Source organism: Plectropomus leopardus, chromosome 14, assembly GCF_008729295.1.
Source record: "Plectropomus leopardus isolate mb chromosome 14, YSFRI_Pleo_2.0, whole genome shotgun sequence".
Taxonomy (NCBI): domain Eukaryota; kingdom Metazoa; phylum Chordata; class Actinopteri; order Perciformes; family Serranidae; genus Plectropomus; species Plectropomus leopardus.
The window spans coordinates 11,598,357-11,742,535 of NC_056476.1; the positions used below are offsets into that span (position 1 = coordinate 11,598,357).

General features: G+C 39.4%; 1 protein-coding gene across 5 annotated transcripts; it reads left to right on the top strand.

Moving 5' to 3' along the window:
- The first annotated feature begins 17,663 nt into the window (after positions 1 to 17,663).
- On the top strand, positions 17,664 to 99,236 carry stxbp6 (syntaxin binding protein 6 (amisyn)). Of its 5 annotated transcripts, none has more exons than XM_042500463.1 (7): positions 17,664 to 17,944; positions 31,001 to 31,221; positions 81,097 to 81,227; positions 81,689 to 81,854; positions 85,607 to 85,705; positions 95,428 to 95,585; positions 98,197 to 99,236. In XM_042500463.1, the coding sequence occupies exons 2-7, from the start codon at positions 31,068 to 31,070 to the stop codon at positions 98,218 to 98,220; spliced, it is 732 nt and encodes a 243-aa protein (XP_042356397.1). In that variant the 5' UTR covers positions 17,664 to 17,944; positions 31,001 to 31,067; the 3' UTR covers positions 98,221 to 99,236. The 5 variants fall into 5 exon arrangements, with proteins under 5 accessions (XP_042356397.1, XP_042356396.1, XP_042356399.1 ...); XM_042500462.1 differs by lacking the exon at positions 98,197 to 99,236 and adding an exon at positions 20,282 to 20,413 and having other exon boundaries at positions 95,428 to 97,545; XM_042500465.1 differs by lacking the exon at positions 85,607 to 85,705.
- Positions 99,237 to 144,179: the final 44,943 nt, after the last annotated feature.

Sequence of the window (144,179 nt, forward strand, 5' to 3'; positions counted from 1 at the left end):
TAGTGCCGCAGATACCTGCCGTCGTATCGAAATACTTATCCTGAAGGACGGACTTCATCAGAGTCCACCAAAAGGCTATCTGATGGCAGCACTACATGTCCATCATATCCAACCTATGAAGGGTTTAATCTCTTTGAAGTCACATGTAAGCACTTCTACAGTATACAGTCCTCGTAATGAATAAGCTGATTTTAAATTTGCATTCGATGTCGTCTTTGTTTCGGAGCTCTTCCGGAGCCATTGTCTCCTCTGTGTCGAGTCTCTTCAATGAATTGTATTAGCCGGCAGGTGTGACTTTGAGAGTTTTGTTTTGTATTTAATGGACTGCTGATAGTGAGCATGTCTGGAAACACTACAGTTCAGTGCACTGGGATGAGTGTCCTGTGGGTTTGAAAATCTTTCCCCAACTGATTTAAATGCCCTTTCTGCAAAATTGTTCATCTTAAACAGTCATTAATTCTAGTGTTAAGTATAGCTTATATTTGAAGTATTAAAGGTCCAGTATGTAGGATTTAGGTGGGTATATTTACAGAAATGGAACATAATATAAGTATGTTTTTCTTAAGTGAATGATCACCTGAAAATAAGAATTATTATGTTTCTGTTACCTTGTGAGCCGTTTAGATCTACAGAGGGATCAGGTCCTTGTCCCAGGAGTTTGCGATGTTGCGATGTGTTTCTACAGTAGCCCAGAATGGACAAACCAAACACTGTCTCTAAAAAGGGACATTTACTTTTTCGCGTTGGCCACATAGTAGCCCCTCTGTGACGAGCAGCATCAAAAGAACACTGATTCTCAACATAAAGCTGCTTCATTGGGCATTTTTACTGGTTTAAATTGTCAGGGCTGATGTTTTGGAGGGAAAGAGACCTCTGCAGATGATTCCACTCCCACTAAAAACCTCCTAAACGCCGTGAGCTTATCAGAGAAAAGAGGTAAGCACTCATTAGCAGGTGCTGGGCTTGCATCCTGTCTCTGACATGCCAAACAGCATCCGAGGAACACTTATGTGTAACGCGAAACTGCTTTTTCCGTGTTTTTACCAGTTACAATCGTCAGGTCTGTTTGTTTAGGAGAGGAAGAGACCTAAGGATAATCCACTTCTGGGTAAAAACCTCCTAAACACTGAACACAGAGAATTTAAACCAGTAGAAGTTTCAGCTGGTTGCAGTCCTCACCACTAGATGGCACTGATTCCCCCTAAATCTCACACACTGTTCCTTTAAAAGACTTTCATCGCTTGTTGTTCAGCTAGGGTAGATCATGTGTTCATGTGTATTTAAAATATCTTATCCCCTTGTTTTTTTAAAACAATAATGAAGCCTCAACACAAAGCAACTTTTTAAGATGTCCGTCTTCTTTTCCCGACTTTAGATAGGAAAGGTGTTTTCTTCTTCTGACCTGGCAATCAAAAACAAAGTGCCAAAGGGCATTAATATTGTAGCAAACATGCCTGTTAAAGGCTGCTGTCCTGACGGCAGTTGCACGTTGCTAGATCTCAACAGCATGTTTGAAATTTCATCCAAAGATTTGAAACCCCTGACACCTCATTGCTAAGTGCATGTGCACTACGTAACAGGAGGGATTGTTACTCCCTTATACCACCTTTTTTCTTTATTCCCATTCTGTCTCTCACACCATATAGTATTATTATTATCATTTTTATCATTACACACCAGCAAAAGGTCACCGAGTTTGAAGAATGAATATGCAACTTTTTTTTCTCTTCTGTCCTCAGTATGAAGGATTAGTAAATGAAGTATTATTTTTTGTAACTAATGTAAAAACACAAACGTTTTATAGAATTGTACAGTTTTTTTTCTGCTTTTGGGGGGTTTGGAAGTTTTTCCTTTCAGAGACGAGGGGGGAAGCCATGTGTCAACATGTGTAGTATTCAAAATTGTGCCTGCTTATGTTGTGTCCTTACTGAGTTTTCAGATGAAGATAAATATGAATATATATATGAAGATAACACTAGTCTCAAACTCCAGGTTTGATTAAGGTATTTGTCGAGTACATATTATGTTTTTTTAAAAAAAAAAATACAATTACGTATGCCTTTTCAATGTGCTCTTTTTTTTTCTTGCATTTCCGCTTCGTTTTATTAATTTTCTGCTCCTCTTCTGTCCATTTGTGGCCCTGAGTTGTTTTTAGCTCATTCTTTAGACTGACCACGTTACCTATTTTTTGCTGCAAATTTGATTTGCTCAGCGCCTTTTTAAAATACTTCACGTTTTTGTCTGGTTTTGTCACAACTGAAGTGTGCCATTTAATAATGTCCATGTGAAGGAGACCCACATTGTTTAGACCCTGGAGTTTGAGACAAATCGGCAAAAGTGGACAGAGCTCAGAGAAAACTAAGCCTAGTGTGTTTTATTTTCTCTGATGTTGTTTTTGTTTGCCTCCAGTGTCAGGAGCAGCAGTGCATGTCCTGCTGCTCTGATTTCTGACTGTAAAAAATGCATTTATTTTAAAAAATAAAGTAATTTTTATTTAATGACGGCGTCTTCTGTTTAGTTATTGCCAACAAATTTTAAAAAAACAAAACTGAAAACAGCAGTTCATCAGAGTTTTCTGTCTGTTCTGTTCTGTCTGTTGCAAAAAAGGGAAATCTTAAAAAAAAAAAAAAAAAAGGGTCACAAATGCAGTTTCATTTTTATGCCTCTGCACTGGCAATATCTGTGGCTGGAGGCATTATGTTTTTGGGTTGTCCGTCTGTCTGTCCTTCCCATTCTCGTGAACGCGATATCAAAGGCATCGAGGGAATTTCCTCAAATTTGGCACAAACGTCCACTTGGATGCATTGATGAACTGATTAGATTGTGTGGTCAAAGGTCACTGTGACCTCTGTGTTTCTTGCGATAATGCAGGCACTCGTAGATTAATTTTGACCAAATTTTACAGAAATGTCTAATAGGATAAAAAGAAGAAGTGATGACATGTTATATCTAAAAGGGCTAACAGCTCAGCTTCACTGTCACATCATAATGTTCTGCAAAAAACACTTTTCTTGCTATTACTCAATGCCATTGTATAGCTCTGTGCTGTTTCTGATATTATTGGGTTTGAGGTGTGTGTGTGTGTGTGTGCGTGTGTGTGCGTGTGTGTGAGAAAACGCAGTTTTTTGAGAATTTGAGCTTCTTTGCGGCAACATCCATCTTTGAAGCATTATTAACAGTCATGGCTATATATGAGTCTGGACAAACATGGATGCAAACTAACTGTTTAATTTAATTTTAAAAATGCTCAGTGATTTTTCTTTAACACCTGGGCTCTGTTCCTATTCTTTTTTTTTATCACTATTTTTTCACACTTTTTTGTGGTCTTGTGTTCTATTTTATTTTATTTAAGGTTTTATTTATATTTTTGTTGTTTTTATCTCTGTGTGCTATTTTGATCTGTAATGCAGTTTGTAACTGTGCTCTGAAAAGTGCTATGTAAAATAAATAATTATTAAAAGTGCAAAATATATATGTAAAAAAAAAACTTCCTACATGCATGCTATATTTGTGCTGGCTATGTTTTTCCACTAGAGGCCATTGCACAACCACTTGTTCTCTCCCATCTCCCCCCTGTATTCTCTCACTTGCTTTTATCACTTCTCCAAAGGTTTCTCTGCCCAATTCTGACATGTTTACCTGGCATCCCAGCGGAGAACCAAGTGCCAGATTGAGGAGGAGATTAGATCAGAGAACGCCTGCAGACAGACTGTCTATTTGCATGCTTTGGACGCCGTGCACGACCGTCTGTCACCTGCTGCGCAGCTTGGATATGGATGTTTTGGTGGTGGTGGTAACTGGGGAGATGCTCACACCACCTGATGTCCATAGTGGTATCTTATAGAATGGCAGCCCAGGCAACATGGGTTAAATAAGGGATGTTTTTGAAAGATAATGATGACTGTGAGCAGTGAGCAGATTGTGAGCACAGGTGATGATTTAATGGTTGGACAATTGCTAGATGAGGTTAGATAAACAGCATTGGAAAGGTGGACAGTCAACAAAAGAACTCATAAATGACATGAGTGCTGCTCATTCTCCCTTTCATAAAGTGTCAGTAATAATACTATGGCAGCGACTCCAAATGTATAAGGAGTTTCATTACAATCAAAAACTACAATAGGCTCATGTCTGATCTTCTCTTCTCCGGTTGGGGTGATTAAAACCTCCAGAGTCTTCGGCTTTGATGCCACATTCTTTGAATCTGAAATGTACATCTACCATGCTATTGTGCACATTTCATCCACTAATTTAATCATACAGTAGACCCTTACAATCAACCCTAAAGTGTTGAATCATTAATAGCTGACACTGCGTTTCAGCAGCCCGTGAGCTTGTATCCACCCTCTTGTGAATTGTGAGATCAGATGAGTGTGCAGTGGGAACAATGAATATCTGCAAGAACATCCTGTTCTTGTGGGTCCCAATCCGACATTTAAACTGTCACTTTTGACAGTAGTACCCTCCAAGAAAACGTTTAACGCACAAAGTGAAAAATGACTCATTTGCACATAGGATTAAGACATGGAAGCATACCTTTATGTAACTATTCTCCTGCGGCCTCTGATGTTCCCCATATAGCCCAATCCCAAGTGGAATCTGGCCCATTGTGTTAACGATGTGAATGGGAAGTAATGACGTCCCAACGATTGGCTCCACCTCGTGACGTGGAATTCCTCAGAACTCTTGGGAGGAAGAGTTGGATGATGGTGAGACTTCAGGATGACATTTATAGATTGCACTGCTTTCAACAATTAACATGCGGGAAGTCAAAACATAAAAGGAGTAACACAATACAGGGCGCAAAGTAGCACCCATTCAAACCAGCAACTTCCTGGTTGAACCAAGCGTATAGTACAGTTTAAAGGAAGTACTGCTCTGCTTTCCTCATTCCTGAAGTTCACAGCTGGTTAAAATCATTGTTAATGTCTCTCTAGAAAAGCATTTCTGACTTTCACCCCTATCGCCTGCAGTGAATGGACTATGGATAATGTCAGCCATGACAGCAGATGTGCTGATAGGCTGGTTTTAGATAAGCCTTAAAATATCCTTTAAGGAAACTATTCTCTTCAGACCGGTGTGTTGACCTTGTCTGGATCAATTCTTTTTTTATTCTCTTTCGCTAACTGCTGACAACAACAGTCAGGAGGTATTTGTATTTATACTTCATAACTGAAGGTTAATATACTTGCTGCTAAGATGATAGAAACTGAGGAGATCTTGCGGTTTTGAAACCATGCATGCTCATTCATGGTCCCCATGAGGATAAATCCTTCTGATTTTGGTGTTCCTGGACCTTTCATCCAGCACCACAAGCAGGTTGACAATTTTTGTTTTTATTGCCACGTCTTGAGAACTATGCTATGGATTTGTTTAAGATTTTGAACGGACATCTCAAGTTCCCAAAGAATGATTTCTACTGACTTTGGCCATCAGCTGACTTTTCAGGTCGTGTTATTTGCAAGCTGAAATTTTCCCTTGTCCGGGTAAATTTCAATAAATTGGCACCAACATTTTATACGCAGTCATGGCAGAGGATAGATCCTAATGACCAATTATTCCGTGATTTTTCCTGCCATCAGCAGACTGAAGTTTTCACTTATCCAATAAAATATCTAATTTTTCTCAATGAATTTAGTTTTTACATATGATGATGGTCCCTAAGAGGATAAATCCTGCTGACTTTGGTGATATTAGAGATATTAGATATTTCATCCATTGCCACCAACAGGTTGACATTTTTTTTTTTTATTGGCATGTATTGGTAACTTTGTTCAACATTGTCCAAAGAAGATGTATCCTACTTTTGTGATCCCCTGACTTTCCATCTCGCCATTGACAGTGCTAAGTTTGACTTACCTAGTGAAATATTTTGTGTACTCAGTAGATTGGCACCAAAGTTTTTACATACGTTCATGGTCCCCAAGAGGATAAATCCTGCAGACTTGGTGATTCACTGACTTTTCATCCAGCATAACAAGCAAGTTGAAATTGATTAGGGTGTACAGACTTTCATGGTCCCTGGATGATAAATGCTTTGGTGAACCTTTGGCTTTTCCTCCAGCACCACCATTAGGTTTTGTGTTAAATGTGTCTACAGTGTCGGATGATGAAGGATGATTAACATGACATTTGGTTGCAGACATTCTTGTTCCCCCTCCAAATGAAATCCAATGACTTTGTTGAGCTATTAGTGCTCTGAATGTTTTATAAACACCTCCTTTTTTGGTTGTTTTTCTAGGCCATTTCTCTTCCATTTTCTTTCAATATAAAATAACATACTTTATCTTCATTTTTTTTAATCAATGCCATTATTTAACTTGGCAAAGTGAATGTTTTTTTCAGCATAATTGGGGGCCATGGATATTTTGCTTTGTAAATCAACAACAAATGGCATAAACTTTAATCATTAAGTAGTCTGATGTGTTTCCAGTGTGTGTGCTGCATTAATTCCCTTATGTGATTCCTGCAAGCCAAACCATTTTGGACGCCTGTACAGCAACACTATTTTTTCCTCCTTGCTGGAAAAATTAATGTAATACTCAGGATAATGAAAAATCTTTCTCCTTAAAAGGCAAAAGGCGAGTAAACAATGTACTTAGTAGGCGTCATTACTTTTTCCAGTCCCTTTCCATTTGTTTTCAGAACTTTCAATTGGCCATGCAACACCACTACATGCAGTTTATGGGCTTTATGGGTTCATATGCTTGACCTCTTGGATTCCCATATTAAAGCATGAAAAAATCCACCCTAAAAAGAAACTCACATATGTTATTCTCATTATCTTGGACAGTTCAGTCTAGATGTGTTTCCATGGAGAAGGCCCGGTCTGGGCCAAACATTGAAGGGTGCCAAGACTCTTATCTTGATGTCATCAGTTACACTCTGGAGCTGCTAAACAGACTTTAAAGGCTGCAGGAAACATATGTTAAGGTCAAAGCTCTTTGGAGTTCAAAGTTTAAAACATCAAATCTATAAACTCTGAAAATTCTGTTCATCATTGCCGTACATTAGGCAGTTTGTCAGACTGGTATTGGTGTGTTCTAGCTCTTAACAGATGTAACAGGCCTTTCAGATACTCTGGGGGGATTCTATTTTAGGGAGATATTATGGAAAGATGTTGGGTCTTTGTCCTAAAGTCTTTGTCACTGACTCACACATGAAAGTTTTCTCATTTATTGCTACAAAATAGGTTATTCATCCTCTGTTCCTGTCTTAATAGAGACATAAAAACATTGTTATCCATAAACAACATCTGACAGCACTACATCTCAGCTGTTGGATGATTACCGAAAGCCTTAGGTCATCCACCTTGTTAGTCTTGCCTTGAAGACCGGGACATCACGCATGCAGTTGCAGAAATTATAACCATGTCATTAAAGTCTCAGAGCTGATCCGGAGGGTGTCCTCTCAGCTGATGAGGTCATGTCACATGGTGTTTATAGAGATGAGATGAGCCTGTTGTGAGCCAAGGCGCTTGCATCATCACTTTCTGTAGCACGCAAGAATTTTATGGTCATGCATACATTCAGTACACAAGTATACACGAATTGTGTGTGCAAGAAATTAGAGCTAAAGCTACAGATGTTGTGTCTTCTGGCTCACGTAGCATTTTAAGTTGAATCTTCTCTCAGGGTATTTGCTGTTGGAGTCTTTTCTAAAGTAATCCACTTCTCCCCCGGGGACCCTTTGGCTTTAAGCACTGTTGCACAAAATTGGTTAATTTGCATCGCCTCGCTCAGTGAGACCTGTTTTGTTTGGGCTAAATCTTGTTTTTCAGATGAGTTAATGCAATTTAAAGGGCTGTTGTTGTTAGGGAATACGTTTGGGACAAACAGACAAGTGTCAGATTCCTTTTTTTCCCTCCCCTTTTCATTTAAGTGGAAGAACCTGTCTTTGCCTGAGGCATGATGGGAGCGTATTTGCTGACTTGTCTGACACGGAAGAAACAGAGGTATCCTGGGAAATATTTTGTCAGAATTATGACACTGAAAGAATCAATAGGAATCTTGCTTTTGAAAAATAAGGAGCAAACTTTAAGGAAATAAGTAGGTTCAAACAGGACACGAGGGACAGATTTCTCTTCAATAAAGGCATTTATTTGGTATCAAGTACACCTCATTGTAACATATTGAGATCTTGGATCGATATTAAAAAAGCTTTTATGCCGTCACCCTCCTGGACCTGGACCTTGTTGGTGCCTCCACCCTCTATTTCAGCCTCCTCTTTATTACCTGTTTGCCCTTCTCCTCAGATATGGAAACATAATAAGAAATAAGTCAGTCAGCACCCCCTGTGTCCATGTATCTCCACATTATCTCCCTGTGGCTTTACGGCTGTGACAGCGTCTGCAAGTGACACCACTTGTCCTGCCGACAATAAAGACCAAATTGAACTTGCAAAATGAAATTGGATCCTTGGTTCTTCGTGTTACCCAGAGGGCTCTGCTCATTGATCGGCTAATTTAGCAGCTTTTAACCAAGTGGATTAGTGGCAGGGAGGGACAGAGGACAGAGGAGAGACAACTCACACAGACAGAGACTTGCAGTTGTGAATGAAACTTTCAACTGAATGAAAATGCAGAGGCACATGCTTTAAATTGAAGGGGTCGTGTCTCCTGTGTTGTCCCAACCCCTGAAAGCTGTGGGCTTTGTTTCAATAGTCCTCCACCAAATTTGTTTTGTTTGTTTTTACACATTTTTGAAAGGGTTTTCTGCAAACCTGACAAAGTCAGTACAGTAAATACAGAACATGGCAAAGTGTCTGTGACAGAAAAAAATACTGAAAAAAACAAGAACCTAACACCATCCCACTGACGAAACATTATTACTCAGAAAATAAAATTAAACTTAAAGTGGAATAAGATGATTATTAAATACAAAAAATGAACAAAAACAAACAAACAAAAAAGATAATATTTTAAAAAATTTCCTTCATAATACTGATGGAAACATGTCCTCTGCGTCCCCTAAAAATCTACACCTATGTTTATGTATAGGAAAGCTGATATACATAAGGCGTCAGACTGAAGGACGTCTTCACTATAATGAGGACTGAGAGACTCCAGTGAGACTTTCAGGCGCCTGAATCATTTATAATATCAGAGGTGACTTGGTGTATTAAAGAATACCTCACACAATACCCGCATTCCACACGCCCATCATTCAACTGTCTGACTGCCATGATGGAGATGGATGTAGTTTGTGTTGTTTAATGGCGCATATCTCCATTACAGAGTCTTTGGCTCTGCAATCTGACTTCAGCACACCCCAGAGTATTAACTTTGATTCAGGATGCGTTCTCCTTCTGAAAATCCTGTTTTCACTCCTGACTTAAGCTGCTGCCCGTAGGCAAAGCAAGATTAAATGTTTCTCCGGCACGACGCGGGATAGTAGGCGAGGGTAAAACAGAGAGGACTGACAGAAACACATCTCACTGTTACAGCGAGGCATGGTGTTTTGCATTCCACATTGTGTTTCCTTTGTACTCCCCAGATGTGGAAAATTAACAATTACATTCATCATTTTTGATGTAATTTGAACTGCATAGACACTGCTTTTATGTTATAATGCCAATCTGGCAAATGCAAAATGAAGATAATTGCACCTCTGATTAGTTTCAAAAAGTGGAGTTTTGTCCGTTTAAGGTAAATTACTGCAAGATTAGCGAGACCTCCCTCTTTCTCTCACAAAACAATGATCTGAATTTAATTAAATATTGATTCTTTTAATATTAAAACTAAATGTGCCATTGATCAAGCAACCAGCTTTACATTAGTAATGCAGAATTCAGAACAGGGATTCAAAGCAAATTTCTATTCTATGTTTTATAAAGCAACAAAGCAGCTATGATTGATCTGAGCATGAAAGTCATTACTTGTGGTTGGCTGTGCAGTCAGATGATGAAATCTAATTAAAGTGACTGTCTTTGGCAAAGTAATATTCCAATGACTGGTCCCAAAATTCACGCTTAGAAAAGCAAAGCGTTGTCAAAAGTGATGTCAGTGTGAGCCAATGTATGAGTAGTTGTTAAAATAATTTTAAAGAAATGACAGGTCTCTCTGTTTCATAAGTGCCTGAAAGGTCACACGGGTAATTCTTATAATCTGACAGATCAGATGAAGCCTTTTGAAAACCATCGTCCCCGAATGACTCATTGTAAAAAGGAAATATGCCTTAGAAAGTGCAAAAAAGCCTTAAAAGTATTTCTGCTAACCACAGAGCTCTCTGTGAAAATGGAAAGACAAAACAGTAATACAAAAAAAGTATTAGAAATGTGACATCATGACATAAATTGGATTCTTGTGTATCTAATGTGATTGGTTAGAGACAACATGAGAGAGATGCTCTATCAGGCAACAGCAGGTATAATCAATACCAGATCCGAGATCAAAATCTTTTCTTATTTCACACTATTTAAAGACGGTCAAAGTGGATTATTACACTTGACCTGTTTCGATAATGTTAAATGTGAACACACACAAGCACACATTTATTCCTCTCTAAACAAGCATGAAGCTGAACTGGCTTACAGCGCACAGGCCCATTAGGTCCAAACTGTCAGGGCCCCCTCCTGGCCTTCACTTGCAAAAAGTCACTCAAATTAATCATAAAACAAGGAGAGTGGGGAGAGACTCAAAACAACCACAAAGAGACACAAAAAGACCATAAAGAGGTGCAAAGGAACTGAAAAGAGACAGAAACAGCTACAAAAATTGGAAAAACAACCACAGAGATACAAAACGATCACAAGGTGACACAAAACGACTACAGCGCAACACAAAATGACGCACTGCCTCAGAGAAACATTATTGCCTAAGTAAGAACAAAATTACATTGAAAACAACCAAACAACTACAAAGAGACACAAAACAATTAAAACAGACACAAAATAACTTCAAAAGAAACAAAACAACTGCGATTGGAAGCAAAATTATTACAATGCCACACCAATTTACCAAAAAAGTTGAAAATTACCCCAAGAAGACACAAAATTACCTCAAATACACTAAAACCACTACAAAAAGGCATTAAAAAAAACCACCAAATCAGACACAAAATGATGACAACGAAACACAAAATAACCACAAGGAAATGGTCAAAAAAGATATAAAGTTACTTGAGAGGTACAACATGACCTCAGAGACCTTAACAACTACCACGCAGAGACACAAAATGACTTCAAAACAACACAAAACAATCTAAAACATATCAGATGACCTCCAAGACCCAAATAACTACAAAAAGACTCGATACTACCACAAGGAGAGACAAAATAACTAGAAATAACCTTAAAAAGATACAAAATAATAATAACACATTGACCACAAAAAGATGCATAACGACTACAAAGAGATGCAAAAACCTCCTTAAAGTCCATGTGTCTTGCTCCTATGTGGGATAGGTGGTGGGGCCTTTTGCAAATCTTTGCACAGAGGCCCATTTTCTCATAATTCACCCGTGCTGACAAGTGAAACTTAAGCAAAAAGTTTCAAACACCCCCTCCTCACATAAACACACAGTCAAACTCCCTGAATGTGAAGAGTTCAACAAAGTCACCAAAACCACCAAACAACTCCGATGACAGAAAATTAAACATGCGCTCTTTGATATTCTCTGCTTGGAACATACTGAAAATCTCAAATGCAAGCGTGCAACAGCTCACACACTATGGACACACATTTTTTGAAGTAACTTATGGATGTCGGCTCGACCACAATGAGGCATGTTTTTCTCTCCAGTGAGCTCTCATGCAGCTCTGTAACCAGCGTCTGATGTGTGTGTTTCATGCCGCACGCTGAGAAGAGTAAACAACAAACCACATGAATTCAGTGTTTGATTAGTGCTGCAGCAAGACAGAGAAAGGGAAAAATATATAGAGACTAGTAGAAAGAGTACTGGGGTGTGTGTGTAGCCGCCATCTGGCTGTGTGGGGAGATGAGAGGCAGCCGGTGGTCGGAGCAAAGGGTCCCTCGCACTGTTCCATTCCTCTTTCGTCAGATCTCCATGTTTACCCTGCGCACCATGGGGACTGAGGCTCCTCGTTCTCCCAATCCAGCCAGCCTGCAGAGCGCCTTGTCTGACATCACAGGCTGGAAGGATGTTTATGTTTTCCAGGATTTTTTGGGAGGGTGTGCAAAGAGAGAGAAAGGGGGGAAAGGGATGGAGCCAAGGGAGAGGGAGTGCCAGGTAGAGCTCTGACAGTAGCTTCTGCCCGCTGTGGGGGTTCTACTGATGGAAACTGATTGTATTCACTGAGTCACAGTTTACTTCTCAAAACCCTGCAGATTCTTTAGTGTGTTCATCAAGTTATGCAGACGATCTTTCCTCAAGTTTACACAAGCTCTTCTTGAATTCCAGACAAGATTCCAAGGTTTTGAACGATGCCATGCTTCATACAGATTTGCAAAGACGTGTTAAGTAATGCACAATTTTCCATTTCATGTAGCTAAAGGGGCAGCGCTAAAACAGGAATCTTGGCTATAAATATTTCTCAGACTGTGAGTGTGTGAAATATGCCATCCAGTTTTAAAATGCGGATGTTGCACAAGTCTTTAAATGCTTCCTCTTAAAGTGATGGTGTAGAAAAATGAAGTTAAGATTTGACAATAAGTGATGAAACAACAGTGAGGAAATTCTTTAATGCTAGTTGATGGAAAAACAGAGGGGAATATTAGAAACAGCAGTTTTGAGTGAATAAACTGCGTTCAGGTCTGAAGCAGAGTTGCTCCTGAAAATAACTCTACTGCTATTTTTCTATGATGTTGACTAACACATCTGTGTCACAGTCTGCTCTGCCTCTCTCCTGCTGCTGTGGGATTGTTTCCACTTACTTCAGCCCCACCTCTCTCTCCACCCGGCCACTCCCCCTCATCAGCCTCATCACCTCCACCTGGTGTTCTGTTTTATCGTTCAACATGTTTGTGCCTTTTTTATTTCTTTAGGAGGTACTGGAGGATGACTGATGTAACTTTAAATCTGCATAAAAATGCACAAATGGGGGGCGCTATGGGACTGGACACACAGAAACTGAGATCTGTGTGGGTACATGGAGAGAGGAGAAATCACACGGAGCACCATCAGCGGGTCCAGGAACCTCGCCTAGCTGATAGTCGGTGTAAAGTTTACTGTAGGATGTTAGTGGGTTTGTGTTGTACAGGTAGTGGGTGCAGTTTATTGGGAACATGTTGGGTAGGCTTCTAATAGAACATGGCTGCAGGTATACATGTCTCCTCTCTGATGGGAGTCTTATGGGTTTTTTAGGGAAGTGGCAGTGCAGGTTTAAGAAAGATTTAGTTTTACAAGTAGTTTATAGCTGTCATTGCAAAATGTGTTAATATCAGAGGCCATCATGGGCCCCTATTCCCTTTTTTTATTTTTATTTTTTAAAAGAGGCCCAAACTTTTGCCTGGTTTGCCTCTCTAAATGGTACACCACTGCAAATGTTCAGTAAACGGTATGAGCACTATATAAGATGTTCAAGCAAATTCACTAGAATAGCTGCAAGTGGTTACTTTTCCACCTCTCAAAGATTCCAGTCCTATAAACACATCGCGGAAACTTCATGCCACATGTGCAAAACCTGAGTGATGTTTCAGCCTCTGTGGTGTGTCACGCATCCAAAAGCTAACCTCAGCGCTGAATTGAGCAATGGATGTCAAAGCTTTCAACATCTTTATTGGGCAATCGTTTTTCAGATTGTTATTGAGACTGGTAGTGCCATATACTTTTACTTGGTTCTGTGTTTTGCTTCTTTCAACAGACCAGTCTTTCCCTAGAGATACCCAGCTGCCTGAATTCCCAAACTCTTCAGCAGGAAGCAGTAAATGCCCTTTTAACCCTCTCTGCTTGTGTGCGCCTGTGTGGTTGCATGTGCGTGTGTATTATTTTTTCCCTTTTGGCCACTGTCTCTTTTTCCCTCCACCTGGAAAAAGTGACTCATTACAGCAGTGAAAGTTTTTGCTCATGTGGGGGAGCGCAGAGGTACAGTTCAGTATTTCTGCAGTCAAAGTATCCAATACTTTCTTGTTACTGTCCCTATGGTGTCGCAGCCATAGCAGCAAAACACCCAATGTCCAAATTTACACTCAAAAGAAGTGTGTAAATCAAAGTTGATTGTCTGAAGGTAAGCTTAAAAAAAGAGTCTCAGAAGACTCAGCAAACATTTTCCAATTCTAAATTCTTGAAATGAACTATTTCCACATGCTCTACCAGATGGTTGGGCAGCTTGCTTTTGCGTGGAATCACAAAGCCAGACAAACTGTAATATGATCCAGAACAGTGATACTTAACTTACTGCCCATGGGCCAAATCTGGCCCCCAATAGGGTGCTGGGTGGCCCCCAAACCATTTTCTAATTCACAATAAAAGTAAAGTGATTCACACTGGGAATTGTTTTTGTACTTTTAGTATATGTAAGGTGCCAGACTGCATAAAATAGCATCAAAATAGAGCTTGTTTATCAAAAAAAGTGCCAGTACAGGACCAAATCCTAGACATGTCCTACAATCCTAGAAATGTCCTAAAATCCAAATGTCCTAAAATCCCAGATATGTCCTGAAATCCTAGAAAAGTCCTCAATTCTTAGATGTTCCCTAGAATCCTAGAATCGTCCTAAAATCTAAGAAACATTCTAAAATGTAAGACACATATTCACACAAGTACAAGACACATCCTACAATCCTAGAAGTATCCTAAAATCACAGAAATGTCAAAAAAATGAGTAATGTCAGAAAATCAGAGAAATGTCCTAAAATCCTAAAAATGCACTAAAATCCTACAAATGTCATAACATCCTAGAAACATGTACGGGCAAATATAAGAAAATTGAGTATCCCTGATCAACAGGAAGCTTGAAGGAATAAGGAACGTTCATATTTGGTCATTGGTGTGCCATATGCAAAGTGTAATTCTTTTGGTAAATAACTTGTTCAGGAGCTTAAGCTAGTAAATTAATTTATTCATAAGTGGAAAACTGCTGTTATTGAATACATCTACATCTTCAAATAACACCTTAAGACTACTTTGGTGTTGCAGCAGATTACCATAGTACAGAAATACAAACCCAGACAAACTCCTGGAAAGTGTTTTCAGTGATGAAAATCAAAAACATTCATATCTGATTACAGGATTGCTGTTTGTAAGCCACAAGTGGATTTGTTTATCCTTTATCATGCATTTAATATCACCAACATCTGCTACAGTCCAACCGGCCCTTTGCTGATCATGACAAACAAAAATGGCTTAAATGCTCATAATTTCCCCCCAACAACATGTTAATCATCAGCTGCAGGGACCCAGAGGCAAAGAAACAGAAGCACATAAAACTTGAACTATCTCAGATGTGGCAGCGATGTTATCCAAGTCTGTTCAAAATGAAGACAGAGCTTATAAAAGAAGCCAAATCTACCAAGAAAGGCATTAGACTGGGGAATTTAGATGAATCGCAACCAGCCAAGCAAAACATTAGACGGACACATGCAGTTTCACCGCCTCTGTGTGTGAATTCCCAGGGAACAAATTTCTGTTGGCATGGCTGTGGAAACAAAAGATGGTAGTAAACTGCTGCTGGCACTTTAAGACAGTCTTGAACATCGACACACTTCCAGCAGTGAGCTATTGGAAAATGCTCAGCTCATGTAGGCCTGTCTAAACAAGTAATTCAAAGACGTTAAGCTACTTTTTATAGTGACCTTGGGGAATGCCAGAGTACTCTTCCCACTCATAATGTTGGAAGCGTCCCACTATAACCAGAGATATTTAAGGTTTGAGTCACAGAGATAGGGTGATAAAAGCGATTAAACATTACCTTTATAGTCCTAGTACAGTATTTCCTTCTAAGGTCTGAAAGTCAGTGCTCTGTGGCCACTAATTTTATCAGGGCAATGTTTTTATATGGTGACCCTGGGGATATCCTAATTATTGTTCATTCAGTGGGAAGCTATTTAAGGTTTGATTCACACAAACAAGGTAATAAAAAACTGTTATTGTTACTTTTCACCAATGTAATTCTATAGTAACCCCTTAAGAACACAATTTCTCTTTATTATAAGGGTTTGGTAGTGCAGAATTGTCAAAACAAGTAACCGAAACAAGTTGAACAATAATGGTGACCTTTAGGAATACCGTCTACTAAACATGTTCATTGGGTTATCTTATTAGATGGCCTTATCACGAATATAATAGAACTAAGTGGCAGTTGCTTGTGGTGCTCAAAGCACCAAAATAATGCATTTCAAAACCTCAAACAGCATTGTCTCTTTCTTGAAATAATGAGCTGATAACTCAAGATAATCCACAGACCTAGTGTAAGGAACACCAGGTAGAAATAATTTTTTCCCCACAACATACTCACCAACCATATCAGTGCACAGAAGGTAGCGTGCACCTATTCATAAACAAGAGGCTCGTGCTCATGACTATGTGAGATGAGAACATTAATTGTGTCCTCGGCTGAGCTGTAACATTAGCTGGCTCAGTGGTGCTAGGTGAGCTAGAAGAGAAGTGTGCTTCCTTTTGCATGATTAGATTAGATTAGATTAGATTCAAGTTTATTGTCATTGCACAATACAAGTACAGTATAACGAAAAGAAGTTGGCGCCTAACCAGAGTGATACGGTTGGCAGCTGTAGTTCAGTAAAGTAAAAAGATCCTACAGGAAAGTACCGACAACAAGGTCTGTGGATTATCTTGAGTAAACAGGTCGTAATTTCTGGAAAGAGACATTGCTGTTGATTTTTTTTGAAAGTATTTTTATTATTTTCTTTTTTTTTTTTTTGCTGCTGTTAGCATCCCAAGCTGAATGCCATCTAGATCCCTCATATTAGAAAGAAGACAGATATCCTTATGGCTGATGTCTCAAATGCTCAGTAACTAACACAAAAACAATGTAGACTGATAAATAGCACTACAAGTTAGATGAAAAATATGTATTTTGGATTTTTGGTTGATTTGTCCCTTTGAAGTGTCACTGTTACACTACAAATTTTTCAACTCAAATTCTTGTCTCGTGCCTATTGTGGCTAACAATTGTATGCAGCCTATGTAATAATAATAATAATAGTAATTATAATAATATATCAGCAAAAGCAAAAATGGGATACATAGAAGGCAGTTCAACAACAGAAAGCCAAACTGTCTCGAAGAACACAAGCAAGATGAAACTAGGATAGAGTTAAGATAAAATTAAAACAAGTGGACAAATAATGCAAGATGCAGGTCAGTATAAAATAATACAAACAAACAAACAAACCAAAAGCAACAAAACCAATTAAAGGAATAAAAACGAATAAAGGAAATTAAAAGAAATAACACATAAATGAAATAGGTCAAATTAATTAAATGTGATATGATGTATGGTGTTCTTATTAATGTTTTCTGCTATTTTTCCACAAAGAAAACAGGGTGTTTTGAGTCTCAAAAACCCTGATTAGGCTGCTATTATAACATGTCATAAATGGGATATATTCTGCAAAAACAAAAACGTTTATCCAGCCAATGCCTGCATTTATAATACTTAACAAGCGTTGGTATTGGGTATACTTCTCAAAGACGCTCCAAAACGTGCAGATGTGACTGGTTGCTACGTTGCTAGTGTGACACTGTACGTGATTGGCGGGGGAGTTTGTGTGTCTGGGAACCTGCTACTGGTTTCCCATCCACACACACACATGCGCGCGCGCACACACACAGCCGCAGTCAGACAGACTGGCTCTACGTAGCAACGACAGGCAGGGAAAACAAACTCCTCCAGCCCTTCACAAACCAACAACTGTCGCAGAAGTGAAGTTGACGCGATGTTAAACACGAAATGCTACCGTTTAGTCTGAGGAGACAGCCAACAACAAGGAAGAGGCTGCTGAAAGTGGCTCAACTGTGACAGCAGCTGGAGACATTAGCCGAGGGATTTGTGGACCGCACGTGGAAAGCACCGCTGAAACACATCGGTAAGTAACGCTAACTTCACACTGCGCTTCTGTTTTGGTAAATTTAATGTGCAAATAAAATGGTTGTCCGCTTGGAAAAAGTTTAATTGATTTAGGAGATGTTGTTTTCGCGTTATTGATTAGCGATTGACATTTATACCGCGTCAACATTTCAAACACTTTGGCTCATCAACGGTTTGTGCACGTGCATTATACTATGAAACTTACCGCAGTTTAGTTTCTTTCTTTTTTTTTTTTTTTAATTTTAGGAACTATTAAGCGTTGTTTTGTAAATATTTCCAGTTTGGAAGTAAACTTAATGATGACGTGTTCTTGCTTTGCTTTGACAAAATTGGGATAATTGAGGTTAATTTGGTGTACGAGTGTCATTTTTGTGTGTTTGTGGTGCTCACGGAGGTGAGCCGTGCCTCCCTTTTTAGCAGCTGTCTTTGTAAACTGAGGCTATGATGGCGGTGTGTTGAAAGGAGAACTAAAATGCTTTTTTTGGTGTGTGTCAAGGCTTAAATCGACCAATATTTGATAACAACAGGTTTGCCTTCCTCCTACATATAATTTACTTGGAAGTGCAGATATTCCAGTGAAATTCCTCTCAGCTCTGAGTAGTGTATATGGGTGTAGTCCACCTTGAATAGCTGAGCGTTATGATTGCAGGCTGTGCTTCTGTGTCATTACTTTGTTTGCTCATAAAGCAACATGAGACACCTGTTTCATAAGCTTACAATAATCACGTTATCAGACAATCTTCACTTATGGTCAATTTGATGATGGTGGTTTATGGTGATGCCAATGAGTCATATGCACTGAAGTGTTTCAAGGGGAATTAAGTCCATTTTCAAATTCATTCCTGTTATTGTCTAAGACAGATAATACAATATTCTAAAAACTAGTGTGTGTAAAGGCACCTAGGGCATGTTCTGAGTCACCTATATTGGTACATTTTCTCATGTAGGACTGAGAACACTGCAATAGAATATTGGTCATTTACTGTAGGTTTATAACAAACAAACAAACAAACAAACAAAAGACTGTGGGTCTACAAATTCAGGCTCCCATTCATTGTCCACAGAGCAGCTCCAGACTTCATACTTGATGACATCACAAGTTTGAGACTGTGTTTTCTGGCTTTGAGAGAGAGTAGCCTGTGTTCACAAATATTGATTGAACTCTTCTAGGACATGGAAACAACACATTGAAATCCTTTATTGAATAAAATCTAATTTAAAAACATAATAATCCCTGATGCTAGAGAAATTACTGGGTTAATCAAATTTGGTTAAATATTATCATTGGATCATCATTACCGGGTGCTTTCCTCTAGTGGAACATCACTGATAATGTGATTTTGGTGCTGTGATTTGAAGTAAATGTGTGCTGTTCTTGTGTGTGCTAAAGCAGAAGCTGTCCAAGGCGTATACAAACTGAGCAACAGCTTAGGGCCCCCAAAGGACCCCAAACTAGCAAATTGATGTTAGCAGGTGACACCCTTGCATTTCCAAAATGTCAACTCCTCCAAAACATCCTTTTTTTGGATGACATAGTGGATTTTTGACATTACACTTAAATGCATCCTTTGAACATATTTGAATATCACCCAAATTGGAGAAAAATGGCTTAAATCTTCACAGTGACCAAATATGAAGTCATGTTACTTGTGTGAAAACATGTTTGACTTGTTTTTGTTAGATAAGCAAACCACATTGACATTTTCTTTCACTGATTTTCTTGATTTTTAAATTTTTTTTTAAATACTTGGGCTTGCTCTTTGTCAAATCCAAGACGGAGTAAATAGTTTTGTTTGTGTGTTTGTATATCTGAAGACAAATGACTAAATGGTCTTGCATTGACCGCGTGCCGGTGCTGGAAGGTCTGGTGGAATTCATTATAATTCTGCACTAAGGTGAAGAAAAAGCTCTGGGTTGTTTTTATTTCTGTAAACTAGTCACATTCGTCTTGTGTTGGTAGGGAAATTGTTTGGTGGAGTCATAAACATGTTATGTTTTGAACTTTTTTTTAAATTTATGTACATTGCTTGCTCAGAAGTTATTGTTACTGCTTCACTCACAGTGCTATAATGAAGTATGGAGATGGTTTAGCTGTAAGGTCCAGTTCAGACCAATAATTTGCAACGAGATGAAACTGTTTTAGAAAGTTGCAGAGAAAAGTTGCAACAGTGTGAACTGATCAGTCGGAGCTCGACTCAGGCCAGCTGATGATGTCACCTGCAACTCAGATGGTCAAATCGCCAGTGGCTGGTATTAGAATTTAAACACGTCAGCTATTTAACAGCCAGCCAGCTTTTAGTCAAGTCTGCTGGTCAAGTCGGTTATCTGTCTGCAGATGGTGTCTTGCTGCTACAATTTCTGACAATGGCCCTCTGTCCCTGCTGAGTCCAAGTCCGCCTCATTTACATCCCCATGATTGTGGACACGGCTGTCAGTCTCCGTCCTCACGTTGTGCTGGTGCCAGACGGTGGGTCGCTGCTGCCGCTTGCTGTATGTGCTGCATGTAACACACACATACTCCTTGACTGATTAATCAGCACTGGTTATCAAGATGATTATGGTGTATTTACTGTGAATGTGGTACATCTGAAGCTCAGTTTGTTTTGCTTATGTTTTCTCCGTTTCACCACCGGCCAGAAGGGATGCAACTGTACCAGGTATCTCACTATCACTGTCCCCATTCTTATTTTAAGAAGCTACAAATTATATCCAGCTACATCATCAGCCTGAAAAGCTGGAAATCACAACTGAAGCGTAAAGAGTCGACACAGGCAGTGAAAGGGGACGAGAATTCTGTTTAAAATAGGCGGGCAGTGTTAGGCTCATGAAACGGTCTCCATCCTGTTGGCCAGACTAATTACCATGTCTCCACCTCTGTATCTCCATGACAGGTTAGGACCTAGAGGGACATTTGGTTAAGATTAGCTGCAAGGCTCCTCATCCTCCCCATGTGCCTCCCAATAGCATTAACTACCCCACTTACATTAAAATATGGCTTCTTCCTATGCAAGAGTTCAGGGCTTAATTTGCTCTGGCACGCCACAAAGATAAGATTATACCTTTCCTCATACTTCAGTGTCCAATTACAGTCAGCATAATGTAAACTGTCGAGTTGGCTCCCTCTCCGTGTGTCCACCAGCTCAGCCTGCTCTGCTGCCAACAAGGAGAGATATCCTTGAAGGCAGACTCTAAGACATAAAGGGCCTTGTTTCTTTAGTGGCTCATATAATGAAAAGGGGAAGGGAAAAAAACGCTTTCACTGTTTCTGACAAAATGACACTAAGATTTGGACTCCCTGAGGAATGTGAATCACTGCGACTGTGGTTTTCCTCCCTGCACGCTCACTTTGCTTCAGTCATAAGCAGCACATCAGTTGTGCAAAACATTTAATGGAGAAGTGGTAAATTTAGTCACAATAATATGTGTTTGTTTACCTCTGAAGTTTTGCATAATTTCCTTAAATATATCATCCAAATCTGTTATTCTGGCTAACACAGTGCTGTTGCTTTAAGCTTATCCTTGTGCAAACTCATTCATTCACTCGTGTATTGTGAATGCATCAAGCCATTGCCATTGTCATTGTGGTAATGATCCCTGCAGTTGTGTTCGAGACATCTATCATTAAGTACTCTGTATTTGCTTTTCCATTCACACTCCGCTGTTCAATCCTTTGCAAATGTTTTATTGCCATAAGGTGCTGGGCTATAAAGAATGAGCTCATTTGGGGGCCTGGCATGTCAGTCATTGATTCATGGTTAGTCCGTGCCTCCCTGGCACTGTATAACCTTTGATAGCAACTGAGGAAAATGGATGGGTCCTCACATATCTTTCCTTTTTGAGGGAAAAGAGTGGTTGCATTCAACCTGCTGCGTTGATGGAGAGCTATTCTTTTTTGTGATCAATGGTTTCCATTCTTCGCTAACAGGAAATGCACATCAGCAGGATGTGCAGTATCTATTCTTCTGTACATTTACCTTTTGTTCCACAGTGTACAGTGTGCACTGTTTGCCTCAAATATTGTACAAAGAAAAACAAATACAACTCACATTACAGTGAGATGTATTTGTTTATATATTGTATATATTGGATTTTTACCATATGCTGATATTTTCTCGCTCATATTGGCAGATAGCTATTGCTGATTTGCACATTTTTCCCACCTAATTACAGACAACATCAAGTCTGTTCTGTAGTGGAATTAACATATTATTATGTGATGTATTATTGTGATGGTTCACTGGTGGCCAGTGCAGACAGAAAATACAGTGCTTTTCAAAATGTACATATTCACTGGGCAAAACACAAAAATGCCTTCAACTTTGTTTATGTAGAAAACATGCCATGTTTATTGTGTGTAAACAAAACTTCAAAATTCCTCCCTTTTTAACAGGCTTGGACGATGCTCCCTCTAAGACAGTCTCAGCAATAGCCAAAACCAGGGCAAATTTGACCTATTTCGAATAATTAAAGTCAAATAATGAAAGCAACATCATATTGGCCTGACATATCAGCAGAAATGTTCATTCCAGGCCGAAGACAATATTTTATTTTAAAGCTTTTTTCTGCCAATACCAATGACCCGCAGATATTATCATGCATCCCATCTCTGAATTCAGAGGATTTTGCTTTGTCTTTGCCCAGAGTGCGCTCTGTTCTCAGAGAGTGTGGTTCTCTGAATAACCGGACATTATATATATGTATTTCAACAGTGCTCATTGTGAATGGTCCAGCTCCAAAAACTAATAATCATAATGTGGCAGAAAATGCTGATATCATGGCAGGCCATCACACATAAATGAATGTGTGAGAAACCTTGCATAAAAGACACAAATGACCAAGGCAGGATAAAAAATAGACATACAGATAAGATCCTTCCCATGATGAAATTACGCGAAGGATCCTCAGCCAAAAATGGTTTGATCCTCTCCTCCCTCAAGCTCCGTGCTCCCCTCAGCGAGAGCATTTTAGACAAACTGCTATAATGCTCCTTTGAGAGTAAAGTGGACTACAAATTACAGTAGCAGCATCTTAGAATAGCCGATTATGAGTGCAAACATGGGTTTCCCGTTCATTATCTTGAAAATGAGTTTGAAATCTGTGCTGAGCTCAAACTTTTCAGCTGACTGAAACCTAGAAACCTAAAAAATATGTTAACTGGACAAGCTTCTTTCCAGTAATTTCTCATCTCACCAACGTTTTCACACATTGTAAACTGTGATTCAAGCCAGGAGTTACACATGACAAGTCTTTTCATTCGGAGTTTGGTTGTGAGACATCCTGTCTCATTTATGTCTCCAAAACAAGACAAAAAGACTTTTTCACCTGTGTGTGCTAAAATAAGGAGGAGAGAGAAAAGCTCAGAACCTGAGTGTCAAAAAAGAAGACATTGCTGGATGCTGGATTTGGAGAACATGGTTGAGTTGCAGCACTGCTTGTCATTCTGTTGGGAGAGTTTGAGCCTGGTGATGTTTTTGAGTATTGTAGCCTCCACTCCTTCAGCCCTGTGTACTTTAGGTGTTTTCAGATACCGCCTTTACATACTAAAAGTTCTAGTAGATTTCATGAAATTGAGCATATTTAAAGATTTCAGCACTTCTGAGATGCAGGAGAACTGTGTTAATGAGCTTTGTTGACTGGCAGGCACATTGAGTGGGTTCTTATGGAGGGATTTGGTTTTAGATCTCAAAACCTGGACAGCAAAATCAGGCTTGAAGTCTTACCCAGCTCGAATAATCTGTCTTCCCCTTGAGCTTGTTTTTGAGTACGTATTCACAAAAATACAACTGCTGTTCTATTGTGCTCTCAGTACAAGGTTATTTCAGGGAAAAATATAATTTGATGTAATGTTTCACAACCCAATCTCACGGTAGTGCTACCAGAGAAAAAGAGTGCAGGTTGATACCCAAAGTGCAGATTTAGAGTAGTATATGGCAGAACTACTGCAAAAATTATGAGCTCTCTTTCACTGACTCATTCACTGACTTTCATCTCTTATGAAACACCAGAGAGAGCTTTTCCCTCAGCACGAGCTGGAATGTGAAGTTGTACAACATAATAATTCTTGGTGTTATTGGCTCTTATGATCCAATATGATACTTATAAGTGACCTGTGACTGAAATGTTTTTACTGCGCATATCAAGGCTGAGTTTCATCTGTTATTTGTGGCCAGATTCTGCGCTAACTTGGATTAGATTTCAATACATCACATGGTACTGTTGACACCAGAAAAACAGCGGGACTGACAGTGTGATCTCTGTCATTTTATGAGAGGTAACATTCGCCATCTGTTCTTGTGGCGACGATGGATACTGCTCATTCAAAGTGACACTGTCGTGTGAGATCACTCTCTAAAGATGTAATCTGTGAAGATGTGCACACGATGGGAGGTTTTTCTGTGAAATCAAGGCCTTGTACAGCGAGCCATGAATCGACATGAAAGATGTGCATGAGAGGCTGCAGATGAGGCAAAGTGTTTTATTTCTTTCAAGCGTCTTTGAGAGTGCACTGTGTGGAATGAAAGAAAGTACTTTGTCTTTGAAAGTTGCCAAAGTCAGTTAAATGTGAGTGGGAGGAGTAGATACAGGGGATGAATTGCTTCTAGAGGAGGATTATATTATCTGTTTGAGTTGGTTATCTTGCCAGATATTATGTTCCAAAAACCTCTTTTGTACATCATACTCATTCAGGTTCAGTCTGCAGTCAACTGTTTTTCTGCTGTTGGTAGACGGACTGTAATTCCTCGTCTTGTTGCTATTGTACCAGGAAGCAAAAAAAGGTTGTTGACACACCAGTGCACCTGTGTTTGCTGAGTGTGCAAAATTTAAGCATACCATTGCCGCTGTCTGTTAAACATGGCACATGGGACTCCAGAATATGTTAAGCATGTTTTTTTAAGAAGATTATTGATTATTTTTTTACAATTTTCCTTAAATCGTTTGAAAAATAGTCAATTCTCAAAAGCAAACTAACCTTTTTTTATTGACTAATTTCTTAACATCAGTCCAAGATGCAGCTGTTCATGTTTGAGCTGGGCTTTGCAATGCAGGCCATGTACAGAAAAGGGATTTTGGAGCTTTGCTGTAGTTGAAGCTGTCAGAATCTTAAATGGCAAATCTTAGATATACAAAGTTAAGGAGATTTTCTAATTCCCGTTCAGTGGTGGTTTGTGGGTAAAGATATGGCTCAAAAATGTGTTTTCCCATGTTTATCATTCTTTTTGATGCATGCGCACACATATATCTTGGAATGCCGAACTCCTGGCCTTATCCTATGACAAAAACCAAAACTTGGCTGTTGTCATAGGACTCAAATGTTTGGCTTTGTTCATGTTTTTTCTTTTGATTTTGATTGGATTGCAGCACATTTACATTCTGCTATAAAGGCCAGCAACATGAGGAGGTGCTGAGCATGTATTCTGCACACTGAGCACTCCTCATTTGCTGTTTGTTTCTCGTCACACAGAGTTGAAAAATATTCAACTTTAGGTGCTGCAGCCAGTTTTTGGTGTCACTTTTTATACTGCTGTTCCAGTTTTTCTCTCAGAATTAGTATCTATATGTGACAATATATGTATATACGTATATATGTGTGTGTGTGTGCGTGTGTATATATGATTGATTCTAAATACTTCTCATGCCAGCTGCCAGAATTTTAATTACAAGAGCAATAGAGTAAATATACTTCTTCCCTAGATGGATTTTTTAGCCTGTGCCAAGTGAAAGTTTGACTTAGAGTGTTTGTGCCTCCTCAAAGGAAATTAAAAACACACCTTCAGTTCAGTGTAATGAGGCCTGAGCCATCCACCTGCCTTTTTGGCCCCTTCCCTTTGCTGCTGCAGCTTCTGCTACAGTGGCAGGCTCCAAGGGGCCTGTGAGCACAAGCTGGAGAGCAGGACTGTGTTGATGCTTAAAGAAATGCCTGTGCCACTAACTCAAAGACCCCACTCCAGTGAGTTCCTTGGAGAGCCGGGAGCACTGACTGAACAGATTTCACATTAACACACCGTGCAAGAGGGGGCAAGGGAACAGTGCTCCTTTTGACTGCTTGGCAATACACAGCCACAGTTAATAAAGTGTTTTCACCTCGAAATGGAACGATGAACAGCCGCAAAATATATGTACGTCGTTTACACTGCCACAGCAGCTCCTCAAGTCCTGCACTTAGAGCATTGCATAAGACTGCTCAAAGTCAAACCATAAGCTATGTATTGTAGCTGGCTACATTTCACTGCCTGGAGGCTCCTGTCTGCCTCCTCCTTGTCCTCCTTCTTGTTTTCTTCCTTGCATCCCCCATCCCCTTATCCCCTCCTTGCCGTCATGCTTCAGCAGGCCACCTGAGGGGGGGATACGCGCTCCCCTTTGCCTGGTTACAGCTTGCAGGGAGATGTGGGCAGCCTTCCTTCTTCACTAGAAGAGCTAGGAAAAGAGGGAGAAATGTTACGGATTAGGGCTTCCAGCGAGAGGAACTCCGCTGGGCTGATTTGTTCTAGGGAGCAACAAGATGAGGGGCTTTTCAACAATTAACCTTGGTTTACGGTTTTTGTTTTTGTCTTTGTGTCATTCAGTAACTGAAAAGGAAAGGAGGTATTAAAGGATCGAAACTAAGGGGAATGGTTGAGCTCATATAGGGCATTACTGTTCATATGTAAATGAGTATGAATACAGATGTGTAAAGTATATGCAAATGTAGGATGTTTTATGCATGATATCAAAACTGTGCAGCAGTTTTGCCTCTCAACAAGATAATCTAATATCTTAATCAGAAAAAAAGTCTCAATTGTCTTCAAATTGAAGACAATTGCGAAGTCTGACGCATGCAAGTTTAAACTGTCATCTTTTTTGGATGCTGGAAAGATTCAGAGCTGACCTCAGAAAATGTTGTTTTCCGAGAACATGATGTCCAAGCCTTTTTATTGCTGTACTGTTTGTGCACTTCGAGGTCGGACTAGCACAGCACAGGTCTTGCCATCTTTATCAGAGTTCAGTATGACATACGCCCACAGCTCAAAGCACAGTTTTGCAGTTTTTATATGATGCCCGGTTCACTTAAAGGGGTCTTATTGAAAGAATTTTCCTGGATTTGAAAGAAGTTTGTGTTACAAAACAACTCTGTGCTTGTTTTCAAGGGTGTCACATTTTTAAAGGCAAACTTTAGGTCAAATTCCCAGCTCAATAGTTTTTATGTTGGACATCCTTTCAATTCCGAAGGCTAATTTATTAACCTCTCTAATTACTCTCCCCAAAATCTTGGCCCAAGTTTTTGTTTACTGTGAAGTCTTGCAGCACCGAAAGAGCAGAGAGGAAGGGAGATGGATAGGAAGAGAGGATATTTAATTATACCGTAAACTGCCTAAAACAGAAGCAAGTGCACAAAATGAAGTTTGTAAATGTAGAACTAATGCAGTTAGCTTTTCATGTTTATCTGATGTTTTGTAGGAGATGTTCCTTCAATATTTTGTTCAACATAATGCAGTATTATACAGTGTCCTTGTGAAACCGATTATGTACATTTTTTATGGTGTCAGAGAAGTGATAATTGAAGTCTTTTTGTTAACACATTACCTTTGCCTGCAATGCAATTCAGTATGAAACCATCGTGACATGCTTTCTGATTAGAGATTTAAACTGAACTATTTACATGGATGTTAAAGTGATCTGATAAGATGTGTGCTAACATGCCGAATCAGAATATAACTTTTTAGACTCGTGTTAAGTGGTTTTGCCAACTGTGAGGCGTCTAATCTTAAATGTAACAGAAGAAGGTTTTTACAACTTCACTGAGAAAATTCAATTCTTTCAAGAAGTGGTTCTGCCTTACAATATAATTCAGTAGTAAGTAACATAAGTGTATCACAGGTTATTTTCTATGGCTACAAATGACAGTTTCCCTTAACACCTCACATGACTATCGGTAGATGTTAAAATTTACCGTTGTTCCCCAAACGTCTCATATGCAGATTACTGTTACTGTTAACGACCATCAGCTGTATAAAATAATGGACGTAGTTACTGTGATGTCTCCCATTGGTTTGTTGACTTCTGTTTTCAGGGCCTCGAGTTTGACTTTTCAGGCATCGCCATGTTGGTTTTTAGGAGCCAGAAATGACCATATTTGGGCGAGAAGCTGGCACTGTGGAGGAGCGAGTGATGGATCTGACTAATAAGCTGAGAACGCTATCGGCAGACAGTCCGTCACTCAAAGCAGCCTGCCTTTAATTGTGCACAACTTAAAGCCTTAATAAAATGTAAACTAGTGAGTATATACATGTAACCCTGTACAGAAATAACATGTAGCTATAGAGACCAACATTTTTTTGTTACAGGCTGTAGACATGTTTATTTCTGCTATAAAGTTGGGCATTTGAACATGGGGGTCTATGGAGATTTGCTATCTTCTGAAGCCAGCTGACTTCAAGTGACCATTTGATGAACGCAGTTTTAGGCACTTTGTTTTAATTTTTTAGTCCCAGAGGTTGCCGCTTAAACAATTGTTTTTTATGCGCTAATTTTCTCCTATTGAACAGATTTCATAAATGTTTACACCAGCCCTCTTAACCCGATTGAGAATTCCTTCTGAATGGGCTCATCGGACCAGTCTCTTCTGATTGTGGAGGTGACATGAGGCATTTTTTATTAGTGGAATATTAGGGTCCATGTAGGTAAACGCACCTACACACAACAAAAAAATAACAGCAATAGCTTCATGGAAGTAATACTTACTACTGGGCTAGATTGCATTATATTCTAGACTTTGTTGTGTCCAAAGTTTTAATGTTCCAGCGCTGTTGAAGTGTTCCTTCTGGCCTTGGACCTTGTACCCCTGCTGGTTTTGCTTTCATTAGAATCAGTGAGTGAAACTTTGACTGCACTTGCTTCTCCTCGGCTGCTGAGCTTTCGTTTTAGAGCTTGCTGCTCCGTTAAACAACGTAGTGTTTGTTTTCTGTTATTTATTAGCAAGCCAGTTTGATGAGGGCATTTTTTTGCACTTTGGCTTGCTTTGCCGTGCAGTAGAGTAATTCATCGACTGGTTTGGACTGACAGATAGATCGGTTCCTCCGGGTGGCCTGTGCGGTACCAGGATGTGAGTCCTTGTGTGTCTCAGGTGAATATGTGTGGCTGAGAAAATGATTAAGCTCTATAGGCCTCATGAGACCTTTTGGACCTAATTAACCTACTTCTTCATGACTATATCCTGCATTTAAGCACAGTTAGGCCAACAAAACAGTTTTCCCTGACACCATCAGGCACACTGCTGTGTCTCTGGCACTGTATTCACATTCACCAAGAAATACATTCCCTGGTAGACATTTGCTCGTAATAATAGAAACATGATTGCTGTTCTGTATCTGTGAGACTTACCAGGACTTATAACAGCTTCAGCTCGAGTTATTTCTTCTCTGTGAGTGGTGGTGCTTCCAAGAAGAACATTGGCAAAGCATTTAAAGAGATGGAGCGTGGAGACTACAACACGAAGAGACGCAACCGCTCTCTGTTTTGGAACCCTTTAACTCCCTCTGTCATTACTCTAACGTGCTTTACACAGTGAGCAGTGGAGAGTGTATAAATTTAGATTGGTTGTGTGTGTACTTTTGGAGGCCGAGGGGAGTGATTCGCCCGAGGCTGAGGATGTGAGCACACGCAGAAGACATAAGCTTTAAAAGTTTTAACTGTTTTTCAGCAGAATGACTTCTCCTGTTCACTCATGTCACTTGAGCCTCACTGTGATTATCTTTATTCAAGGGTTGATGAAGAAACAAGAAAAAAAAAACATTTTATTTTTCAGACTTTCTGCAATGTTTCAAAATGCTGTATAGTTTTATCATCAGGCCTTTAACTGCTCACTATTCAGAGGCACAAACTGTGACAACTGGTCGCAAGTACACATGCTTTGGGCCTTATTTTAAATATGCAAGTGCAAAGTGTTAGGCCTTGGCCGCACAGACTGTGTGGGCGTCTCCGAGCACCCCTGCTGTTTTGCTTCATGTTTGTGCAGCAGCACAAAGTACAAAAGGGCTCGCCGTATTGGAAAATAGATCAGAGGGTGTGGTGATGGCCAGTCGCATGACTGATCTCACTGCTCAGTAACAGCTCTGCCAATCACAGTGACAATGATAGAAATTATATATAAAAAAAAAGTTTGGTGAAACAGTTTATATGATGTTTTCCGCAATTAGTGCCATTCCAGGTATTAGTCTACTGCATTACAAGTTGTAGCTTAAAAAGTAGTTCTCAGACTGGAGCTGGCTCTCCTGGGGGGCAAAGAGCCACTGCAGGTGGGGCGTGGATAAACGAGGGGACAGTTTGGAGTGAATCAAAGCTGAATGAATGTGATTTATGCAGGGAAAATAAACAAAAATGAGTTTGTTGATGCTATCATGCTTACCTTTATTTCACTGAAATTCAACATAGATCTTTTTTATTAGTTGATTACCTATTTATTGTCGATAATTGACACTTTGAACTGTGAAGCATTTCAAGACTGAAAATGAAATAAAATTTTTTAATGTTGGATGAACGGCTGTGACTCACAGAATTAATAAACTTCAGTTATCTGATGTCTCCCTCATAAACATCACGGTCTGATGTGCACATTTTAAATCGGAGGCTGTAGATTTCGCCACTGCTGTAGTTCTCTCTGTTCATGCAGATTATTTTGCTTTTTATTTGCTCTTGTTTTCGGTTTCTTTAGACTTTTGTCTCCACACCAATCCAACATTAGTGAACAAAACTTTTTTGGGCAGCTCACACCATTGAAATATTATGTATACACAGCCAGTGTTAAAATACATCAAGAGTTGGTGTCCCTTCTATTTTTGCTAATCCACAGAACAAGCTGTCAACAGTTTTTATAGGGACTATTTCATGGGATGAAAGAGTTGTATATCCCAAAACATGAACAAATGGAACCCACACTATCTGGATGTTCAGATACCAGTAGAGGCATTTCATAATGTCAGAGATTTTTGGAAAGTGAGAAACTGAGACTTTTGTGTACTATGTGTACTTCTGTGTCATCATTTCTGGAAATATAATTTGCTCTTCTCTTCTTTTTCAGCAAGAGAGGATCTCGTCCTCTCCCCTTTAACTGTTTGCCAGCTGTTTCACTCCTGCCCACTTCAGAGATGAGTGCCAAGTCAGCCATCAACAAGGAGGTCTTCATACCCCACGATGAGAAGATGCTTGCTGCCGTGCAGGTGAAGCGGAGGACCAAGAAGAAGATCCCCTTCCTGGCCACTGGTGGTCAGGGAGACTACATGACCTTCATCTGCGTCTCAGGTCAGAGGAAAAAGAAAATCTCTTCTCTTCTCTTCTCTTCTCTTCTCTTCTCTTCTCTTCTCTTCAAAAGGCCTTTTTTAAAATCTATTTGTGAGTGTTGATTGTGCTGTTGCAACCCAAAGTCACATTGTAGCATGTCTCCCTCAATTCTCCTGCTAATGTTCACACTGATGAGCATGTTTGCGTTTCCTCTGCCAGTAGAATGACATGCTAAATCAATTTACTGCTGGGCTTTAGGTCAATCCTATTTAAATAGATTAGATTCACCCCAAAAGGGAATAATTGTTTCAGCAGAAATTGAGGTTTTAATTATTTTGCTTTTTTCTCATTTGAATGTTAGCTGAGATATTGCTTGTTAATTGAATTAGCTATGGATATTATTCACAAGGAGAATGGCTGGAGCATATTAATTTCAGTGCCAGCAGAACTGCTTAAGAAGATCAATGATATTTCTTAATCCCACCATTTAAATGTGTATTTAACTCTGCTTTGGCAGCAGCAGATCTCATCACTAAGAGTTCAAAGTTGCTTAACGTTTACTTGGATGAATTCAGAGTACATCAGTACAGCACAAAGGCCAGTACAGACTCTCTGTTGAGATTCAAATTCAAGGTTGTCTTCCAGTAGTCTAGTTTCTGTGTTTACACTCGTAGGCATAAACGCATAAAAGCTATTTGACACAATTACACACAGGTTTCTGAAAGTGGACATTGTTTTCTGAGGGGTTTATGATGAGTCATTTCTCCTTTGATGTAGAAATGAGTGTTGCTTGATATTCACTTGTTGTTCTGCTCGTCTCATCACGTCCCGGGCGGCAGCCTTCACCTCTGTGTCCCGGTTGAGCTTTGCTGCTGCAAAATCTATTAAAGTCACTGGATATCCTAACTACTCAGGCTGCATGGCTTAATTGAATTGAATTGGATTTTTTTGAATAATAATTAAAACAGAATTCATGACATATGGAGCTATACAATCCGGGGGTGTAGTTACGTTTGTGGTCATATTTTTGACAAGTTATAAATATTCACAAAAAGCGGTAGCTGTCATCAACCCGGTATATTAGCTTTATTCAGAATTGCACAAAAGAATTCAGATTGTGTCAGTGGGACTGCTCATTCTCTAACACTGCAAAGCTGTGGAAATGCTGGGCAGTTTATTGTCTCTATGTATGTGTGTGTGTCAGTGTAACCTGAAGAGAGAGAAAGAAAGATTGAGCCAGGGTCAGTCTTAAATCCTCTGTGAAGCGTCAAAGGGTAGCCAATTTAAACTGTTTTAAAATTGCTATCAGTGGAGGATTTATACCTCAGATCTCTGTGTTGTCTGATCTGAGCAAGATAAGTTTGCTACAATTCAACTGTGCTGAAAGGATGAAGAGGCCCTAACGATGGATTGTGTGACTAAAGGGACTGTGGGCTGCTGCATTCTCACTTTCTTTTTATATAACCCAGCTGAATAGGTATGTTTTCTGCTTTGGTCTGTGGGTAATGTAAGTGGGAGTCAAGGTCCTTCTTACATAGGACTGAGAAAACTAACTTCCATTCATTCACTGTTATCTTTGCTTAGAATGAGCAGAGACATTGGGCTGTTTTATCCTTTTGTTCATTCAGTGCAACATTTTGTATCTGTTATCCTTTGAATTATAATACGTTGAATATGTGAATGGAATGCAGTTTATGGCCACTGATGGCATCACCACAATCGCGCCTGTTTGTCTTGCGTTAGACTGTTGAAAGTTTTGCAGTCTGCTCTACACTAACAGTCTCCTGACTAAGCTGCTGTTTTGTATCACATGTGGGAGCACAGTAGTCAAGGCAGGCACTGTTATGTGGTTCACATAGTCATGTGGCATTTCTTCAAGCCAGCCAGGCATTGTTCTGAGTAGTGTGTGTGTGTGTGTGTGTCTCTGTGCGTGTACTGTATAGTCAAACCACGAGTGTGAAACCAGGCTGCACCTCCCAGCGCATCAGAGAAACAAGGCTGGTGTGTGTGTGTAACTATGTGAAAGCACTGTGTGTTTGTATATAAGGGTGGGGGAAGGGGGTCGCTGACAGTCTCATGGCTACAGTAGCAGATAGTTGAGGGATGAGGGCCATACAGTGGCAGTTATGTAATCTGTGGTATGTCACGATTAAAGGAATGCTATAGCATTAGGAGCTGTACTGTAGAGACACCCGCGGGCGCTCAACTCTCAAGCAGGGTGCCAGGATGAAACACCAGGCCATCACTGCTGCTTCAACTTCATATGCTGTAATATTACCCTAAGATCTGACAGAGTACAAGAAAAACAGCATGTTTTTTTTTTTTTTTTTTAACTCATATGACTTCTACAGGAAATAAAGAAAATTATTTGCAGTTTTTATCTTTTGCTAATAAATCACAACTTTCAGAGGCATGTAATATGGATGTTATGCAATTGACCTTGTAACCGCAGCAGTCGGTTAGAGACGTCTTTTTTAGTATGGGTGAGTCTGAATCTTTGAATTGGCTTAACACATGGCTTTTTGTCTTAGGTAGAGCACTACATCTATCAGTGGAACAACAAGGCTTGGATAGCTGCCACTTGAAGAGAAGAGCTTCTTGTTTCACTATAACTAAAGCAACAGGAAAACAAGACTGGTTTGGCTCACGTTGCTAGCTGTTGTTTGGCTTCAGGGTTAAATCTTGGAAATCAGTTGTATGTCAGCACAGTGGAGCAATAATATTCTGAAATTCCCTGTAGCAATGAACTGATTTCTATTAGAGGAAGCTTTTGTCCACAACGCCTAAAAAGGTAGCATCCAATATTGCATAAACATGCAGTGTGCATGATTAAGATGATACTCATGTCCTAACTTGTTAAGCGTGGTTTGGACTAACAGGTGCATTTTGTCTACTTTGGTTTGCAGTTTGCCAACACAGTCTGGAGGGTTTTAGACAGGATCTGGGTCTTGAGCTGTGTCTCAAATCAGATAGGTCTATATCTGTATTCATACTTGCTATTGTGATTTTGAGTGCATAAGTGCATACAGACAAGTATGGCTGTGCACTATGCGTAGCCAACCTGGATGGCGCACTCATAACTAAAGTTAAGTGTAGAACATTGGACACTTCTCACTCTCAATGTTTGACATGGCCTACGTAGTGCAAAGGGGTGGTGTCACAAACATATTTCAGTCTGGTAAAATGTCTGCCAACTACCGCGGTGAACACCAAAGCACTTTACAAATATACATCTGTATAAATGAACTATGAGTATACTGTTGTCTGATGGGAATCATCAGTTTGTGTATTGGGATGATCCTGTAGTATTTTGGTACAGCAAACCTGAACACAAACGCAAATGTTGGCTTGCTAGCTAGCTAACAGCGGGTCATTTTATCATCAGGCACTGATGTTACGTGATTTGTGGTGTAAGTTATCTGTTACAATCTGGGGGTGTAGTCGCATCTGGTCTTAGTGCATGTGAAATTATCATCTTCATTGTAGAATATGTTAGTATTAGATTTGTGCACAGATGCCTGATGCCTAGTTGTAAGTTTCATTAACTCAGTAGATCAACTGGTAATAGAGCCAGCCAGCGCCAGACATAGACATAGACATTCATAATATTTTCTAAAAGCTCACTCATTTTTAATAACATAAATAAGTAAATGCAGAACAAGACAAGTGAGAAAACAATAAAGCAAGCATACATTTTGGTGAGTGACAGTCATGGTTAAATGTTAGTGATGAAGCTCTGCCGATTGCAATTTGCAGAGGTGAAGAAAAAAGGTCAAATCTTGTGACGGTCATTACTAGTAAGTATGCAATGGCCATATTTGATTTGAGACAACACAACCTTGTCAAAATGTGTGCACTACACAAGTAAGAACATAGTGCACACAGTTTAAGTATGGGAGTATCCAATTTGGGACACAGCTTTAGTCTGTTTGAAATTGAAATTTGGTGTAGTTAACGGTGAAAACACAATCTAGACCATTTATGTGATATTTACAATATGAATTCAAAGCGGAACATAACTGATTTTCATGATCACTTTGCAGATCATGGCAACCTTTTTTTTAACATCATTTTGCAGTATGCAGTCAGGATGTGTAATTTTCTTTCTATTTTTATAGCTGTCATCATCAAACATTGTAAGATTTATAAGCTCAGCATGACCACCGGAGGAGAAAAAGCCCTCAAGCACAGTTACTGAAAGGTCATGACTTGTTTGTCATACGCCAGTGTGAACACAAAGCAGACGAGAGCTACAAAGCAGCGTGCACTTTAATTATTATTGAATCATTTATTTTATTTTTTGTGGTATCAAATTGACTTAGTCATATATACCTTATTGTACTAAAAGTGATACAAAACTAAACTCTGCTGTCCTTCTCGGCTTCTCTTCACCTCTGTGACCGGTAGGTGCTCCTAGCCTGTGCTGTGATGAGATTTCTATGATGTCTTTGATCTTATACACAAACACGTTCACATAGTGTTGCTCAACTGCACACAGAAACGTATGTTCGGGCTTTCACAACAACATCAGGGGTCTTGATGACATAGGAGTGTGCTGGAGCGAAGCCAGAAGCTCAACACGGACCAAGTTGGTTAGTGAGCTTTCTCTTTGATCACTGGGCTTCACGCGGTGCCTTTATGGCTGGACCTCAGGGCTGAAACACTGGACCGCCCACAGAATGTTTGGCAGGAGAGATGTGAGGCCAGTTGAGCTAGATAAGACACTGTGAAAGTTCACTGGAGTAGCCGATTAGTCTACATGGTTTTCATTTCATTTTTTCTGATCTGAGAGGAAAACATATTTTCTGTCGTTCCCATCCTGTTTGTCCTTCAAGCAATCCTCATGATTTTCACAACCCTTTTTGCCCTTGTTTACATCTCTGTGTTTATATGTATTACTGTTACATGTTGCCAGCTTTGGGGCCTTTAGTTATGAACACAAGGAGCCATCTGTTGGGTTTCTAAATCATTTTAGGAATTTCCATCCTTTTGATTTTGACTATTGAACTTTGCTTGATTGATGTAAGCCATGGCCTTACTCCCAGTTATGTTTCAGTAACACTTTCTTTGTAAGTTTGGCTTCATTGAATGAGCTTACGTGTGCACTGGTATCCCAGCTTTGAGCCATATCCTGAGGCGTGCACTACAAAGTAAATTCAGCATACTCAAGATATATTTTGGTTTTCTGGCCTCACTAACCCTAACACTGGTCATCTTTATGCGGTATCATAAATCTGGTTATCAAATAGCTTAGTCAACTCTGGCTTTTCTTATTCAGCCATGACTGTGCTCATGCGAGAGAGTTTTTAATTTCAAGTAACATCGTCAGAACAATAAATGAAGTACTTCATATGATGTGAGATGATAAATGATAGCCTGTAACCTTTCAACAGAATAGAAGGATTGTAAGAGCCACTTCATATATATTTAGAAAAAGTGTTTGTGTTGGTATATGGCACAATATACGTGTTCTGATGTTATTTAAGTTTACAAAACAGCCTCTGTGTATTTCAAATAGTATATAGTAGTAGACTACGCTAAGGTTATATTTATATTTATGTTAATTATTATTTAATTTTCTGTAAGATACAGTTAAAAGTTATTTGCTACAGGTATAGTGTCATAAGGCTGTTTAGGGTGCATTACAAACAAGAATGTTATTACACTTTGCTTGAAGACAATGTGAAGTCTGCATAGATTTGGTACGTTTTTGACCACATTATGCATGTTAGAGTGTATAAATAACAGATGATGTTTGAGATTACATAGGAATAGAAAATCAAGTCAGTAGCGGACTTTGTCTGCTATATTTTTGTGTTTTGGCATTCTGAAATAAACCTCGTTGAAGGTTTTCCTTGCCTCAGTTAAGTACTTTGGATTTTCACAAAAAGGATCTGAAACCGGAGTCAAAACTGAGACACCTTGCAGACTAAGTGGCCAAGGAACTTTAGTATGTTAAAACAGCCACTAAAAAGCTGTTGAAACAACAGAAATTATATCAGAATAAGTAGTATGTTTAGGTGTTTTTATATATGACTTTTATGTATAGAATGAGTATTTTTGCACTTTGGTTGGATGATGAAAGGACTATTCTGAATATAAAAAAACTTAAAAAAACTTCAAAGTAATGCCAAACTGTTTCTGCTACTGGAATTGGGAAAAGTACTTTGAAAATAAACTTTACATAATTATTGTAGCTGCATGAAATCATCATGTGTTTAATGTCTCAAATAATCTCTGTTTGTTCAAATCTGTATTTTAAAACTTGAGTGAAAAATGAAGCCTTGAACCATAAAAGGACCCTTTTGAACTATACAAATATAGAATTTTTTACCTGTCACTTTTTTGTCTGGATATTTTTTTCCACTGATCTGATTCGTCAGTGGTCGAAGTACTGACAGGCTGTGATCCGATACTCTAAATTAAACCTCCTCTGGAGCAGGTTAGCTGTTCAGCATAAGTTGCCACGGTGATTTATCCCATTAAGAATCAAACTAGCTTCATAGCACTAAAAACTCAGTGTTAGCCCTGAATTTACCTTGCTAACCCCAAATCCTGCTCCATACTAAAGGTATGTTTTATCTAATTGGGATATGTGATGTTTACATAAAACAGAGAAACAGTTTTCAGGTGTCTGATCAATTGTGTGCAGTTGTGACTTGGAGAAGAGAACTCCTGACAGCATATCCAGGTTTCTCAAAATAGGTCATTCAGGTTTCTATATCTGGGATATGATGTTTACATGTGCAACAAATAACTGTGACTCTAGAGCGTTACCAGTATACTTATGCGCATGTAAACACACTTGCTGATGCTTTATGTTAATGTGGGAATTTTCTGTGGGAAGCATGTAGGCATCTCTGTTATATTGGTGTATTCATGCACAGTGTATTTATGCAGGCATGTTATTTTGTGTGTTGGTTTCCATGTTTATAGTTGTGTGTAGGCTGTGTCTAACGTATGATATGCTGAAAATCACATGCTAGTGTCTTGGTAAGTGTGCATCTCTTTTTGCACGGTGTTATGTAGCGTTAGTTTTATCTTTATCACTTCCTCTCCGCCACACCTTATCAGTTGAAGGTGAAACAGCATTAAGTAGATAGGATCTACTAAATCACATGATACACAGGGATTATTTAATTTGAATATCTTTAGTCGGGGCCAGTGATTTATAACAACTGTATTTATTACAATTGCTCCCATCCATCTTGCACCAGTGTGTCTTTGTTGGTGGGACACAGATCTCTTACTATGTGTCACAGAAACACATTCAGTAACAGAGCCCAGTATCAGTGTTTTCTTCAAGGCCATGTAGAATATAGATTCCACAGCTACCACACCAGTTTGTGTATTGCACTTTCCACTTCACTCCATTTGTCATCCGGGGCCTTGTGGCTATTGATTACATGGTGAGATGGATGGGCAAGCAGATCGTGTAGCTCACTGGTATATTAAGCTGCTTAGAAAGTCAGATCAGTTATGACCTTCGTTACTCAGTCCAAGAAGAGATCGGTCTGACTTCCTGATTTCATATACATACTTATTAGGGTGGGGGTGTGTTTATCAAGGTTAGTCAATCCTTATAAGTCCAGATGGAAACAGAAATGAGTGACCATGAATGCATATTTATGAGGATCAGAGAGGTGCTAAGGCTGCATCCAAAAAAAAAAGAGTTCATGTTTATTTTAGAGATGCACAGAAGGTATGCAGTTCAGGGTGAGGAAATACATAAACTAAAATCTTCTCAGAAACAAATGAAGAGCCAAATTCAAGGGTTACTGTTAATAGTAGAACTTTAGATCCAGAAAGTTTAACTAATTTTTTTTATAAAATTACTACCTCTTTTCACCCATCAATTCAGAAAATGGTTAACATTGGAAAAAAAAAGGTTAAAAAAAGAAACAAGTAAATGACCATTTTCAATATCATGCAGCCCGTTAAGGTGTAGGTGAACTGACTATGACTTAAATGAATAGGTCATCATTTTTGGAAGCAAAACTGGGAAACAGTTAGCCTGGCACATAACCACCCTTTAAAATTGCAAATTGTCAATTTCATACTTTGGTTTTTGTATGTGTTAAACAAACAAGATAAAATCCTCCCACCAGAAGTGCTGGTAATGTTGGTCCACGTTCTTTTCAGCATTTTCTGATTTGTTTTTTTTTCTCCCACATTGCATTTAACTGAACTTTTTCAAACATCTAAGGGAGTCTGGACAAATGTTTGTTAACGAGGTTTAGCCAGGCGTGGGTGCGCGGGTGGTCTGTGCTCTGTTGTGAAGAATGTTGCCTTCTGTGGGTTTTTCACAGGGCCAGTGTAGCAGCAGTGACTGATGCTGGCCTCCCAGTTTTTACTGAGAGCAGAGACATACATCCCACTCACACAGGACCAGATACATCAGCATGACACTAATACCACATTCCCTGTTAAGGTATTTGTGTGCGTATGCACATGCATCTGTGTGTGCTCGCCATCCATACCAAAACCTCTTTGTATCAGTGTGCTATGGCAGTCTTTATCTAGACTAATTAGGCTCTTGCAACAGCTCAGTTTATTTTTGTGCCAGACCACTCTTGAACTGTCTCTGCCTCTCACCCTCGCCCCCTCTTATCACGTCAGCCTCCCTCTCAACCCCCTCGCCTCCAATCTCCTCTCGGCCAAGACAGGGGTGTTCAATGCTTGAGTGACCTGAGTTTAGCCTAGTAGAGGAGAGCTAAGACGGAAAGTAAAAGGCAAGAGAGGTTAAGGGCTGGTGGCAAAATGAGAGGATTTAAGAGATGAAAGTGCAATCTTGTGGGAGCTTTCAAACATTATGCAGGAAAAGACGACAACTTAAGCAATGGCTCGTGCTGGTTATTCCACATAACAACATTGTTTTAAATGTATATGAAAATTTATTAAACTAGAGAAAAACTGCACTGATTGGACAATAGGACAAGCAGTGTGTGGGATTATTTTAGGTTTTACACAGAAGATGGTAGCATGGGAACCAGACGAATCTGAGAGCTCACGTTTAATTAGCTCTGGCAGATGTGTCTGGTTCTTCTTCCATTCAGACAGGTTTCCAACTGGCTTGGCCAAGGCCCAGTCACAACTGTTTATTTAACATGGGGATTTTTTGATACAAGGATACCCCTTTTCCACCAAAATTAGCATGTGCATGCAGATTTTTTAAATACAGGTAAACCTGATGAAATAAGCCATAGACTGTTTTTACACTGTCAGTAAAGTAGAGCTGTGTACACTGCTCTGCAGCAGATGAGTATGTGTGTGTGAGGAGGTTGTTTTGATGTGTCTTTTTGACATCACAGACAGGCTGGGGAACAGGTAGCAGTAGACAGCAGCACGGGCAGAGCTCTGTGAAAACTTAACACTTTATCTCTCACTTACTTAGTCTGTCTTTCAAACTTGGTGCAGACTCATTTGGATCAATGTATTAGCACTACTTAACAAGAGATGGAGGGTAGTTAGTGGTGGCCTGTTATTGCATCTTGCTAAAATGAATGTGTTCCCCCAGGTTTTGTGTTGTCATCAATGCTGTTTGGAGCTGGAATATTTTTGTGGGTAAAAGCTAAACTGGAGTGTGGATGGGTATAAATAAGGCATAAAGAAACAATTTCTGACCATTGAAAAAAATATCTCACAGTAATCTCTTAGATTGCTACAACATAACTGGCCTCGATGCTTGAATGCCCACAGACGCTGCTTCCATTTCTATCACTCTCCAGTGGCACCGCATCCTTCAATAATGGATCCAATGCGCTCATCCATTTCAGCTATTTGGGAAATTTGTGTCCTCTCCTATGGCCCTAACACATGACCTGACACCTATAGGAATAAGAATATGAAGAATTACAATTTTTCTTTTATTCAATTTAACAGATCTTTAAGTTGAAAAGCAGGAAAACATTTGTGAAAGAAGCCCATTGACTTCATAGATGTGTGGTCAAGCTGTTGCACAATCCAGTATGTAGGGTCTCTCTGATATCTTTTTCACTTGCTAACTTCACACACACACAAGCGTACAGCAGGTGGAGCGGGATAGATGAAAGGCTCAGGTGCTCTGCTGGTGGACTGAGCTGCGTGTGCTGTTATGCATACAAAAACCTCCCTCTGTATAGACGGCCAGCGTGTTTAATCCAGTCTACAGAGAATATGAGTGTGTGTGTGTGTTCAAATCAGTACATGCTCCAGTGCTTCTGACAGCTCTCTTCACAGTGCTTTTTCTAAACCAAAGCCAAACTGTCTATCATCCTCCTGCACCAGCCCCTCCTCTGTCCGTTACTGTCCAACTCCGTCTGCTTGTCTTCTATCCAAACAGCGCTTTGGTTCCCGGAACAAACCTACAATCTTGCTCCACGATCTCCTCAAAAATCAACCACAGTCCTGTGAGAGTTTCGGCTGCCACTGCTTTGTCATGTGTGTTTCTGTGTGTGTGTGTATGTGTGTGTGTGTTTGTGTGTGTGTGTGTGTGTGTGTGTGTGTGTGTGTGTGTGTGTGTGTCTTTCTCTTCAGCAGAAACAGTAGGGTGCTTTCTTTCTAGCACAAATCTGATGATTGGTGTAGTGGATGCAGCACATAGTTGTTAGCTTGGAAGACTCCCCTCAGCTTCCTCTAACTCCTCATCCAATCTTTGGCTGCTTTGGTGCAGCTCCATTCCTTCTTTGTGAGTCTCTTTTTAAAACAGGAGTGCTCCTGCTGACACTGTAGGCACACAGGAGATGGGAGATGGAAATGGGAGCAAAATGAATAAAGCAAGGGACTGGGGATATTCTTTCATTTCAGCTTGCACGCTTGGAGGATATATTTGACTTCAGGGACTTAATTGTGGTTAACCGTGCTTTGCAACTGATTTGTTTTACAATTGTTTCTAGTTGTTGTGGTGCAGCGATGAATTTCCTGTGCTTGTTTATTCCTAAATTGAGGCAGTCATGAGGGAAATTGATAGTGTGCTCAGAATGTACTTCAGTCATTTGGGTGAGACTTATTTTAGCACACAGTTTAATTTGCCTAATTTTCAACTTTTGAGAGCATTTTGACCAAAAAATTAAAAAAAAATTGGCTCAGAACCAGAAAAGTTGATTTTCAGCTGGAACCAAAACAGGTATTTCTTGATCTGAAGTGTGATCCGTGAAGACATCTTTGGGCATGTCTTACTTTCTAGGTTGGAAAGAGAGGATGGAGAAGGCAACAAAGAAGAGGTCAATTGAGATTGTCAAAAAAGTGTGATGGCCTTATTAATAGTTGGTCTATGCTTGTTTTTTGGGTAAGTATCTGTACTAAAAACAAAAGTTCACAGGTAAACAGGGTAGGTTGCAATTTTACAACTACTGTTCTCTTAGCAGCAGTTGGAGAAGTTTTAAGTCATGGGGTTGATAATTGATCTGTTGATCTGATCAGAGCTGATCAGATCAATGCTTAGAGGTGCAACAAATGATGAAGTTTTGCTTTCACTGCGCCTGACGTTCTGCTGCCCTGTCTGTTCCTAGAGTACCTTCTGCTCTCTGATAGTGTGGTGGTGCGATCGACCGAGTGATTAATGATTGCACCAGACTTTGTATATTCCAGTAGCTCTTAATACAGGCCAACTCCAAGAATATAAAATCAATGCGTGGCGGTAGATGGTTTGATCTTGGCAGGCAAACCATTGGTGTTAGTCCCAACTGGTCATTGCATTAACAAAACTGGGCATGGTTCTTGTTAACCTGAAGAGTTCATGACTTTTCTCTCTTGTTTTTTCCAGAAATGTTTAGAGTTAAGTGGTTTAGTTTCTGGCCTCCTTCCTGGGGTGTACGGTTATTGTTGTTCTGAATGTTGTGAAAGTGTTGATGGCACACGGCAGCAGGGAATAGCCCAGGGAGATGAGGTGATGTGGCCACTCAGGGACCATTGGGGAGGTAATTATTCGAGAAGAGGACCACACCACACATGTTTTTAATACTGTGTACTCTGACCATATGTATTGGCTCACTATCAGAGCAAAAACCGTGTCAACACAATTCCCTGCATACCTGGAAGAAGTCCTCTCAGCTTTTGTTTGGTGCAAACAAAGCTTGTACCCCAGACCCTTCCTCTCATCTGTGCATTGTGAAATGAAGGGAATAAGGGGAGGAGATGAGGAAATAAGAGAGAGCTGTAATAAAAGAGCGAAGAGCTCCAGCTTTATAAAAGTCAGTCATCCATATAATTAGCTGATGCTCTGCTCTTGTCAAACTTGGAGGCTTCACCACGAAACATTTAATAACCAACTTTAGTTACTCAACTGACTTTCCAACACATTTCTTTTGGCTTTATTAAAACTGTCTCTGAAGATATTGAAAGTAACAATGGCTCATATGAAGTCAAATATTTTTATGATCCGTGTCTGGGTTGAAAATAAGGCTTGTTTCAATAGAGGTCATTGGTATTTCTCAATGTATTGACATTCCTTGATTATTACAAAATGTCTTGGCAGCGCATTATAATTCTAGACATTTTACAAAGCTATTTTCTTAGCCTGTCACAGCAATTTGGTGGCAATAACAGTTCTTCTTTAGGTCAGAGAGTTACAGGATAAATAGGAGAAGTAGCCACCTGCTTGAGGACGTAAGATGAATTGGTCCTTTGAAGGTCTTCCACCAAGAATAATGTGAGTGGAATTCATTATTTATGCAGCAATCTTGGTCAAATGAAAGAAATGGAGGACACTGGTTGTTCTCATTTGTTTTTTAAGCTTGGAAAACAGCACTCACAGATTGTGTCCTTAGCACGCCTGGGACCATGTCTTGAATCCATTAATTAAACTCTGCAATCTTGTCTGGATCTTCTTTACTACACTTGGCCCTCTTTCAACAACTGCATTTGATGAAGACTTGGCGAGACAAACTTAAGCCATCATAACAATAAAGTAAAAGTCAAAGTTCTGGAGTGTTTTCTCCCTAACAACTCTCCTGTCAACTTCTAAGATGTTTGCAAGATGGATTCCCCTTGCAGAATAATGTCTCTGATTTAGCTGTCATACATTTTCTCCACTGTTTCTTTTCTCTAAATGGTCTATTTATTTTGTGGGTTAAGTTGGGTTGCAAGCTGATACCGATAATTAATAATTAGCTGCTTCTCAAGATACTGATAAGATTATTAAAATAAGACCAATTATTTAACGTTTGTATTTTAAAAAGAAGTTTAAAACCTTGAGTTATTGCACACCTTAGGGTAAGAAAGACTAAGATGTAGTGAGAAAAAATGGACAATATATTATTCCATAGACAGTTGTGAGATGCTGCTGTGTCAAACTTGTTTAACGGCTGCAGGATGTTTACTGATCTCATGGGGAGTCGGGCGGGAGCCTGGACGGGAGTCCTGAAACTATGAAAGCTGTCCACACTGGCAACAGCATGTTTGGCTCTTTTCTGTCTTTATAGGCGACTTACAAACCAACTTTAAAGGTGTACCGCCACCGACGGAATTGGGGTGTGTAGACGCTGCCCTTGTTAAGTCGATGGAAGCAGTCTGGCTTTGTCTTATTGGCACCGTTTATCAGTAACACATAATAATACATATTTACCATGACCTACTGATAATTTATAGGCTCAATATATATCGTGCCTTCCTATGGTAAAGTATTTCTTTAACTAATCGAACAAACAGGACTTTTGTTTGTCTCATATGGCTCCTGTGGACTAGGGGAATCACACTATGAATGAAATAGAGTATGAATGAAACAAATGTTTGGTCTAAATTAGCCATATCCTTTTCCACATTCATTTTCAAAACTGACTTGTATTGGACTTCTCAGGTTTCAGACTGTCGTAGTTTGTGGTTTTGCTGAAATATTTAGGCCAACTGCTCAAAAACGCCAAAACATTCATTGGCAGGAGTTCACTTGCGAACATTGAGTTTTTGAGTTGTGTTAGGTGTTTGCCAGCTGCAGTTGCAAAACATTTCTTGAATACATGAGCAGAAGGAATACATTTTGTCTCTAAAGCTGCAGCACTTCCCCCGGCGAAAACTCTTCAAAACATGGAACTTGGTAATGTTTTTCCCAGCGACCAATGCCATCCGTCTTTCAAGCCTTTACAAAGGCCCACTCAGAATACTTTGTGCACTCAAGTAATTTATATACCTGTCTCCGTTTGACTGCAGTGACTTTTGTGTACTTTATTGGGTCATTTGTTTGTTTGCAAGCAGGGGAATGTAGATAGGGAGAGAATAGGTCAGGAATGGAAGGAAGGGAGTACAGGAAGAAGCAGTGCAGGGGGATACGGGGGAGGTGGTCATGTGAACAGTAGCAGCTTTCATCTGACAGTAGCTCCAGATTTGAAAATGTTTTGTTGTTAAAAGAAAATTCATATTGTGTTGACCTTCGCTCAGCAGCTCAACCTGCTCTTTGTTGGATGGAAATCAGCATACAGGGACTTACCAAAGTAAGTTTTGGCTCGAAAATTGACACTACACAATCATCCTGGCTTCATGCCTGCAGTGCAATTTATCATCAGTTTGGCCAACAAAACTTTGGTACATCTGCAAAAAACATCCAGCTGTGTGAAAAGCGTATGGCTAAAATGCTGCCAGATGGCATATTTGAGATACAGAAAGCTGTTTTTAAAAAACAACTAGTGATATGTGCTTGAATAATTAGCCATTACAAGGTTTTATTCAAATTTTAATTTTTCTGTTTCATTTAAACTTTGATGGTAATAGGTAGATGATTTGGGACATGTAGAATGAAAGACAAATTTGGAATTTGGGACCTTGACATCTACCATATTACCATGAATAAAAGTGATTAATTTTAGTGGATAGAAATGACAAATTTGAGTTTGGCTGCATCTCTGTTGTGTTAATCTACAGGTGCAGCCAGTAAATCTGTTCAGTTTAGGGTCCCTCAGTGACTCTGCTGTCATGGAAGACTTATCTGATTATTAGAGACTATCCGTGATGTAGGAAGCCATCAGCCAGAGTAAAAGGAGGACTCTTCAGCACTATATAGCAGTATGTACCTACTCAGGCTTGGGCAGGGGAGACAGGGAGGAGCTGTGGATAGTAGAGCAGACAGAGATGTCAGGGGAGAAAGGGAGGGAAAGATCTCAAGGGTCCCAACCTCTGATAGTCTTTACTGGAAAGGAGGAGGGTTTGAAATGGCAAGTAAAGTTGGAAAGCTATTGCTGTTATTTATCAACCACGCTTGAGTTTTTCCAAGTCAGAAAAGCTTTTTTCTTGTGATGTTGAATGGAAAGACTGAAGACAAGACAATGAAAGTGTGTTATCTTTTAGGGGTGGAATCTTTAGGCACCTTATGATTCACTTTAATTATGATTTAGAATGCTGTGATGCCATTATAAAACAACTATCAATGCATCTTTTGCACGCATCAAATTTTGTTTTCTGTACATGACTTTTATTTGCAGGGTGAATACTTGCATTTTTTTACATTTTCTTGCATACAGTGTGCCACTGTCCAGGTCCCATTAGCCTTCAACTTCATAGGTGGCAAGATGCCTGCTAACACATGATGAGATATACTGTATATATGATATTTATGTTATGTGTACTGTCCAGTGTTTGTACACTATAATATTTCACTGGAAATAGTGCTATTCACATACAGATGGTTTCATGCTCAGGTTTTGGGCACATTGTGAGACAACAGGCTCCTGAAAAGAGGTATCCAAAAGGCACCACCAACACATAGGAGAGCTGTTCTATGTCTCTTTTTTTAAGTAATTTTGTGTATTTTTTGGTGGTAAAGTGTGATTTTGTAGTAGTTTTGTGTCTCTTTACAGTTCATTTGCACCTCTTTGTGGTCTTTTGAGTCTCCTCCTGGTCATTTCATGTTAATTTAAGATACATTTTGCAGGTTAATGCCAGGACGGCCCCCTGACACTTGAGCCTTGTGCCTGGTAAGCCCAGTCTGTTATCTATTAATGCTCAGATAGGCTACTCTTTTAGCACATAGGTTTTGTGTTCCAAACCTTGACTGGTGTTTTTATTTCACAAAAATATAATATGAAACACAACTGTCAATTAAGGTAACTTGTCCGCAGCTGCATTAATTGATTTTAAAGGTACCTTACCTCCCTGCATTAGAATATTAAAATGAGGGGGAGTGCTCTACTGTGTTGTCATTAAGGTTATATTGTGTCTCCAGTTGTGGAGAGCAGCCTCTGTGCTCCACTAATAGCTTCGGGGAAAGCCAAGATGCTGAACGTTCAGTCGAGGTGAAATGTACTGAGTTATTTTCTTCAACACAAAGTTGATTTAAGTTGTTTAATGCTGCAGCGAGTGGCCTTGATTGTTTACATTACTGCTGATAGCTGCTCCGCTCTGTTAACATTTGTCTCTGGGGGATGGTTCAAAAGGTATTCACAATATATTTCACGTTCGCCTTGCAAATGTAATAATTTAGACATTAAATGAAAACATGCTTACCACTGCTGCCTTTTGTGAAGATGAATTAAAAGAGGCTAACTCTCGGCATGTGTGCACTGTAGACTGTCAGGGTGCTGCACTGCCTTTATGTTAGAAACTAACATTTAGGTAACTGATTTTTGACATTTGTGAACTGATGCCAAGTTGTCCACGTCTGCACCATGATGCAAGAAATTATTTTTTTAGGCCACACCCTTATTATCTATAATATATAATAAGTGTATTTCTCCTTGTACTTTTACTGTGTCTCCAGAGTCATGTATTATTGAGGTTAGGAGACACATTTATTCACCCTTTTGGTGTTGATGCGTGTCTTGCCTTGATTTACAATTCCTTTGATGGCCAGAAAGGTGTCTAATACCTCAAGTGCTGCATAAATAAAATATCTGCCTGGACCAAAGGAGCTGATCAATTTATGCATGTCCTTTAGAAACTATCAGCTTCTCCTCTGTCCATGTCCGCACACAGAAACACACATCGATGTTTCTCAGAGCTCTGTGTCAATGCCATTTTCCTTCCTTTCTTAAAGTTTCTGAAGAAAGAGGTTGTGTAGAAGTAATAGGAGAGTTGTGTTATAGTTTTAGTAGACTTTTCTCTCAGTTCTTGTTTTTACATTATTATTCATCCTCTCTTTACTCAACCAGCTCCGAGATGTCTCTGTGTCTCTTGTCAGCTCCACATAAACCTGTATTATGGGGCTAATAAAGCTGAGAGTACACTGTTTCGGAGCAAACACCACAAATACTTGAATACAAAAGCTGAAGGACTGGAAACTCTATGCATTAACCTTGGAGACTGATCTGCTTGGCTGTAAAACTTTAAAGAGAGACATATTATTATTTTCTACTTCAGCAGGCTCAGTCTTTCTAGCTGTCCAATTATCTCCTATTTGAATATCCTTACTGTGTGGTAGTGCAAGAGTCTGTGTGTGTTTCATAATATAAGCATGATATTGTTTCTATCCCTCTGGCAGAAATATTGGCTGAGTTCAGGATTTTTGGAACATAAATCAACATGGCTTATCCATGGCACATTAGAATTAAAGTGTTGGCAAGTGATGACTTAAGTCATTTTGGATCATTGAAAGCCTAATAGCCTAATTTTCATAATTTCATTCATGTTTACAGTACAGGGCACAATGCACAGCAAATGCAGTCTGTAGTTAATTATTATGGTCATTGTTTAGGCTGACATTTACTGATTAAAGTGATTATAATATGAGTTGTATAAGAAACTGATCGGCTTACATACTCTGCTAAATAATTTCTTGTTGGAAGCCCCGTGATTGGATCTGCTACGTGCCAGCCAGGAGCTAAAGAGACAGTTCACCCCACAATATAAATTACATAGTTTTCCTCTTGCATGTAGTGCCATTTATCAATCTAGATTGTATTGGTGTGAGTTGACGTGTAGTGTTGGAAATATGGCTGTTGATATTTGTAGAGATGTTTGTCTTCTCTTGAATATAAAGCAACTAGATGGCTTGTGGCACTCAAAGTGACCAAAAAAATAAAAAATAAATAAAAATCATTTGAAAAATTTAACAGCAACATCTCTTTTCAGAAACAGTGATCTGCTGATGATTCACTCAAGATAATTCAAAAACCTTGTTGTGAGCAGTTTCATTTAGGAACTTTTTTTTCTACTAAACTACACTACCTCTGTAAATGCACCAACACAGAGAAGGTTATGCATCTACTGCAAGCTCACTTAGCACCACTGAGCTAACTAACATTACAGCACAGCCAAGGAGGACACCATTAATGTTCAAATTTCGCACTGTTAAAGGCACAAACCTTTCGTCCATGAGTGCATGTATACTTCCCTCTGCAGTTTAATTTGGCTGGTGTGTGGAGTTGGCTACAAAGAAAATAGTTCCTACTTGAATCTGCTCTTAACAAGGTCTGTGGATTATCTCGAATAACGAGGTCATAAATTCTGGAAAGAGACATTGCTGTTGAGTTTTTCAAATGTATTTTTTTTTAAGTTTGAGCACCACAAGATGAGTGCAATCTAGTTTCATTATGTTGGAGAGAAGGACGATATCTTTACAGCTAATATCTCAAACATTTAATGCTGCCCCCAGTTTCCCTCCTTTATCATTCCCCATGAATGTGTAAAAGAGAGAAACAAAATGACATTACCATCTTTTTTAAACCCCAAGTCTGTGCTGTAAAATTGAGTTTCCATTGCTCAAGGAAAGGAACTGGCTTGTTAACTGCCTGTAAGTGATTGAGGCAAGGGCTGAGAAATATTGATTAGGCTCTTTTGCAGAAAATCCCTCCCAGCTCTCACAGTAAATATTTGTTTGGCTCTTTCCCTCTAGGCCCAAGGTAAGAGAATAACGCAAAGCGCATATGCTGAATTATACTAAGCAGACTTTTAACACTGGATATTCTCTACCTCACCACAACATCTACTCATAAATACAAAGTAGATCTGCTGATCCATTTATTCCATCTATGCGATTCATGATCATTGTCTGCCAGGCCAGGGCTGAGGCATTGCTTATACATTTGACTTTTTTTTTCTTAATTCATGAGTCATGTTACAAACTAAATAGTCTGCAATTCCTATTGCTGGTATGTCTCATTTCTCACAAATTCCAAGATTCATCTTAGTCATTTCATTTTTCATTTCATTGTTTTACTGGACACTTAATCTGTTTTCAAGCTGGGCATTCATTATAGGAAGTCCAAGTTGCTGCTACGCACCATATTATAGAGGTGAATCTCCTCAAGCATGCAGGCTCTCAGTACTCTTACCTGATGCTGCAGTTGCCTCTAATAAATCTTCTCAGTGCATGATAAATGAAAGATGCATCCTCCGTTTGTCCTGCAGGCTTCGAGCAAAGCTAATGTCTAATGGAATAGTTTGACCAAATGCATGGAGAAGGTTAGGGGTGTTTATTATAGCTCATAAATGGAAAATACCAAAATAATCCACATACAGCAATACAGTAAGGCCAATTCTTTTCATAAAAGTAGCATGCTTTACATACTAACATATGCTGTGTAAAAAAAACTCTTTTATTAAATGTCCATATTGCTCCTGCTGGTAGTGAACTAATTGTAGTCGCTAATGTAAACATACTTTAATTGACTTGATTTTTACAAAGCTGGCTGCAGATGACTATTTTTTAAGGCACCATTTATTGTTCACTCAGTCTTGTGATGTATCCTAGTTGATTTTCAGTTTTTACCTCTTAGACTTTGCAGCAATATTCTCTGCCTCTGTTCTACAGTATATGCTGTCAGACTACAGCTGTCGGAGAGAGAACAAGGAAGATTTAAAAGGAGTATAGTAGGAAAAGCTTCTCTGTGAAGGGCTCTAATAAGGCGTAGCAGGATTGATACCATCAGAAGTAATGAATTCGGAGCTGTATCTGATCCCACGGTTACATGCTGGCTGAGCCTGATGATTCTTATATCATTTTAAAGCAGCTAGTATTGATTTTGAAGTGAGGCGCATGGATTTGCTAAGCCAGTGTATCTGGAATTAACTCTATCAGTCTCTTTTAAAGGGAGAGTGGATTTATCTACTGCCCCAAAACGGAGAAGAATTCTGCCATCCAAGCAGATCTCCTGAGTCCAGCTGTAGTCTAAAAGACAAGGTGCAGAGTTGGATTTGATTCACACTACACCATGTTATGTTCATCTTTTTATGCCTCTGCACCAGTGGTAGATGTTTTCTGTCCCTCCGTCCCATTCTTATGAATGCGGAATTTCTTCAAATTTGACACAAACGTCCACTTTGACCACCAAAACGTAATCATTTCATCAACAAGTCCAAGGTTAAAAGGTGAGGTCACCATGACCTCATCCATCTCATTCTCATGAACACAGTGTCTCAAGATAACCTTATGGTAGTTTCCTCATATTTGGCACAAATGTCCACTTGGACTCAAGAATAAACTGATGAAAATTTTGGGGTTGAAGGTCAAGGTCACTGTGACCTCACAAGACGTGTTTGACATTATTAATAAAATTATGAAGTGATGACATTTTATTTATTTTCTGGACATTACTCCACGTCATATCTCAGAAACAGACATTTGGTCAGATACTGAATTTGTGACTCTGATCTTGGGTGCCCACCTTGAAACTGTGCTGATGTACAGATCTTTTGTGCTGCTGGGAGGAAGTGTGTGTTGGGCATCCATATTTTCACAGACTATAAGTGTAGCATGAAAGGTGCATGAGGGCAGACAACCGCAAGGTCGTTATTCAAGTTTTGCATGATATGTATATTATCTTTTCTCACTGTTGAAAACGAGGTGTAAGGAACAACTATTTCAAACAACAGATCTGTAAAAACTTTATTTTTACATCTACTTTAGTAGGGAGGTCTACACAGTGAATGATTTGTGAACATGCATGCTAAACTAAATCTGCCAGAGCTAACTTTAGCGCTTAGAAGTGCATGGTGCTTATGCTAGCGATTGGGAAAAGGTCCAAGACAGTCTCCTAGATCCCTGACTTAGTCATTTTCTAATCCTTTAGCCCTCGGAGGCCACAAAGCAAGTGAGTGACTGAGTGAAAGACCATGAGGGTGAACTAAAGTAAGACAGGAGAGAGTGAGTGACAGAGGAGAGCTGTTGGAGAAGTCACCCAGTGCAGCATTAAGACAGCGCCAAGAGACAGTCAGTGTCATATCAGGCAGGTGGGCCAGAGTCGAGGCATACAGGACACATATGTGCACCACGACCCGACTGTGGTTCTTTACTGATTGCTGTTTTGTTTGGGTTGTGGGAGTGCATCTGTTTGTTTGTTTGTGTATGAATGCATCCTTGTGTGTTTAGTTAGATCATGCCATTAGATGTAGATCAGCTTTGATGCAAACAGACAGCGTAGCATCTACTGAGCCTAAGTAATTGGACCTTGTAGGGAACATTAGACCCACTTTTAAAACACACACACACACACACACACAGACACACACACACACACACAGCTTCCCGTAATATTGCTTTTTGTCATAGTGATCAGATAAAACCCAGCCTGTTGTGAGATTAGAATAAATTGCGTTTTTGGACAAAGATTTTCCACGTTGCCTGTAACAAATCTTGAACATCATCAGGTTTAAGTCAGGCTGCAGTCAGGTACTCAAAGAGAGAAATCACACAGATAAACCTCAGTCTGTAGTGCTTTATTGTCACAGAGCGGGAAGCACACTCTGGCTAACAGTTTCCACTGCTAACTTTCACCTCAGTGAAACATTTGACAGAAACATGTGAGATGTTCTGAAATCTCTGGACTGACTTTATTTTAAAAAAATAGGTCATCTGAAAATTTTGGAGAGTGTCCAAATATACTCTATCTAACTTCTTTCATATGACTGACTAAAATTTTCTTTCGCAAACTGAAGTAGATGTTGTAGTTATTATAAAAGTCTGCTTGCAGTTTAATTAGAAGTGTTTAAGACATAAAAGAGCACTGGGTCAACATGTATATGTACAAGTGTTTTTATGTATGTCTTTATTCATTGTATGTATGTTGGGTGTGTCTTCATAATACAGAGTTTAAGTCAAACGTTGAGGAGCTATAATACCTTGTGTAATGGCCAAGTTTTACCAATCCTCTGGTGCAGTAAATCTGTTGTACACTAGCCTGCTCTCTACAGGTTTTAAGCTAGAAATATCTATACAGGGTTTTTCATGCTTGGAGGAATTTTTCCGTGACCCCCTGCCAAAGAGGCGTTAACCAGTGCCAGTGGAAATTGCATAATAATATACCCTAATGCTTGGCATTGCTTTCGCACTGTGTGGCCCATAGTGCAGGCGCACTTTAGGTTAAGCGCTCTGCTTGCTGAATGGAGACAGTTCTGCAGCTCTTGTAGACTCCCTAAATGCATATATAGACCAAATGGATCAATGCCCAATAGTGATAGTCATTTTTCAGTGGTTGTGACACCCAATTTTTTCCACTTATGCACAAATGTCTCTCTCACCATGTAAGTCAATGTGGACAAGTCTTTTAGGCCACAGGGCATCATGCGATTTATATAATTAAATTGTGTTTAGCCACTATGAAAATTGGCTTCAAAACCCAGCACACTCTCACACTGCATATTTTTTGCATCATGACCTGTCTCTTGCACCTCTGGCATAGATCAGACTGAGGACAAGTCTGAAACGACAATATTCTGTTGTGTGCTACATGTATGAAAAGGTAACACTGGAAAATGTTGAAACATCCCAACCCCACATCCCTTCCTCGCAAACTCCAGTTTTGTTAATCAGGGTTTCGTTTACCTAAGCATTGTAGACATTTTTGTATATTGAATAGTCAGACATTTCAAGAAAATGTATAGATGTCTGTCGAATAATGCATTGCAGACTCAATGCGTTGAATGTGCGCAGACTGATCATGCTGTCATGTATCGTCACTCCCCAGATGCCCAGTCTGAGCCAGGAAAAACCCCGCTATTGACTCTGAATTCCAGTCTTGGCTACTTATGTTTCTTTTAACCAAATAGTTTAAGTTGCTATGGGGCAGGATAAGTCTGGAATACTTTATGTGCATTTTAATAAAAAGTGAAACCTTGAGAATGGAACTTTCTTTAATCGCATTTGTATTTTGTGTCATCAATTCACAACATTTTTTAAATAAAAAAAGGGAAAACATTTCTATCTGCTCTCCTCCTTATAATTGGCAGGCGTTACCGTGTGTGTTAAACCGAGAGTTATGCTGTGCTTTTTCAACAAGAATTTCTTTAATCAAGGGATCTCACAACAATCATTAAATAAACTGACAGGCTGCAGGTCTTGCCAACAGAAAGAACAACAAATTGAATTTGGCCTTTTCTGATAAACTTATCAAAATTGTAAAAATGAAATAATCAAAACGAAGCTGTTCCTTAATTCCAGAAAAACAAAAAGGACTTTTATCAAAGGTACATGTTCTCTCCAAAATAATACTGCTTTGCAAATGGCTTTTGACAAATAAGTTAGTGACATCATGCTGATTTTTATGTTTTTATATGTACTCATTCAGAGTTGACGTATGAATTTGAGGAATTGTGATAACAGACCAGAGCTGATCATGAGACGGAGTCCACCCAGCTATCGTGAGGCTTTTTTCTGACTTGTTTTTCCTGCTCTGTGACCTTTGAATGGTAAAAGTTAAGATGGAGTTGACTTTCCATTACTCCTCTCTCCCATGCAACCCATAATTCTAATGGAACAACTGGGGGCTAAAGAGATATGACTATTCCTGCTCATAACTTTAATCTCTTCATCTTTCCCTGTCCTTTCCTGTGATGGCTCTTATATCTCTTCCTCCATCTCACCCCCCACCATTTTCATATCTTCGACCTTCTCCTTGTTATCTTCAATCTGCTGGTCTTCATCTCCCACATCTCCTTCATACAGCACTTCCTCAGTTCTTTTCTTATCTATAGTAATGATGAGCTGGAGTTTGGATTTCAAACTAGGACGACAGATTCTGTCCTCCCTTTGAGGCCCAATAAAAACACTGTTAGCTTGTTGACTATATTGTGTAACTGCTGCTGTCACACTGAACATCCTGCTGAGCCCATTCAAGCTTTAAAACTTCGTATGAAAAACAAAAGAAATCGTGTGATATTCAAATTTAACAGCCAAATCTGTTTTGACTGGCATAATTCTGAGTCGGGTACAGCCCTAGCAATAATGAACCTTTTCCCTGAGGCAGTGTTGTATATTGCAGTGGTCTGAGGACATTATATACAACATGACATGTGGATGGAGATTTTTTTTTTCAGTTTGTTACTGAGCAGTTCCATTACACCATTTTTCAAACACCTTTGTTGTTTGCGTCTTCCTTGAACTTCGCTACACTGCCCCAGTGATTTCCGGTGGTGTTGCTTTGTTTCGTGAGTATCTGTGAACTTTGAGAAAATATGCACAGATACAACATGAATGCAGTGTATAGACAGAGGGATCCCTCCTTGTCTGTATATGTATCAAATGTTAAGCATAAATAAGCACTAGATCTGAGTCAAGAACTAAGTGCACTTTAATATCTGTTTATTTATCACAAGTAATATCATTATTGCAATGTTCAAAAACGTTTTTGCATATTTTCCTCATATAGTGCAGCCCTAGCTGTTGTCTTGGGTTACGTGTGTGCCTGTTTGGAATGTATTTGCCAATTGAATGTCCTTTCTGAGGAAAAAAAAAGGTATTTTTAGAACATGGAAGTCTTAAAACAGTTATATAAAGAACAGGTCGTGTTTCTCCCCAATATGTCATCTCATGAGATTTTTGTTTTGTTTTATGGGCCTACTCTTTTGATCATCATTCAGAAAAAATTGGAAGGGTTATGTTTGATGCTTCAGTAACAGTGTGACCTGAGATGCCAGTTCATTAATCACTTACTATACAGCTTTTTGTAGAAACCATGGTGGCATTAAGCCCTTTGGACTCTTAAGTGGTCTCGTTGACAGGAAGCCAAGTGTCACGTCAGAGAATAACACCGCTGCAGTTTCACTTTGGCTCGGCTGCCAGGTGCATGTCAATAAAAGTCTATGGGTTTGGGGCAGCGCCTTGTAGAATATTAACTACCAGTATATTTAAAGAGTGTATCATCAAACCTTCTGTAACTGTTTAATTGATGTGCTCCATCAAATGTAAATTAACTATTTTTCACTGTTTTAGTCCAGTTTCCATACTTGCTCTGCATATGCTTCCAATACATGAAAATTGATTTTGATACAGTTCCCAATAGTGCCCCCAAGTCTCAAACATTTGCATCGGGTTAATGATGTTTTGAAGATCAACACCATACAGAACACATTTTTTTCATAACCAAACTCTTATACTTTGCTTCATTAGCTTCCTCTACAGTCTCTAACCATCAGAGGGGCAGATCAATAACAAATGTGGGAGCTTTTCAGTCTTAACAACACAACATCTAATATGGCTCTCTTCTCCTGTCATTACAAATCCGAACTCCTCTCTGACCAATTAAGCACAGTTTTTGCCTCTGTACCGAGGAACCTGATCAGGCATGTAAATGAATGGCACTGCGTTGGGAAGCTGTGGAAAGTAGGAGGTAATGGTCTCTGAGTTCACCTTGCTTGGCCTCTGTTTTGTTTCATCGATCCGCTTTAGAATAACAAACAAAGGTTCCTGAATAAAGTGGCCATTAGCTATTGTGCAATACGCTGAATGTTTGTTGATTTTGTATAGTCAGGGTTTTTGACAGAAAGCAGTGTTTTGATACCTAAGATAGTACATGTAAGCCTTTCAGATGATTTAACTCAGTGGTTCCCAACTAGTCCAGCCATGGGTTCCAGATTTCTCCTTAGTCATTAGTTCTGGGTCCACTCATTAGAAAAAATACCACATTTACAATTTTTTTTTCACAAAATGTGAACAACATGTTGGCTTAGAACACAAAGAAATAAAACATATTGCAAGAATAAACAGAAACGACAGAAAATTCACTGAAAAATAATAGGTGTTTTTTTACAGACAGATTCAGAATGGACCTGCATCCCACTTTCGGACCATGACCCACCAGTTGGGAACCACTGATCCAACCTGAATAGAGAGGACATATTTTTGAGCAGACATCATGTTTCATTGCAGTAAAGTAAATGCATATGTGTAATGGCTCAGTGGCTCCATAAAATGGCTCATCTCATTTGTTTGAAGGACATAGAGTGTACATTCTTTCCATTGTCTGATAAATCCTCAATCTGAAGGGTTGTTGACCATCCATGCTGTGCATGATGTTGAGAAAATGTGTTTAGTGTTTTCATACTCATACCATATCATACTTTAAAATTTATAATACAATCAAGAAAAGTGCACTCAGTAGAGTGCAGATGTCTACTGAGGCAGCCAAGCAGCCAATCGGACTGATCACTGCTACTTGAAACAATACTTGTAATACCCACAGAGGCGATTTCAGGCGGTTTAGCACATTTCAGAAGTGTACCAGAAAGCAATAACAGTACGCACCTCATCTATTTTTTGCAAAGCCACTGCTCTGTTGCACAGAGCAGATGGAGTTTTCCTGCTACCAGGCAATGTATGTGAAATATAGATAAATTTAAGTATTAACTTAAGTTAATACTTAAACAGATAAAACAGACAAAGAAAATAGTTGCTTAGAGTAGACGCATAAAAATCTGTGATGATGACAAGGACAAAATCAACTTCAAGCAGGAAAAAGTCTTTGGTTCTGAATTGCCCCTGCTGTGGTAACAGAACAAGCTGCAGCCTGAACTTGGCACAGCTGCGTCTGGTGGTAGTGTCCCTCCTGGCTCCCTGAGGGTCAAGATGGCTGTGAAGATAACAAAAAAATGTTGATTCATTCATCTTGTTTAAATAACTAACATAATCAGATCAAAAGGTATCGGGTATGGAATGAGTCTGCTTGCTATTGTTCAAATTGAGACCAGGATTTTTAAGCATTCAATGACATCTTATAACCAACTGTTGAGAAAATGCTAAAAAGACACTTTCTGGCAACATTCACAACCCAATACACAATCACTGTTTTTACACATGTAAGAAAAACAGACTTTACGTCTCTAAAGTGCAAGTGACGCTTAAAATGTGGATGGAATACATGGCTGACATGTGCTTCTACATACACAGCCTGTTACTGTCTCATTCCACGATAAAAGAAATTACGTGTACGTGACATGCCTGCAATTGCCTCATTGCAAAATCTTTTCAGCTGTAGCTCTGTGGTTCATGTCTGGCTTTTTCAAGAAATACAGGATTTAATGTCACTTGATAACAGTTGGTCAGCATCTGTATTATTGCATCTCACAGTTTCTTTTGTTGGCAGTTAGGTTTGGGATTGAGGGTTGGACTTTATTACAGCTCTGGTACAGCAGGCAGAGAGGGACCAGGAGCTGCAAGCTTTATAAGTCTCTGCATTGATGTGGCTGCCCTATGCAATATTTTTATTGTGGAAATTCATATTGCAAGAACAATATAATGTCAATGCAGTTGTGCAATTTATCTGTCTTTGGGTTTCATGGGTCTTATGCAACAAAACATGGGTGGGGGAGGTGCCTTCTTGATAACCCCATTGACTCACTCGCCGCAAAAGCTCAAGTGGGTAAGTGAAAAATATATCTGGCTGTCTTGTAGTCACATTAATGACAGTGGAGCCTGATGTTCTCTATGGTTTACCTTTTGGTGGTAACTAGTTATTTTATTAACCTCTGATCACACAGTGGGTAGCAGCAATGCAATAAATCCTGTGTATTGATTGATTAATTTGGCATTCTCAAATTATTTTAGGCTGTATGATTTTAATATCACATCTTTTTATTGGCCTCAGTCACTCTTTATAGTTTTGAGGAACCCCTCTTAAACATTCTTTTTCAAGTTTTAATTGTCACTGTCCAGCTGTGTCATGCCCCCCTCTGCCCATGCTGTAGTGCAGCCTTCACCCCAGCCTCACATGCCTGTGATTGGCATGCATGTTAATTGTGGTAATGAAGGTCACCCAGAGGAGCAGCTGGAGTTCTTCTCTGTATCTACAACACTCCCTGTAGGAAAGTTGCTGCCTGGCGTGAACCCCACCAGGACACCGAAAAACACCATATGCTCCCCACCCACCACCTCACACCTTTCCAGGGCCTGCCACTAAGAAATTCAATCACAGGGCCCAGAGCCATGCAAGATATGTGAGATACTGTGATCTGCTGTCAAAACTGGGATCAAGTGAAACAGAAGAAAAAGAGGCTGCCCTAAGGTTACATGAAGTGACTTTTGGCCAGTGGGTATTGAAATTAACTCAGAAAAAAAGAAAAAAAAAAAAGAAAACCCACAACCTTGAGACACCAAAGTTTTTGTCATGTACGTATAGCTAAAGCAATAATTAACCCTTTGAAAACCTAAAAAATGGCTTGATTTCTTACAAAAACATGGAAAGAGGGCAATGAGCAACTTAGCAAAAGATGGCCCAAAAAAAAAGTACAAAAAAAGAAATACCTAAAAAAGATTAAAAATTTAAAAATAAAAACAAACAAACAAAAAAAGGAAATGACCTAAACAAAAACCTCAAAAAATAACAATTTTGTAAAATATTTTTAAACATTTTTACCTAGCTTTTAAAAAATAATTTTCTAAATCTACAAATTTCTTGCATTTCTTGCCAAGTTGCTCATTGCCTTTTCTTCCAATGTTTTTGAAATAAAGCAAAACAATTTGCTCTGATTTTGAAGGTTTAAATAGGTTTAAATACTACTAAAAGTGATGTTTATCCAGGTTTCAAAGCGTTAATATTCAGCAAACACAACAATTTAAACATCCTAGCAGAGTTCTGTTACTAATATTGTCGTGTCCTGTGATTATTCTCTGTGCAAGGGGAAAGTTAAATACTTTATTTTACCAACAAAAAGTCTTGTGCTTGCTCATTTCAATGCAAGATGCATTCCTATCTCCTTCAGCCTGTCCTCTCAGACCACAAAGCCCAGGGTGCAGCTGTGTGTGTTGCACATCCATTATATGTTGCTCATCTGTCTCTTGATACTGCCTGGCTGAAAACCATTTATCTTCAATATGCCAATTTTTCACAAAGTGAGAAAAACAACTTAGTTGTGGGCAAGGTGACATTATTTTGGGGAAAATCTGGAGGATTTTGAGGCTGTTTTATGAGTCTTAGAGTTTGAAGATTTTTTCCCGACCTGTAATCCCGCTACCTAATCTGAAAATGCAAGAATCATGAAACTCTGAGATGCCTGGATTTAAAGGGCAGCAGTGCCTCTGCAACAATGTGTGGGAATCCTGCCAATGGATAACTTTTTTATTAAAACTTCTCACAGCAGTTGCGGAAAGATCAGTGAGACTGACAGCCTCATATAGAATATATGTCATAAAATGCTAAGGAAAACAATCATTTGGTACATTAGTTTGTTAATGATTCGGCTTGTTGAACACTCTTCAAGTTTGCACTCTCGCCCGAGCCCTTTAATTGGAATTGGCCTTAAGACTTTATAATTCGGATTTTGTACATTCTAATTATTGAATACCAACAGCGGAGGTTTTATGGTAATTTCTATTTGGATTATGTATGATTGTGATTATGATTTTATGGGCAGAACTTCCTCACTACTAATTGGTCCATGATGCTTGTAGAGCACAAAAAGTTTTGTTTTGAGGTCACACAGTTTTTAAAAATCACTAAGAATTTTAAAGGAAGAAAAATAGCCCAAAACGATTAAAGAAAAAAATAAGTTACCAAGTGTTTTTTTTTTTTAAATCACCAAACATTTTAGAGAGAAACAATCAAAAATTTTTAGAGAGAAAAAAAAATCGGCAAAAATTTTCACCTAGTATAAGGTAGTACAAATGCATGTAATGCATTGCTAATGCTAACAAATAAAAAGCCAAACACGTTGAAACTGTGTGCTTGAAGACATTCATGAACTATAATTCAGTGTTTGTGAATAATATTAACAAACAGTTGCTCATGGGACTTTGTTGGGCTGCATCTGTTAATTATTTTAGCAATTGAGTACTGAACCAAATATTGGTTTATCAAGTAACTGGTTAAGAATTATTTTTGCTTTATTAAAGATAATTAAAAAAAGAGAAAATAAAACACGTTACTTACATGAACTAATTTGTTTCCTTTTAGGAAAGTCAGCATTTGTATTGCTTAAATTGCATGCCGTTATTAGGCTCCTGTATTTTTGATTATTGAGGTACTTTATGCATCACTGTGAGGGAACTGTTGTAGGCTTCTGAGTTTCATGTCATCTGGCAGGCCCTTGTCAGTGGATAAGCGAAAAACTTTAGGGGCTTGAAGCCTGCAGGGAGGCAAACAGTAATGTCACCCTCTGTCTGGTCCGCTCTGCGGACTGGATGCTCTCTGCTGAGATGCTGAAGCATAGACGCCATGCTATTGTGGTAAACTAATTTGATTTTACAACAGATGTACTGTGCAGACTTCATGTTTTCTTTCAGCTTTAAATTATCCCAAACTTTGGACACTTTCTGTCATTTTCTTTGGCTCGTCTCTTCTCTTTGCCTTTTGCTTTTTTCCTCCCTCCTCCGTCATTTTACAATCCACAAAATCAAATAACGCCCTCTAGTTTGAGCAGGGATGTAAGATTTTGAATTGTCTTTTTCACACCACATGTTCACAGCATAAGGACATTGCACCATGGTTGTCATTTGTGCAAAACACATTGTGCTGTAGTATATGGATTAAAAGAAGCTTTGATGTAGATAATTTGCATAAATGACTTTCAGTAATAAAGTTTCTCATATTTGTAGGGAATACTTTGTAAATTTGCACATAGCAGAAGTGTAGTAATAAAATAAGACCACCGGGCAGTCAGACAACTCAAAGTTTAGTGCTTATCGAGATTTAAAGGTTAGATAGGATGTGGACTCTCACGTTGGCATCTCACTCTCTGCAGGCAGCTGTGTGGCTCAGCAGCCTAGTGACAGCTGACTGCAGGGACTCTAGTGGTGTACTGTTGAGACTTCCTCTGTCAGGCACCGGGTGGGCTCTGCTCTGGTATTTCACATTAAGGGCATGGCTTTGCACCCCTGTGGGCTCCCTGACTGTGCTGTATCGGTACACGCTGGTTACTAGTGGGATGCCAAGCACACACTTACAGAAAAATATGAATCTGTTGGACATTTTCTTTCATTTATTCATGGTTGGAAGATAGTTTCAGAACAACTGAGGATATTTCTAAACGTTTTTACAAGCTAAATTGAAGCCAAAAGAATGGAGTTTCTCATTTTTATTCTTGAACATTTAATCCTGTGCTAAAGACGGAAGGAAAGGAAGAGTGTTATCATAGTTTAATATCATTCTCACAACCCCCAGCTGTTTTCCTGCTACATTGAACATCCATCCATGGAAAGGCCAGATGGAAACCCAATGACTGAGGGAACAAATGAAACTTCCTGCATGTTCATGATCCATCCTGGCAGAGTGACAATCTGTGCCCTTCAATGACACTGTTCTGTGTGTGTGGTTATGTGTTTGTAAGTGTGTGTGAGTGTGTGTGTGTGTGTGTGTGTGTGTGTGTGAGTGTGTGTGTGTGTGTGTGAGAGAGAGAGAGAGAGAGAGAGAGAGAGAGAGAGAGAGAGAGAGAGAGAGAGAGAGAGAGAGAGACAGGCCCCCAGGGCTTTTGTTGTCTTTTTTCACTTAGTGCTCTGGACCGCAGAGTTACAGTCATTACACTGTAACTCCCTCTGAGCTGGGATGACGTTCAGGGTATAGCACATTACAGAAAAACTCTTGACTTTTTAGAAAGTGTGCTTGTGCACTTACCTAAAATCTGACATTCCCTAAGATATGACTATCAAACATATGCCAGACAGGCTAGATTAGTTATGTCACTATACACTTTATGTATGTCCTCATATGGGACATACGTCTCATTTAGGGCCCAGACTTCTGGAAACCTGAAACCTCTAACTGAGAGAACTTGCTAGTGCAGAGGTCAGAGTTTGCATTAGGGTAGTGAATTATTTTTTTGGATCTTAACAGAACCCTGCAGGTTCTTTCCACAATCTGCCAAAAACCTGTCGTAATGAATATTGTATGTGCCACAGCTATTAACACTGTGTCAGTGACTGCTAGCTAGGCTACAAGCTAAGAAACAACATATAAAAGACGTTAACTACATTTATCATCCTGACATGACTACTAGTGGCCAATTTTGCTGCACAACAGACTCCTCATCTGATTGCATGTCAAACTGAGACTCACATATGTGTGGCAGAATCTCTCCCATGTTTTCTCAAATTCTAATCCTAGTCATTTTGATGTACACTGCTCTTTAACCAGTCAACCTAGCGTGATCAGCACTGCAGAAATCAGAAAGCAATGGTGGATTGGGCAGAGGCCAGATCCAAGAATTTCCTCAAATAATTTCAGGAAACTGAAACTATTTAAGAAAAGATGATCGAAGTGGTCAAGTTATTATCATATTGGAAAAGAGTAATGCATAGAAGCTGTTGTCATTTGGTTCTTTATGTTAGGTTTGACAATCATCAAAGGCAGCACTCTTTTCTCTCTCTCCCTTCTTTTCTCTTTTTTTGTATTGGCACTTTATATTCTTTCATTTGCATTGTTTTTCTTTTTATGTGAGTGTGTAAGTCTGTCTATACACATACATATACATATATTTTTTTCCTATGTCTTTTACTTAGCCCTTTGTTGCTGTACAGGGAGGTTGAAATTATAAAAGATGAAAAAACTGTGGAATTATGAAATAGAAGTAAGAATTTTAACATAAAATGAAATATATTTCTACATTTTTAAAACTATGATAACACTTAATAGATTTAAACCTGTGCTGTAGCTACTGTCATTATCTATCATCATTGATCATTATATATAGATTGTTATGATGTACTGCTGAGTGACACATGTTTTCACATAGTTTTTCATTTGAAAAAGAAATGCCATCAATACATGAGCCATGTAAGGAGTAAAATACATGAAATGATATGATGGCAATAAATTAAAAAAAAAAAAAAAAAATCCAGATTGTCAAAAGAGTAGATCTGCTTCTGGCCCCTTCATAGTTTTATTTTGTAACTATCATGTGGTGAAATCATGTTAAAAATTGTCTGGAGGGGAACTTTTTCTTTTAGATGTGAGTTGAGTAAGAATACATTATTCTTTTTTTCCAGGTAATTCTGCAAAAGTTCTTGAAGATGAATTAAAAGTTTGGTAAATCAGCCACACAGGTGTCCCCAATGACGGGGAGCAACTGAAAACCAATATAAACATCCAGTGAGTGAACCAGCAGGCCTAATTGGATTCTTGGAGAATGTACTGATCTGGATTTCAGGTTTGTTGTTGTTGAAATTGTTGAGCTTTTCCAACGTTTCTCCCCTGTTAAGGTCATGCCTTTTATCTCTTTAATACACCTGCAGTGATGCTGCTAACGTCTAATTTTAATGCTCTCTTGAATTGCTCAAAACCAAACTGCATTACACAAGATCACATCATACATTAATCAATGTACAGATTAAGTGTAACCAAATCAGATTTATTCATGCAAGTGCCTTCTTTTAGATTTACTGCCCCGTGCGGTCATTGACACTGGCCATGGACTGCAGTTATTCTTTAGGGATGTCTGCTGTGACAGTGATCATAAACTCATACAACATAAACTTAACAGAGTCACCTGTCATACCAAACCCTTGTTTCATATATCACTGCACAAATATGTTCCTGATGCACAGTTGTATATGTTTATGTGGTTAGATCACCCTGCCTTTGTTCTTCCCATGACCCTTTATAATGTGCACTGAATTATTCATCCACCTATTCACTTTGACATTGTTGATGAACACTGAGAACGGGACTAATGGATATAAAACAACAGCAAAGACAAAAGGCGATGGGCATCCTGTGGCAGTAGCGTGTTTATATGTCGTGAATGAAGTGAATTGTGTGACCCTCATGTTTGGGATAACCTCACTAAAACCTCACCAAAAACTCACCATATTTCTACTACTGAGCAAATCATTTTGGGAACTACCCCTCAGTTAATCATCAATTTCCAGTTTAATACAATACACATGTGCCTTACAGACCATTTAATTGCACACATCTGTCACCATTGCGTCATTTTCAGAGATCAGGTTAGGTCATCTGTATTATCTTTTAGATCACTGTTGTGAATGTGGACAGCAAATACTGTACTAGGCTGCTATGATGGGAAAAAACTATCCAGCAGAGGCCCCCTGGGCTCCTGCTATAGTCATTATTTTAGCGGTATAGCTGCAGTTGGTGCAGAGGACATAATCCAGGCTGCTGGAATTTTAAGTGCTATGATTATAACTCCTGGGGTTTGTTGTTGTTCCTTAAGGAGAATAAATAATGCAGCCTTCTGTTCTGTGTAAAGGGATGTTTTTAAAATGTCATTTGTGGCTCAGTTGACTGTCTTCATGACCTTGATCATACTGAAGTCTGGATTTGTGGAGGAGGTTCTTGCTCAGGAGTTCTCCTGGAGCCTGTCACGGGTGAGGAAGACTGATGGATGCTCATTACTATCCAGCCGTCCACGGTGACATGACTCATTTATCATGTACCCCAAAACTTTGCATAGGTCAGACGCTTATACTGTTTCTGCTGATGTGTGTGTTGTGCTTGAAGAAAGTTTTTTTTTCAGCAGGTAAAGCAGTGATGTTCATTAATTTGCATGAAGAAGAACTTTAATCATATTTATACCAGCAGCAGGGGTTCTAACCTAACTCCAGAGGCATTATGTTTCTGGGTTGTCCGTCTGTCCCATTCTCTTAAACACAATATCTCAAGTTTACTTTGACAGAACTTCCTCATATTTTGCGCAATTGTCCACTTAGACTCATGGATGAACTGAATAGATATTGGTGATCATAAGTCAAAAGTCAAGGTCACTGTGACCTCTTATGTCTCATGAATGCAGTATCTCAAGAATGCTATTGCAGCTTTAAATAAGTTAAGTTTAAATAAGCTGCCCATAGATGCCATGGGATATGACCATCTCACTGTATTTGGTTACCCCACCCCCCACCAACAAACAGTTAACTGAGATTTCAGTAGTAGTTGACGACTGTGTTCTCTTCTGCGTCCTCTCTATTGACTTTACACATCTGCCTTTTGTGAAAGATGCCAGGTCAGTTGATGCATTCAATTGATCCTCCAAAAATGGGAAATTATAAAGGCTTGCTAGAAATGGCTCTAATAAATGCCTTGAGGGGATTGCTTTAAATTTGGCACAAATGTCTGCTTGGACTCAAGGATGAACTATCAAGGCCACTTGGACCTTTTATCCTTCTCGTTTGCCTGAATGCGGTAGTACTTGGACAATAATAGCTAGCATACCTAGCTGCTGTAACAACAAACCAAATCAATCAACCAGGCTATCTGACAAATTGTTATTTTCAGTGTTATATCAGCACAGAATCTCACAATAATCTCCCCACCATAAATCAGTTGATTTATTTTATAAGCATGTAATTTAAAGTTTTTGTAGTTAAACTATACTTTGTGCACATGAGTTCCATTATGCGAGTAACAGTTGGTGTCTATATATTTTGCACATTGTGTGATAAAAAGGCCTACAGGAGAGTGGAGCAAATACCATCTGAGTCAAGTGAGGATGACACCAGTGGTAGTGATGATGAATTGCTGCCAGAAAAAGAAGGATTAGTAAATGCTAGCAGCAGTGACAATGGAGCTGAGTGAGCTGAAGATGGAACAGAATGAGAATATGTTAAATATGTGAATACTGATATGTGAATTTGATTAATGCCATTTAATATACATACTATTTTTTGTATAAAACATATTGCTTTTATCCATTGGTATGTAAATACATATTTCTTCAGTTGAACAAATCAAATGCATGCTATTCACCGGAGTGGAAAAACTACAAAATATGAATTTAAATTTTTTTCATGGCGAAAGTGGAACGAAAGACTTAAGGGGGGAAAAACAGCTGAGATTGTCATAATTCATGCATTAAAAGGAACTCAAAGATGTCATATAAATCTATATTTCCTACTGTGAATTGTATTTACTCCTCATGAAATATTGACCTCACCCTATAATCCTTAGAAAGTATTTCAGGTGAGGTTTTAATCCCGTCTTCATAGAATACGTGGTAGGAATTGTGAAGACAACCTTCATCCAATCCTTGACATACATTAACCACACATGAACGTGCACACACATACACGAATACACACACTCTCAACGATAAAATCTGTGTTTTTCATTACATAAGATCACTTTCGACAAAAGCGACAGCACTTCCTTTGAAACAGAAACAACAAACAAACACCAATGCTTTTTTTAGCCTTAATCTTATGAAATGTAGATGGTGTCTCGATGCTGAAAGAACAAAGTGCCCTGCAGCATTTACATGCTGCAATCATTTCCCTCGCTATTCAAAAAATGTCTAATGCTCTTGTAGTGCCAAAAAATATCTTTGTCTGAATTTATCTATCAGAACCATGACAAGGAAACTTGTCTGTTTTCTTTCTTAAAAGCCGTTATGTATTCTTGAATATTTGAAGTGGGCTGTGCAATATTAATGCTCCATGTCTCTCCTTCCATATTAGATACAGACGGCGCTTCACTAAACCTTGTCTAAAAGAGAACAGATGGGCCAGGAAATGAGATCTGGAAACAAGCCTGTGCTGTAATGCTTTGATTCATCATTTGATTTCACTTTTTGGGGCTTAAGGTAGAATTCAATGGGATGACTCACCAGCATTCAGTCCAACTCCATCAGATGTTTCAGTAATAGCTCTGAACAATTAAAGATGTTGGGATAATAGATATATTAGTACAGTTGTAGAATTCCTCGATTGCTAACATCACAGGACTAAAAGCCAGACCACCCAGATAAGAGACCAGTACCGCTGTATCTCCAAAATGACCATGAATAATGGAGAGTTATTAGGGGGATACAATTACTGCAAGTTGGATTTAGTTGAAAAGGAAAAATGACATAATGAAAGTGGAGTTTTGAAACATTTCCTAAAGAGATGTTTCAGGTTATAGTGAGACAGGGACTGTGCAGTGTTGCTTCTGTGATGAACAACATATTTCACTTGATCAGAATGATCTACAAGCTCCATCCATCTTGTGATCACAAACAGGTTATCTCTGAACATTTCTTTTGAAAACTTTGTGACCCAAGTTTGACACAGAGGTTGTTTTTGGTTGAAAGCTTTCTGTTCCACATCGGTTTATGTCATCCTGAAGAAGTAAGTGTTGAGGAATGCACTTTGTTTTGGCTGTTTGAAATACCGGCACATGCTATCGCATGATTATATCCAGATTAGGTTGTTATGAGGTCCTTGTGTATTAACACTCACCAGAGTTTTGGCACATGCAACAAGTTTTGGATGTGTTTTATCTCTTTCCACGACAAGCTGAGAGGTTGTGCTGCAGAATGTAATGACCTGACACCACATACTTCTTTTAATGCCTCCATGCTGGTGATAGCCAATGCTGGAGGCATTTTGTTTGTGTGGGTTTTCTGTCTGTACATCTGTATGTCCACTCCATTTTTGTGGAAGTGATGACTCAAGAACGCCTTAAGAGATTTTTTTAAAATATAGCACAAACATTTACCTTTACTCAAGGAACAGCTGATTAGATTTTGGTGGTCAAAGGTCAAGGTCAATGTGAGTCTCATTCTTGTAAACGTGTTATTTCATTAAGACTTTGAGGGCATTTTTTTTTTTAAAATTTGGCACAAACATTCACTTGGACTCAAGGATGAAATGATTAGATTTTGGTGCTCAAAGGTCAAAGATGAAGGTCATGGTGATCTCATAAAACCTATTGTTGGAAATAACTCAAGAATTCATACGTTGAAATTTCACAAGAATGCCGATTAAAAAGTAATAATAAAGTTCTGACATTTCATATCTAAGAGGTCAAGGATCAACTGTGACATCATAATGTTCTGCAAAACCACCTTTTATGGCCACTACTCACTATCTGAAGACAGAATAAAAAGGGGAGATATTTGGTCAGATACCGAACTGGTGACATGAGTCTTTGATTTCCACCTTGAAACTGTGCTTCTTCCTTCTGGGTCACTAGGGGGAAGATGTTTGTGAAGCGTCTATGTTTTCACAGACATGAATGTAAACTCTAGTGTAACTTTACTGGTGTGCGGAGGCAGACATCTACTTGGTGGTATTACTTTTTTTGGTCTTTCTCTCCCACTTTCTCTTTAATATACATTTTATCTCTCTAATATAGCTGTATTTACATTCCCTCGTGTTTGTTTCTTACTTATTTTTGAATAAGGAAATGCCAGCCAACAACCAAATAGCTTTAAGCATGTCGGTGTCATATAAAAACACAAGCAGTTCAAGTTTTACATGACCAGTAGGCATGATAGGCTGATGGGAAGATTCTTCCATAGCATCAGAGGAGGAGAGAAGCCTCAGGTTGGTGCCCCAGTGTAATTAAATATGTCCTTGTATCCATAGGCTCTGGCTCTAGAGGAATGTCTACTATGTGAGCTGGGGCTAAGCCTAAATAGCTGGGATATTAGGTGATCCACAGAGCACTGGATGATGGACGCGCTCAGAGGGTCATAAGGTGGAATACAGGCCTCAAAAGAGACCTTGTGTTTCCTTCCTTGGATGTGCACAGGAGCAGAATGTAAAATGAGAAAGAGCAACACAATGACCTGCCTCGGTGGAAAGTGTGATTGGTTTCTTTACCTTTGTATTTGATGATGTTTTCCAAAACATAAACCTATCTATAACTTGCTCCAAGACAATGCAATATTTTCTCTTAGGGCTGTACCTGGTATATTTTGGAATAGTTGAATAATGCAGTGGGAACCAATATCCATTTTTCCTGAAATTGCTCTGACAAAAAAAAGGCATGATGGACATATCTGTGTGTCATCCATTATGTTTACTCAAGTTGATATATATCATTGTGGATGACCACAAGATAAGAGTTCAATATCAGAAACAAGACGTTTCTACATTTGTAGCCAGTTTGGGCGGCAGTAGCTCAGTCCATAGTGAGTTTGCTTGGGAATTGGAGGGTTGAGGGTTCAAGTCCCTGTCCAGACCAAGTGTGCAGTGTTGAGTGCTAGCCAGTTACCAGTTTTCCTCTTGGGCAATGCTGAGGTGCCCTTCAAAAAGGCACCAAACCCCCAGCTGCTTGGGGTGCCTGTACATGGGCAGCCCCCTCACCCTGACATCAAGAATTTCCCCTTGGGGATTGACAGAATATTATTTTTATTTACATTTTAATTTACTACATATGATTGAAAAGTGATCTTTATATTCCGTAGTTGCTCCCACCAAGTCAGTGCACAGCAGGCAGCTGGCTGAGAGCTGACCGCTCCCTGCTATCATCGAGGAGGAGGAGGCGTCATGTGTGGGAGTAGTGGGAGACAAAAGCCTGGTGTGGTTGCTGGTTTTCTTTCAACCTGCACAAATTATGCATCAAAATGAAGCTTCAAACCTTACATTTTGTGCTGTATGAGTTAATTTCCTCCATTTAAAAAATCCTGTCTAAATATTACCAAAATATTTTACCTATTCTATTATGATGTAACATGTTGTATTTATTAGCCATAGCATTTTGACATTACTGTGAAAAAGGGAGAAAGAGGGGATGACATGCAACAAAAGGCTACAAGTTGGAATCGATCCCATGGCCGCTGCAGCAGGATCATAGCTTTTGTACATGGGGCACCTGCTCCACCAGGTGAGCTACAGGGCACCCCATATACAGATAATTTTGTACACTTCTACAATATTTTGCTAAGTGTCATAATTCTATCAATTAACATTTTTGTTTTTAGGCACTGTATGTTGACCCCAAAAACTACTGTAGAGGTCGAAACCTTTAAATAAGCAAACTGGTTCAACATCTCCTGTCTTTGCCTCTATTTGCTAATGGCTTCTAACCCTCTTAATCTTATCTGCCGCCAGACCTGCATATTCACTTTTTGTTTTTCATCTTCTCCTCACTAACTGCTGCTCTGAATGTTTTACTCTGTGATGACTTAACTCGTCCTGTTACTTCATTAATCAACTACTCAAGTCTGCACTTCAGACATCAAAGGAAAATGTCACAGTGACCAGTAGTGTGTTTGCACTGTATCATATAAGCTGTCAACAGGGCAACTCATCACCCCATGACCAAAGTGTCTTACCATGTTACAGTTCAGTTGCTATGATTAGTTTCACGTGTACAACCAAGTCAAATTCAGTTCAGTTGTGTAACTTTGACCAGAAGAGAGAAAAAAGAAAGTTCAGATAACATAAATATATTTATTTAGATTACAATATGTATAGATTTGCTTCAGTGAATGAAAAAATGCAAATGCAGTAGATAACAAAACGTAATTTGTTGAACATTTAAGTTCAGCCACATTCTTTAAGTAAATAATTTCTGCTTTGATTTGAACTTAACTTAAAGAATCTTCGGAGCCTCAAATGAGAGTCTTCATTCTGGAAAGCTGACGCACATAATTTGTCAAGCCTCCAGAATCCTATTAATGTGTTGTCCTTGGGTGAGTGTTATAATTGGATGGATAACAGATGTGTCTGGAGGCCAAAGGCAGCTATGTTTTAAAAAGCTCATTTGGGTTTTGAATTCTTACTGTTTAAAGGAGCTCAGATGAAAGGAAGGACTTGACTATCAAAAGATCCTCACAGACTGGTTTTATTTGGAACATATGGTTTGAAAGTGATGCCAACATGAGGTTATTTCAGTGCCATGTGAGTCGTTGTTAAGTTAATTAAATGCAAAAATGCAAATTCAGTTTTATTTAATGTGAAAATGACAGTTCGGCTTCCATAATGATTCCTTGTCTCCTGGTGTTTTAGTCATTTTAACAGCTATCAGCAGTACCCCACTGTGAAGGTTTACAGCTATTAGCAGCAGTGCTCGATTGTTGTTTTTAGGGGTTGTTAGTCACTAAATTCAAAACTACGGTGGTTCAAATTAAATCCAAACACACTCCAAGGTGGCATAACACACACAAAACAAATCGAATGGGAAACTTTTCCTTGTAACAACTTGCTGAGTTGAAAGCCAGCTATGACAGACAACTTAATTCATCAAATATTCACAGGATTATTAATGTTTCTTGAGCAAATTTTCAAAACGTCATTTAGAGGATCACTGCATTTGGTCGTGATTAAGGTGGAAGTCAGATATTTACTGTCTGCTGCTTGCTCATTAAAAATCATTTCATGGAAAAAAAGATTTTTTAGACATTTAGGATCAATGTGAACATGATGACAGTCAAACAAAACTGATATTATTCATACAACACTAAGTTTTAGAGTGAGATTTAATAGAATTGCTTTTTCACAGTCTTTAGTAAATGTATCATTGTTGTCTTAGGACGTACAATTTTCCACCACACTATTGTCAAGTGTTGTGTCAAGCTTATAGTATCTGTTGTGTAGGTAACTTGTCCCTCCCAAGGGTTGCACGAGACTGATCTCTATTCTGCAGTTATTATTCACCATGCTATATGCACTCCCCTTTACTATTGGTGCCTTGCCACTGCATGGGCACCATCCTGTAGAGAAGGCCCTGTACACAGCAGCAACTGTGTCTTCAACCCCATGAATAGACTGTAGAGGCCTTTGTTCGGGGCTGTTCTTGCAAGTCTAGCCAGTGCCACTGGTTCATTCCAGTGACAGCTTCTTTCTGGAGATAACAGTGTGTTCCTGCTCAAGCAGAGTGGGGGCAGCTTTAAAATAGACCTGTAATCACAGACCCAGACGGTGAAAAGTGTTAGACATGCCTCAGGAGGACAGCTCTAATAACATGCCGCAAAATTCAACCTGTAAGGCAAACTGTTTGATTATTTACCTTGTGCAATAGTGTCCTTGTTTCCAACATACTAAAACCATTCTCCTACCCATAGATGTATCAGGATATCAGGTTGTTTTTAAGTACCTCAGGAGGTAGAAGTAGACAGTGTATGTCATCATTTATAGCAGCCTCTTTAAAAAAGTGATGAAAGCATTTTTTTCCCCAAATCACATGAACTCATCTGATCTTTCATAAACCCACACTATGTAATCTGTGGTTTCTTGTTATAAAAAAATTGAAAGACACACTAGAATATGACTTTCAAATGTTGAATGTTGGATAAAATGTTAATACAGACTCAAAACAAAAGAAAACTTTACACAACTACTTTGAAACAGGAACATAGGAAAGGAAAGAGTAAGAAACTATTAGAATTTGCTGAATGTAAGATACTGACATAAATGTTCATTAGGCTTGGGCGTTATCACAGTATTACGGTATACCAGGGTATTACAAAATCCCTATGGTATGATTTTGAATACAGTCAAAAATACAGACTCTCCTTTTATCTGTTGAACTGATACTGAGATTCTGTATTGAGGTGATGTTGTGCACAGCATGGACCACCAGAGGTCAGTTTCTACTGGTAGAACAGGTAGCTGAGCTGAGTAAGATGGCGACTGCGAGTGGTGGGGATAATGTTACAGGAATAGAAAAAAGGCAGACAGCAATGGCGGAGAAAAAACAGCGTAGCGCCAGCATATTTTCACATCTAACTCAGTGAAGAAAGGGTATAGTTTAATCAAACTAGAGTTATTGATTGTTGGAACAATGAAAAAATTAACTAGGACAATGTTGGTGAGTTTTAATTTGTTTCTGTCGAGTTTTAATGAGCCGTGTTTTACGATGACTCAGAGGGTGTACAGTTGCATTTTTCTGTTTAATAAGGAATATAGGTAGAGGAATATTTCCTTCTTGACATTTTGTGAGTTTATTTTGTTTATTAGACTAAAAATAAGTTAAGAGAGCTTATGGGATGTAGCAAACTTGAATACAAACAAATCTCTTAGCTGGAATGATCGGGGGAGAGAAATACCATAGTATACAGTATACATGTCAGTAAAGTATGAAAAAATAGATACGGCCCAAACCTTATGTTTATTTTTGTTGTAACTTATTTGTTCCCCCTATTTATAATTTAAGAGTAACATTTGAATTATCCTGCTTTTTAGAACCATTTGTTGCATAAGGCTGTTAATGATTCATGTGGATTCAGCTGTTTAGTTTGTCCATATGCATATGATCCCTTTAGGTCACTTCTGGCCCTCAGCCAAGCCAAACAAACAACAGTACACAGTTCTTTGTAGCCCAGCACTTTATAGCATCCCCCACTGTCTTAATGATATCCAAATGACTTTAAATTCCCATCAATTATGAGAGTCAAAGTCACAAGTGAACAATCCTAGTTCGCTGTCCTTGTATGAACTCGGCCAGGTGCCAGCCCCTGCTTCCAGGTGTCTTTTGTGTCATGCAAATGAGAATGCCATGGCAACCGTGTCCGCTTACTGTCAGAGCACAAAGCCATTGACTCCTGACTGATTTGTCAAGAGATCCTCAGCCCACCTGGTTGAGACAGAGGCTGTGAAATGTTTCTTTATAGTAGGACAGATGAGAGTCAGATGATTAAAAACATACTGTCAACTCTCAGGCTTGACTGAATGAGTGTACTCAAACTGTAATCGGAAACATAAAAATCTGTTGAGTGGCACAATCAAAGATTGCCGATACAAAGTTCAAGAAAGTTTTTATATTTGCTATTCAAGACACTTGAGGTCAGATCATTCCTTGTGCTAGATATCTGGTGGCACATAGAAATAAATTAATTTTATGTTTTAGGGACCAATAAAAATTTGTCAGTCACTATGATAAACATAGAAGAGTTCATCATTTCAGTGCAGGGCTACCCTGAGCTTTCCATTTATGAATAATATTTTAGGCCCAGTACGTAGGAAACAACGCCTCGAAGAAGATCAGTTATGCACTTAGGATTTTTGGTTTGTAGGCTTTAATGCAGTGCTGGTTATGGTCATTTAGCAAACTCAGACGCAACCTGCCTGTGCGCTCTTGAAAGCTGGCACAGAGTAGACACAAGAGAAGCACTCATCATCTGACTTCCGATCAAAGACGCAGCATATGTGCCAGCCCTAGTTCTCCACATTTTTATTATTTTTTTGAATTAGTCATTTCTTCTCTGTGGGCGCGTCTTGGAACAAACAGTCATTCCAAGGGCAACATGGTGCCTCACTGACTGTACAATTACACACTATCCTCCATATCTGATGTGATCTTTTGTTATTCTATGGTTTTGGATTTTCATATCTCCTCTCGAATGGACCAAACTGCTGAGGTTGATCATATTTCTGGCTTTGGATGGCGATTTTTGATAAGCTTTAGTGTTGACATGAGGATTAAGTTGTATTATATCAGGAAAAGGAAGATATTAATGTCCTGCCCATACGGGTGGTCTTTCTCCATTTTCTGTTAGATCTTGTTGAATCATTGGCATGAACTGTTTCTGCATGAATTCCACCGTTGTTCCTATAGTATTGCTCGTACTGGATTATATTTATTTCTATAATGCTCCATTAAACATATCCACAAATGCTTGTATGTAGTCATAATCGACAACCCGCACTTCTCACATGATCATATATGTCATTACTGCTTTTGCTGGTGCTCATATTTCTCTGTTAACAACCACAACTGTGATAATATTTCCTTTAGGGAGAGCTGATCCCAAGGTTTCCTCTGTGATGTCTGAGAGTCGTACAGTATGAGTTTTCTTTCAGCAGCAGCGCTCGTGCTTAGCCAAATACAACAAGGGACTGATCCACTGGAGGAAGTGAGAGCATGTCACCATCAGAGCATGAGAAAGGAGCAGGACAGGAACCCCATCCGTGGCCTTCCTCTGACAGCCCACATGGAAACAATGGCTTTGGCAGCCAGTCAATGGTTGCAGGCTTTTCCTTGTCTCTAGATGTTTTATGGAGCCAGGTTAGGTTTGCTCATTCTCATAAAGTTTATTATGCATTACCATTATGCTGAGGGTGTGATTGCGATTGTTGTGTTTGCTTTGTAAAAGTGAAACAAGTCAGGGAAGTGTGTCACATTAGTTTCACATTCAGTGTACTTCAGTCCATATGTAGGAAGGGGTTTTTGTATCTTTGTCTCTTCACTCTGTGAAGCAGTTCAAGCTCCATGAACTTTGGCCTGTAAATCTCAGTCTCAATATGCTGAGCTCATCAGCATTGTGAACATTCATGTAAAAATGATACATGGAGGAGTGGTGGTTGGGTTGGTGTCTGGTTGAATAGTAATCTAGCTAAACAATATTACAAGATACAGTCTTAAATTGGATATGCACTGATCAGCTTGTTTGGTTATGACTGATGGGTTAGTTCTCAGATATAGCTGATCCTGTGCAGATCGAATTTACATGCATGTGCCGCATGATAGTTCACGTCGCAAACAGCAGCACTGACTAATGTCAGAGCCACTGCAACTTATTCTCAAGAGATGTTATTTATTTCCAAGCATGCTGCACATGGTTTGAAAGCTACTGTGTTAAGATAACTAGCAGAAAGGGGTGTATCGCCCCAATCTGTATTAATCATGGAGCTGATAAGTAACTCAAAAGTGTAGCATAGCAAAGCTAATTCTGGAATCATCCACAAAAATTGCATTCAGTGAATGTGAATATCGAAATTAGTAACTTACTGTGACACTTGATATGTATATTGATAAAATTAGGCATAATGTCAGCATGTCTAATGATGGGAAAAACATTCTACTCCCTTCTTTGATTTTTGTCATCAGTGGTTTTATCCCAGCTTGCCTCAGTGATTATTTTGCCTCAGAATGACTTCTCAAAATTAATTTTTTCTCCATGTTCGCAGTATCACTCACTATCCGTTTGAATTTATCATGAGAGCAGCTTGAATTTTCATTTCAGTAGAAGGACTGAAAGCATACAATTTTCACAGTCTTGTCCTTGATTGCTGTTTCAATACAGCCAGCTCTTCTAACTTTCAGTAATTGTTTAATATGCAGGGGAGCAACTCAGACAAGATGGGAGTCAACAGCTGAATATGAAATTGATTCGAGAGGCTCAAAGGTGTCTGGCAATTTGATTAAGACCTCAGTGTTGATGTGTTGACGATTTAGCTCCGTGGCCTTGAGATGGCGGGTCTCTTTCACAAATCCACTGATGCATTCAGCAGTCAGGTCTCAATGTAATGTCATACTTTTTATTTAAAATGAAAAGCCAAACAGTAGATTGAGACCGAACATGCCGTGGATTTTTCTCCCCATGTGCGGAACAGATCATTTATGCATTTTGTGTTTCATGCCATTTCTCCAGTATTATGCAACTGTTATTCTGATCCTGGAGAGAGAGTGATTGTTTTGAAAGCAGGCTCACTACAAAGCTTGTTATGTGACAGTGAATATGCTAATGCAGGAATGTGTCAGTCAAAGCCTGTTAGGCTCAGCGGGGGGTCACACTCATTCATAATCAGCTTTGTTTTTTTTCATCTATTGTTTTACAGTATGCCGTGGGCACAGACATTTACAACTGCTGACATGAGCGCTTGCTACAGTAAAAGTACTGTTGCTGTATTTCCAGTGTGTGATTCCTGATATGCCAATTCCCTTCGCTGACTGATTGTTCTGCTTTGGGTCATTGTATATTTTGTGATAAGCAAACAGAATTGAAGCTTGTGCGCAGCTTGACTGGAAGGCAGGCTACACTTTTCACATAGGACTGAGCTGAAATTATTGCTAGATAAGAAAATTATTCCACAAAAATGCCAAACATTCACTGATTGTATCTTCTGAATTCTGAGGACATCCTGCATTTGTCTGTAAATGTAAATTGAATGTCTTTTTTGACTGTTTATCAGACAAAAAAGCAATTTGAGGACGTAACCTTGGGCTCTGGGAAATTGTGATGGGCTGTTATCACTATTTTGTGACATTTAATTGACTAGGCAGTTTCAATTAAAGACTTATTTCACTGCGGGAAAGATGGTGTTTTCCAAAACTGGGTTGTCTGTGAAGTAGAAACTTGCAAATACTTTTTGAATTGGTGCTACATGACTAAAGAAAACAGAGGAAAAGGGCTATGGCATTTATGTTTCCTAACTACCAGAATGCACTGTGTTGCACTGGACAAGTAAACACTCTTGTGGGTGACAAAATGCAAGCTTTTCTGCTTTGACACCATCTCAAATTACAGTCAGCTTAAATATGTTTCTGAAAACATTTTCGGTGAGAAATAGGCAACGCAGAAACAGAGACTTGGTTTATATTTGATCATCAACCTAGTTTTACTCTTTGATCTAAGTTTGGTCTGAGTTTTAATCTGGCTTTTTAATTTGGAGTCACATTACAGTCTTGATTTAGGTATTAATCATGGGGTTTACTTTATTTCATCCTTGTTGTTTATTATTAAATGAATACTTCCTTGTCTTTATATTCAGTTCATTTAAACCACTGCCCACATTGATATGATGAAATGCTGGTTGAAAATCAGCAAAGTATTCTTTATAGTGAAAAAAATATTGTCACATTAATCAGAAATGAAAATAATCACTAGTTCCAGTCTCATACAGTATTGGACCTTTCTGGAAGGATAAGGTGGAAGAAAGGAGATAAATGTGGATTCGACAAGTTGAATTCATGCTGTACTAGTCTTTTATCTCTTAGCTACCAGTCCTCCACTTATCAAGTGAGAGCAATAAAACCTTATTTCTACTTAATCAGTCTGGGGAAAGTAGTGGTCCTGTGTTGTAGTGTATCATCTAACACGAATGTAACTCAGAGACAAATTATTGTCACTGTGAATTGGGTGACCTTCGTTTCTAGACTCCTAACCTTCAACACAGCAGTTCATTACATCCAGCTGTCTTCTTTATGAAATTTTCAGTTTTCTGGAGCTTCTGTTAGCCCTCTGTGTGACCCGAGACAGATCTGATCACTCACTTCATCTGTTTGTCATGGTTTCCTCTGTCTGGTTGAATAAAAATAAATTGTCAGAGAAAAGATTAGAAAGAAGTGCCTGCCAGTCGGCCTGTATTTTATCTGTCTGCCTCTGTCTGTCTGTCCCACCCTGCAACCTCAGGCCAGCACCTAAAGTATTAACAGCAGCTGTCTAAATGGATACAAAAAACATATCCAAACATTGCTCCTCTCAGGGGAATTCTCTCACTGAATGTATCACCTGATGTAACATCCAGCCCTACCTATGTTTTCAAGATCATTTCCAGAGAAAGGTGTGGCAAAACTAAACACAAAACAAACACAGAAACAAAGGTAAAATGTAACATGAGAACCAGCAGGGATGCGTTTTTTGCAATGGCGGTGATGGCGACCCGAACACTTTACTCTTTCTGAGATGACACAATGGTAAATGTGGGAGAGCGGAAGCAGGGGTTAGCTGCTAGGGTTAAAAAAGCGATACAGGAACACGTTGCCCCTGAGAACTACAAAAGGGTTACACTATCCAGCCACACACAGAACTGGGAGTTTCCATGATCTCTAAACACGCAGTAGTGTTGATCTCTGTATGGGAAGAGTCACACATATCCATGGGAAGAGAAGTGTACTGCAATGTTAGTGGGGTCAGACTAAGGACAAAATGATGATGTCATTGGACAGGAAGTGAAAAGACAGAGGCACTCAAAAACACCTTAGCACCTCATAAACATTGCAGTTTATTAGCATGTAGGACAAACTCATTAGGTCATCCACCAAAGTAGACAGAAAATGACTCCATGAATATGCAAGTAAACTTTAAGATTGTTTTTTCTTGTGTGTGTAATTTTGTCCATTTTATATTACTCTGTGTTCCCTCTCTTAATTTAGAAGTTTTTGCGGGTCTTTGAATGCAGCGCGGCAGCAGTTTGCGGAGTTTGAGTTGCATGGTGGATATTTAATCAGTTGATCCAATCAGATCTGATCTAATCGATTGCCTGCAGAGGCAAGTAAAAGCAAACTTTAAGATCTAGCGTAATCGTTCTTGAGTTTCACTTCCACAGCACCTAGCTTTTGTGCTCCATCTGTTCCTATAGTACGCCCTGTGCTCCGACAGTGTGGTGCAATAAATAACCGGACAATATATGTACATTCCAATATTGCTTCTAATGAATGGTACAGCTCCAAAAATAAAAAATCAATATGTGGTAGCAGATGTTATTGAATATTGAATTATGTTGTTGAATGAATATGTGAGAAACCCTGTGATGTGTTGGTACTCCTTACCTACTGCCATAGCTTCCTCTGGTGAGGGATAATGCTTCCAGTACTGCTCTAACATGTTGCTGTTTTTGCTTTGCAACAACCCCCAGTCCATGTTTTCAGCCGCATTGACTGCCTTATATTGTTGTTACTTTCAGTAACAATTCCACCTAATCATCAGTCTAAGAAAAAAAAATAGACAATCTGCTTACTGTTTGTGGGGATGTTGCTTAAGTGTGATTGTTGTACCATCTTATACCTAATAATTGTAATGGAAACACATGTAATGCCACTGTTGATTTGTGTTATCAATATGTCCATTTTTCTCTTGTGACTTGTTTAAAAGAAAATATCTCCATGCTTGATTGCAGTGTACTCTGATACCCCTTAGATTTAGTCACTGCACCACTGCACCAGTGGAAGAAATACATCACATTCTTCAAGAGAAATGGGTTGTGTCCAGTTCAGTGTAAACACTCAGCAATTTCTGCTTTGACAGGAACAATATAACTATGTCTTTATGTTATTTCCTAAGTAGTGTGGAAAAATGTTCTTTATTGAGCTGGAAAACAACAGGACCTCAGTGCACAGTACACTGTATATATAATTATTGCGCTCAATTTGGCAGGGTTTTTCTGTTCATACTTAGGCTGTCTTCTCATAGGAAATGTTATCATGATTTCTGTTGCTGTTGGCTTCAGAAGTGAAATGTCCATTGTTAATGGATGCTTTTGTTTCTGCCGCCCACAGAAGGAAGTGTGCACTTGTGCTTGACTCTAATATTCCTCACCTTGTGACCTGAACTGTCCATTTATCCTAATCCAAACTTTGCTCACTATGTCATAAACACTGGGGCTACAAGTTACACAGAGACTTCATATTCTGGAATTTAATGTTGGTGTTAAATCTTGCCTGGTGTGTTTTCCTGTTTTTGTTTCCACAGTGACAAATAAGAAACCGTCCCACGTATCCATCACTAAGGTGAAGCAGTTCCAAGGATCTTCTGCCTTCGTAAAAAGGTCACAGTGGACAATCGACCAGCTGCGGCAGGTCAACGGGATTGACCCAAACAAAGTAGGTTATTCCCAGTCATCTTCAATGACTGCTATTTATTTAATTGTATAGCCAGAGTTTTGGGGCGGTTAACATGAGTATTGCCGATACAGACCCAGCAAACATTGGATGGTCACTCTAAATCTCCGGACAAAAATGATCCCGGTCAGACACCGAAAACTGCGATGCAGTTATGAGACAGATGGCCAGATGATGATGTTTCTAGTACAATAGTAATCCAATCCACATATTGCATATTTTACTATGATAAAGTTAATTGTTTTTTTTCTTCTTTTTAATAATTTTCTGGTCATTGTTCATCTCCATAATTCAGGAACAGAAGGGGAGATACTGAATTGGTGACACTAATCTTAGGTGTCCCTTGACACTGTGCTGATTGTATAGATCTTCTGTGATGTACTGTCATGGCTACACATGACTTCACTAACTCTCATTCATGTCCCTGTCTTACTTCTTCCAAGGACTCTCCAGAGTTTGACCTGATGTTTGAGAATGCGTTTGACCAGTGGGTTGCTGGATCAGCAGGAGAGAAGTGCACCTTCATCCAGATTCTTCACCACACCTGCCAGCGCTACAGCTCAGCACGGAAACCAGAGTTCATCAACTGTCAGTCTAAGCTGCTGGGGGGTAAGACAGTTAAATAAATGCTAACTGTCTTTAAGTTAATACTTCTGTTTGGAACACAGTGGCTCTGCTATGCCACACTCACTGCTGTCACTGTGCTGTAAGCCAGTTTGAATCTGATTATGTATGATGACAAGCAGCACCTGCTATGAATGAAAATTCATGCTTATTCCTCGTCCTCGTCCTCCTCAGCATCTGTTGAGTGCTCTGCTCAAGAGAGGTTTATAAGGATGTCCAACAAGAGGCATTAGCTGCAATTCAAAGCATGTGACATTGATCAACTGGTTTAAAGCACATTGAAATACTCGATACAACACTAAATAATAATTTCCCCTAATTTATGTGATGATGACACATTTCATTGTGTGCTTGAAGTGTGTGAGACTCATTGTTTTCAGTCGGTTTTCATCCTTGAAAATAACATTAATCATCAAAGGAAGAGCTGTAACAGTCAATTGAAAGCTAACAACCCCCTGGGAAAATAACATTCATTTCATGCCCAACCAATACATGAAGAAATTATCAAACAAGTCAAAGCACAACCAATTCCCAAATGTTTACAGGTAAAATGTAAATGTAAAACCACATAATTGATTTTATCCTGGCTGCAGATTGTGTGTTTGTTGCACAGGAGATTCAGGGTTCTAGTGCTGCTTGATGGTTTCCCCTAAAGTGAAACCCAGTGGGGAGTTCAGCATCCTGAGCTGTTTAGTCAGATATTGATTTGTTTACAGCCAACCTCATCTTTGAGCACCATTCAACATGTTGTATTATTCATGGGATTATTTATGGAGACACATCCTGAACCTGCCTCTTGCTGCGTGTCCATCTGCCCCAAGTATACCAGAATCAATTACTAAAAATTGATAGAAACATGTTTACTTTGCTGGATTTTAAACTTTACATGCTAGTCTTACTTTGAGCTAAGTCACAGAATTAATAATGCCAACACAGTTTGGAGTTTGGGTGATGCTGCAGCTTTGGAAAGTTTTGAGCCTTCATTACATTGCACGGAGCTATAATATGAATTGAAAGACGCTATAGTTACTGTCAAATTCTCATTGTTTCTTTTTTTTTTTCTTACTCTGTACGTGTAGGACCTCACTATCTACTCATTGATGATGAAGCTGCTCGTTCTCTTCAACATTCTGTTAGGTTGCCTTGACCTCCATCCCACTCTGAATACCGTGTCCATATTTATCTCGCTTAAACTGACCCTCGTGCATACTCTAGTCTCTGTATGTGTAGGCAGGAAGGTAGTGGTGTCCCCGAGAGCACTGAACACCGGGGTCATTAGAGTAGGATGTATTATGGAGTGCAAATGTTGCATATCAACCACACGCCTCCAGTAGATCTGAAAATTACACTTAGATGCCGCATAGCATTGTTCTCATGGATGATTATAGGTAACATGGCACTGCACCTCATATAAATGTCTTTAATACAAATACATTTTCTCATATAAAAATGCATGTCCTATTTGAAGGAATACTTCATCCTCCAAATGACCATTTGTATATCAATTAGTCACACAGTGTTACACTTCATTTGTTTTTTTTCCTGCATGCCTCTGGTGAACAAGGAGTCTAACAACTGAATTCTTGATGAGTAGAAGTCACAGGGGATCAAGTTTAATTGCAAAAAAAAACCCCATTAAAACATCCAGTCACAAACTCTAACACAACTTGTTATCCAATTTTTTTTTATCCAGTCATATAAAAGTACTAAATATTTCCTACACAGACAGCCCTTTCTGATGGGTAACTGAATGTAAAGTGAGACTTTGCCTTCTTTAAAACCAGACCCCTTTGAAAAAAACAGTAATTTTACCTTACTGAACACGGGAGCTGCTGGTCTATTGCTGCGTTGATCTGTACTTTGTTGAGTTATTGTGTGACTTTGGTGTTTTAAAGAGTTAGTTTGAATTCCCTAAAGTTGGACAGTAACGCAAAGAAACTACTGATGGTGGCAGTGGTAGATCCCGTGTTAAGCTAGGTAAAATTACTGTTTTTTGTCAGTCAAGTCTGACTTTAATAAGAGCATAGATAAGTTTAATTTTTAGTTCAGTTCCTCATCAGAAAGGGCTGTCTATTTGGGGAAGTACTGAGCAAACAACTGGATAAATGAATCTTGGATTATAGTGCGCAAGTTGTGTGATAGTTTGTAAACAAATGGTTTGATACAGTTTTGTGGTTGAACATGGTTGCCTATGACTTCAATTTGCCAACAATTTTCTCTGTTTTTGGATTCGTCATTCACAGTGGAGGCATGCGAGGAACACATTCAGTGTAATACAGGGTGGGTAACTGATATAACAATGTTTGTTTGGGGGTGAAGTATTCCTTTAAATTACTCTCTTTTTGAAAAAGCCAACCCTGTGGTTTTGTAGAAACAGCTACAGTATTGATCGAGCCATTGACACCATGCTGTACGACCATCTGGCCAATGATCTCATAATGAACTCCTGACTCTCAGTGAGTAGAGAATGCTGTGTGCAATAGACTAAAAAAAAGCTGACAGTTCACCATGCTCATTGTGACAGGAGGAACAGAGAGTAAGCCAGCCTGCTGCCAACTCTGTCTGCTCCAGTTTAAGTCTCACACCAGTGCAAAACAAAAATCATGACGCTGCTCAGGTGTGGGACCATAACTGTGGGAGACTCTATCAACAGAAACCTCTTGGAATGGCAGCCTCCAGAAAATACGAAAGTACTGGAGAATTTTGTTTTGGCACTCAAGATAGGGAGTACAGAATGTATGAACATGATATCAGTTGTCAGTTCCCCCTTTTTGTGTGCTAGGGATATTATTACAATGTAATCAGCAGTCTTTGGATGCCAACAGCTTTGTTTTTTTTTCAACTTAAGCTTAATCTTGCGTCCATGCTGATAATGTTACTACAAAAGATCCTGTCAATTGTGAGTTGAAAATGCAGACAGCAGCAAGCTCACCTGTGCATTGCATCCATGATATGGTTAATATTCAGTCATCAGGCAATAGCATCCTGAGTGCCATTATGTTATATATGCCATAGAACCATAAATACACGTGTTCAGTTCATTAGAGTTAACGGAGGAGTTGATATAGTGATGTAATTCCATTTAAATGCCACCCTAAATTTCTATTAAATTCAGGAAGTATCCTTTTTAACATCTTTGACTGCTTGTTCACATATCTTCTTAAAAGCAGGTGAAACTCTTGGTGAGCTGATACTGCAGAGTTTTAGACTTCTGTCAGAGAGGTATGGGGTAGATGCACAGGCCTTGTTTTTTTATTCCTTGATGGGGCATGTAATAGGTTCAGAAATAAAAGCAGTTAATTTGCTAATTGGCTTGTTATCATTGCAGACTTGGGCTGCTGCCCACACTGTTATACTCTGTTACACCCCAAGTCCCACCTGAGCTTTTCTATCTTACTGGCACGTATTCATGACTTGATTCTAAATGAATTGTTAAATCTGAGAGCTAAGTGGATGCTTTCAAACCCTCAGCATTAGACAAACTTGTTTCCCAGTTTTTTTTTGCTAAACACTCCATGTGAATTTTACTCTTAGGCAGGTTTAAACTCAGTGGATGGATGAATAAATAATTTAACAGTAACCAGTTTCACAGTTTTTTTGCATGAAATTTACAACTGAACCCTCAATACTTAACTCATGATTTAATAACCAAAATTGGTAACCCCTCTTGACTAATTTTAAATTATGTCATATTTTGAACATCACAGCTGACTATATCTGATATTTTCTCATCACAGAAGACCAGGATGTAGATTCAGTCTTTTTTCGTTGCAAGGTCTATTTGAACAGAAAGAGGAAAGAATTTGTTGCACACCACGGTCATCTACTAAGACGAGGTAAGCCAGTGGTAAAGAATACAAAACTACTTTAAAAAGTTATCTCGTTCTAAAACATGTTAAGTCCTTCAAGAAATCAAGGTGATAAACAATGTTTCAATGTTGTTAACAAGTGAATCCCCCACAAGTTTTAAGTTAATTGATGCCAGTTAAAAAACACATCTGAAAATAAAAAAAAAACAACAATGAAAACATGAGGCAAATTAAAATGTGTCACAAAGCCAAAGCATATATATTAAAAGCAAAAATGCTGCAAATACCGAAAGAGTGCAAAGTCAAAAACATAGAAGCCCCCAAAACAGATGCATTAGAAAAAAGCTGCATATCCACTCAACACGATGAGTGTTCTTCAGGCCTCTAGGGGGAACGCTAAGTGGAACAGCTCAATTTTTACCCGAGAGAGAGAGACCAGATGAGAGAGTGTTTGTTTTTGAAGTAGGAACATAAGTGGAGTAAAGAGGTGCTACAAAAGGTATTTTTTTTTTCATTTGGCTTAAGTCTTGTATTATTTTATGAAAGAGCAAATGATTTTTATAACAGCCCCAGAGGCCTGGAGAGCTTCCGTTGTGTTGACTGTACATGAATCAATTTTTCTGTTGCATTTGTTTTTGGAATTTTGTTGTGTGCTTTTGACTTTGCAATGTTTCTGTATTTGCAGCGCATTTGCCATTTATTATTTGTCTCGGCTTTCTGCAGCTCTTTTTTTTTATTCATTTGCAGCACAATGTAGGTGTTGTATGTGTTTAGGTTTTTTTTCTTTAAATTTGTCTTTTAATTTGCATTCTTCCTTTAGCTGCAGCGTATTTCTCCCAATGGAAATGTATTGGTATGTTGTAGTGCATTTGCCCTCGTCGGCCACTTTGCCAGTATTATCTTGCAGTTGGCAAAGTCTAAAGAAAATCAATTAAAAAAGTAAAGTAAAGCAGTACTAGATAGAAGACACACTTAAAAAATCTGACTACAATAAATGGGGTCATTCCGCTAAGATGGGCTTTTAAAACAATATTAAAATGAAGCCTGCCTTCTGCTTTCTGATCTGAGGGCTCAGCTCTTGGCTCTCACAGGCTAAAGTGACCTTTGTGTGGTCATTTTTGGGAATATACTGCAGTTAACATTTACACACACATTTATACACACAGAGCTTGCCTCTTTATGCTCCCAGTGAGCACAAGGTCAAAATATCCCTAGTTTGTGCTGTCACTCTGGGGGTTGACTACACGCTGAAAGGGATTTTAAGTTTAAGGTTATGTGAGTTAAGTCCACTGTCCTTGCCCCTCACTGTCAGACAGTGTGCAGCATCACTGACTAATACTGTGCAGAGGTAGATCACAGTTTGATGTATGAGGGCAACACAGTGATGGAGTGCTTCTTCCCTAATGGTGTCCTCAGTATTCTGTTCTGTACTTTTCTCTATAGCATTTCACAAATTAACATTTAAGCTTAGACAAGATCATAATGATGGGAACTGTGGCTGTTTAATGCATTGTGTGATGCTGACATTTATCTGCTGATTAAAGCCAATGAGAATAGGCTGTTCATGAATACCTAGTGGCTATTTCTCCGGAGGTGTCGGCATAGCTCTATGGTACATTCAGTACAGAATATTCCCTTTTTGTCCCCATAGGTGCTCTTAGTGCCTTTTTAACCAGCATGACAATGACTAAACTAAAGGCTCACTGAGCAAGCAAGGTCAAGCCTCACTTTCATGCAAGAATGTCAGGGTCTGAGTGATCTCTTATTTTGCTGAGTAGTTAACCATGTTAACCATTGAAGGAGTAATTCAGGCTACACATCCATCTCAGTCCAGAGTAAATGTGGGTGTCTGTAAGATGCATAAATATAAAAAGTGACTTAAATGTAGTTCAAGCAGGAGGGACCGACACAATGATACGGAGTAACAGCTTAAGAAAAATTTATAATAGCATCATTTGTCATAAACCTCAACACTGGATCCCTCATTCTTCATTAACTGTTAAGTGATTGAGTGCATTTGACTTTATGTAGGTGAAAATGATGATAGCTTGTGACTGCTGATGCTGAGCATATCGAGGTCCTGGATGCCTGTGGTGGCAATAATATAATAATAGATATATACAGCAGGGCGTATAAACAGTATGTATTTTACAGGGAGGGAGTGATATTGGAAAAAGAGTGAAATGTACAGATGATTTCAGAAGGACGCAAAGAAAGAGAGAACTGCCCCATATAAAAGGTTTAGGAGTGACCATTAATAGAGAGAGAAATTAGCTGTATAGGGAATAAATGCAGGAAAAATGTGGAAAAAAATGATTGTATGAAAGGCTGTAGAGAAATAATAGGTGTCTGTCAGGAGTGCCGGAGGGAAATGGCCTTCCTGGTTGAACCTCTGCAAGAGTTTCATTATGCTGCTGCGGATAATGTCAAGATTTGCATTAATGAAGCGGCAGTGGGGGTTTATCTTCCAGCAGGAGCTCCATAGCTGTGTCTTTAGGCCCCCATGATTCTGATTACATTAGCCATGTCTTGTACATCATTATTTTATGCATAATCAGTTTAAAGTTGTCAAATAGGAATGTCGCTACCTTAAGACTTTATTTATTGTAGACATGCCTTTCTAGTTTTCAGTGTTTAGGAAACAGGCACCTACAAAATATCATTTATTCTCAGAGCATATACTAAACTTTAAATAAAAAAACATGTACATGTTAGATTTTGTTGCCATTCTCTCGGTTTTGTTATTGTTGAATAAGACAATCAAAAGAAAGGATTAAAGGGATGGTTTGGATTTTTATGCCTCCATGCTGGTTGTAGCCATGGCCGGAGTCATTATCTTTTGGGGTTGTCCGTTGTCCATACATACATCTGCTAGGGGTGGGAATCACCAGAGGCCCCACAATACGATATTATTTTATTACTGTATAAGTTGTGATACAATATTATTGCAATTTCTATTATTTTATGCTTAGTATTGTGATAACATAAATTGCAATATATTGCAATTTATTACCTATTTCAAACTACAAATTAAGTCCCTAAGGGGAAAATGTCAACGTCGGTTTTATCTATTAAGATAATGTTTTCTGTCTCACTTCAGTTATTTCTCTTGCAACAAAGTGTATCAAGTGGACTGAAAACAGAATTGATAATATTATTCTAATTGGCTACCAAAAGTTTAAAATATATTTTTGTAGCAAAAATAAATAATATAATTAAAAAAAAAATAACAATACAATATTGCCACACAAGAATATGGCAATATCTTTCCTGAATCCATTCCCACCCCAATGTCCAGCCTCCGTCCCTTTCTTGTGAACGCAATATCTTAATTTTCTTCAAATTTGGCGCAAACATCCACTTGGACTTTGGAATGAACTAATTAGACTTTGTTCAAAAGTCAAAGGTCACTGTGACTTTGTTTTTCCTCATTCTTGTGGATGTGGCATCTAAAGAACACTTTAGAACACCGTGAGGGAATTAAATGTTGCACAAATGTTCATTTCGACAGTCTACGCAGCGATAGACCAGCAACTGTTATGTGAGGTAAAATGAGTGTTTCTGTCGAAGGAGTCTGGTGTCTTTAAAGAGAGCATAGATAACAGCTTCAGCTCCTGTTTGGAGAGAGTCGTCTGATGACAAGATAAAGTGATAAAAATTATCTAAATATTGCATACACTTAAACAGATGCTGTTTTTTTTATTGGGTCCTTTTTTAGGATGGATTAAATACCTTGCTTAGGTTCTGTGGCTGTACCCCTTTCTGCTTCGCTGCACTTGGGACTGAATGTCATCTACTGTCGGTATTACACTGCCTATGGATAAGTACCTCATACAACCCCACTTTAAAATCCGCTCAATCCCTTTTAAGGAAGAATGCTTTGCTTTGTTAAAAGATTTTTTTCTCCAGCCTTGGCCTTCATGCCATCGTGGTGATTTATTGTATTCAGCTGTCAGCTATTTACTTTAAATCTTCATAGTCCCTTCCAGAGAGTGCTGCTGTCACACAGGGTGCAGAAGTCTTCTGTAAAAGGGAAGATAAATGAAAAGATGTGAGTTTATCACAGAAACAATCATATTATGAAACCATTTGCGGTTTGGGTGGAGTTGATCACAAAATTACAAATCTAATAGGAAAATAAATTTTATACTTTTTAATATTCTTCACACACCTTTTTTGCTTAGTTTTAGGGTTGCCCATTCTCTACTTTTTGATAACCTCTAAAAGCAGGAAAGCAAGAATTTTGTTGATTGAGGTAAAGAATATTCTTAATGTTCAACACATTGCAAAAGCAATATTTGACATGACAGTTTATTTATTTATTTATTTAAATTCAACTATTAATTAGTATATGAGATTGTTTCCTTATCTTTAAGTACTGTTGACTGTAATTAATAATTACAGATGAGGTATACCATCTGATGTTAAATTCAATTCTGTTTAACATATAAAGCCCAATATCCAGGGTTCCCACAGTCATGGACAACCTGAAAAAGTCATGAAATCTCAGTCACATTTTCACGGCCTGGAAAAGTCAAAGACACATTTACAATGATTTTAAAGTTTTGGAAATGTCATGGTATTTTGTTGTGTGTAATGAAATAGTTACAGTAATTTTCCATGGATAACATTCCACATAATGTAACATAACGACAAATGAACTTTCTTTTGCTGACAACCTTATGCTTTGTTTACCATCACATGGGTTTCTTCATTTTCTCCCCTCATTCTGTCTCCCTTCATGCATGCACACTAGCTGACGTTATATTTGAATAGATTTTGAATCTGTCATGTTTGAAAAATGCTGGGCAAGTAGGGCCAGAAAAGAAAAGTGGGTCCTTGAGAAAGTTTTTGAGATTTTGGCCATGAAAATGTTTGGGAACCCTGAATATCACAGATCACAATTTGCCTCACAGGGCTTTACAACATACGGCAACCCTCTGTCCTTCGACCCTTACAATTGATAATGAAAAACTCCCCGCAAAAAAAATTGTAGAAACCTTCGGAAGAGCATCTGAGGAGGGATTCTTCTTCCAGGATGGACAGATTTGCAATAGATGTGGTATTTACACGACATCAAAACCTTGCACTTCCTGCTGTTTACAGCTTGAATTGACATACCTTTGTTCTTGTAATGAGCACTTTGAAAATCTAATCATTTATCTCCTCTCTGTGTACTGGAAGTACTTGCATAACTCTATGGTAAAATAAGTGATGAAATGTTTTAATTTGCCCGTCTCATAAAAGCATATACTTGGAAAATAAGGCCCAGGTTGGAAATAACAGTAATTACTGAGTACTCCAGAGCGAAGAGGCTGTGGATATGTAGGTGCAGCTCTGAGTAGGGTTGGGATCACTCACAGAAATCCTTGACAGAACGCTTCATGTGTTTTTTTGGATGAATAACCGCAGCCTAAAGCCCTCTGGTAATTTCAGGCTAATAAGGAGAATTTTTGATGGAACTTGTTGAAGTGCAGATAAGTATATGCTGTTCGCTAGTACTTAAAAGAAATTATTGTATGACACTCTCTCCCTTAAAACACCCACTCATATTATACCCCAAAGCATCATCCGAGCACAGTGATAATATGATCATGTATGCTGCCTGAGTTAAAACATTAAAGGCGCTCTAGCATGTAGGTGTGTAGGTGTGTTTGTTTTTATTCTAATCAGTCCCAAATTCTTAAGTGTGACTTGGCTGTCAGCAGGCTAATCTAACATGCTCCTGTTGATAACCATCATCTTATTTTCTTCAGCGCCACAGCAGCGTAGCCTGTAATCTCCAGTTTACAGCAAAAATGGAGAAGGAGGGGTTGACTGACTGATTTCTCCCCTTCCTTGGTATGTTTCTCTTTGCTCAAAGTTTGTAGTTTCTGGAATATTTTGTTGCCTGATAACAACTTTTGTTCAGTCTGCATTGTTAAAGAAATCCTGGCTTGACATGATATCATGGGGTATAATAACAAAATTCCTTCTGCATTGTTGGGAGAGGCGTGTCAGGGATGTAGGACTGGCCTCATACAGCAGCTCATTTTTAATCAACAATGTAAGTTGACAGTCATATCTCTAAGTCATATCTCTTTTAGATTTATCAGTCATAACACATTTTTTTTAACTCCAGCACCATTGAAATGACTGTAATAATACCAGTAAACCTCCTAAGTAACATAAAAGAACTGCTGTTATCCGTACTGATAACAGTGGCAGCTTATCAGCTCCCACTTTAAGAGACTCTAAAACTCACAGCGATGGCACAGCATACCATAATCTACTCCTACACATCTTCCATTCAGCTCCTGATGCTGGAGCTCCTTTCATAAGCTCTCCACAATGTCTCCACCCTGCCTTTTACTGTAATTACATTCTCCACTGGGGGAGCCCACGCTGCAGCCCACCGTTGATCTCTGAGAATGGAGAAGAAAGGCACCACAGAAAGGAAAATTGTGTGCAGACAAATGAAGGGAGATGTTCTCTGTGTGCATGGTGCAGAGGGGTTTTGAGTGTGGGGGCTTATATGGAGGATGATGGTAGTATTACTCCCTGGGCTCTTCCCGAGGAGAAGAGGATTAAGAGGAATCTGTCTGAAGGTGAAAAGGTCTTATCCTTTCTAGTGAAGACCTAAAGCCTCCCAAGAAAGTGTTTTTTTTTCCCTAATAGAGACAGAACAGGAATGTGTATTAGCCTTTGTAATCTAGGTTTGGGTACCGTTCACATTTGGACCGCTACCATAAGCGCTTCCTCGAATTCGGGACCCAATGGTACCGTCTTTCTGTACTTTACTGATTCTGTATTGACAAAAATGTCATTTTTGAAAAAACGGCAGTCAGCATCTATTCTGTCTGCTTCGTTGGTTGGGGTAGTTAGGTATGGGCAAGAGGTGTAAGATTGCTTTGATTTGGGGTAAGAAAGTCAGCATGAGCCATTTAGAGGCAGGGTAAGGTGGCCAATTCTTTCACTGTCCTAAGAAACACAAAGTTGTGAATGAGCCAGCTCCGTGGAGCTCTTTTATCTTCACTGTGAGGTGGCTGGACGCTGGGAATCCGGCCATGGAGTCCCAGGCGCGGCTTCCTGGCTTTGGGGTGCTCAGTGGTGCTTTGTGGTACTTCGAGCTTCTGTCTGAACCCTGTGGCGCCACAAAGTACCATTGTCCCTGCCTCAAAGCGCCCTGAAGCTGGGAAGCTGAGTTCTGGTGTTCGCTCTCCGGCTACAGGAGCGCTCCTCAATGTTTCCATTCCTTGTCTTAACCTGGCAGTCTCATCCAGGTGAACTCCTAGGTACGTTAACATGAATTGGTACTCAGTAGTATCGCTGTAATTCTGTTGGTACATTAAAGGTACAGAATTCAGATAATTATGAACTTTGCTTTGCTAATGGCTGCAGAGCTCCTAGTTAAAGTCAATATCAGTGGCTGTACACTGTGAAGTCATGATATATATCTGTGGACAGATTCTAATATTTACGCCTTTGACCAAATGGCAAAGGAATCCCAACAGGTGCGAAGCTTATTTCATCAGTGGTCCAGATGTGTTTGTCATGTGCGACGTGGCCCGCAGTCTGTGATTCATTTACTGTAATCTCCTGAAAATTGACTGAAGGAAGGCTTTGTGTATGTGCATCTGTTTCCATTTCCTTTTGTATGCATAGCCGTGGGGATGAACATCCATACATCCATCTGTGTGTCTGCGGCACAGGCGTGTCTCTACATAAACTGCTCTGACTTTATCGAGTTAACTTTTTTCCGAAGGAACACCAGCTGGCTTTGCCGTCTGCTTTAGGGCTGTCATATAACCCACTGCAGTAGAGCTCTCCCAATTATCCGTCACTCAGCCTACCTGCCTTGATGCCACAGGACACACACTTTCTATATTGCAGTTTCCTGTGGGAAGAGATAGAATCAGGTTTGTCAAGTCTTAATACAGTCGGTACCTTGAAGCTTTGCTCTGTCTGTCCCCTCCTCTCAAATTCATTTACTGTATATCACCCACCTTCACTTGGTGTTTTTCTTTAAATTTAGGAGCAGGAGTGGACAGTGTCATTGTGGGTTTTACCTTCCTGGAGTGGCTGGCATGTTCATCACCAGATCAATACCCTAAAGATATATATTACAATAGGCAGAATATTGTACTCCTACAGAGTTCCCACAGTCATGCAATTCCTGGAAGTTATGAAATTAGCAAAAACTTTTTTCCAGGCCTGGAAATGGTTTGGACAGAAGGTTTGGTAAAGTTTTAGATGAGTATTGTTTAAATTATATTTATAAAATTCCAAAACATGTCCATTGTGCTTGAAATATGTTCTTTGTATTACTAAACTATAATCTGCACCTAAATGTCACTAGTGTCACATGATACACATTGGTGCATGCAGCTAGTTTGTGCCTGAAATGTTCAACAAGCGAGTGAAGGTGGTGCCAGGAGTTTGATTATATGCAAAAGCCTTGAAAGTACGTGTACATGCATTGTTTTCAGCACATATATATATATATATATATATATATCGTGCGTTTATTCATGCACTACACTCTCAGGGTGTCGAATGCACTTTCACTGCATGTTGTTGTCACGGCAGGACACCAGACGCATTGAAAGTGAAACTTAACCATTCATTTTACTAGGTCTAAAAGTTTGCTTTTACTCATTCTGCATTCTGCTTCTCCTCTCATCCGATCTGATCAGCTCTGACCTTTCTCCGGGCATGAAAGCAACATTATTGCACCCTTTGGTCACTGAATAGACCCACCTATTTAAAACTACTTTAGTAAGCTAATGGGTGTGGGGTAAAACACTATGTTATGGAGAAGTTTTTGAAAAGTTATTGGTAAAAATGTGTCGGAACCCTGGCTGCTTGTCACTGTTTTGGTCCTTTGTCACTTTGGGAACCCTGTGGTGCTCTGGTGTTGTTTTTAAAATGACGTGTCAGGACCTTGCCACCACAGAAAGAAAATCTCTGTTGACCGATTAGAGGTACCAGTTCTCATGGGCAGTAGGTGACAACCTCAAAATCAATGCATATTTTTCCCAAACTGCCGCAAGTGACAGATTATACCCAACAAGCAACTAACTGTATTGTTGACAAAGAGAAAGCTGCAGAAAAAATGCTGTTCTTAGTCTGGGTGCTCTCGTAGCACATAACAGCAGCTCTCCTGACGTGCGGTAGATTAATGGCTTGTCAGAGGAAACATCCACAGGGCTGCCACGGCTATCGGTAAGATGTGTTCTCTGTCTTATATCCACGACTAGGTCTTGAGGGCTGCCAATGCAATCAAGCACATATCCTCTTCTTATTACACTGTAGTTCAGAGGAGAGGAGAGCAATCACAGAGCTGGCACCACAAGTTCAAAATTGAAGAAAAGCAGTGCAGGATGTCACCAGGAATGACACGCTTTCCTAAAAAGAGACATTAAATCGGGTGTTGCATACTTTGAAGTTTGAAAAGGTTAATTTCACTTGATCTTTTCCTTGAAGTAAATCAACTTTGAGGGAAAGTCATTAGCCACCTTCCCACATTTCACCTGATGGAAGCCATTTACTTTTTCATGTTTTTCTCTGCTGCCATCAGTAGTAATGCTCAGGGTCACTGATGTAACTACATGCATATTATGACACAGGTTCATTTGTTACATTCTGTTCCACAGCAATGGAATTATAATTTCTTTTCTCTTTGTCTTTTCCCCCCATTTTTTACCTTACTTTTCTTCTTCCCTTCTCCTCACTCTGCCTTGCTTCTTCACTTCCACCCTTATCTGCAGGTAACAGTATACTACACTCAGCAGCTGACAGTGTGACGAGTGCTGTACAGAAGGCCAGCCAGGCTCTGAATGAGCGCGGCGAGCGATTAGGTCGGGCCGAGGAGAGGACCGCAGACATGATGAACAGTGCTGAACAGTTTGCTGTTACTGCACACAAGGTGAGGCACCCTGTTAGTAAGACAGTGTACATTACAATGCATAACCTCAGGATTAGTTAGTTAGTTAGTTAGATCTTTATTTTTGAACCCGGCAAATAGAATAAGACAACAAAAATATGAACAAGAAAAAAACAACATCAGATTGCCCACCGGACGTATTGAGTAAACAAACGTAAGTATTTCATGTCTGAAAAGGAGTAAGAGGAAGTAAATATCTCAGGGTGGGCTTACTGGTTTAACAAAGCTGACTTCCAGTTCCCCCTCATGTGTTATGGACATTTGCAAGTAATTTTAAAGTCGTTATTAGTTCAGCCAAAAGATCAAACATTTTACTTAAACCTGAGGATATTTGCTTCATTGCGTCTCTCAGCAGTGTTGTGCTCTCTGCTCTGCAACAATAATAGTCCTTTCCTTCTTCCCTCATTTACTCTCTCTTTTGTAGTGGATTCACCCTCATCCTCCATCTATCTCATATCTTGTGTTTGTCAGGAAAACTAATTGCATGCTCTTTAATGATGTTATTAGCATAATGTGATTTTTTTTACTGCAAAACAAAAGAAAGAAGTGTATGCTTTGTAACGAGAACACCTGATTATGATCATCATAGCTGTCTTACTAATAGCACACAGTACATCACACACCCCTGCAGCCCGACACCCCTGCTGCACTGTCTTGTTGTTAGCAGATAGCCTTCACTGATAAACATGTGCCATCTAAAGTGAGATGTCAGTGACAATAGTATATAGCCATCCATTGCAGATTGAAATGACTTTTTTGAGCGATGCGTAATGCAATACTAGTGATGGTGGGATAATTGAAAGACATTTAAAGAGCTTTGCATGGCCCTCTTACTGCTCACAGATGAGCCTTCCCACCGTGATGAATTACAAAAACTGTGATAAGCAAAGAAAAATGCCTCGGCTCTGCTGGTGTCAGGAGAGAATGACTGTAGAACCCCCATGAAGAATCACTCATTTGCCGGCGTTTGTCATTTCACTTGCTGCCATTAGCTTTTTTGTGTGTTATCACATATCATTTGTTTTTCACTTTATTAGCAAGACTCATAATGTTGCATGTCTGAAGCCTTCTGTTAAAGGCACTTGGTGGCCTTACAGATGCATAAAGAAATCATCAGTGACAGGATTAAGACAGTCTACATTTTATCCATCACATTTTTCTCTGAGGAGGATTTAACGATGGCTTGACAGGATCGAGCCATCTGCATGTGTTGTAAGTAGCTTGTCTGCAGTACGTGGAGAGGGTCACCTTGACTCTTCTTCCTCTTAGTTCACTTCTGCAATCCCATTTCTTTGCCTCACTTTGTAACGGCAGACAATTTTGCTGCTCAGTTTCAAACAAGACTCTTTTGTGTATGTTGCTCTACTGCCCCCACTTGTTCAATCTGTAGAATTAAGTTCTCCTCATTCTGCAGCAACTTCTGTCATACTGTGGTCTGTGTGTGTGTGTGTGTGTGTGTGTGTGTGCGTGTGCGTGTGTGTGCATGTTTGTGTTAAAGTGTCTTCCATCCTCATGTCTCCATACCCTGTAGCGTTGTATTAGATTGGTGGCCCTGGTCATCTCTCTAACGAGCCTCCAACCAAGCCCATTAGGACCCTTGTTAATGAGATAAATGAAGTTGCCTTGTCATTGCCTGAATATAAAACACCATGACCCCTGGCTGCCTTCCAGCACCTGCATAATAAACCCTCCCTAACAACTTTTTCTCCTTTGTGAAACGGTTCCTAAATAGTCAAATCTGTATCTCACCTCTTTTTACCTCGTTTTACTCGCTATGCTTGCTATTGCATGTATTGTTACAACTAAGGGCTGTCCCAAATATGATTTTTTTTTTGTCTTTTAGGGGGTGGGGTGTAATGAGAGACAAAGACATTAGAAGGACTTTTTTGAAACAGCACTTACTAGTCAGTGCACCTAAAATAATGTGACAATTAGCCACATACATATATGTGTGTGTGTGTGTGTGTGTGTTTGTGTATATATGTATATATATATATATGTATATGTATAGGGTTGCAACAATATGCTGGTTTAAAGATATACTGTGGTATAAAAATTGATTTTTTATTTGCCATGTATATTCACTACGGTACTGAAAAAGAAAATGAAACCAGACAGAGAATCTTTGGTTGTTTTCAAAAGGAATGTAAAAAGTTTTGGTTTTTTTCACACATCTGGAAGACAAAAAGCTTAGGTGCTGGATAGTTGACGTTTCAAGCTACATGCCTGATAAAGAGCATGTCGCTGGTCATGTCACCTTGGTAATAATTACATTAAATATTCATTGGAGCATAATCTATGGACTATGTTTCTTCTTCTCTTATTTAAAAGGAAGACTTTTAGACACACTTTTATAAAACATAAAGCACACCATGAAAATCTCATACTGTTGCAACCCTATTACATAACCGAACCATTCGAATACTGATTTGGACATTGATCACTGTGGCAACGATCAAAGCTTCTAGGCACTCAGGTCAGCGCCTCTACATCTGCAGTGCTTGTTGTTTCTAGCTGTGTAGAGTTTTGCTGATAGGGTCATTCAAAATTCTCATTGTTTTATTCTGCAACCCCTACCCCAATTTTTCTACAGCTTGCCATGAAGCACAAGTGTTAGACCACTGCCAAAACCAACTGGGCTGGGAGGGGGGTCACCAATCGCCAGTGGCTGTACAGGAGAAGGATTCCAGATTTTATTCTTTTTAAAAGATTTAATATGATCACTATTTGTTAACAATGTTAACATTTTAATGTTTTGGGTTGTTGTATTCTGGTGCATCTTCTGACGGTGACACATTGAGCAGGGGGGGAGGAAGAGGGGTAACCAGTGCTACTTCACACTGTCAGCAGAATGTATCATGCTTCTGTTTGCCAAAAAAAACAAGAAAACCTAACAAACCACACAGCCATGACTCTATTTGAAAACCACGACCACTCAAAACAATTTTCATATGCTCAGAAACTAATGTGAGAGTAAACATGCTGACAAATCATTATCAGCAATCAGTCCAAAACAAGGAACAGCTTGTCTCGCCGGTTATTAATTGTTCAGAGTTAATTATGAGCACTGCGGTGATTATGCAGTCTGAGTTTTGAGTGATGGAGCTTCTTGTGGGTTTAACAGGTGTGAATTAAGTTTGTGTGGAAGTATACCACTCAAATATATTTACACATTCACACCAGGAAAGACAAGATTTTTTGTATCTGATGCTAAGTTGTTCCCAGATAAATATTTTTGGAAACACATGTAGGAGAGTGGGACAAAAGATAGAAATAATATTCACATCTGTAGAGAAGATTAAAGTGTGTCTCAGGTATTTTACAGCCTGGAACCTATTTTCCCATGTTGAAGTGACTAATGGGATTAACAATAGTTTCTGGACTTGGTTCAGTTTTGAGTGAGAAGACTGCAGCTGGCAGAGGTGAAACCAGCAGCAATGTTATGAAGGCAATTTAACACAGTCAGTGAATGTCCACTAAAAATGTTTGTTTTTGCCACTGACCTGCTCATTGTTATTCTAATTATATGCCATCTTAAGGAAAGGATTGCAACAGAAGTCAACCTTTTTGAGAAAGAGTAAGATCCTTTTGTTTAACCAGAAACAGCCCTGAAATCACCATCGACAAACACACCAGACTCCTTTCAAATAAACAGTCATTTTAGTGTGTGTATAGAACCAACATATTTTCACATCTAACTGCATGAATTAAGGGTTTATTTCAACAAAACCAGAGTTGGTAATTGCTGGCATAATGGGAAGATTAACTAAGACAGCTTTTGGTAGTTTTATTTTTAGTTTGTTGACTCAAAATGACGTGTGTTTTACGATGATAAAATTGCTGTTTTTTTGGATTTAGCGATAGCGATTTGGGGACGTTTTTGTTTAAAAAATAAATAAATAACTAAAATGGATTTTACTCGTCAACAAAAAGGGCTTTCTCCATATAGATCATTTTCATAATGTCGTCAGACACTTAGAAAAGCAATCTAAACCTGTCAGTGGCAAAAATGAGCACTTTTAGTGGGCGTTAATTTACAGTGGCCAGTTGCCCGCAGGGGTTTCATTGCAGCCTGTTTCATCACTGCTGGCTGCGGTGGTATCACTTATAACTGGACCAATTTGGAAAATTGTTGTTTAAATAGTCACAAAAACATGGGAAAGTAGGGCGAGTCTGAAAATACCGAAGTTAACCTTTAACTCTGCCCCTGGACATAAATAAATCCAAAAGTATTCACTCTCAGCTTAATGTTTGCTCTCCTTTTAATCGTGGACATTGCAGCCTTACGGTCTGTTGTTCTGTCCATCATTTCAACATGTATACAAACAGTATTAGTCAAAATTTTTGCAACCTATCATTTCATAAACTGCATATGGGGCTGAATAGAGTGGCTTGTGTGACACCATATATAACAACCGTGAAATATTTGAGTCCTCTGTTAGATACGTGTACCATTAAAACAAAACCAAAACTACATGGAATACAGTTGCCAACATTTTTTTGGAAGTGTACTTGAAGAACTCTGTTTTGAAAATAAGCTTTTTGAGTATAATAATTTATGTTAAATTCAGTAAACCAGCTTCTGCATTGTAAAAAGCAAAACGTAATTCTTCTAGTACTATTATCTCGGTGTCTGTAGAGCTAACTTTTCCCAAGAAGATGGGATGTTTTAAAATGACTCCCAGCTGTATTTCAATTTAAACACTTAGTAGTCATACCTTAAGCTTTTTGTATAATTTGGGTAATTATAAAGATGTGTATACTGATAGATAAAAGGCAAAATGTCTCCAATAGCAGCAGCAGCAGCAGCAGCAGCAGCAGCAGTGTGTAGTAGTTTATTTCTTGTGTTGGTGCTCTCACACTGACTGTAACTTCGGCTTCCTCACTGGCAGATACCGCCCTCACAATTGAGATGTATTTGATTCTTTTCATATTTTGAATTTTATAATTCACAATGTTACAATGCACTGATAACCTTATCTCGCAGAACACTGTTGAGTTCATACTGAAACGTTCCAGTTGCCTAACTCTTAGTGTGCTTTTATTCCTCACTCTAACACTTTGGATGTTTATTGTTTTAATAAAGAAATATATGAGAAATTGTTGTTGGTGTCTTTTTTATAACAAGCTTTAACAGTTCTGTTTAACAGTGGGATCAGAAGTTGTACATTTATGTTTGGGTGCTCTTTATCATTGTTGATCACATTGAATCACATTATTTATCTCTACGTACAAACATTAAGCTGCCAAAAGCTCAAAGGGGAACACCACCTGAATTAAGAATTTGAACAGAAAACGTAACCATATAAAAAGAATCACCATGACAATTGCACTAACAGCTATAATTTCTTCCCAAATACACAACTTAAAAGAATACTTGTGATATTTCTTTACTTAAAGGTTAAATTGTGTGAATAAATATTAATGATAACTGTTCACTTTTTTTTCTCCCAAATGACTTTTCTGTACTTTTTATTCACTGAAATATTCAGACACAAGTGAAGCACAGTGGCATTGCATTTAAACCTTTCTCACTGCTCTTTGTGAGATTGTCCTGTTTCCCCAGGAGATGGCAATGTCAGCGCATTAGCAAGTCTCGATATTGCCTATTGCCTTAGCCCTGGTACTAACTAATGTACAGTGAAACAAAAATGTACAACAGTGTATCAGAACCTGTGACTCTCTTGCATTGGTTGACAGGTCCTTTAATCTCTTGAAACCTGGAACAATGTCAATTTTCTTGCGCTGTTTTCAGATGCCTAAATTGGTTTGATTTCTCTTGAAAACATGGCTAAAAAGGCAAGAGATGTCCCACAAATTGAAAGAAATTAGAGAAAAGATAATCACCGGAAAAAAAGCTTCGAGAGAGACAGAGACAGGTAGAGAGACAAGGGAGAGAAACAAAATAATTTTGGAATATAATAATAAAAGGGAAAATAACTAGAAAATGATTATTATTATTAGTATTATTTTTAATAAACTTTTGTTTTTAGTTTTTGTAACCTTTTTTTTCAATTTCTTATTTTTTTTGGCTTTATTTCAGGTAATGTTTTTTGCAACTCGTCACTCAACGTCTTCCTGCGTTTTTGGAAGAAAGCAAGCCAATTTGCTCAGGTTTCAATAGGTTAATACAGAGAGGAAGATTAATCAATTACTAGGTTTTCTTATATGTATCCAAGATCTTCCATCATATGATATACACACATTTTTTAACTGCTACCAGCATCATTAGCAATTAAAAGGCATGTGCATACAGCACATATTAGTAGATATCATTATTAATATCATATTTATACTAAAGCAACTTGAGCTTTGAACTCATTCGATGTTTTCATGGAAAAAAGATGAAATCCTGATTAAGACTTCCAAAGGTGTAGCAGAGTCAAGTGAGCGGAAATCAATCTTATCTAAACATCTATGTTATCTTCCCCCTCTGTGCCACCTCCTAATAGTGTTTTAATCTTCCAATTAATGGTGCGGACCAATCTGACAAGCAGAGGGGCAGGAGGCGCAGTAGCAGTGCTGAGATACATGATCTATAGGTTTTAGTGCTGCAGAGGGGAGGAAGTAAGTACCTCATAAAAACCCCGGTGCAGGACTCTGCTGCCATCACTCACTCTGCCAGCTCTTGTGAATCATTCGTGGTTCCTGCTTAAAAACCCACCTCTACTCGTTCAGCTCTCCTTTCTCTTTCCCTCCTATCTTTGACAATGCTGAGATCCCAAAAGTGTCCACTTTTGCCATCCACTCAAGCACACATGGCTTACGTCTTGACTCATCAGCGTGACTATTTGTCTCAAAGAGTGTAATCTGATTGGTTTGAGTGCTGGAATAAAACATTTCTACTTTTTACATGTACACCAATCACAGTGAAATTACCTTTATACACCACTGGAGGGTGCACTAGCTTTGTACAAAGACTCATTACCTACGTCAGCTTGTTTTACTGCCCAGAAGATTATTGACTAGTTGGACTGATTATTAGTGTGTAATTTCAGTGTAACGTACACATTGATCGCAGGCTGAAGGCGTGAGTTAAGGGCTGATTGAAAGCTGTTCAATGTCAGTAATTGCTACAGTGACTGTCTTGACAGGGGCTTGAATTACAGTGAGACATAGCAAGTGGGCAGTTTAGAAATCAAACTCGACCTGCAGACAGAGCACAACACATACATGGAAAAGCCTTGACGGTAGAGGATGTTATTGAAATTTTCCAATTGCCTTCTTTTCCATGGATATACCTGCCAGTGTTGTGTAATTTGTTTCTTTGCATGTAACACCAATGTTGGAAATTATTTGTGCTGGAAGAAGTTCAAAGACGTTTATCAGAGGTCCAGAGTGTACGATTAGGAAGATATATTAGCAGGAATGAAATAAAGTACAATAAGCATGATTTATTTAGTGTATAATCACCTGGAAAAATGAATCACTGTATTTTTAATACCTGAGAATGAGTTATGTATGTCTACATAGCAAGCAGGTCCTTGTCCATAGAGTCTGCCATTAGATAGGGATATTTGCGGTTTTGCGTTGGCCACTGTAGTTCTGCAGCTTCACCAGTAGATGCCACTAAATCCCATACATTGGACCTTTAAGTAAAAATACAACTCTATAGAGTAGTTATTTTGAAAAACAGCAGTCCAGGGGCCGGTTAATAAACACATTAAAATAAATTTAGAAATGATTAGCAAGGACCTCCTTTTTATGTATCTTATATCCCCTATAAAAACCATAAAATAATCTTTTTAAAAATAATTTTTCATGTACTGTCTTAATCTGTAAAGTAATCAGTAACTATAACTTTTAGATAAATAAAGTTCCATAGAAGTCCACAGTTACCAAAATAGAAATACTCAAAGTGCAAGTACCTTAAATTTGTACACTTCTTGAGTAAATGTCCATAGTTACATTCCACCACTGCATATTACAATGTATCCTTGTATAGCGGCTTGTTTGATATCCTTCAATGCACATACAACGGTTTGTATGATATACTATAAATTAGCGTGCCAAGAATGAAATTACATACTGAATGTTAAGTTATGAATGTTAGGTTGATGGTGAAAACGTACCTTTAAATGACTCAAAGTTATTTTCATAGAGAAATGTATGAGTAGTGCATGAAAACAGCCTGCATACTATTTTTTTTTAATAACTTTTCATCTAGATTTATCTCATCTTGTTAATTTTCACATGCAGAGGGATCACCGGTATGGAACACATTGTTGGTTCTCATTTCTTTGGAGATCTCAGCACAAAACTGGAGAATGTATCTGGTCTGGTGTCACCTTGAGAGGTGCACTGACATTCCTGTCAGCCAGGGAGTAGATGTCACTCCGGGAGAGTCTTGGTGGCTGCCTGACTACGTACAGTAACTGGCTGCCCGGGCGGCCTCAGGGCAACTCCTTTTTAATCTGCCAAACCTCCCCACCGCTCCACTGGCGTAATTACAAGTTACACCCAGAGGTGAGGAGGCCGAATGAATTGGGACTGCACCTCTATTTCTCATTATCACATACAAATCTCTGCAATGATTCCTGAGTAGTCCTATTAGTCTGGACTGGATTTCACCCCAAAGTCAGAGTTTAATAACTGCAGCAGGATATTGCCTGTGTCCCTCAGGTATTCTGGAAATTGGGATTTAGAGAAATGTTTGTTGATTGGAGTTGTTACAATGTTACAAAACTTTTTTTCACATGGTTAGGAACAGCTCTACCTCAGTGTTGCTGTGTGATAAATACAATTTAACCATTAGCTAAATATAAGTGTGGTCTGAGGTTATCCTCTATCTCGTTCAAGTTAAAAAGAGTAATGCATTTTAAACTATTTAATCTATAACTTGGGCTACATTTAATTTGACATGAAATTAACTCAACAGAGTTCAGGCCAGTGTATAATTTTGCATTCAATCTATTGCATAGGTACAGCATGGATGCTAACCCCACCTATGTGGTTATCTGGTCTACACCTCCCTTAATGTAACTACAGGTTGTGATGATGCAGACCACAGTTGGCTTGGTAGCATTGCATTTCCTCTTATGCATTTCCAGCTTCTCCTTCTCCATGAGCATGCACCAAAGGGATGAGAGGTCCATATAATTTCTAAACATTTGTAGAACTCCACTACACCGCTATACAAAGTGCAGAAAATTCATGTAAAGAGATTTAATTCTTATACTACATGTCAACGATGCTGTATTTTGTCTAACTTTGTAATAAAGTTGTCTAAGATTATTTTCAAAGACTGAAGTCACATAAAAACGTTAAAGCACTGGTGTTTGTAGATTTCCAGTTGCACTTGTGTGTTCACTGCTGCTCATGCTCAATGCAAGCTAACATGCCAGCAGTCTTATCATGTTGTCCCTGATTGGCTTTGTGGAAAAAATACCTTTATCTATTGCTCTCAGATGCGTCCTTCAGACCAGAAGTAGAGTGTTTTGTGACACCTTTGCTCTGTTGTGGTGTTTTTGTTTTTGTGTGTGTATGTTTGTGTATGTTTATCCGTAACATTAAGCTAACATTATGAGATGTCTGCTGCTGTTTCATTGCTCTCCTGCTGATGTGCTTGTGGTTGATATGGCCCATGGTGTCTGCTGGCAGTTCCTGCAATTATGCTGCTGCTGCTTTTTACCTTTGTGCAATATTTATTCATTTCTTCCTTGCTGTCCATTTCTTTAGTGTTGTGTGGCATGTGCATTTTGCTGTTTTTCCAGCATTGGTTCATAAGAGTTTACATTGTTTTGCAAATCCTTCTTAAACTGTGCTGCAAACATTTTCTGGTGTTCTGCTGTGTGAGCTGCTTTCTTCTTGCAGACACTAAATCTTTGTTCAGACAGCTGGACAAGTGGCCAAAATCTGATATTTAGATCTTTTCTTTTTCACAACAGTGGGAACAGTGTTTGGTAAAAACAAGCTTTTCTGACATTTTATGGACTAAACTATTAATCAGTCAATTGAAAAAAACAACAAAAAAACCCTAAAAACAACACAATAATAAACAGATTAAACAACTTCTGGTGTTTAATCTGTTCAGTGGATCTATTAAGTGTTTTTACTGGTTTAAATCACCAGGTACATTTATTTTAGAGAAAGAGATCTCTGTGGATAATTCGGCTTACGGTAAAATCCCCTGACCAATAAAAACAAAGGAATTTTAACTGGGAGAAGTTGCAGCTGGTTGTGATCTACAGTCCTCACCGCTAGATCCCACTAAATCTCCGTAAATCTTCTACACTGTTCCTATAAATAGTAGCACGGTGAAGACCACCACTGCATCCTATGCAATGTGGCATTCACCTAGGCAGAGTAATGACACACTGTTTACCTTGGCTGAGCTATGTGCAGTCACATGGCACCAATAAACAAGAGCTACATCACTGAGACAGGCACAAAGTCAGCACATGTGACGCAGCCTCCTGAGCTAACTGAATAAGGCGGGAGGAGTGTTTTCAGTTTCAGTGCTGCAGCTCCTGCATGTTAATAAGAAGTGCTCCCCCTCAATTATGCAAGTGACCACGGTGTGACCAGTGCGTGTTTGTGATGTTTGTGTGTTAACAGAGAGAATTTGAACTCTGTGTGAGGAAGCATCAAAGAATGACTGGTAGAGCTCAGGAAGTCACCTCAGCGCCCTGCCCACAGTGACTTGGCAGATGTGTAGTGAGGCGAAGTGCACAACAGCTGTTTGCTCTAAATCGGGCCTCCCATTCTCTCCTCTGCCTTGAGTTCCTGTGGAGTGCAATGTCAGCTGTGCTGGAATCATCATTTATCCTGTATCTACCCTGCACACTTCTCTATCACACGTTCTCTTTTCTAATATGGGTGTACTTTTTGTTGAAGTGGGTCAGAAAATTACTAACTTTACTCTCTTTGTACACCGAGTTGTTTTTTGATGCTGAGCTTTGTGTAATTCTACACCGGGTTGGAAAAAAAGACCTAATATTGTTTGTTGTGTTTATTAATAAACCCAAAGGGATATTTTTAAGCTGAAGGGAGAATCACAGAGAGGCATTTTCTCTGCTTACAAAATATAAATACCACCTTAAGCTGCTGCTTGGAAATGAGACTAGTTTCAGAGGACAAACGGGGGTGGAGGCAAAAGATCTGCAGTGACCCACTTCCTTGTGGACCTTTTATGCCATTTATGTTCACAATGCAAAATACACAGGATTATTGTTGTTATACAAGGTACAAAACATTTGGGATGCTTGCTGTTTCTGTGAAATTGAAAGAGAAAATGTTAGTGTGTGATAAAGCCTCAAGACACTCTCCTGATGTTTGTTCCACCTTTTAAGCCTTTAGAACATACAGCGTAGAAAAAAGGAAATGCTTCTGTATGCAGTTGCTTGTTTGTGTGTCTGTGTGCACAAACCTGCATGAGTCTCGTGGTATGAAGTGGCATCATTATTGATCCAGCAGCCTACTCCTTTAGTGTATCCAGCTGTTACAATATTGACTTGACTGAAGAAACAGATTGGCTTCAAACAAGCGGCGACATGCAATCTTTCCCTCCTAGGGGACCACTCAGTGCTCTCGCACCATCATGTGGATGAGGTGATCATGTGAGTCAGTCTGCCCCTTTTGAAGACATACATCAAACAGGGTGTTTTTCTGGTTCAGTGAAGATACATACAGCTGTTTCACAGCCAAAGGTGCAGACCTTAAGATCTCGGAATTTGGGTTTCTTGTCATGATTTCTCTGGTAGCTTTAGTAGAAGATTCAGGAGGACTTTACTGCATAGAATAGCAGTAAAAATGACCTCAAAATAATGTATTATCAATTTTTTTAAATGGGAAAGGCCATTTCTCACTGCTAGATGCCACTAAATCAACCTAAATCTTACACACTGTTTTTTTTAAGTAAATGTATAACTGAGGCAGAAACCCACATTTAAAAAAACAAAACAACAAAAAACATTACAGTGAATTGGATTTGTATCTTCTTGCAAATTTTAGAATTTCATAATGTTTATGTCATAGCTCCATTTATGAACAACTTAACTGACCTACATCATCAATACATTTGGCAAAAATAGTGTCATTCAGTGTACTTCAAAAGAAAAACAGGATGCTATATATATATTAATTAAAAAATATTGCTAGCAAAACGTAAAACACACGTATCTCTATTAGTTTGCTCAGAGTAATAAAAGTCGTTGGGTTTGACTGATTGCAGGGCATTAATCATCCTTACATCATCAGCTCCAGTTAGTCTCGTTCCTCATTGATCTGTGACCAAAGGAAGGCTGATCCAAATGCACACCCTCATGGCGCGCGCGTGTGTGCATGTGTGTGCATGTGTGTGCATGTGTGTGCGTATGTGTGCGTGTGTGTGTGCGTGTGCGTGTGTGTGTGTGTGTGTGTGTATGTGTGTGTGAGTTTTGAAATTAGGGTGCAGAATCAGCTTAAACGTGGTCCTCCTCGATTTGAACCTCGCCTGAATCCTTGCCTCAGTCGCTGTCTGTCTGTCGCAGATATTGTGCTTTTGATGGGTCAGTTTACTTTTGAAGAAATGTTTGTATGCAAAAATGTTTGCCTGTAACATCTCTGTTTGCTGTGTGACGGAATAGTCCTGTTAGGACACTCGAAGGAGGCCTGTGATCCTCAGTGTGAGCAGGACATCAGTATGCAGACAACGCCCTACAGTTTTGCAGCGCAGGCTGCGTGAAGCCTCTAAATCACGGTGGAATATGCAGGAGGCAGAATTCATAACAAAATCTGTCACTTCCTGTTTGTCTATGATACATCACCAAGCCTTGTTAATATTCTCTAGATTCCACCAGAGGATTGGAGGGTAGCAAGGCGAGTTATTGTGAGTCTTTTTTTGTGTTTTTTTTGCTGTGTCTGGGCCAGAGGTAACCGCAGTGTGAAGCTGTGAGGCAGCAGGAGTTTGTATCTGTCTCTCCATCGATGTGGGAGATTTATCCTCTGGGCAACGAGGCGGCGCCCAAAAGCGTGTGTATCAGCAAAGTAACAACAACTGCGGCACTGACACCAGGGGGCAGCAATTAACATGAATTAATCACATTGATTTAGGCTTCATCTCCCCCCAGTTAGAGCTCTGTCTTTCTCTGCTGTACAGTCTCACACAGGCACACACACCTAACCTGTTTTTCATAAACTACACTACGTCTGTCCAGGATAATGGGCTGATAATGGCTTACTATTACATGCCTACAAGCATTATTACATTGGAGAAGGTCAAATAAGGCCAAATAATGAAGAGAGCAGAATAAAATTTTACTACCATAACATGAAAATTACCATAATTTAATATCACACATGTGAAACAATACATTTTATCTATTTAGCGCAGAACAGCTTTTAAGTTTTAAGCCAAAGATAATACCTGAAGTGTTTTTCTTTAAGTTCTATGCACTTGTGGGGTATTTCTTGTCATCACCCATGCCCTCTTTTGACTTTATCATGCTGAGAGCTTCAGTGCATATTCCCACATTTAACCACTGAGGGGCACTGCAGCTTAAGCAGAGTCCAACAGAGCAGAAGAACCCGGCTGAACCTTTTAGGGGCTAGGAGCGACGGCGTCGGTTGCTCTCTTCAGTGCCAGCCCCTAAAAGTTACCCAGGATACCTAAATCTGCTGAGTTGTCTCCTCCTTCCTCTCTCTACCGCAATACGACTTTTTCCAACACAACTCCTAAAGAAACTTCTTTATATCTCACTCTTGCGGCAATCCTCCTTTCCTCCCCTCATGTGCGCAGCGCTCCCTCCCTATCTTTCTCCTTTCTTAGAGGCATCAGGTCCAATACAGCTGTAGTCAATCTAATCCCTCTAATTCAGTTAATCTAATTTTCTGGATATGGTCACACTGCTGATTTCCACTACTGGTCTTCTACAATCTCTCTCTCCGCACTCTGATTTTCTGCCCAAATCCCCCGGAGCCTGCACTTTCCTACTTCCCCTCCACATTAATAATAAAATAGTAACTGATTGGCACTAATTTGATGTGGTGAGAGTTTACAAAGTAAGAAATTATTTTAAAGGGGAGATGTAATTAAGAACAAAAACTCAGAGTAAGGCATCCTTTTATTACTGTGGTCCACGTTTGTGAAACAGTCTGCCTGAAGACCTGAGAGCAGCAGAAGGGGTTGATGTTTTTAAAAGCAAACTCAAGACCTACCTTTTTAGTCTGGCTTTCAATTTAACTTTATCTGTTTATTTATTCACTATTTATTCATACATTTTAGCTTGTTGATTGATTGATTTTTGATTTACTAGTTGGTTTATCATTTTATTTTTTTCACTAACCTCTTATCTACTGTTTAGAGTATTTAAATGATTACGGATGTAATTAACTTTTTAAAATCATTTTTATCTTTCTGTCTATAGGTTTTATCCTGCCACTTATGATGGTGTTTCCTCAGTTCCTGGTTTTAGTGAGTACTCTTATTTTACTTACTTAATTACAAAGTCTTACTTTTTATTTGTGTGATTGTGTTATATTGTATGAAGCACTTTGCGTTACAATTTGTTAGTATGAAATGTGCAATACAAATTGGTTGATCTGATCGATTGATTGTATTCAAGTCACATTGCTGTCACCTTGAATATTAGAGGTGCTTTTCAGTGAAAATTGGCAGAGGTGGGTTTGCATTTTTTTTCTTTTTGTATTACGCATGAGTCTCCTCTCAGTGATTTGCATCAAGCCCTGGATGATTCGTCCTTATGTTGCTCTTTGTTTGCTGATGATTAGTGATTAAATCAACATTTTGCAAGTCAGCCGGTATTGAGGAAAGATGCATGTGATTGGCCCGCAGTATTTCTGCAACCTGAGCTTTGGATCGATTTCTGGGTTTTCAGTTTTATTCAATGGCAAAAAATCATTGATGACTTGCTGTCTTGAGTCCTGACTGACATGTACAAACCTGGAGCTTGTCTTTCCGTGCTATCTAACAGGCTGCACATATGAACTATCTGTTGGTTTCTAGCAGACTCTTCTCTCATTTAGTATTCATTAGAAGCTGCCAGTGTGCAGTACATGCGTGTTTGAGGGATTACCAAGGTCTATTAGCAGATAAGAGGGACTTTGGCGGTGGAACTCGCTGGAGATGGGGTATGTAGGTTAAACATTATGTGTTCCAACAATCGCTTTTTAATCACACTGGCAGATAAGCTCGGCGTTATTTGCATCTTGCGGTCCGTTTTTGCACTTTCAACACTCTGAGCATCACAAACGCTGCTTGTTTCATCATGCTTCTCTGCTGCCACTCTTCACTTTGTCTCTCTCTTTCACTCACTTTCTGTGGCTCCTCGCTGCGGCAAATCTCTGCAGTGATTGTCATAAGATCCCCATGAAAAATCATCTTCTTTACACAGCCTCCTTTAACCTGGTATCATGTAAAAGTACAGAAAAGAGGGGGGAAAAATGCAGTTTTAGTGGGAGGGGGTGTGCAGTCTCACAGAGCGGATTAGGGACAGGCCAACCAGACATTCGCAGGAACTGCTGTGGGAAAAGTGGGCCGAACGGGACACACCCTTGTGTCATATCTCACCATCTGGATGTGTTTGTCCTACCTGACAGATGAAGGGAAAAAGCACATAATATTCTTATATCTGTCTGTCCTTTTTTCCTCCTTTTTCACTTACTATATTTTCTCCCTCTCTTTGGAGATAACTTTTGATCCTACCCTCCTATCTCCCTCTTCCTTAAGCTGTTGGTTCCCCCTAGGCACCCCTGGCCCACTTGTGGATTTATAGGTCAACTGTCTGACGATTTCAGGTCCATCTTATTTAATTCCCTCCCAATGGGGTGTCAGAAAAATGAGTTACCTGCTGCAGCTCAGTTCTCAGAAATATAGCTGAGTTACTGCCTGCTGTCTGCTCAGCTGATGGACTGTGAGGATGTAAATTGTGCAGCTCTGACTTCTGAATGTCATGAATAGTTGGAGGAAGGTGTCTAATGAGTGGCTGAGTGAGTAAGTGAGTGAATTGTTGATCTTGTGACAGCTGATTGGAGATATTGTGATGTGTCCTTTCTGTGTCGAAGGACAGTTCAGACAAATCAGGGTCTACTAATGACTCACAGATGGATAAGACATGTTAAAAACCCTTTAAGGGACACTTTGCCAATTTACAACCAGCTATGCATCAAAACAATGTGGGTAGTGTGTGTAGATGATCTGTGGTAAACTTCCCTCCATCTAACCTGTACCTAGATAGCCCTCTTCCTCCCCAGTGGAACTCTGTCGGACAAGGTAAAAAAATGTCCTCCGTCTTTTTACTGCAGAGACGGCTTAGTTTTATGTGAGGGCCCTCTTCATGTTGGTGAAATACTTCTTTAAATTGAGTTTGTTAGTCCTCTCTTTCCTGTTACTTTTTGTCGTCTCTCCACAGTACTTTATCTGTCTCTTCTTCTTTCTCAGCTCTGCCGCTGTCCTCAGCTGCCTTTTCTCCTCGATCTATATTCTTTCCCCCAGTGAAATATGGACGTGTTCGTGATGACTGCAATGCAGCTGAAACAACAGCCACTTTCTTACTTCCAAGATCAGACAAAAGGGAGGGTAGCCTGTCATCCAGGCCTTGCATGGAGACTGAAAGAGTCCCCCGTGCTTTCAGGATCTGGATTGGGCTGGGTCAGCCTGAGCTGGCGGCGGCAGCGGCGGGTCGTCTGCCTGGCCAACAGATCCTCAAAGACTTTGAGAAAGAGGGAAAAGTTGCTCTAGTCTCCACATGGGTACACCACTACAGAGAGGCAGACATAAAACAAGAGATAAAAAGAAATAGAGACTGAGAAATAGAAAAGTGGAGTGAAGAAATAAGTCTACTTTAAAGGTAGACTTTCACATTCACAAACAGAATTATTCATGATATTGATGACACATACCGAATATAAACCTGCTATCATTAAGAACGTCTGCAGTATTTTCAGCCGCTTCACACTGACCTGAGTGCCTCTCGTTGTCGACTCTGCCTCCTGCAGTCTGTGTAAGCAAGCGAGACAGGTGTTTTCCATTCTGCATTATCCTTTTGTCCAGTATCTCTCTCACACCTCAGCCAGGCGCCATGCCCGCCAACGCAGCAGGTGAATCAGTGTCATCCAATGCCCACTGTGCGTCAGTGAGGTAAATATAACACTGACTTTGGGGCTTTGGAGTTAATTTAAATGCCATAGGGAGCATTGTGTCTTCCATAACTCAAATTGGACATAGAGTGTGAACAGAGGATGCAGGGATGACAGGACAACAAAGCATGTGTGAACTTATGTTGATGGGAGTCTGACTTGTCTTTACATATTTAAAGGGCATGATTAAAACCTTTTCATCAGGACTGGACAATATATCAATATTAAATTGATAGATTGATACAGATTTTGTGTATCGTAATATTGTAAATGTTGTCTTTTCCTGGTTTCTATAGTAAAGTCATGCAATTTTCTGATCTTACCAGACTGTTCTAGCTATTCAATTATTTCCCTTTACCCACTTAGTCTTTACTGATGAATATTTATCAGAAGTCTTGTTGCATAAATATGTTTTAAAGGTGCCTATTGTCAAAACTACAATATTGTTGCAATATCGATATTATGGTATTTCATCAAAGACATAATGATGTTTGATTTTCTTTATATAACATAGACTCCAGCCTCCAGTGTCCACAGTCCAGAGACATGGAGGTTTGGTTGGTGACTCTGAATTGCCTGTAGGTTTGAATGTTAGTGTGAATGGTTGTCTGTTTCTATATTTCAGCCCTGTGATAGTCTATGGACTGGTGTACCCTGCCTCTCGCCCTGCGACCCTGAATAGCATAAATGGTTAATTTATTGTACACCTCATGTTACTGGTCTACAAATGGTTTAATACCATATGATATTTAGGGCTGCACTCTTTTTATCATCATCATAATGTCAAACTGCACTTCAAACATAGCTTTTTTTGTGGTGCCTTTCAAGCCTTCAATTCAATAAGCAACATGTTATTTTTTAGCAGTATACTGAAAGCAGCAGTAAGGCCAAACTGAATACTCTTTAATTTCAATTTATCACAAGTAATATCAGTATTGCGATATTCAACAATGTTATCACATTTTGCCAGTGTAAGGAAGGTTAGTAATGTAATTGTTTACAGATCACTAGACCCTGTTGTAATCAGGTAACATACCTATATAAGTTACTTACTTCAAAGTAATATTAGTATGTTTGATGCTTCTCTAACAAATGTTTTAAACTGGGCAATAAAGCTGAAATATGTACAGAATTAGGCTCTATCTATTAACGAGGGGATTTCTAACAACATGAAATTAAACTGTTTATATCTGTAGATGGGAGGAGCATTATTTTGTGATGTAGTCCGATAGCCAGTGGTGGAGAGTGACAGAGTGCATTTCTTTTACTGTGCTTAGGTACAGTTTTGAGTACTACTTACAGTATGCACAGATGCATCAGTGTGAACTAAGGATGATAAAAATTAATCAACGATTTATCAATTGGTCCTCAGAATTTAATCAAGCATGTGAAATTTAATCAATCGATAGACTATGCAATGGTGTCAGAGTATAAGTATATGCAATATGTTGCTGTGAGCTTTGTGGTAAACACACATTTGGTATTGTTTGAAATCAGCAAAGTTTTTAAGTTTTTTTTCAAATAGCAATAAATTGATTAATCAATCATTAATTTGACTCATTACCGATTAAGGAAAGTGCTTATGATTTGCAACCCTAGTGTCTTGTGGGAATTTCTTTAAATTTAGCACGAACCTCAATGTGGACTTAACAATGAACTGATTAGAAATTGAAGGTAAAATGTCAAGGTCACCGTGACCTTGTGTCTGTCTCATTCTCATGAATGCAATATCTCAAAAAGGCCATGAGGGAAAATAGCAAAGATGTGGCACAAATGTAGTTCCCAAGGCAGTAATTGTAGTTCATATAGTAATTTCTATATAAATAAAGTACATTTTGCTGATGATACTTCTGTACCTTTACTGCAGCAAGGGTTTAAAATCAGTAATAGAGTATTTTTACATTGTTATGCTGGCACTTTTACCTAAATGAAACATCTGAACATTTCCAACACTGCCAATAACTCGCTGCAGGTGTAGACTTACATAAACATCTTGTGTAATGAAACTCTGATTTTCACTCAGTTCAGGCATTTAGACAGACTCCATCTAGCAGAATCCAATTGTGTCCCGTCTCAGTGATCAGTGCTGTCTGTCAGTGTCCTGCTGGCCATCAGCTCAGGATGACAGACAATTAGTGGCAGTAGAAGTGGCTTTTGAAGCAGACCCATTCCCCCTGAATTCCCTTGTCACAGCTCGTTGTGATAAGACAGTGACTGCAGAAGCACTGCAAGTGGGATAGCAGGGCAGTTACACCATGCATTCATATTTCAACAGCCACTTGGGCTGACTGGCTAAGAGAGGAGCACACACTCTCATGCACATGTACACACACATGAATACTAACCATAACACTTGGAAATTGGGTCCTGCTGCATCAAACACACTCACAGTTTCACGCTGTGTTTGTGTGTTACGAAGAGCCTCAATTTTATTCAGCATAGTTGGGTTTTTTTTACCCACTTGATGAAGGAAAAAAAGCTGAATGTCATACTGAGAGTCGAGATGCACTCTGCCACAGCATGCCTAAAAACTACTCACTTATTCAATGCACAGAAGCAATTAGGAGAAAATGAAATCTCTACATTCGTGTGGAGAGTTTATTGCTCTGGCTGTGGAGCTGATTATTTTTAAGTGCTGGCACCCTCACACTCAGAAAAAAAGAGTGTCCCAAGAGTCAAATACAATCTTCAGGAAAATAATTTGTTTTTCTCAATTTATTATAAGTGAACCGAGATGTTGATGTTTAGTTGGGTGTCTTTGGTAATCTTGGAAATGGGTGCTGGTCAGAGTCTCCTACGGTAAACCTGCAGTATGGATTAGCAGCATTGTGGCTGACGTAACATGTTTAACCTTTTGCTTTAATTAACCATCACTCGTATGTTACTGGAAATGAGAGTAAAATTCAATGGGAAAGAATGTGACTCATGCTTTCATATGTCTGTATATGTGCCTGTATTACTCATGAAGACGGTAGAAGAAGATAGAATGAAGATTATTACAATTTGTCCTAAAACCTTTGCAGTCAGGTTTATGATAATGGGTTGAGTTCGACAGAATAATTTAAGAAGCAATCTTGCAGGCACTGGAGGATTGTGTTAGGAATAGCAAGCATTATACTGCACATTTTGTCAAATTTGGCATAGTTTTAAAAACAAAGAGATTGTTCATCAGAACAAGTTTGAAAAAGAAGGTCTGTTAAAGTTACTGTTTGAACTGTGTAATGGTTTTATAATGTTATCAATTCACGTACCACTAATTGATAATAATGTGTGCCCATTAAGCTGAAACCAACCTCACATTAAGAAGCCATTAGTATCCAATAAATAAATTAAGGAAATATATAGTACTAGTTTGTTTAGTTGTGCAGAAAAGCACACATGAAACAAATGGCTTGAATAGTATTTTTTAAAAAATGTCAATAATGCAAGTTATTGCTGTTTCTTTTCTGGGAACAAAATGATAAATGTAGTGACACAGAAATAATTGATTGTCATGATATTTTTAGTTGGTTGCTATTTAAAGGCCAGTGTTGGTATATATAGTACTTTAGGTTTACACATTTGCAGTTAAATAGGTCCATTTTCAGCTGTACATCAGTAACTAAACTAGTGAAGGTAAACTGCACACTATGCAGGATTGTTGGTTATCATTTGTACACATGCTCGCCAAATTAAGTATATGTAAAAGCCAGGTGCCTACTAGATGCAAGGTATGCGTGGGACAGACATGTCTGAAGAAGGGCTGTGGCCTGAAACATCACACGTGTGGGGGTAATTTAGTAAACATTCATGGGAGCATTTTCTAGTGTGCAGACTTTATTTATTTTGGGGTTTCCAGTTTACATTTACCTTACGCTTTACCAAGAAAAGAAACTGATTTTAAGTAACTGGAAAGCCTGTACTAAAACATGCACATAACATTTTCCGTTACAGTCATGGCTGTTGATCGGGTCTTGGATAATTCATTTTTAGATTAGAGCAGTATTTTGTATTCAACCTTGCAATTAATGACTGAGTGTTAAGAAATAAACCTCAGCACAGGCCTTTAGCATCACACATGGTCAGTGTTGCCTTATATTTACAGATATAACAAAAGAAATGAGAGGGGTATTAAAACTACATGGCACAGTAAGTGGTCCCATGACAAATGTTATGCTGTGTGTGTGTGTGTGTGTGTGTGAGTTTGTGGTTTAATTCAGAGGAACCTGAGAAATATAGCCAACCTCCACAAACAGCCAATTATTGAGTGTGCAACTGTATCATATGTTGTTTACTCAAAGATCGTAGGTGTGTGAGCCCTAATGAGGACAGCTTTTACAGATGCAGCTCCATGTTAAAAAATATATATTGTAGAATGTGGACGTGACATAAAGTATGAAAATCTCACTTAGAAGGAGATACAGTTTTGTACTGAATGTGACACTATTCGGTCGTAACATGTTTACATTTACTTTCAATTACATTAGTAAGCAGAGGACTTTTATTTTAACAAAATTCAAGACATTTACACCATGAAAAAATGCACAAATTGGTGCACTAAAAATAGCAGAATGTACGAAATGAAGTGTTTGATGCTTAATTTCAAACATTCCCTGTTTCATATGTGTACCCCTGCAATGAAGACACAAAACCCACTCTCTTGCACATTTTAAGATATAAACATTTTGATCTGATGAACAGGGAACATTGAAAGAGAAACACACTAAAACACACCGAGGATACTGTAAATTTAAGAATTGTTTATAATTTATTACATTTTCGAACTTATTACTTTTTTTTAACTGTTATTAGTGCATGTATTTATTAACATTTACATGTACAGTATATTTTATGCAAAAGGCTGTGGTCTGTGTTTTACATAACATTTTACCATTGGAGGCACATCACAGCACAGGCAGGTGAGGTTACAGCAAATGCACCGTGCTGAGAAAAATACAGAGCAGGCAGCTGTTTGAATTAATACTTGATGAAAAAGCCAGTAGGATGCAAAGCTCTGCAGAGAAAGCTGGTGTCATGTGTAAATGGCAGGGGTCGTAGATTTAAAGCTGACCTTTGCACTTTGACCCGCTGCCTCTCTGAGTCGGCAGAGTCGGATAGTGTGCACTCAGCATCCCACGGCCGGGTACAGAGGGAGCCGAGGGGGCAGGAGATGCACAGTAGGACGTGGGAGGAGTTGGGACTCTTTAAGTGGAGCTATAGAGGTTGGAGGGTCAAAGGGAGGCAGCGGGCCTCTGAGACCTGCCTTGATCTTCTGGTCAATGCTCTCACACTGCTTCACTTTGTGGTGCAATGTGTGTGCTTCTGTGATGAGCAGTTTGTCTCATGTTAGCAGTTTTACAATGCACTGGGATATGGTTTTAGTGAAATGAATTGATTGACAAGACAATATACATTGTTGTAAAACAAGCATTTGAACAATGCAGGATGCAGCTCGCCCACTATATTCATGACATCTTATCAGATTATTACCACCTGCAATGTAACCCAGATTTATTTTGGACTCTTCACATACAGATATGCACAGGTCACTACATCACACAAACACATTATGCTCTATAATCAACAATATTGTAAGTGTTACCTGCAAAGCATGTGATATACAGTATACAGTGTAATCAAGAAATCAGAAGTGGGAATTCCACAACTTGGCAGCTACATGAATCTGTTCTGATAAGCTTTCGTACGTCATGTACTTGCTGAAATATTATTTAGATTAAGGAACATTTTCCTGCCGGTCTTGGCAAGCCCCATTAACCATTCTCCAATGTATTTGACATCTTGTATATTGAGCCAAGAGTTATAAAGAATGGGGCATGTAGCTCCAAGGTAAATCATTATCCACATGGCACTTTTCTCTAACGTGTCGACCCAACGGCGTGTGCCACTGTAAGCTCATGCTGACATTATTTGCTCTGATTATTTGAATGTCATTTACCCTGACAAGTGCAGCATGTCACGATTGGAAAACAGTAGCTTATGACTCTAATCAGCAACCAGTAGGGAATGTATAACATCACACAACCCACTTCAATATACACTTTACTTATCTAGACCCACAGCAGTGTTACCTCCACTCAGGGGCACACTTTCAGGAGCGGCATACCAGGTAAATGTTTGGGCCCTCCCTCCCAAAAAAAAACCAAAAAAAAAAACTGACCTCTGATGGAGTGATATTAGTACATTTTGCAATAACGATAAACTTGGCTTCTTTGCCAGGGGCAGGATTTCCTCCACCACAGCTACTGCTGGTGAGCTTCCAGGGTCTGAAATTGGCATGATAAACATGAGCTGGTGCACTGATTAGATCAGAAATTCCTGTAATGAACAGGTGAATTGCTAATGCTTTTAAGTAATATCTGGAGGTTGGTTCTAGTTTTTTAAGGATATTAACAAATTGCAATTAACAGCCTTATCAGACTTTTGTTGTTAACAGTTGATAATGTCATTATGGGCTTTGAGGCAGGTTACTTTCTGTTTTAGGTCTTTCATAGATTATTAAAATATAGCTTTCCCATTTTTCCATATCAGTAGCTAGTTTTACAGTGCACAGAATTAAGAACTTTTACATGCACACACAATTTAGCATGTTCTGATTACAACATGTGGGATATGTTGATATTATTTAAATATTAGGGGCATTTCTTTTACATGTATACAGTGCATTTGAAATATGCGTCTCAACTGGGCATTTTGGCACATTTGCGACACACGGCCTGTTACCTTTATTTGGTCAGCTTTGTGTGTTGTCATTAATATGCTGTGCACAAACCAACTTGCCAGCAGTTTGCATGGCTCTGTCCGCCCAAGGGAAAAGCCCACATTGTTAAAGACATAGATATCAACAGCATAACAATGTCAGCATACGGCTGCGTTTACACGGTCGAACAAGGCTGCCATCGGTGGGAAACTTTGTAAGAACTGCTTTTTTGGAACCCTCAGCTGCTGCAGTGAGGACACAACCTCTGTTTATGGGGTGCGGCTCTATCCACTGAGCCACCAGGCGCCCCCACTTTTCTGCATTTTCACTCAAAAACAAAAAGTTTAATTAACACAACTACCTGGAATTTGAGTTGAGAAAACATAATTAATTTATGTGTACAATTCTCTTTTTTAATGATGACATGATAAATAGAGATGTCTTTTTCTAGATAACAGTAAAAAACTGAATATTTTGTGCATGTATACATTGTGACTGCAGCCACCTTAACTCATGTTTACATTGCAACACATTGAACATCATGCAGTGGCAGCCCCTGAGTCGCAGATGTCTCTGTGGGTCTGCGTTGTCTGTTTGTCTTCCCCTCAATGAACCTGTCAATCTTCAGTAATGGCGGCTGTAGCCTTAACCCTGACCTGGACCAAACGTCATGTCAGAGCTGTCTGCCATTTTAAAAGCCAGCACACATTACCTTTAGTCCAGCTTGAACCTCTCTTTTTTTTGGTTTGGATATAGGACAATTATTCAGCTACACCATTTAAATATTTTCATGAATTTTTCTCTTTTCCTGAGTGTGCTCTTGTTCACAGTCTATTGTCCTTTCCTTTTCCTGCGTGATCAAAAATTGATTCTTAAATGTTTTCCCCCCTGAAAACATATGTTTCATTGCAAAAGAAGTCAACAATCAGAAATTTAAAACCCGATTCTCTGCATTGTGATCACCTGTAGCAATTTTGTAATACCAACCTGTATTTTCCTTAGTACTGAAGCAACTGGATGGTGAAATACAACTAATGCAAACATCTGCATCAGGTTTAGAAACAGAATCAGAATAAGACTCATTGCCAAGTAGGTTTTAACTGACGAGGGATTTGCTTTGCTTTTTTGTAGATAAAAAATGCAATAAAAATATTAAAATAAAAATAAGGCACAGTACTATAGCATAAGAAATATATACAGTATAGCTGTTTGAGAATGTAAAAGAATGCAGAATGTGCAAAAATATTAATGAAGCTATGTGCGAACGTTCACAGTGGAGAAAATATGTACAATGTGCAGTGATAATAGTCCAAGATGTGTGATTCCATTCTAATAATAGCTTTTTAATTGCACTGTAGCCCTCTGAATCTGAATCAAATCATGAGTAGAGATTTCCACCTGTACCATACAGTACTAGTATTTGTTTACATTACTGCATTATGGTATTCTTTAGATTGTCAAATATTCAGTTTAACATTTGTTGCAGGACTGAGTTAAATACAAACAGCAATCTCTAAATGGCATTAGATTGTATCCTAAATTCTAAAGCACTGCCCCCAGTCACCCTTCACCGTCTCTTCCTCCCTCGATTGCTCTCCTGACAAAGTGTCAGTCTCTCCTGTGTCTCTATTAGCCCCGGCCCTCCATCACTGCTGCTGCCTCTCTCCATTCCTCTACCCCTCCCCCCTCACCTAAACCCCCCCGGAGAGGAGCGATACTGCTGATGCATCACCACCCAAGATAATTTGTTTAAATGACAGATTAGGCGGCTAACTCGATTTGTGTCCGATACAGTATGTAGTGTCTGTTACCAATCTAATAAAGCCAACCTCCCCGCCCCCTCTGCATCTTCCCCTCAGTCCCTCCCCTCATTCGCACACCCTGCCCCCTCAGCGTGTATCTGCTGCAATAAGCTCCCAGTTCAACGTGAGAGAAAGAGGGGGAGCAGTCGACGTTTGTCTCCAGGGCTGTAACACGATCGCAGGCAAGGGCCACCAAGGCCTCTGCAGTAATTGAATTGCGAGGCCGGGAAGCTGCGAGGTTTTGCCGAGGCGCTCATTGACTCATTGATCGGCGCAGAGGGGCTACAGAAATATGCCTTGCAGTCGTGGCCACTCAATCAAACAATTAAGCCTAGTCTCTGTAGCTGGCTGTGCTCCATTTAAGTCTAACCTCCCAGCTCCCGGTGCTGCACATTCCAAATTAATTGCTTCTTGCCACAGAATAGGCCCACCAGCTCCCCCCTGGTGCCTCTGCATACCTGGGGAAAAGGTAACTGTGAGTCTGCATTTTGCACAGTTCCCATCTCTATAAAGCGTCTGTGTAAACTGTGACAATACAGAATCCCTGATCTGCAGTGCCACCCATCTTCCTGTCTTGCAAAATCTAAGCACGTTTTTATTGGATTTTAAGTAACACAAGGAATAGCTATATCAGCTCTTGTGTAACTATCTAAGAAAGGAGATAGGATGTTTTTCTTCAGTGAGAGGGTTGTGCCCAATAAGAGGAGAAAAAGGGTGGGTCATGAGTGCGGCCTTTCCTGCAGCATGCTCCTCCTCCTTCCATCTATTCCACCTTCATCTCCTTCCCTGTTCCTCTTTTCCTCTCCCCTCCTTCCAGCCTTACAGGGCAGTAAAACCATGTCCTACAACAGCGGTAGGAGGATTATTCCTCGTTCATGGCTTCGTGACTGGAATCCACAGCCGCTCTTCTCTAGCCATATGGCATTATCAATTTTGTTCACTGTGGCAGAGCCTGTCACCTTAAGACTGCGCCTCCCTGGCATGCCGCCTCAGCTAGCATCTGTCAGAGGGGACTAGTGGGGGTTTAATGTCTCTGTCTCACTTACACTCTGCCTCTTTCCACCTTCCCCTCGCCCACTTTTCCTCCTGATATCCCCTCCTTCGCTTTCACCGCCATCATTTTGGGATGTAACACGTAGAAGGGTTTAGGAGGCTAGCCTAAAACCTCTCGGGTGTTTGCCGAAAGCCCTGCTTCACAACCTCTAACTGCTGCCCTCCTGTAGCAGAGATCACCATGGCTATTGCTGAGATATGATAAATCAAAGGTGTTTCCTTTTTAGGAATGTGTCCTTAATCTTTCCGAATGGCCACCTGGCCTGATTTGTGACCTTGAGGATTTGTGTCTGATGCAGGGAGGGTGGTAGGATGTCACAAACAGACACAACAACACACTCTCACAATACATATGCTCACACGTTCACACACGCACACACATGCCCACATGCTCACATACGTTATGACAAGTAGTGCATTTGTGGCATGGATGTCCTTGGGCTGTAAACAAACACACATGGTGAGAGAAGTGAAGGACCTAGGATGTCACCAAATAAAGATTGAAGGTGTTGAGAAGTAATTCTGTCATCAAGGAGGCATCTGATGTAAACAGCCAGAGACGGTCGGACAGTTTTTCTTCTAATAGGAAAAGTGTGTGTGTGTGTGTGTGTGTGTGTGTGTGTGTGTGTGTGGTTGCCGTGTGGACCTCTATAATACTTGGTTTAGAAATTTAAAAAAGCTCTATTTTATTTTCTAAATTAAAAGTAAATCCAAACCATTTTTTGCACAAATGCATAAAACTAGATATTTTTAGTAATGTACATATTGTATTTAGTTAAATTGAGATTGACAAAATTGAAGAAAGTACAAAGATTGATTTTTTAAAATGGTGTTGGAGATTTCTTGTAATACAAGGCAGTTGGCTTCTAGTCATGGTCATGAAAATGCCGCGCACAATGTTAGAATGATCAAATGATGCTCTAAAATAACTGTGCAGTGAATCAAAATCAAGCCCAAGGCTAGTGTGTAATTCCATGCTCAATGAAATAATCATGAGACAATGGATTGAACTGAATGTGAAAATCCCGAAATTTAATGTCCTTGTCAAGCTCGAGTCTGTTTCCAGTGTGTTTTGGGTGTTTGTTTTCTTAACATCCTGCATCTCTGGTAGTTACAAGTCTCTAAAACTCTGATGACAGCATCCACTAGAGAGGGAGAGAGGGGCGAAAGACAGCAACAAGAGGCACGGTTTAACTTTCCTTTATTTCCAAGCTGCCCCAGCGTTCCTTAAGTAGAACATTTGCACCATATTGGAATCATCCCAGGCATGGCAGCAGCTTATTTTAGCTGGGTGGCATTGATCTCATGCCAAGTCATTTTTAGCAGGATGATGTGTCCTTTATCTGTACCTTTTTGGAGATGTTGATGCTCTGTGCTGCTAGTCTTATGTTTGTGATAGTCACCATACAGAGAAGCAAAAAGGCTTCCAAATTGTTTCTGCTTTGTTAGACGTGATGATAAGCACTCCACTTTAAGAGAGATTCTCTCTCCTGGCTGCGCTGAATTGGTCTTTTATCCTGGATGTCTTGACTACATCGCTCATACAATGGAGGGTGAACAAGGATTAAAGCCAGCTGGCTGAGACAGCAATCTCTGGCTGCAAGGACTCAATAGGAAAATGGCATTCATACAGTATTATGTGCTGTTAATTTGTCTTTTTATATTCATGTCTCTGTTAGCTTTCAGAAATGTCCAATTGAATTGCATGTGCTTGCACCCTTTCTCTTATTTTTGTGCTATGCAGCAATGACTAGAAAATGGGAGCTGCCTAATGACTATCACACTTCCAATCTCCAATTAGCTAAAGAGAGAAGCTGGTTAATTACTTCTTATAATGTTCACCCTCCAATCCTTCAGGCTCTCAGATACATTGTGTTGCACTGGGAGGGTGATTCTGGCAGCTAATGTTCCTACATCCCCCACAAAGCACACAACAACAGCTCTGACTGGACCTATTTTATTTCATATTCTATGAATAAATATTTTAATGGATACAAATAGTGCACTTTAAAGCACCTGGTTAAATGTATGTATGATATTCATAAAAGCTGAAAAATAAAAAGCCACATATGTGCTTTCCATTTTCCCCACGGCTACCTTCATGTGGTGCTACAAACGCCAATTAGTGGCTTCAAAAGTCTGACTACTTCTGACAGCGTCGTACCTGTCAAGAAAACACACACATACGCATACACACAGCTCCCCATTAGAGAGCTTGTTAAGTAGCTGTCCGTTTCCGTGTTTGTGTCAGAGTGAAAATAAGACAACAACTGGAGCACAAGTTAGCGGGGAAAACAGTAAGGAGGACACATCCAATTATTCGGGAAGGTAGGCAAGGGTGTAAACATTTTGGCGAGCTACAATAATTATGACGGCCTGACTCATCTCAACAGTCCAAAACACTCCACTAGAAGCTGACAGATGTATTTTGATGACTGATGGTTGTGTGTTTGTGTATACTGAATGTAGGCTGGTGCATGAGTGTGAGTGTGGAGAGAGAGTGTAGTACGTTCCATCTTTAGTTTTAGACTTGGGCTCTGTCAGTGCTGACTGCTGACAGTGTGCAGGTTCACTGGGAAAAGCTGCTGAGGAATCCCACAGGGATCCTATTAGGGACACTTCATCTGGTTGCTGAGGCTGCACTGCAGACATAGAACAACACACACACACACACACACACACACACACACACACAGACACAGATATTGTCTCCTAGAATCATTCTTGTGCATCTACTGTGCAGTATTTACTTGTGCTATTAAAAGATTTAACCACTCCCCTTCGACCAAAACGTATCTGTAGTCTAAATCATTGAAAACTGGTAAGTACCAATACTCGTACCAATACTGCTTGATCAGTTTCTTAGCATTTTTTAGTTATTCTTCGGAAAGATTTTCCTCGGTCATAATCATAACTTCCTTAAGTTTTTATCTTGGCAATACTCTCATACAACACATTTCGTATTTATATTTCTAAAACTATCAACCCATTCTCATTCCGAGATCGTCAATTTGGTGGGAAATGCTTTTTCTTGTCAATATGGACTTCAAAGCAGTTTTTGAAATGCAAAATAATGGACTGAATTAAAACGTGATTTGAAAATGAGATTAATCGTGATTAATATTGAAATTCTGCAATCACTTGTGATTTAAAAAAAAAATCAGTAGACAGCCTTCATTCATAATTTTAATTGCAATGTAACATGATGTAAATACTTCATATGAGTTATGTCAGTACATGACAACCCCACGTAAATTGTGTAACGTTACCTTAAAAAAACAAAAAAATACTTTTTTTTTCACACAGGATATAGGTACATAAATGATGTAACATTACATTAAAAAAACATTTACTTTTGGTTTTACACATGACATAAACTTTGATCTCATGGATGAAAGTCCAGTTTTGTTTGACCCATCGACCTCCCATCCCTCCCACTCTATGTGGGCTTTCTTACTCTTTATAATCTGTTAGTTGCTCTCATGGTTAAGTATTGCTGCTGATGGGTTTAGGCTGCCTTTTGCATCAATACCACATGCTGAGGGGCGTGACTACACATGCCCTGAAAATGAGAATGGGCTGGAAATATAGGTCTTCACAAAAGTAGTATTTGGGGTGACAGTGCCAAAACTGTGATAGTGTTTTGAAACTGGCACTGAAGATAGTCAAACTCAATATCTATCCCTTGTAGTATCTTGATCTTTGATTTCTTTGTTTGACAGCACTCAGCGCAATTCCATGTTGTTGAAACCCTCCCATCCTCTTCTTGTTTTGGTACAGGAACTAAAATAAAAAGACGCAGGAGGTTGAGTGAGAGGCAGCGTACTATTGAACTGTCTAAAGGGCGCAGATTGATCTGAGTTGAAAGTCGTCAATAAATGACCCTCATGATAATCAAAGGCAGATCAATACCTGACCCTGTTGCCAAAATGCACATCAATACACAACCTTGTTATTATCATGTAATGATTTAATCGAGCATGAAATGCACCTCTGTAGAGTCCTCAGCACAAGTGAAGCCTAAAGTGATTTTAAAGAGTGGAGTTGAGATTGTAATAGTCAGTATATTTGATCTTTTTAATTCGTGGTGTTGCAGTTTCTCTGCATGCAGGACCATTTGATGTTTATTTTATGAGCCAAGAAGGGAAAAAAGACATGTCTGTGTTATCCATTACATCCAATTTCCATATTGCGATGGTCTAATTCACACAGAAAACCTGTACTTGTGCAGGCCTTTGGGAAAAGATGCAGAACATGCAGAAAATCAGCAACACACAGTTACAGTCCATCCTGCAGAGAGCACATGTACTATTTGATACTCTGCGGGAATGTATGAAATATGAGAGGGATTATGAAAGTGAATGAACACATACAGCAAGCCGTATATCTGCTAAGTCTTCCCCGAGGTCCTCTCTTACATTACTTCATAGCGTTTGGGAGGGAGTGAGTAAAATAAAAACTGCCCGGTTGACTGATTGAGAGCTCATTTTCTTTATTAGCGGATTTAGACCCATTAAGGCGGATCTGCCCTGTTAATTTTCTCTCCTATAAGCCAAGGCAAAGTCTGACAGTCTCAGTGGAGAGGGAGCATGGACATACAGTATAATGCATAGAAATGCAAGCATAATTCACTGTGCTAGGGCTTGGGGATTTACTTTTTGCGGTGATATTCTGGTCACTGCTGAATGAAAGATAAAAGGGCTTACAGCAGTGACAGTAGCATAGACTCATTTCACTCATAGATCCACACATTCTGCAGCTATTTGCCATTTTGTTTTTACCTAAAAAGTCTATGTCAAGCATCTAAACAGCCACTTCGCATGCTTTGGTGGGTGCTGCCTACCGACGATCAATGACGGAAGTGTTACCCTGTAGCCACAAGCACATTTTCGATTGGCCTGCATCAGCCATTAAGCTGTTAATTATATTCACCCCCTGCAACCACAGGTCTCTTCAATTTACATATAAAACACACTGACAAACACAGATAAATGCATGCTACAAACAAATACATGCGTGCACACTCACATGCACACACCCTGTAGTATCAGTTTACTGCAGTAACTGTCGATGCCATTTGTCTACACAGCTGTATACATAGTTTAAGCAGAGAAAACAGAGCAGTGCTCCAGTATTTGAATTGCTGAGGAAGACTAGCAATGTGTTTGGCTCTTAGTCAGCTACAAGATGACCTTCATTCACATCCATCTAGACACCATGGAACCCTGTGAAGAGGAGGAGGGGATGGAGGGAGGGGCAGGTGGGGAGGAGGGCGGTGGTGATGTTTCTGTTCTGTCCACTAGCAGCATCTCTATGAGTCCCTGGCTCTGAAACAGATACTTTCTCACACAGGAAGAGGTAGGGGGAGGAGGAGGAGATGGGGAGAGACCTCTCAAGGTGAACAAGACTTCAAGGGAGGAAATGAAGAAAAAAAAACAAGACAAAGAGGGGGGATAGAAAACTAAATTAAAAGAGATGGAAAGAATGAAAATGAAGCAGCAAGCCAGATGGGGAGACATGCAGAGTCAGGAAGCAGAAATAAAGTCAAGTGAGGTGGACACAGTGGGGAGGGGAGTGGAAATTGCAGATTTATTTCCGTCCAATTCACAGACAGAAACTTTCTCAGTGAAAGCGCATTTATGCATGAAGCATCCAGACCCTCATGCTACCATACCCATGTTGCATGTCTAAATAAGAAAGCTGATGCAACATGCAACATATTGGCTTTTTTTTAGGCACACAAACATAAAAACTGAGAAGTAGCACCTAAGGCGATGTATGTAAAATGTTATGCTGGAGACCACTAAATATGTGACACATCTGGAGACCTTGCCTGACATGCAACACTTAGAGGCCCAGTATGTAAGACTTAGGGGGATATAGTGGCATTCAGCAGTGAAGAACCTTCTCCTGGTTAGAATTACTTCAGTGTTTATTTTTCAGGAGGTTTTTACCTGGAGCTGAATTATCTGCAGAGTTCTCTTCGTCTCCAAAACCAACAGAGCAGGTGATTTAAACCAGTAAAAACTCTGGATAAAGCAGTTAAGGCTTACAAATCTATTCATCTCGTACCTTGTTCAGCACATTGCAGACTGACCCACATGCGCAGCACCTGCAAATGTGTGCTCACTTTATTTTGATCCAGACATTCAGAAGGTTTTTAGGCACCTAATTTTTTTCACAGAAGTCTCCTCCCCTCTATAACAAACAGACCCAGTGATGTATATCGATAAAATGACTTAATAAAGTAGTTTGATGTTACAACCGTGTTTACAACGGTGTTTCTCTAATGCTATTTTACATGTCAGAGATGAACAACTAACTAGCACCTGCTAATCTGTGCTCGCTTTTTTTCTTTGATAGCTTAAGATCCAGATGTTCAGGAGGTTTTAACTGTGAGCCAAAATTATCTACAGAGGTCTACGGTAATTTTAAACAGTTAAAACACTGAATAAAGCAGTTGCATGTTATTTATTTATTTTTTTTTCAAAGTTGGCATCATGGGAGATCTGCTTACTATGGTGGCCGACTTGAAAATGCAAATGGCCCCATCTAGAGCTAGTTTATGGGCTGCTGTGAAAACATGGCGGCGCAACATGGCAGTCTCTGTAGACAAAGACCTGCTCCCTATGTAGATATAACAGGCTCATTTTAAGGTAACGAAAATACAACAATTCTTATTTTCAGGTGATTATACACTTGAAAAAACATACTTAAAATATTAAAATGCATTTCTGCCAATATCTCCCTAAATCCTGCACAGGGGACCTTTAAACATCCTCAAAAATAAAATACCACACATACATATTCATATATACAAACCAGCTAATTTATGACCAGTCAAATGATGCTCTGCCCTCGACAAATGTTAATTTGAAATGGAGAAGCAAACATCAGATCACCATCCCATCTAACAGTATATCCAGCACCTACACACATGTACAGTGTGACAAATGCATGATGGATAGGTCACACAAGAGTGTCCCATGTCCGTTTAATCATAGCAGCAGGTGTAGTAAAGTGAGAAACTTCACACTGCTAAGGAGCTGAGATTGATTTGATGGGGGCCAGAAGCACAGACTAACAGTGCAGAAGGAGGGCGAGGAAGGGACCAGGGGAAAAAGAAGTATAGACTGACCAGGAGGAACGAATTGTAATTAGTCTTTTTCGTTAGCCACCCAACAATCATAGTACGAGTGATACTGCAATCAGAGAAAGCAGAAGAGGTTGTCTTCCTTTCTGAGGCTCATTTACCAAATAAAATAAACACATACTCGGTTATACTGCGAGGCCACCCGGTGAAAATTGTTTCTCTGGGAGTAATCCAGTGTCAGAGTCACTGACCGGTGCTTCATTATGGAAGTTTTCCAAGGCAATCACCATCACTTCTGCTGGACAGCATCCACAGTCTCACTGGGAGATCAGAGCACCCCGGCGGTTTAGACAGTGAGAAGCAAACGGAGTATGTTGAACTCTCTTTTAAAAACCGTCATCTTTTACCAGAACTCAAAACAGTATATATGTGCACCCAGAAATGTATTCACAGGCACACGCACCATTCAAGTCTTTTGGAGGGTCTGACCAATATTTCTATGTATTTTGGATTTGAATTGTCTTTGTTTGCTACACAGCTCCGGGTACTGCAGGCTTGCCTTCAGAGTTAAAGCTGATTGTTCCTCATTAGGTGTGTGGATTAGATCAGTATTGTAAAGCTGCTCAAGGACTCTCTGACCTTCTACTCTCAGCTTTCTGTCTCAAAATTTAGTGCAGCAACAGTTGCTAGGTTCACTGACCATCTGTGGCCCTTACCCTCTCACAACTGCTCTGATGTGTGAGTGTGTTTGTGTGTGCATGTCTGTGTGTGTGTGTGTGTGTGTGTGTGTGTATGTGTGTATGTGTGTATGTGTGTTTGTGGGTGGGATGATCATAGGCAACACTGATTTGGTGTAATTATCTCCACTCAATTATTATGAATATGCCTGAATGTGACATTTCTTATTGAAATAGTTGAAATAGTTTAAAGTTATTGTCAGAGTGTTATGGTTGCCAAAGTTTTATTAAGTGTTCTATTGGTTTAAATCACTGAGTCTTTTTGGTTTAAAATGGTGGAGACCCGTGTGGATAATTCAGCTCCTAGTATCAACCTCCTGCACAATTAACACTGAAAAAATTCTAACCAGGAGAAGTTTTGGCTAGATGGAATCTAAAATCCCCAAATCTCACACACTGTTTCTTTAAGAACTTTTTAAACTTCAGTGCTGGTAACCACATTTAATTTTACCTTTTCAGGTATATTACCAATAGACTAATTGTGTGTATGTACTGTACGGATGGGTATGACCACATCACTTGTGAGTAAAAGAAAGAATCAAACATCATTATTATTATTATTATCTAATCAGTCACAGTATATTCAAGTAATTTGGGAATGTAATTATTAACCCTAAAGCAGTTCTCTACAATGTGCACAAGAAAATGTGCTTCTTTCTTTCTCATTATATGTCTGTTTCCTCTTTGTCTTTCTGAAATGGATGAGTCTGGTCTGAATGCTGTTTTCTCTCATCTACCAAGTCTCCATTTGTCAGTAGCAAGACAAGGTGTGTTGGGTCTACGGTGTTCTGAGGAGCTGGAGGAAGATGCACCTGTTTATTAGAGCAAAGCCAATAGAATTTCCCTTAACGCAGTAATCAGTTATCACTGATAGATATTTGCCTTAAACTGCTCCTGCAGTCTTCTATATATCAAGTGATATTTGGAATTACTATCCTTAATATTACAATCCATTTTATAGAGCAGAGGTGACCTATTATGTTTATTTTTAGGTTAATACTTGCATTTTGAGTTTCTATTATTTCTTTATGTTTCTCATACTCTCAGTGCTACAACACCTATATTCACCCTATGTCTGAAACTCTCAGTTTAGCGCCTATCTCTATAGCCCCCACTGAAAAGCCCAGTTTACTCTGATTGGTCAGCATTTCCAAGTCTTTCTAATCTCAGTGTCTCTGCACCGTCAATACAGCCAAGAAATAAGGTATTAGTCTAGAGGAACTTTATCCTGTCAAAAAAAAACAACAATAAAAGCTTCTAAACCTTGATCTCACGTCAGTACGTCCGTATGTAGTTATGTCAGTATGTAGTTATGTCAGTATGTAGCTACATGTAGCAGCGTACATAATGCAAAACACTTGCAGTAGAATACTTTTCTTTATACTTTTCCGTACATTTGCCTCATCAAAACATTTAAAATGAACATCCAACATTATATGTAAGACAGAAAATAAGGAAAAGGCTTAATAGGTCCCCTTTAAAGGGTAAAAATAAGCAATTCATTCTTTCATTTCTAACTAGGTTTGACAGTTAGAAGTATTACAATTTTTAAGCATCTTTAATTGATTTTATTGGGTGTGCTGATGTTGAGATAAAATTAAAAATTAATGACTTTCATCTCAGAATGTGGGCTGATATTCGGAAAATTGCATCAGTAGTAAAAACTGAATAATGAGTATTCAAAATCCCAACAAAGACAAATCTGTGAAGAAAAAGACAGCATATCTGAAGAGGAAGAAAGAGTCGTGTAGGTAGTGGATAATAACAATAACAATAACAATAACAATAACAAACAAATACTGGCATATACATGCACAAAAGCAAGATTTGTTTGTGCTCAGAGATATAAAAGCAGGTAAAAAATGAGCAAATGACAGAATCATTAAGTTGCTCTTTCTTCAAGACATACCTACAGTATTAAGGCTCATCTTGTTCAGTTGATTTTGATGCCAAAGAAGGTCAGAGAAGAATACTCTGATTCAGATGTGATGTAATCCAACTCCCCAAGCTGACAAAGCAGAGGCAAGACAGGCTTTATGTGCCTATAGTGACTAATGTGCCTGCAAGCACTGAGCTGTGGGGGTCATGGGTTTCTAGACACGTGTCATACAAGGAGAAGATTTCAATCCCCCACAAACATTTACCGCTGGTCCCTACTGTCACATCTCTATCAGAGCCACTGCCTCTTAAAATGGTGATTTAGAAAGACACTGACACCAATCGCTGATCTGAAAAAACATGAGTCTGAACCGAGCTTTATTTTCTCATCATAGAAGAAAAGGAGGGAATGAAGCGATGGAGAGCAGAGAGGAGGGAGAATTGATATGGACTTTGGTTATGCCTTCAGGTTCAACTGTGACTTCAGCTCTGCTTTGACATTGGGTCCCTATGACAGCCTCTGTTCCAGCTGCAAAACACCCTGCACTGACAGCTTTATGTATGTGTGTGTGTGTGTGTGAGAGAGATGAATATGACTAACCCAGTACACTCAACACACACAGAGAATGATTATACTTTTATGCTATTAAATACTGCTGCATATGAAGCGACATGAGACCACAGGAGGTAAACGAAATGTGAACACGCACACAAACACACACCATGTACTTTGACAAGTTTACACCGACAAAGAGAAGGAATTAGTTAAATCAACATTTGTCCACGCATTTGCTCTGCCAGCAAGGCTTAATTACTCACTGCCTCGCACTCTTGCAGATTTGAGGCTCTCCCTGATTACTGTAAGTCAGAAAAGCTTTTGATGTGTCACTTTGTTGGCTGTGCACATGCCTTCAACACAAGTTTGTGCTACACAGCTCCAGACACCTCCAGTGAAGGTCCATTGTGGGATTTAGAGGGATATATTCTCAGAAATGGAATATAATATTTATATTCTCATTAGTTTCTTAACTGCAGAAACGAAGAATTGTTTTGTTTTTGTGACCTTAGAAAATACATTGGAACCGCATCTGGACAAACAGCTCGTAGCGCCTGTGGAGCAGGGCTGCTAGGGTGTGGCCTAAAGTGACATTGACGGGTGGTGTGACTCCATGCTTTGATTGGGAAAGTTGAAAATGTTTTAACTTTAACAGGCACGCTGTACCTTAGGGAAACCTATGATTTTGCTGGCGATGCTTGTCTAGCGACACATCTTAGTGACTGGCCCCTTAGTCAGTCACAACCACCACACAACCACTTTACCTGTTTTTTTGTATTGGGCTTTTAACTCCCCTTTAACATTTTGTTTTTGGAATTGGACATAATTTAATTGAAGTTAGGGTATGGTGGAACCAATAAATGTTAAAATTAATAAAAACAAGCTCTCAGAGCTAGCATGCAGGATAATAACTTAGAGTTTATTTGAAGGATGCATCAGGTCTGTCTTTTTTAACTATCTGCAAACCATTCCTGTTTTGTGGTGCAATTAATACACTTATGCTTAGGCAAAAGTGGATGATGCAACACAGTTAATAAGCAACCATAGCATCCTCCATTTTGGGCCTTTTGTGGCTAAGTGTCCTTTCAACATCTGCACCTTCAACAGTCAAGACAACTCTTAATAGGTCAGTGGTGCAAATTAGGGTCTCAGAGTTTAAGAAAGGTTGTCTTACACCAAAACAAAACTACCCTTTTGATCAAATCTGTTAATAAATCATTTACCGCATTGTGGCTATTTTCAAAGCTGGTGTAACCAGACCTTGTCTTAAAAGGTGGGGATTTCTGGAAATTCATCCTGAAAAGCTGTACTTAGCCAAAACCCTCAAGCTGCTATAATGCGAAAATAGCTTTCGTAAATGTAGAGGAAAACATTGTAAGGAGGCTGAATGTAACATTTTAATCCCCAAGAAGTAAGGTCACAAACCCTTACATCATCACCACAAGACCTAAAACCTGTGATGAACATCTGCCATGCTAACTCTATCTTGCAGCTGATGATGATTCAGTGGGCAGTCGGGCTGATCTGTTTGTTCTGCTATGGCGACACATTGGCTCTGAGATTTAGATCTACGCAGGCGTCTGCCTGTCTGTCCACGTCTCTATCTGGTCTGATTGGCCATTGGTCAAATATAATGACAGGTCATTTAGACCTCATCTGTCACAGACCTATGACTGCTCTGCATGTCTGTCAATTCACTAAAAGTGAGATAAAGAGTGAGATGGGAAGGAAGGAAGGTAGAAAGAAGACAGTAAGGGGGCGATAGATTGTGAGACAAAAACTGAGAGATGCATTTTGATGGTTTTAATGAGTGTATCACCAGGAACCTAAGCCAGTGTCAGCCTTGATACTCCAGAGAAATGAAATCCCTGGCTTTGATCCAAAGACCTCTTAAATCTCTCCAGAGAAGTGTGGCCAGCTCAGCCCAACTTTCTCACCCTCACAGAGGTAATGGATGCAAGAGCAGGTTACAGGTTCTGGCCCCAACAACCACTGTTGTTATCGTTCTCCCCACATGAACATGTAAAAAGTGATTCATCAATATGGTAGGGCACTCGCACTTGTAGGTATGTGAGCATGTGCATACTTTACACTTACAGTATGTGTTTTGTTGTGTGCACATTTGTGGTGCTATTGTGCGTTTTACCCTTTCGGCCCTTATCCTGCACACACACATTCTAAAACTGCTTGATGTGCATTCATGTAAAAGCTATTGATTTTCTTCCTCTTCATTTCTCAGTGGATCAATACCTGTCCAGGACAATGCATGTGAACACGCAGCTGAAAATCAGGGAACAAGCCCTTTGATGTCTTTTTTTCTGGTTTTCACAAGAAAGAAAAGACACTAATTGGTGGCTCACATGGAGGGCATTTTCGAGAATCAGCTAGATAGAAAAATCTATTATGTTTAATAGTTAGCCGGGTTTTCTAACTAAGAGCAGCTCTACTGACTAGCATAGGCCTTTAGCATATAAATGATGTGTTTACCATCCACTTTGTTGTTTCAGTGTTTATCTGTGTTTACGTGGTGGTTTAGGAATGTAATTACAAAACAAATTTATGATAAGAACTGCATGTGCATCATGTTTTAAATCCCACAACTGTCAGAGTGTTATTGCATTGTTATTGCTGTCAATAATTTCCCAAGTTTTAATTAGTCTTGCATTAAAAGGCCTCACGCTGCGATGGCCTGCGCCGTTTAATAATTGCAGTTTCACTCGGCATTGTTGTCGCTGAATTTGCTTCTGCGCAATTTCATTACTGTGTGCCATTAAATATTCATAGAATCTGAATGAAAAGCAGTTGAGGGTAATTAGGTGTTTGTCAATGCATGGAGTAATCCTTTGTGGAGCATAAAACACTGACTGACAGCTGTCTGCTTATCATGCTTTATACAATTGTCCCTCCACTAATAGTTTACTATATGTTTACTATATGTTTAAGTACTGTATAGAAGTGATTATGTGTCGTGTATGCTGTGTTTACTGAAATGCGTGACACTACAGATTAATCAGGCTTATGTAGGCTATGTTTGTTCACTTACCTCATGATATTAAACATGTTACATGTAGTCGTGCTGGCATTCCATCTGTTGGGCCCTCATGGAAAATGCCTGTACTTGATTAGATGTCATGATCCTGTAAATCTTCCAGCTGTCTGGCTAGATTTTAAATAACATTATACAGCTGCTTTTCCTCTTCTAGCAAACTTTAAAAACAAATGCTGCCCAAGTCACTCAAAATTATTTGCAGTGCTGCTATATATAGGCGTCCTATTCACACATGTAAATTAGAGATACATGTCGTTGGGTAGACTAAAATTGCTAGAGAGCCTCATGAGGCATGGGAGGAAAGAGACAGGGAGTTTGGTAGAAGAAAGAGAGAAAGATGAAGGGGTAGACAAGGAACACAGCGGGCTGACAGCACCTGCTGCAGTCTGAAAGACCGCTGTCGCCGCTCCTATCCCATAACCCCCCTCTCCCTGTCAACACCACAGAGGAACACAGGCGCACGCAGCAGCAGGTGACACCTCCATGGCTCATCACAGGATTGCACGTATGCAAACACATACACACACTCACACAGCAAGTTTGGAGAGTATGTCCTTGTAGGTGTGGTTTTGGGTCTTCGCTGTCTGCAAAAATCGTCTTGCACATGACAAAGGACTCGCTACATGTCCTTGAAGATCTGTCTGTTTTTGTGCAAAACTTCTTTGTGGGCTGGTGCATGTCAGCTTTGCATCTGTGAAATCATCTTAGTGGTGCCATAAGAAATGACATCAGTGTCCCGTGGACTTCAGAGATGTTGTCCTTGACTCTTTGACATCTTTGCTTCATGTGCTGTGGATGGAGCAGCAGAGTAAATCCCTGATGAATTAGTGACATACCACCGTGTGTGCTGTGACTGTATGATGCATCATTGCTTAGAGTACTTCTGGAGAACCTGTCATACGCATCTGGAGCGTACAGTAAAGAGCTTCCAGAGACTCAAAAAAAAAATTGCTGTCCTTAAGTGGCTAAATTCTCACTTGACAGGCACTTGAGAAGTTGTTCTTCTGTTTCCATGCTGAATAAGTGATGCTGGTAGACATCAGCAATTGCAGCATGTGTGTCTAACATAATCATGCTAATGCCTTATGTGCACACAAACACAGCATCTTATGATGCCTTCAATAATTAAACCTAAAAATAGAACAACAGATATAGAGGCAATGCTGTAATGTCCTCAGATTTATAGCAAGCCAGTGAGATTCCTCTGACTCTGGTCATTTCTTTGTAGATACACAATAAGAAAACCTGAAACTAGTTGACTGTGTTTTATCATGCTTCATGCAAAGCACAGAACATGGATAACTGCTTTTCCAACTTTGATCTAATTACTAAGCCGTGCTAAAATGCTTATTATCCCTGTGGGCTAGATGTGGACATTTCAAAATTTGGTTTCTGTTTTTTAATACTAATATTTATTGTTTAACTTCTTTACATTTTTTTTCAGCCACTAATGTCATAGCTCAATGTATCCCAATTTTGGGATGACAGTCTTTCAGTCTAAACTATAAATAGTATACTACTATACTACACTGTCAAGTTTGGCATTTTGGCAATAGCCTTATTGGACTTTTAGTAAGTTGACCCACGGTGACCATATGTGGATGGCAGAGTGGAGGTGGGAAAGAGCGATAGGTTAATCTGACTATATTGCCTGTCGCTCATAGTGACCACACCCTTCATTATGTATGTAGAACTAAGCCTTAATACAAGTCAAACTTTATATAGAAATTTACCCCCCATACAGTTGTCAAGAATAGGAAATAAGTCTTTAGACACTGAAACTGTTTTTTTTTTTTTTTGTACTAGGCTGTAGACATACTTATTTCTGCTATATCCTTAAGTTGGGCAATTTAAGATGGGGGAGCCAGTCTCAAGTGGCCATTGGATGAAGTGCAATTTTGGCACATTTGTTTGGCTTCCTTTTTCAGCCGTGGAGGTTGCAGCTTGGTCTAGACTGACACATCTCCACAACGTTTTGGTGGATTGCCATGAGATTTTGTATACTGTAGACATTCATGGCACCAAGATGACAAATCCGAAGAAGTTAAGTGATGCTCTGACTTTTCCTCCAGCACCACCATGAGGTGTCATATTTGAGGTTCTGAATTTGGCTGAATTTCCAAGGATTTTGGGACAGGCATTCCTGTCTCTCTCAGAATAAACTAAACGAATATATAAACTAATAAAATAATTTACTAAAATCACTTTTGTTAGAATGACACCGGATGTAAATGTCTTAATTTGTCCAAAGTTTTTGTTTGTAGAAATTCAACCGCAAAACTAAGTATAATGCCATCTGCTGCAGCAGTTGTGTAATTCTAAAAAAAAATATGCTAAGATGGTGAACAAGGTTCTTTGAGGGTCACTGTGAGCCTTTGTTTTTTTTTTATATTTCTCAACATTGTATTAACAAACTGAACACTTGAAAATCCACGTTTATGCAGAGCGTTAAATATATTCTGTCTTCACTACAGGCCAAGTGGACCAATCCTATGAAGGATAAAATAATACATGAACATGAAAGAGAGACATGAAAATGAAATAAGATTCTCACAACTGAGACAATTGATTTTTGTAAATGGAAAGGAGAATCTGCTCTCAGTGGACAAATCCTTGCAAATATGCCGAAAAATAATTTCAGTCCCCATGAAATGTTGACATTGAAATTTGCCTGTGTATAAATCCAACTGGGCCAGCTATCTTGTCAGCTCTGCATACACACACACACACACACACACACACACACACACACACAAAGCTGTCCAAAGCTGACAAGCTCAGCAGGACAGGGCCTTCTTCCTCTTCATCATTTATTCACCAACACAGCACACTGTGGCCAGTACATCCTATAGAGCAAACATTTATTCTCAGCATTCTTCAATTTCCCCCACAAAGCTCTTTTCAAGCTCGGCTCGGCCTCTTTACCATGCAGTGTGCCGGCCATATTGGTTCCACAAGTCAATTTTGGTTGTTGGCATATTGTGATCCGGTCAAATAGTGCTGAGAGGAGATATTAGTGTAACTGAATACATGCATGCATGGACAGGATTATGTATGAATGGACAACTCATTCATTATGCATGAATGAACAGACAGTCATGTTTTTCCAAATGTGTGAAATACATGATTGTGAGATGCAAATGCACTGAATCATGCAGGAGGCAGTTAGGAAAATGATACTCAATTCTAATGAAGTTTCATTTGAACTAATATTAGATTAATAAGACATTTTAAATAAAAATGATCATTTAAATGGATGTATGGAATGTATGGATGGCTGAAATTATTGTGCCTTTTTTGACACTTTTTAATTGCAAGGTGGCATTTGTTTTTGTTTCTACAGAGGTTCCTTTGCCAAAATGAGGCACAGAAATTTAAATCACTACGAGCGAATACATTATACTGATGTGTTTTCTATTCAGAAGTTGTGTATGCTTTTTTCACATCACCTGTCACTTACCAGACTCATTCCATAGTGAATTGCCCTTCATGCTGGCGTTTCATGAGTTGCACCCTAATGGTATTCATGCGTGTGTGCCTGCTAGATAGTTTTCCTGATGCAAATAGAATTAAAGCAATGGCCACATCATTAGCATGCCACTGAAGTTAATAAGTGATGGTGAGGCATCTTCAAGGCCCATTGGCACTGTGGTGAATGAAAATGGAACAGAGGCGGTATCATGGTTGATGATTTCTCTCACGTGTTTTTGCCATGCATTTTCATCTGCCTCATTCAGTTTATTGTGAACCAGGTCAATAATGCAATTTTGTTGATTGACTTTAATTAGTAACGTTTAATCAGGCTCACCATGACAACCATGTCAGAGCAGCACAAATATTTTTTAAAAGCCTGTAAGACATGTAATGTTTGTACATCAAAGCACAGATCCTGTTTATGAGAAGGAAGAATGCCCAGTAGATTATGAATGATTAAAGAAAACTGATGTATGGCAATAAAAGGCCTGTGACTAACTGTATTTTTATGTAAGTAGCAATTAATGCATGCATGTCAGTTAGTCAAACTAAATGCCATTTAAAATACGTATTATACCTACGAACTTGAAAGCAGCTGTGGTTTAGGTAGGTCCACTAATCGGAGTCAACATGTTGGAGTTTTCTTGGGCAAGTTATTAAACCCTTGATACTCACTGCTGTGCCACTAATGTGTGAATGGTTAACTGAATAGCAGGTTGCTCTTTGTGATATGAATCTATGTGTTGCGGTAGCTCATGACTGCAGAGCACCTTCCCCGATTTTTATAAAAAATCTTCTATATTTATGTGTCCCCCTCTCAATTTTTGGACATCTTAGTTGTTCCATGAATGCTGTGCAGGTAGAGCTCTCGATGAGTTCTGTTTTTTCCTCAGGAGCAGTTTGTGAGTCACAGGGTGGATACTTGATCTAGCAATTTAGTCAGAGCTGAAACAATCACATTGATGAATAAGAAGCAGGTGCTGCAAAGGGAGTGAAAGCAGACTTTTAGACCCAGCTAAAGTTTCACTCTCACTGCTGCTCCATATGTGCCCAGAGTACACTCTGTGCTCTCACAGTGTGGTACCTGAAAGGGCATATATATTCCAATAGTGCTCTTAATGAACCGTCCAGCTCCAAAATAGAAAATCTATTATTGACGGCAGATAGTTTTATTATGGCAATCCGCCGCGAATGAATATGAATCTGTTTTATGGTTGCCTTGGCCACCAGTGTGAGGCTGTGATGGTATGGATATTTTCTTACCACGGTGAAAACACAATGATTCACCGTAGTTTGGCAGTTAATCGACAGTTCCGTCTGTTGCACCTTTGGTGTTGATAGGCCAATACGTCTTACATCTAATGATTCAGATAGTGCTGTGGGTGGGAAAAAAAGGGGAAAACGTGTGGTGATAATGTCTATGACCTCATCAGCGCAGTAGCGTCACATTGCCGCTGTATTACAGTAATTGTCAGAGTCCTACACCAGTGTATGAATGTGTGTGTGAATGGATGAATGTGTAGAGTGAAAGCAAGAAATTACATCTGTGTAAATGTTTTCTCTAAAACGTGTTCAGCTCCTTGGGACGTTTTTCAAGATATCTATCCATCCATCCATGCATAAGTGCATTGAAAGGTGGGATAATATTAGAAACTGTTTCTCTGTCACACACAATATAATTCAGTTCCATACTGCAATATTTATACAAGCTGTAAGAGTAATCACCAAATGTACAGTTTTCTATTAAACATCAATATCAGTTGAGATGCATTATAAATTAAAAGAGTGGATGATGTAATGAAAATACAAAAAATAGCTCCTGTGCTGTACGTAAACAGTAAAGAAAGCAAAATCCTGTGGGATATGAAAACATGTGATTGGAAAGTGTGAAGTTGAAATTCATATTTAATCTGAATATTTGTAGATATTTACAGCCTGTATTCACAAATGCAGTGTTTCCTGTTTTCACTGCCGCATGTTATTTTATACACAGCAACCCATATGGTTATCGCTGTGCTAGCCTCCTTCATTTACATGAAGGCCCCATGAGAAATAACAGATGATCATCTCTCTCCATGAAAGTCAAAACTGGAGACAAAAGGAAACAAATAGAAACACCACTGACTGTGGTGTGACTCACAGATTGACAGTCACAGGGGATGCTCCAGAGAAACATGAGTAAGATTGTGAAATGTAGCGCCTCAGTCTGCAGGGGTTTTATGGGCTCTGCGTCACTCACCCACCCAGTGCCTGTCCACCCCTGAGGGGAGAGCAGGAAGTTCCTTACCCGTAGCTTGAAGCTCCCTGCCTGGCTACAGCAATGACATTGTTCCCCCAACTTGAATCCAGCTGCCCTCCCTGCTAACCTCTGACCTTGAGCCGCTCACTTGTGCACAAAGACCACAAAGTTCCATTAGAGGAGGGATGACGCTGCAGACTTTTGCTCACAGCTCGACTGAAAACTTTGCTGCCTAAGTCACTATGTACCAGGCGAGCATGTGTGGCAGACGCTGAGAAGCACCGAGTTTTGGAAGATTAGTCATTTGAGTTGCAGAAGGATATAACAGGCTCAAGGCTGCAGCTGCTCTGACATATGGAAAATAGAGACTCAAGAAGTAGAGAGGCTTGAGCAGGGAGGGGCGAAGGTCATCAGGCCTGTGCACACTTTGATTTTCTCCCATAAACATATGTGATTTGAATTTCAGTTGAGTGTGTTTTGTGTGTTTTGTGTTTTATTTCTGTAGTTTATAATCAGAATCAGTATCACTTGAATATAAGAATAATTTTATTTTCTGTTCTTAGAAGAAACCACAGAGATTGCCATGTTGTAATGCCGTGTTTCCATAGTAGCCCAGAATGGATAAACCAAACACTGGCTCCTAAAAAACACAGATTTTTAAATGTGAAATTGCTTTATTAGGTGGTTTTCCAGATTTAAATAACTGTGTTTGTGTTTTGAAGATGAAGACACCTCTGCGGGTAATTCTGTTAAAATGTCCTTAACGTCTGGATCTTACATAATCAGAGAAACTAGAATTGAAATTCTGATCAGTTCATCCTTGAGTCTAAGTAGATGTTTGTGGCAAATTTGAATAAATTCCCTCTAGGTGTCCATGAGATATCGCATTCACGAGAATGAGATGGATGCAAGGTCACGATGACCTTGATCTTTGACCATTAAAATATAATCAGTTCATCCTTGAGTCAAAGTTGCTGTTTGTGCCAGGTTTGAAAAAAAAAATCCCACAGGGCATTCTTGAAATATTGCGTTCACAAGGATGTGACTGATGGATGGACAACCTGAAAACATGATGCCATAGCTATCACCGCAGCGTTGCAGAAATGCTGATTTGTAATGTGACACTGCTTTACTCAGTGTTTTTACTAGCTTTAACCGCCTTTCATGTCTATTTTAGAGAGGAGTCCTTTGTGGATAATTCATCTCCCAGTTAAAAGCTCCTGAACAATGAGCACTTTAGTAATTCTACCCAGGAAAAGTTTTAGTTGGTTGCAATCTGTAGCCAGCACAGCTAGATGCAACTTAATTTCCCTCAATCTTACACACTGTTCCTTAAAGAGCACACATCTTATTTGTGATTTTACTGCCAAATCTTGTATTCCCAAGAGTCCTGTGGTGTAGCTTGGATTTGCAGATAGAGAGTAGCAATGTTAAAATGTTCCTTAACAGACCGTGAGATCATTTTATCTCACATCTGCTTTGGAAGTATTTCATGCTTCCCCTGTGTCACTTTCCACAGAGCAGTAACTCACCAGGTTTTCACACAGTAGTGTGTCTCCGGGAGGCTTTAAAGAATCCTGCGTACTGTTAGCAGGGCATGTGTCTCTGTTTCCTGTGAGGAAACCTTGTCCTGATGTGGTTCTGCAGCAGGACTGGGTGTGGCACCCTCGGGTTTTGCTGCATGGCTGCTCAAAGGTATACCCCCTCCTGAACAGGACAGACGGAAATACTGCTGGAAGCTGCAACAGTCTCCACACACACACACACACACACACACACACACACACACCAACACCAACCCCTCCTCTTATAGCTGTCCGTGCATACGGCTCACCGGCAGCAGCTTAGCTCCTTGTCGACCTTGAGGGATCGATGCAGAGGTGGTACAGCAGAGCTGAGTGGCCGTGTGGAAGCTCATAAATAAGAATGAAGGATGGCCCCAGGGGCCCGGGGTGAGGAGGGTGTAGGGGCCATCACGAAACACCCCAGCATAGAGAAGCACGACACAGACACTCGGCTACCCAACGCCCCCTCACCCATCTGGAGATTAATTACGCCTGTTTCCACATACCATTCAGCCCCCCATCAGGGGAACCTTGACTCCTTCAACCCTATATGCACTCGTCTTCCTCCACCCACCACCACCACCCACACATTGTACGCCACGTCAGGAAACCAGGCAGTTCACTGTAACTCAATCTCCTCTTTTACACCTCCATGAAAATTCACCAGACTGCAGATTACAGTATTTATTGTACTGATTCTATGCCCTAGAGCCAGAGAATTCATATTCTTGTCATCAACTATCATTTAACGCAGCCTCTATCTTTACACCACATATCTGTAATCATATGTGCAATGCAAGAGCAGGTGCTGGAACTATTTTCCCATTAGCCCTCCCTGCATGATGACAGCGCTGCGCTCATCACTCACTACTCTGCCCTCAGAGCTTACACTGCCATTGGATATTGATAGGGCCCTTGAAAAATCGCCCTCATAGAAAGCATTCTGCCAACAAGACCTATAAAGTGAGCTGTGGATCTATATGGAGGGTTAATGGGGCTTAAAGGCTGCCACACTGTACACCCTAATATATCAAGCACCAATTACGGGGTAATTGTGGCTTTTTGAGATGCCATTTATAAACACAATTTGAATCAAGGTCCACTTACTAGCTTTTGGTCAGAGCTTTCATTAAATGTTTGAGGCTAATGACTTCTAAGTGGCAGTCATCTTCAGGAAGAAAATATGTTACAGCATATTTTCTTTAAAGGTTTTGTTTGTAACTTTTAGAAAATCCCTTCTCTGCAGTCACAAGCGAGCACATACATTACTATCAGTACATATACCATTACCATCATTATATTACATAACATTACTATCCACAATGTTTCTACATTTCATTTGGACAATTTGCTCCAT

Coding starts and splice junctions, on each gene's coding strand:
- stxbp6 (XM_042500462.1), top strand. CDS start 31,068: ATGAGTGCCAAGTCAGCCATCAACAAGGAGGTCTTCATACCCCACGAT. Junction 81,855..85,606: donor TCAGTCTAAGCTGCTGGGGG/GTAAGACAGTTA, acceptor TTCTCATCACAG/AAGACCAGGATGTAGATTCA. Junction 85,706..95,427: donor CGGTCATCTACTAAGACGAG/GTAAGCCAGTGG, acceptor CCTTATCTGCAG/GTAACAGTATACTACACTCA.